At 50.0% G+C, this 121896-nt stretch overlaps 33 protein-coding genes across 33 annotated transcripts; 14 read left to right on the plus strand and 19 right to left on the minus strand.

Annotated features, from left to right (window-relative positions):
- Positions 1–21254: 21254 nt before the first annotated feature.
- Positions 21255–21710, minus strand: EI90DRAFT_3116345 (uncharacterized protein; the record flags this gene model as incomplete). The annotated part of the gene is made up of 1 exon (XM_039062884.1): positions 21255–21710. The coding sequence occupies one exon, from the start codon at positions 21708–21710 to the stop codon at positions 21255–21257; it is 456 nt and encodes a 151-aa protein (XP_038922133.1).
- Positions 21711–23303: 1593 nt separating this feature from the next.
- On the minus strand, positions 23304–29808 carry EI90DRAFT_3116346 (uncharacterized protein; the record flags this gene model as incomplete). Its single annotated transcript, XM_039062885.1, has 2 exons — positions 23304–28723; positions 28857–29808. 2 exons carry the CDS (start codon positions 29806–29808, stop codon positions 23304–23306), a joined length of 6372 nt encoding a protein of 2123 aa, XP_038922134.1.
- Positions 29809–30581: 773 nt separating this feature from the next.
- Positions 30582–31865, minus strand: EI90DRAFT_1703894 (uncharacterized protein). Its single transcript, XM_039052040.1, has 3 exons — positions 31777–31865; positions 30805–31731; positions 30582–30729 (listed from the first exon to the last, which is right to left on the minus strand). The coding sequence occupies exons 2-3, from the start codon at positions 31406–31408 to the stop codon at positions 30725–30727; spliced, it is 609 nt and encodes a 202-aa protein (XP_038922135.1). The 5' UTR covers positions 31409–31731; positions 31777–31865; the 3' UTR covers positions 30582–30724.
- A 1484-nt stretch (positions 31866–33349) lies between these two features.
- EI90DRAFT_2965470 (batten's disease protein Cln3) lies at positions 33350–35375 on the plus strand. The gene is made up of 9 exons (XM_039055530.1): positions 33350–33511; positions 33562–33620; positions 33700–33831; positions 33892–34131; positions 34184–34436; positions 34485–34516; positions 34580–34702; positions 34765–35012; positions 35094–35375. The coding sequence occupies exons 1-9, from the start codon at positions 33433–33435 to the stop codon at positions 35314–35316; spliced, it is 1389 nt and encodes a 462-aa protein (XP_038922136.1). The 5' UTR covers positions 33350–33432; the 3' UTR covers positions 35317–35375.
- Positions 35376–38895: 3520 nt separating this feature from the next.
- EI90DRAFT_3011854 (uncharacterized protein) lies at positions 38896–39489 on the plus strand (the record flags this gene model as incomplete). Its single annotated transcript, XM_039056518.1, has 3 exons — positions 38896–38967; positions 39026–39157; positions 39226–39489. The coding sequence occupies 3 exons, from the start codon at positions 38896–38898 to the stop codon at positions 39487–39489; spliced, it is 468 nt and encodes a 155-aa protein (XP_038922137.1).
- Positions 39490–41374: 1885 nt separating this feature from the next.
- Positions 41375–42329, plus strand: EI90DRAFT_3011855 (uncharacterized protein; the record flags this gene model as incomplete). Its single annotated transcript, XM_039056519.1, has 4 exons — positions 41375–41633; positions 41742–41890; positions 42008–42144; positions 42254–42329. 4 exons carry the CDS (start codon positions 41375–41377, stop codon positions 42327–42329), a joined length of 621 nt encoding a protein of 206 aa, XP_038922138.1.
- A 613-nt stretch (positions 42330–42942) lies between these two features.
- On the minus strand, positions 42943–47031 carry EI90DRAFT_3116350 (uncharacterized protein; the record flags this gene model as incomplete). The annotated part of the gene is made up of 9 exons (XM_039062886.1): positions 42943–43206; positions 43278–43433; positions 43497–43681; positions 43742–43944; positions 43998–44510; positions 44568–44749; positions 44801–46329; positions 46388–46445; positions 46498–47031. The coding sequence occupies 9 exons, from the start codon at positions 47029–47031 to the stop codon at positions 42943–42945; spliced, it is 3624 nt and encodes a 1207-aa protein (XP_038922139.1).
- Positions 47032–47206: 175 nt separating this feature from the next.
- On the plus strand, positions 47207–47606 carry EI90DRAFT_3033032 (uncharacterized protein). Its single transcript, XM_039058433.1, has one exon. It carries the CDS (start codon positions 47221–47223, stop codon positions 47506–47508), a length of 288 nt encoding a protein of 95 aa, XP_038922140.1. The 5' UTR covers positions 47207–47220; the 3' UTR covers positions 47509–47606.
- Positions 47384–48723, plus strand: EI90DRAFT_3033033 (uncharacterized protein). The gene is made up of 6 exons (XM_039058434.1): positions 47384–47472; positions 47525–47983; positions 48090–48140; positions 48193–48220; positions 48275–48333; positions 48378–48723. Exons 2-6 carry the CDS (start codon positions 47525–47527, stop codon positions 48417–48419), a joined length of 639 nt encoding a protein of 212 aa, XP_038922141.1. The 5' UTR covers positions 47384–47472; the 3' UTR covers positions 48420–48723.
- A 136-nt stretch (positions 48724–48859) lies between these two features.
- Positions 48860–51817, minus strand: EI90DRAFT_3011858 (uncharacterized protein; the record flags this gene model as incomplete). Its single annotated transcript, XM_039056520.1, has 6 exons — positions 48860–49532; positions 49583–49845; positions 49896–50583; positions 50637–51569; positions 51630–51716; positions 51771–51817. The coding sequence occupies 6 exons, from the start codon at positions 51815–51817 to the stop codon at positions 48860–48862; spliced, it is 2691 nt and encodes an 896-aa protein (XP_038922142.1).
- A 225-nt stretch (positions 51818–52042) lies between these two features.
- On the plus strand, positions 52043–53458 carry EI90DRAFT_3143656 (Ribokinase-like protein; the record flags this gene model as incomplete). Its single annotated transcript, XM_039065042.1, has 8 exons — positions 52043–52153; positions 52207–52228; positions 52278–52299; positions 52353–52517; positions 52576–52750; positions 52871–52922; positions 52994–53215; positions 53271–53458. The coding sequence occupies 8 exons, from the start codon at positions 52043–52045 to the stop codon at positions 53456–53458; spliced, it is 957 nt and encodes a 318-aa protein (XP_038922143.1).
- Positions 53459–54423: 965 nt separating this feature from the next.
- Positions 54424–55465, plus strand: EI90DRAFT_1705632 (uncharacterized protein). The gene is made up of 4 exons (XM_039052043.1): positions 54424–54690; positions 54741–54875; positions 54937–55015; positions 55077–55465. Exons 1-4 carry the CDS (start codon positions 54522–54524, stop codon positions 55243–55245), a joined length of 552 nt encoding a protein of 183 aa, XP_038922144.1. The 5' UTR covers positions 54424–54521; the 3' UTR covers positions 55246–55465.
- On the plus strand, positions 55286–56929 carry EI90DRAFT_3033041 (uncharacterized protein). Its single transcript, XM_039058435.1, has 6 exons — positions 55286–55653; positions 55710–55857; positions 55909–55991; positions 56047–56160; positions 56213–56362; positions 56417–56929. Exons 1-6 carry the CDS (start codon positions 55351–55353, stop codon positions 56783–56785), a joined length of 1167 nt encoding a protein of 388 aa, XP_038922145.1. The 5' UTR covers positions 55286–55350; the 3' UTR covers positions 56786–56929.
- On the minus strand, positions 56787–58342 carry EI90DRAFT_2905635 (uncharacterized protein; the record flags this gene model as incomplete). The annotated part of the gene is made up of 9 exons (XM_039054213.1): positions 56787–56927; positions 56983–57138; positions 57209–57290; positions 57320–57472; positions 57524–57585; positions 57645–57788; positions 57838–57910; positions 57961–58045; positions 58108–58342. 9 exons carry the CDS (start codon positions 58340–58342, stop codon positions 56787–56789), a joined length of 1131 nt encoding a protein of 376 aa, XP_038922146.1.
- Positions 58343–58695: 353 nt separating this feature from the next.
- EI90DRAFT_3278902 (uncharacterized protein) lies at positions 58696–60258 on the plus strand (the record flags this gene model as incomplete). Its single annotated transcript, XM_039066640.1, has 9 exons — positions 58696–58719; positions 58779–58850; positions 58905–58999; positions 59065–59107; positions 59164–59237; positions 59293–59451; positions 59514–59741; positions 59799–59818; positions 59869–60258. The coding sequence occupies 9 exons, from the start codon at positions 58696–58698 to the stop codon at positions 60069–60071; spliced, it is 918 nt and encodes a 305-aa protein (XP_038922147.1). The 3' UTR covers positions 60072–60258.
- On the minus strand, positions 60012–62161 carry EI90DRAFT_1706442 (condensation domain-containing protein). The gene is made up of 4 exons (XM_039052044.1): positions 61357–62161; positions 60532–61301; positions 60400–60480; positions 60012–60346 (listed from the first exon to the last, which is right to left on the minus strand). The coding sequence occupies exons 1-4, from the start codon at positions 61754–61756 to the stop codon at positions 60200–60202; spliced, it is 1398 nt and encodes a 465-aa protein (XP_038922148.1). The 5' UTR covers positions 61757–62161; the 3' UTR covers positions 60012–60199.
- Positions 61876–68963, minus strand: EI90DRAFT_1704265 (uncharacterized protein). Its single transcript, XM_039052042.1, has 15 exons — positions 68436–68963; positions 67891–68381; positions 67631–67757; positions 67424–67570; positions 67219–67344; positions 66890–67152; positions 66778–66830; positions 66429–66709; positions 65220–66357; positions 64548–65157; positions 64189–64494; positions 63505–64134; positions 62690–63451; positions 62385–62639; positions 61876–62334 (listed from the first exon to the last, which is right to left on the minus strand). Exons 1-15 carry the CDS (start codon positions 68791–68793, stop codon positions 62005–62007), a joined length of 5877 nt encoding a protein of 1958 aa, XP_038922149.1. The 5' UTR covers positions 68794–68963; the 3' UTR covers positions 61876–62004.
- A 2108-nt stretch (positions 68964–71071) lies between these two features.
- On the plus strand, positions 71072–73257 carry EI90DRAFT_3221456 (alpha subunit of casein kinase II). The gene is made up of 7 exons (XM_039066472.1): positions 71072–71480; positions 71542–71981; positions 72055–72138; positions 72194–72358; positions 72440–72576; positions 72639–72787; positions 72853–73257. Exons 1-7 carry the CDS (start codon positions 71408–71410, stop codon positions 72927–72929), a joined length of 1125 nt encoding a protein of 374 aa, XP_038922150.1. The 5' UTR covers positions 71072–71407; the 3' UTR covers positions 72930–73257.
- Positions 72952–76123, minus strand: EI90DRAFT_3033059 (TPR-like protein). The gene is made up of 11 exons (XM_039058436.1): positions 75979–76123; positions 75799–75927; positions 75613–75744; positions 75231–75552; positions 75034–75179; positions 74613–74981; positions 74350–74556; positions 74247–74294; positions 73797–74192; positions 73595–73733; positions 72952–73518 (listed from the first exon to the last, which is right to left on the minus strand). The coding sequence occupies exons 1-11, from the start codon at positions 76060–76062 to the stop codon at positions 73256–73258; spliced, it is 2235 nt and encodes a 744-aa protein (XP_038922151.1). The 5' UTR covers positions 76063–76123; the 3' UTR covers positions 72952–73255.
- A 15-nt stretch (positions 76124–76138) lies between these two features.
- EI90DRAFT_2965491 (uncharacterized protein) lies at positions 76139–78871 on the plus strand. The gene is made up of 13 exons (XM_039055531.1): positions 76139–76377; positions 76427–76461; positions 76521–76584; positions 76644–76786; positions 76842–77023; positions 77077–77223; positions 77288–77378; positions 77437–77453; positions 77507–77896; positions 77950–78037; positions 78102–78455; positions 78512–78708; positions 78767–78871. Exons 1-13 carry the CDS (start codon positions 76209–76211, stop codon positions 78843–78845), a joined length of 1956 nt encoding a protein of 651 aa, XP_038922152.1. The 5' UTR covers positions 76139–76208; the 3' UTR covers positions 78846–78871.
- On the minus strand, positions 78807–79653 carry EI90DRAFT_1704143 (bola protein). Its single transcript, XM_039052041.1, has 6 exons — positions 79582–79653; positions 79333–79514; positions 79176–79275; positions 79072–79121; positions 78907–79011; positions 78807–78852 (listed from the first exon to the last, which is right to left on the minus strand). The coding sequence occupies exons 2-5, from the start codon at positions 79468–79470 to the stop codon at positions 78955–78957; spliced, it is 345 nt and encodes a 114-aa protein (XP_038922153.1). The 5' UTR covers positions 79471–79514; positions 79582–79653; the 3' UTR covers positions 78807–78852; positions 78907–78954.
- Positions 79654–79819: 166 nt separating this feature from the next.
- EI90DRAFT_3011865 (Metallo-dependent phosphatase-like protein) lies at positions 79820–82552 on the minus strand (the record flags this gene model as incomplete). Its single annotated transcript, XM_039056521.1, has 14 exons — positions 79820–79879; positions 79933–80160; positions 80212–80280; positions 80337–80418; positions 80477–80687; positions 80744–80861; positions 80894–81031; positions 81096–81264; positions 81321–81506; positions 81572–81988; positions 82043–82206; positions 82262–82392; positions 82443–82474; positions 82533–82552. The coding sequence occupies 14 exons, from the start codon at positions 82550–82552 to the stop codon at positions 79820–79822; spliced, it is 2025 nt and encodes a 674-aa protein (XP_038922154.1).
- A 468-nt stretch (positions 82553–83020) lies between these two features.
- Positions 83021–83842, minus strand: EI90DRAFT_3033069 (uncharacterized protein). The gene is made up of 2 exons (XM_039058437.1): positions 83243–83842; positions 83021–83172 (listed from the first exon to the last, which is right to left on the minus strand). Exons 1-2 carry the CDS (start codon positions 83562–83564, stop codon positions 83144–83146), a joined length of 351 nt encoding a protein of 116 aa, XP_038922155.1. The 5' UTR covers positions 83565–83842; the 3' UTR covers positions 83021–83143.
- A 2690-nt stretch (positions 83843–86532) lies between these two features.
- EI90DRAFT_3033075 (kinase-like domain-containing protein) lies at positions 86533–88027 on the minus strand. Its single transcript, XM_039058438.1, has 8 exons — positions 87911–88027; positions 87775–87849; positions 87525–87704; positions 87397–87468; positions 87119–87346; positions 86768–87057; positions 86672–86718; positions 86533–86610 (listed from the first exon to the last, which is right to left on the minus strand). The coding sequence occupies exons 1-6, from the start codon at positions 87989–87991 to the stop codon at positions 86821–86823; spliced, it is 873 nt and encodes a 290-aa protein (XP_038922156.1). The 5' UTR covers positions 87992–88027; the 3' UTR covers positions 86533–86610; positions 86672–86718; positions 86768–86820.
- Positions 88028–89176: 1149 nt separating this feature from the next.
- On the minus strand, positions 89177–89824 carry EI90DRAFT_3116361 (uncharacterized protein; the record flags this gene model as incomplete). The annotated part of the gene is made up of 2 exons (XM_039062887.1): positions 89177–89562; positions 89620–89824. The coding sequence occupies 2 exons, from the start codon at positions 89822–89824 to the stop codon at positions 89177–89179; spliced, it is 591 nt and encodes a 196-aa protein (XP_038922157.1).
- A 190-nt stretch (positions 89825–90014) lies between these two features.
- EI90DRAFT_3285428 (uncharacterized protein) lies at positions 90015–90762 on the plus strand (the record flags this gene model as incomplete). The annotated part of the gene is made up of 2 exons (XM_039066967.1): positions 90015–90252; positions 90362–90762. 2 exons carry the CDS (start codon positions 90015–90017, stop codon positions 90760–90762), a joined length of 639 nt encoding a protein of 212 aa, XP_038922158.1.
- Positions 90763–90975: 213 nt separating this feature from the next.
- EI90DRAFT_3011870 (uncharacterized protein) lies at positions 90976–91909 on the minus strand (the record flags this gene model as incomplete). The annotated part of the gene is made up of 3 exons (XM_039056522.1): positions 90976–91420; positions 91450–91619; positions 91685–91909. 3 exons carry the CDS (start codon positions 91907–91909, stop codon positions 90976–90978), a joined length of 840 nt encoding a protein of 279 aa, XP_038922159.1.
- A 1479-nt stretch (positions 91910–93388) lies between these two features.
- EI90DRAFT_3116363 (uncharacterized protein) lies at positions 93389–94996 on the plus strand (the record flags this gene model as incomplete). The annotated part of the gene is made up of 2 exons (XM_039062888.1): positions 93389–94113; positions 94171–94996. 2 exons carry the CDS (start codon positions 93389–93391, stop codon positions 94994–94996), a joined length of 1551 nt encoding a protein of 516 aa, XP_038922160.1.
- Positions 94997–95609: 613 nt separating this feature from the next.
- Positions 95610–97219, minus strand: EI90DRAFT_3033096 (uncharacterized protein; the record flags this gene model as incomplete). The annotated part of the gene is made up of 1 exon (XM_039058439.1): positions 95610–97219. One exon carries the CDS (start codon positions 97217–97219, stop codon positions 96035–96037), a length of 1185 nt encoding a protein of 394 aa, XP_038922161.1. The 3' UTR covers positions 95610–96034.
- Positions 97220–98769: 1550 nt separating this feature from the next.
- On the minus strand, positions 98770–99150 carry EI90DRAFT_2905727 (uncharacterized protein; the record flags this gene model as incomplete). Its single annotated transcript, XM_039054217.1, has 1 exon — positions 98770–99150. A coding segment is annotated over one exon (381 nt), but the record flags the coding sequence as incomplete, so codon positions are not given.
- Positions 99151–99297: 147 nt separating this feature from the next.
- EI90DRAFT_1706985 (uncharacterized protein) lies at positions 99298–100438 on the minus strand. Its single transcript, XM_039052045.1, has 5 exons — positions 100361–100438; positions 99756–100298; positions 99689–99696; positions 99489–99628; positions 99298–99434 (listed from the first exon to the last, which is right to left on the minus strand). The coding sequence occupies exons 2-4, from the start codon at positions 100175–100177 to the stop codon at positions 99585–99587; spliced, it is 474 nt and encodes a 157-aa protein (XP_038922163.1). The 5' UTR covers positions 100178–100298; positions 100361–100438; the 3' UTR covers positions 99298–99434; positions 99489–99584.
- Positions 100439–103032: 2594 nt separating this feature from the next.
- EI90DRAFT_3011873 (uncharacterized protein) lies at positions 103033–103774 on the minus strand (the record flags this gene model as incomplete). The annotated part of the gene is made up of 2 exons (XM_039056523.1): positions 103033–103571; positions 103696–103774. 2 exons carry the CDS (start codon positions 103772–103774, stop codon positions 103033–103035), a joined length of 618 nt encoding a protein of 205 aa, XP_038922164.1.
- A 1460-nt stretch (positions 103775–105234) lies between these two features.
- EI90DRAFT_3033127 (uncharacterized protein) lies at positions 105235–107024 on the plus strand. The gene is made up of 4 exons (XM_039058440.1): positions 105235–105852; positions 105909–106281; positions 106425–106926; positions 106948–107024. The coding sequence occupies exons 1-3, from the start codon at positions 105668–105670 to the stop codon at positions 106704–106706; spliced, it is 840 nt and encodes a 279-aa protein (XP_038922165.1). The 5' UTR covers positions 105235–105667; the 3' UTR covers positions 106707–106926; positions 106948–107024.
- The last annotated feature ends 14872 nt before the right edge of the window (positions 107025–121896 follow it).

Below are 121896 nucleotides of genomic sequence, written 5' to 3' on the forward strand. Positions count from 1 at the left end.
TCCTAGCTAAAGAACCAGGGAACAGCTTGGTGGTGGTCTCGTTTGAACCTCCCAACTGACCTTCCTTCGTTCTCTCCTTCAGCGCCTTATTTTTTAGTGCTATTTACAAAATTTGAGGAAAACTCTGAAATTCAAAAATTTGCACTTTATCTTTCATCTCATTTCTTGCTCAAAACTCAACCAATTTTGATGATTCTATGTGAATTGGAAAGCACCAAAGTGTGGCAATGTAACCATGCATGTTATGTAGGGTATAAATCAGTTTTAACAAAGTGTTCCAAATGAAGTAAATTGAAAATACCACCCAATAAAGCAAACAAAAAGCTGATGTATTCTTCAGATATCATCCAAGCCTTTGACACCAAATCTCCCATGGTCAAAAAGCCATGGTTATTTGGCTTACTGTCAGGGCCTGGCCCTTGTTCCGTGATGGGCCCAGGGGGATCCTCCTAGTCGCTGGGGTATCTAGTCCCAGTCCGAGATCCTCAAACTCACTGAGGGGGCTAAACCTTCTCAACCTCCTCTACAAATGGGAGCCAGGAACTATACAGTTTTCAGCTCTTTGCTGGCTTTCCATAAATATGGGAATGAGCTGCTCACCCAGAAAGTTCCCACAGTTGTGGCTGTGATGGTTTCTGGGTGAGTAACTCGCCCAGAACTTTCCCATGGGTCTGCATGCATGCGGGATTGTGGAATAGTGAGGGGCTGTGCCCTGACACTCACCAAAACATGGTGGGAGACTTTCCTAACACTGAAACATACATTGCTACATTGCCCCACTTTGGCACTTTCCAATGCACATTGAATTATCAAAAAAGTGATTTAATTTTTTTCCAATTATTCCTAATTTCCTGAAATATCTCTCCCTAACTTATCCCAAAATTTCTGATTTTCCCCCTGATTTTTTGGACATTCTCCTTTTTTAGAAAGCCCCCCATTTTCTGAATTTTCCTTAATTTTCCCTGACTTTTTTTCAAGTTTTTAGAAACCCCCCAGTTCCCCCTCATTTTCCTCCCTTCATCCCCTCCCCCTCAATTTCCCCCCCCATCCCCCCTTCGATTTTCCCCTCATTCCCCCCCCATCCCCCCTCCCAATTTCCCCCTTCAAATTTCCATTTCCCCCCCATTTCCCCCCTCAATTTTTCCCTCATTCCCCACCTCATTCCCCCCCCCCAAATCCCACCTCAATTTCCCCCCATTTCTCCCCCATTCCCCCCTCCAAATTTCCCCTCATTCCCCCCCTCATTCCCCCCCTCATCCCCCCCCCCATTCCTTCCCAATTTCCCCCTCATTCCCCCCCCCCCATCCCCCCTCCAAATTCCCCCCTCAATTTTCCCCCCATTTCCCCCTCCAAATTTCCCCCTTCAAATTTCCCCTCATTCCCCCCCATTTCCCCCCTTCTCCCCTCATTTCCCCCTGTCACGACCCGGCAATCCCCACGGTCAGGTGATCACTCCCCACACCTTCTCCCTCCTCCGCTTCGACCCTGTCAACTCCGCTGCCCGCCCGATGCTGCCTGAACAAGCCCGTCACCCTTCTCCATCACTGCTACCTGTTTCCACGGCCCGTCACGGGCCTGTGAGTCATTCCTTATCACGCTTGTTTTTCTTGATGGCCGTCCTTCTCCCACACTCTTTGTTTGTTTTCATTCCTTCTTAAGCCCGCCCGCAATCTCTGTGAGATCTGGCGACTTAATTCTATTCATTCCGTTATACTTAAATACCGGTTGTATACTACCTCGTACCTTAGTTCGAAAATCAACTAGGGTTACCCCCTGCACTCTCTGTCTGACCCAGTCACACCCTCTGCCTTCTGAAATATCGGGGCTGTGTCAAGTACAAGGCACAACGCTCACGAACGAGTCGTTGAAGCCGAAACCCCGTTTCGCCGCGATTGCCATCCCCACCCTTAATGGGCTGTTACGCCGGAGCAGCGGACCTTAACGGTCGCCGACGGCGAGTCACGGTAACGTTTTCCCACGCCCTGACACCCCCCCCATTCCCCCCTTCAATTTTCCCCTCATTCCCCCCTCATTTTCCCCTCATTTTCCCCCTCATTCCCCCTCATTCCCCCTCATTCCCCCTCATTCCCCCTCATTCCCCCTCATTCCCCCTCATTCCCCCTCATTCCCCCTCATTCCCCCTCATTCCCCCTCATTCCCCCTCATTCCCCCTCATTCCCCCCCCCAATTCCCTCCTCAATTTCCCCCCATTCCCCCCCTCAAATTTCCCCTCATTTTCCCCCCCATTTCCCCCCCCATTTCCCCACTCATTTTCCCGCATTTTCCTTAAGTAATTTCAGATTAACTGTACAGCCATTTGCTTCCGAAGTTCACAGTTTTTGTTCAACAAACTTTAAACTCATTTGTCAACATAAACATTGTAAGTAAAAACCAGCATATCAAAGAATACCATCTCTGCTCCTAACACTCCAATTCCGGGAAGAAACTAATGAGTTGTTGAGAGATAATTGTAATTTTGCTGGAGGGGGCCTTTTAGCATGGCAACCTTCGACGTTCACAGCCGTGGGAAAAGTCTTATCGCTCGATCAATCCTCCCCATCCTCCCACTCGCTGTCTGAGTTGTCCGGACCCAAGTCAAAAGACTCACCCTCATCATCCCCAAAGTTTTCTACAAAATCCGACAGTTTTACTGCAGCTAGCACCACTTGCTTACGTGGGCACTTGGGTTTTATTGGCCAACTCTTCTTTGGAATCTTCTCCTCTTTCGACCTTGCTACCTCAATCTCCCAGGCCCTCACTGCCTCCTGGTGCGATTCTTTTGCTTGTTTCCAGGCTGTTTCTTCCATGGCCTTTTGAGCTGCACTGCGCTTTTGCGCACGCACACGAGCGGCCTTTTCCCTTTTTGCAGCAGCACGCGTTGCAATGTTCTCGGCAATAACATTGCGGAACTGGAACTGGGCATCAGTGATAATATGGGGCAGCCCATCCATCACGATCTTCCGATTATGGCCTTTCTTCTTGTTCCCCTCGGCAGCTAGCTGGCAACGCAATCTTTCGTTGTATTGCGACCCAAGAACAAGCTGTGTGTACGCAATAATAAGCCTCTCAGCAAGGTCCATATTCTTTTCTTGGCAGTCAAACAATCCATTCCATAGATTGCGGACCTCTTCAAGAAGGCTATGTGGATCAAGTGCACGGCAAGCCCTCAGTGTTGCATGGGTGATCCATGATGCCATGGCCTGGCGTTGTGGTGGTGTCTGGAAGACAATAGGTACGGGGTTGGTGGTAGACCGGATAGGTGATGTACTAACAAGAAACCTTGCCGAGGATGTGCCTAGACTGTCACGCATGTGGCTAGCAAGCCTAGCATCCGGATGCCCTGGGACCACATCAGGGTGAGCGTTGGGTGGTGAATTCCTAGTCACCCATGGAGTAACAGGTGCCCTAGTACTGTCAGGGTCAGGTAGGTTTGATTCACATGAAACTGCCTCATGCATGATTGCAGCAACACGTTTCACAGGAGTTGGTAAGGTCATAGGGAAGGTACCATGAGTTGAGAATTCCATACTCGGCTGCATTCGTTGCACTGGGATTACATCAGGATTGAATGGCTCAATCCCAGTGGCAGCAAATGATGCGAGTATGTTCTTGTGTGTGAATGCTTCAATGTGTGCTGCCCTGTAAACTTCAAGGAAATTTTCTTTCCTAATTCACCCATGGTGGCTATCTTTCCACTTTTGGAGGTGAGATGACCAAGCGTGCTTGAGAACTGAGAAGATGACAACATCAAGGCCTTGCAGAACGTGGGTGGTGTGATGTCAGGGCATACACCCTGACCTAGCCCATACCCGCATCCACACCCGCACTTGCACCCGCACCTGCGACCGCACCCGGCTGTTGCACTCCCCACACGTGCCCTGTGCCGGACGCTCAGTGTGGCCGGATGGCCCGGACCTCGGGTCTCAGGTCTCATGTGACTTCCGGATATCTCCGGAAGTTTTCGATGTATTGTGGCTACTGTGGGAAGATGAGAAGTTAACTTCCTTCTCATCTCTGACCCACAGTAGGCAAGTTGTATATACTTGCCTCTCTTCTATATACCATCTCTGACCCACAGTAGGATTGTGCCCTGGACAGGGCTGGCCAGACCAGAGACTGTGGACCATAGGGGAGGGTCATGGGGACCCGGGAGTCGTCCCCTGACATGTGAGCAGGGAAGCAAATAACAATGATTTTATGTTCAATTGCATAGTCGATCAGTCCCATTGTGTAATGGGAGCCATGCCCGTCAAGGATGAGAAGCCGATACTCATCCTCATCCTCCGTTCCAACTCCGCTCCTCCCTCACTAACCTCGGAGCCCCCGTTATTCCGCAATCCTCTCGGTACCCCTCGATGGTCACCACCCCCCCATTTCAATTTATTACCTACGCCTCCCTAAGTACGGAGCCCCGAAGACTTCCGGACAGCTCCGACGTCCGCTAGCGCACCCCCGCCTCCGCTGGGCAATACACTCGCCTGCCCTGCAGAGCCCACCTTCGGGCCTATCCCTCCTTTCCGTTTCTGGGTTAACGCCTGCCTTTCCGCTAACCCCGCGAACCGACTCGTCGGTAATATTCAGTTGGCTAATGTTTTAACCCCGTTAGCTCCGCTCCGTTTGGCTCCGCCAATTGCGGAACCGTCTCCGCTGTAACCATATATATATCCCACTTGTACATAGGTTACGCCCCAGTAGAAAAATCAACTAGAGTTACCCCCTAGGTTCTAATTGCCAGTCAGTAAGTTAGGGCACGGACGTGTCACTAGGCACAGCGCTCTTGGCAGAAGTCGCTGAGGCCGAAGCCCTCCATTACGGAGACACTCCTTCGTCTCGAGTCTGATCTCTGACAAACTGAGAGGTTAGTGGTGAGTGTTGTTTAGGTTTGTTTGAGGACTTACGCTGCACCAATTGGATTGTTCTGACACCACTTTTCCAGGAAATATTGTCCCTTGAAAATTATGACCAGTGGAAGTGCAGTCCCATCAGCGCTGAATGTGCACATCACTGTCACATTTTCATGATTCCCATCCTCAACAGCATGCTGGATTTTTGTCCCAGGGTGGGTTATAACACGCTGTTTTGACCCCTTTCCAATTGGGAACCCAGACTCGTCAAAGTTGTAGATATTACATGGACGGAATTTGTATTTATCACGGACTTTTTTGACCAGATCAAACCAAAGTTTGACATTGGTGGGGTTTACTGCAGATGCGCGCACAGTATCAAGAGAAGTACTCCACTTTGTGGAGATATGATGCCCATATTTTGTAAGGAATTTCTGGGTCCAGCTGGACCCAAACTTCTTTGCATCTGGGTCTCGGCACCGCTTTATCTCGAGTGCATAGTGGGCCAGTGAGTTATGTGTAAGAGGGAAGCCCCTGTCAGCCATGCCAATTGCAAAGTCAACGAGAGCAAGAGCTTCGGTGTGGTTAAGGTTTGATATTCCATCAGCCCACTCCTGCTTGGTCTTTCCCCCTTTTACTTGTTTTCCAAGGGCTCTGTAGTTGATTCCAAATTGATCTGCAATGACTTGAAGCCCTGCTGGCCGTCGCCCTTCTTCCTGTGCTTTCTTTTGCTCTGTCAGGTATGCTTCTACAGCAGCTCTTTGTGCCGCTTCCAAGTCTTCAACAAACATCCAGTGAAGTCTTGCTTTAGACTGAGACCTTCCAACCATCATAAACACAGGAATTGCAGAGGGCAAGTTGAAAAAAAAGATGTCGAAAATTGCAATGCTCCATGTCATGTGCAGGGCTTCGACCCTGATAATTCATAGCACTGCTTTCCTTTCTAGTAACAAGCGCTCAAGCAAGAAGTGCATCCCTAGTGTAGTTTATAGTGTTCTTCACCTGCACACACATAATTTTCCTCCTCTACAGGTCATTTTGGCATGTTATAGGACAAAATGGGAATTTCGCAGATGCAAAATACAAGAAATTTGGAAATAAATCAATGATTACTTGGCAAATATTTGGTAGTCTTTACTGAAAATTAGTGTCTGGGCTACTTCAATATAGTGCAACGTTACATAGAAGATTTGAAGTGAGTTGAATAGGCAATTCCTCACAGGTAGCACAGTGTGAACATCGCGGGTGTGTGAATTTCGGAATCAAATGGCTGTATGTATATCCCTAAATTTGGTCTATATATTAATTTGGCTATATATATACCCTTGGTGTGTAGTGCCGCATTGGGGGCTGAAAGTTAAGCTCAGTTTGTTCAGTTTCCTGTATGGTAGGGACTTGGCTGTGACTCATCACATGATGCCAGAGTCAATGCTCTTAAATTTTAATTTTGGTATCGGGTAAATTAAACACTCAGGAGCTCATAGATAATAGTCCCCTGTGTGCAAATATAGCTCCATGAGCTCTCAGAGCTTTGACTACTTTGCAGAGCTCTATGTCAGGGCACACACCCTGACTAGCCCGGACCCGCATGTGTGCTCCACCCCACATGCTCCGCATGCCGCATGCTCCAGGCCCGGTTCCTATTCCTCATGTGACTTCCGGGTATCCCCGGAAGTTTTGCTGATATTGGGGCCACTGTGGGAAGATGAGAAGTTAGCTTCCTTCTCATCTTCTTACAGTAGGTTGTGCCCTGGATAGGGCTGGTTACACCATAGGGCTGTGGACCATAGGGGAGGGTCATGGGGACCTGGGAGTTGTCCCCTGACACTCTGAGAGAAGGGGACCTGCAATTTCAAAGGACTGAAGCTCTGAGAGCTCTATGAGCTCTATGAGCTCTCAGACCTCCGCATTCAGGTTTGCTGATGCACCAAAGCCACACACTCTAGTACACAAGGTAAGTTTCAAATATGATTCAAAGACCGGCCCTTCTGCCAGAACGGCCTCATCCTCAGGACGAGTCACCTGGGAGAAACAGCCCCAACCCCAACCCGCCATCCGGACCCAAGAAGAGGAAAAGGGTCTTTGTCAAATCCATCCACAGCCATCGTCTTCCACTACCTCCGACCCTTCTGGACTACCTCCGCTCATTCTTCACTAACCTCGGAGCTCCCATATTCTGCAATCACCTCCACTTCCCTTGATGGTCACCACCCCCTTGTCAGGGACGCGTCCGGGGTCGAGAGGGCCCGGGGGTAATGTCCAGCACTGAGGCCATCGCGGGGTGTGGAGCGGGCGTGCGTACTGGCGGGCCTGATCCGGGACAGTGGTCCCTGGCCACTCAGACTGAAGTGGAGAATGTGAGAAGAAGGTTACTTCTTCGGTTCCCACTTCAGGTACATTTATGTACATGCGGCTTGAGTCACATGATGGGTGCCACGTCATCCTCGGAGGCAGCCGCAGGCATCCGGGTGTCCCCGTGGGGGATCCCGAGAGCGTCCGCTGCATGCGCGCGTGCTGGGCACAGCGGGAAGCCGTCCGGGGTGTGTGGGCCGGACGGGTCAATAGTACATCGATACAAAGGAAGGTGGTCCGTGTAGATAGAAAGAAATAAACAGGAAGAGGAAGATGAGAAGAATGAAATAAAGAAAGGGGAAAGAGGGGAGGAAGGAGGGGGGAGGGGGATAGACAGCGGGGAGCGGGTGTGGTGTGGCCGGGTGGGTCCGGGTGGACCCGGGTCAGGCGGGTGTGCCCTGACACCCCTCTTTTCAATATATTACCTACGCCTCCCTAAGTACGGAGCCCCAAAGGCCTCCAGACAGCTCCAACGTCCACTGGCGCACTCCCACCTCTGCTGGGCAATTCACTTGCTTGCCCTGCAAGTCTACCTTTGGGCCTATCCCTCCTTTCCACTTGTGGGTCATAACCTGTCATTCCATTAAACCCACAACCCGACTCATTGGTAATATTCAGTCGGCTAACATTAGCTCCACTCTGCTCAGTCCCGCTATTCACAGGCCCGCTCTCGCTGTAACTATATATACTTCACTTGTACATAGGTTACACTTCAGTGATAAAATCGACTAGAGTTGATCCCCCTTTAGTTCTCATTGCCAGTAAGTAAATTAGGGCACAGACGTGTAACTTGGCACAGCACTCCTGGCCTGGCCAAAGCCCTCCATCACGGAGACAACCCCTTCGTCTCAATCCGGTCTCTAACAGTCTTCTCTCCTGACAGCTCCCCTAGCTCCTCACCAGCCACCCCAAGGGCACATAGGTTCCCTGGCAACATAAGCTGGGACACCAAAGCCAAACACTTGTCAGGGGACAGACCCCGGGTCCCCATGACCCCTCTCTATGGCCCACAGTCTAACCTGTAAACACAGCCCATCCCAGGGCATAACTACTGTGGGTAAGAAAGTGAGAAGAAGGTTAACTTCTCACTTTCCCACAGTGGCCCCAATATGGCGAAAACTTCTGGGGATACCTGGAAGTCACATGAAGAATAGGAACCGGGCCTGGAGCATGCGGTGCACAGAGCATGTGGGGTGGAAGCGCACATGCGGGTCCGGGTCTGGGTCCAGATGCGGGTCCGGGTCCGGGCTAGTGTCAGGGGACGACTCCCGGGTCCCCATGTCCCTCCCCTATGGCCCACAGCCTCAAGTCTAGCCAGCCCTATCCAGGGCACAATCCTACTGTGGGTCGCTGTCAGGGACCGACCCAGGGTCGAGAGCATCCAGGTATGTTGCCCAGGGCTGAGGGCCCGGTAGGGTGTGACACGGGCCCGCATAACAACGGGCCCGATGCAAACAGGTGTCCCTGGCCACTTAGGCTAAAGTAGGAAGTGTGTTATTATTATTAACAGGGGGAATGTAAGCTACTTGCCTAAAGTGGGAAGTGTGAGAAGAAGGTTGCTTCTCAGTTCCCACTTAGGCTGTGTTTATATACATGTGGTTCATCTACGCACACAGCCACGTCCGTCCGGGTCCGGGCGTGTCGTACTGCAGCAGGTCAATAGTACACTGATAGAAGGGAAGTTGTCTGTGTAATAAGGAAAGAAAGAAAGAGAGAGAGAAAGAGAGAAGAAGGAGGAGGCAGGGGTGGGTAGCGGGGGACCGGGTCAGGTGGGTGTCAGGGCACACCCACCTGACCCAGCCCCACCCGGCCCCACTTCACCCGGTACCCCGCCACCCAGTCCTCTCCTACCTCCTTCCCCCTTCTTCTTTCTTTCTCTCCCTATTTCACTTTCTCTTTATTTTCTCTTTATTTTCTCTTTATTCTACATGGATGACCTTTCTTTGTATCAATGTACCATTGACCCACCCACAGCATGCTTACAACATGCCCGGCCCAGGCACTTTGGGTGACCCCTGCTATGTCCGACTTGTGCATTCACAGCGGACACCCTTGGGATCCCCCACAGGGACACCTGGGTGACTATGGCTGTATGCAAGGGTGACATGGCACCCATCATGTGACCTAAGCCGCATGTATATAAACATACCTGAAGTGGGAACTGTCATATCCGTACAATCCCGACCTCTGCTCCGGGCTCCCGGAACTCCGAACCTGACTTCCAGAGTCCTACTTCCCTTCTGCCACCTCCTCCTTGCCGACTTCCAAGAGGTTATCCCACCTCCGGCTCCAACACCACCTTCAGTCCGACTCTGGAACATTCCGGGCCTGACCTCATCCTCGACACCTTCCAGACGAGCACGCAACGCCTATGCTCCCGACTCCGGACCTCCGCTCCGGAATCCCGGTTGCGCCTCCGTCTCCGGAACCTCCGGTCTTAGCTCCGACCTCGGACTTAGACCCCAACCCATTGTATTGGTTAGCTCATTCCATTTAATTACGTTTGCCAATATTCCGGAGTTTAACCTCCGAGTTCGGACTTTCCGGACTTACTCCGGACCTTGCAACTATTGCATTGTCCATTTCAATTCCGCTATTCTCCCTCATTCCTATTTGGGCTGCTGCTTCCTTTTATTCAGTCAGCTAGCCATTCCCAACTCCCATCCTCCTTCCTTCCTCCTTGGGCCTTGGCCCTTCATTCCTCCTTTGAGAAACACCATTGAGTCAAACCCTTGACCCTCGGTGTTGTTCCCCTTTCCATCTCCCTTTGTCTCCTTTTGTCCTACCCTTGTTCCTTTTGATTCCGGACCCCTCCTTATATACAATGTACCTAGTAACTTGTAACCTCAGTCCGAAATCGACTTGAATTCCCCCAAGAGACTTCCCCTCTGCTAGATCCGAAATTAGGGACCCCCAGGACAACCAGCAATGGCACAGCGCTCCGCCTGAGTCGCTGAGGCCGAGGTCCTTCCACGCTAAGTCTCCGATTCTGTCATATCCGTACAATCCCGACCTCCGCTCCGGGCTCCCGGAACTCCGAAACCGACTCCAGAGCCCTACTTCCCTTCTGTCACCTTCTCCTTGCCGACTCCCAAGAGGTTATCCCACCTCCGGCTCCAACACCACCTTCAGTCCGACTCCGGAACATTCCGGGTCCGACCCCAACCTCGACACCTTCCAGACAAGTACACAACACCTATGCTCCCGACTCCGGACCTCCGCTCCGGAATCCTGTTTGCGTCTCCATCTCCGGAACCTCCGGTCTTAGCTCCGACCTCGGACTTTGACCCCACCTCCGCTTATACCCATTGTATTGGTTAGCTCATTCCATTTAATTACCTTTGCCAATATTCCGGAGTTTAACCTCCGAGTTCGGACTTTCCGGACTTACTCCGGACCTTGCAACTATTGCATCGTCCATTTCAATTCCGCTATTCTCCCTCATTCCTATTTGGGCTGCTGCTTCCTTCTATTCAGTCAGCTAGCCATTCCCGACTCCCATCCTCCTTCCTTCCTCCTTGGGCCTTGGCCCTTCATTCCTCCTTTGGGAAACACCATTGAGTCAAACACTTGACCCTCGGTGTTGTCCCTCTTTCCATCTCCCTTTGTCTCCTTTCGTCCTACCCTTGTTCCTTTTGATTCCGGACCCCTCCTTATATACAATGTACCTAGTAACTTGTAACCTCAGTCCGAAATCGACCTGAATTCCCCCCAAGAGACTTTCCCTCTGCTAGATCCAAAATTAGGGACCCCCAGGACAACCAGCAATGGCACAGCGTTCCACCTGAGTCGCTGAGGCCAAGGTCCTTCCATGCTAAGTCTCCGATTCCACTCCGGAGTCGTCCGAATCCGCCCGTTCTAACAGGAACCGAAGAAGTAGCCTTCTTCTCACCCTTTCCACTTCAGGTAAGTAGCATAGCATTCCCCTTTAATAATAATAACACCCTTTCCACTTCAGTCTAAGTGGCCAGGGACTGCTGTCAGGGACAGCTCCGAAAGTGGCGAGGTCCCTGCGCGCGGGACTCGGTGGGACGGATAGCGGCTGTGCGTAGCGGCGATCCCGTCACGGGGTGAGCGTCCCCGACCACTTAGGCTGAAGTGGGAAGTTGAGTTATCATTAAAAGGGAAAAGCTATGGTACTTACCTGAAGTGGGAAGTTGAGAAGAAGGCTGCTTCTTCTGTTCCCACCCCAGGCGCTATTATATACATGCGGTCAGGGTCACGTGGAGGAGGCCACGTCATCTCCGCGCACAGCCGCACCTCCCCGGGTGTCTCTGCAGGAGATCCCGGAGGCGGCCGTTCAGTAGGCAGGAGTATGCGCAGCACGTGCGGCGATCAGGGAAACGGGGTTAGGTATGTAGTGGTACATGGAGAAAAGGGAAGTCGACCGTAGAATAGAAATAGAGAGAAAAGGGGAAAAGTGAGGAAGGAGGGACGGGGCTGATAGCGGGGGTCGCGGAGTAGAACAGTACGGCGCGGGGCGCGGTGCGGGGTCAGGCGGGTGTGCCCTGACAACTGCCTCCTGAGCTGGGCCTGCCAGTACGCACACCCAGGCCTCCTCTACCCTGGATGCATCCCTGACAGTGGGGCCAGGTCAGGCAGGTGTGCCCTGACAGTCAGAGATGATAATAAAAGGGAGGCAAGTATATACAACTTGCCTACTGTGGGTCAGTGTCAGGGACATGTCTGGGGTCGAGGCGGTCCGGGCATAGCGTCCAGTGCTGAGGACCTCACAGGGGGTAGATCGGGCATGCATACTGGCAGGCTGTAGGGAATGGATGTGTGGTGATGCGTGCTGTGCACGCTTTCTTTATTCATTGTTTATTACTCTTTATTTCTCGATGTAAACAATGTATATAAATTGCGGGGAAGGGTGAAACAGGTTTTCACTCTTCTCCTCCCCTGTCGAAATTACAGCTCTATACTGCCTAATTCCTGACAGCTTGAGGATAGCAGGAGTCAACACCAAGGTCGGAACCTCAACCGACCTTACACAGGCCTGATGCGGGACAGTGGTCCCTGGCCACTTAGACTGAAGTGGGAATGTTGAGAAGAAGGTTACTTCTTCAGTTCCCACCCCAGGTGTGTTTATATACATGCGGCTTGGGTCACATGAGGTCTGCCACGTCACCCTGCATACAGCCGCAGTCACCTGGGTGTCCCTGTGGGGGATCCCAAGGGCGTATGCTGCACACGCACGCACTAGGTTGCACCCTAGAGCCGTCCGGGGCGTCCGGGGCTGGGCATGTCATGTGCACATCGCGGGCGGGTCGATAATACATAGATACAAAGGAAGGTCATCCATGTAAGATAGAACTAGGAATAGAAATAGAAACAGAAATAGGAGAGGTAGAAAGGAGGAAGTACAGGAAAGAAGGACACAGGAATGAGAGAAGGGGAGGTACCGGGTGAGGTGGACCCAGGTCGGCCCAGGTGGAGGCAGGTCGGGCAGGTGTGCCCTGACAGTCAGAGATGAGAAGGGAGTTAACTTCTCATCTTCCCACAGTGGCCACAATAGATCGAAAACTTCCGGAGATATCTGGAAGTCACATGAGGCCCGAGACCCGGGGCCTGGGGCATCCGGCCACACAGAGCATCCAGCACAGGGCACGTGCAGGAAGCGCAACAGCCAGGTGTGGGCATGGGTGTGGGTGTGGGTGTGGGTGCAGGTGCAGGTGTGGATGCGGGTATGGGCTAGGTCAGGGTGTGTGCCCTGACAACACTCTAGCGAAAAACACCGAGAATACACCAGAACCATCAACCAATACATTGACAACATCTCCAGTTACATGTGCAAACACCAAGATATCACTAATTGTCAGGGCACACCTGCCTGACCCGGCCCCACCTGACCCGGTCCCCCACTACCCACTCCTCCCCTACCTCCTCCTTCTTCTCTCTTTCTCCCTTTCCCTCTTTCTCTCTCTCTTTCTTTCTTTCCTCTCTTTTCTTTCTTCTTTCTTCTTTCCTTATTACACGGACAACTTCCCTTTTATCAATGTACTATTGACCCAGCTGCAGTACGACATGCCCGGACCTGGACACGCCAGGCGACCTCCCACACACCGGGCACCCCTGGGATCTCTTGCGGAGATACCCAGTGAAGGAGCGGAGCTGGATCACCTTATGTAACCAGTTTCCTATGTCCAATAACAATATTAGAGTTTGTGCTGATTTGCATACTGACTGTGTTTTGGTTGCCAAATATATAATTGTTCACTGTCTAAACAACAATAAACACCCCCAAATGATCTCACCTGACGTATGGATCGTCTATGGATAAAATTCTATATTGACTTTACTATGATTTCTAGTCAATATTACACCTAGATATACCACTTGTCAGAGACCAGGTTGAGACGAAGGAAAGTCTCCGTGGCGGAGGGCTTCGGCCTCAGCGACTTATGCCAAGAGCGCTGTGCCAAGTAACACGTCCATGCCCTAACTTACTAACTGGCAACCAGAACTGAAAGGGGGTAAACTCTAGTCGATTTTATTACTGAAGTGTAACCTATGCACAAGTTGGATATATATATGGTTACAGCGAAGACGGGTCCGCAAATGGCGGAGCCGAACGGAGCGGAGCTAACGGGGTTAAACATTAGCCAACTGAATATTACCGACGAGTCGGGTTGCGGGGTTAACGGAAAGGCAGGCAATAACCCAGAAACAGAAAGGAGGGATAGTGTCAGAGACCAGATTCGAGACGAAGGAATGTCTCCGTAATGGAGGGCTTCGGCCTCAGCGACTTCTGCCAAGAGTGCTGTGCCTAGTGACACATCCGTGCCCTAACTTACTGACTGGCAATTAGAACCTAGGGGGGTAACTCTAGTTGATTTTACTACTGGGGTGTAACCTATGTACAAGTGGGATATATATATGGTTACAGCGGAGACGGGTCCGCAATTGGCGGAGCCGAACGGAGCGGAGCTAACGGGGTTTAACATTAGCCGACTGAATATTACTGACGAGTCGGTTCGCGGGGTTAGCGGAAAGGCAGGCGATAACCCAGAAATGGAAAGGAGGGATAGGCCCAAAGGTGGGCTCTGCAGGGCAGGCGAGTGTATTGCCCAGCGGAGGCGGGGGTGCGCTAGCGGACGTCGGAGCTGTCCAGAAGTCTTCGGGGCTCCGTACTTAGGGAGGCGTAGGTAATAAATTGAAATGAGGGGTGGTGACCATCGAGGGGTGCTGAGAGGATTGCGGAATACGGGGGCTCCGAGGTTAGTGAGGGAGGAGCGGAGTTGGATCGGAGGGATCGGAGGGGCCGGAAGTCGATGGCCGGGGATGGATATGACAGATAGGCCCGAAGGCGGGCTCTGCAGGGCAGGCGAGTGTATTGCCCAATGGAGGTGGGAGTGTGCTAGCGGACGTCGGAGCTGTCCGGAAGTCTTCGGGGCTCCATACTTAGGGAGGTGTAGGTAATAAATTGAAAGGAGGGGGTGGTGACCATCAAGGGGTACCGAGGGGATTGCGGAATACGGAAGCTCTGAGGTTAGTGGAGAAGGAGCAGAGGTAGACCGGTGAAGGAGGAGAACAGAAATCCTATAAAAGGCTGTTCTTTCTTCTGATACTTATATGTTAGTATTGGTACTTTAACTCAACCACTGTAGCGTTTTGGTTGCTTTGTGTATTGATATTTGTATGTGTTACTAATTGTTTGTGTGTGTATGTAACTCTCAGGGTTCAATTCACTTGTCTACCTGATTGTTCCACACAAAAATTGCGCTATAGACCTACTATTTTTAGTCGTTTCACCTCTGTCTTGTCACTTTTAACTCGGAGCGACTCCAACCGACTTGACTCAACGTCAAGTTTTCTTAACTTCTTCTTAACTTTTTACTGAGGGTTGATCACTTTTACTCAGATGTGATCTGAACTGCACACTTATACTAATAAAACTTAATTTTTATTAGGACACCTTATGACCTATGAGCCAGAGCACGTAGGGGAGAGGAGTAAAGAAGGAAGAGGGGTCAGACCAGAAAATGTGGTCTTTTATACCTTTCCTAAGGGCTCTGTTTTCACATGTCACTTTACTATTTACATTGCTGAGTAATCTTATATTGAGCTTAGTAATCCTCTTATGTAAGCGATCAGCATCCCATTCTGCTTCTAGAACTTTCTGGAAGTTTTGGTGTGGGAATCAACTGATTGCACTGTCTAACACCTGTCATGGCCATGTTTACCCTTGTTTACTCACTTTATTCTAAGTCACATGTCATGGGGTTATTTGTTAGCTTAAGGGTATAGCTTTCTGTCGGTATAAACAACAGTAAACTATGAGGATTATTCATGAAGATATGAATTTCTCAAGATTTAATTTTGAGGTTCTCCAGATTGCTTTGGCATTAGCTCATCCATTTTCTTACGATTAATTCTGGATAAATTATGCCTTGTTTCTGGACTCGAACCCTTTAGTTTCGCATTTCTAGCTCATCCATTTCTACCACAAACTCAGGATGTTTGAGCCAGTCTTCTCTGCAAGTGTGTTTTAATCTTGTTAAATCCGTTTCTCCCTCAATTCTTCAGATTTTAACATGAAATCTTTTTGTACACAGACCTATACTTTAACTCCTTAAGACCGACAAATATTCATATTTTTTCCTATTTTCCTCGTATAAATATTTCCAATTCTTTCATCTTTTCCTCATACCCGACCATTTTTCATTATGTGAATTCCTTGATTTTCTTCCGATTTCTCTTTGTCATTCGTTTCGTACGTTCGTAAAACTATTTTCCCACGTTACCACAAATTTCTAATATTTTATTTGATACAGGAAACCTTGTTTTTGTTTTCATGTGAGTTTATTTGCTGTTTTTCTTCATTTTCTGGACCACCTTTTAATCCCTAGACTTGAAAGTTCGCGTAGATACTCAATTCATCGACTCTGTTCTTCAGTATTTTTCCGATATTTTATTTCAATTCATTTTGTTGAGTTATGATTTTATTACTATTTTTATTTCTGGTCCGTGGAGGTTGTATGATTTTTATCCAATTTTCTGTGATGGTTTCTGGTTGTTTTAGTGTTGCAACTTTTATATTCCTACACCGGAGGGATCGGAGGTACCGGAAGTCGTTGGCCGGGGATGGATATGACACCACTTTTCAGTAGGACATGATTTTCCTGATAATTTACTGAAGGAAAACTACTAATAAAATAATTCCGCCAATAAATGTTACTCAATACAGGAGTGACCAAACTGCTCTTTCTATCGCTTAGAGTGCATGCTAGTTATCTAGCAGGTTCAGGATCGCTCACTTTTCTCCTGTGGTGTGATAACCAAGTATTGCTGAGAGATTATTCAATTAAGAAGTCCCTCCACCAAATTCTCACTAATTCTCACTATGACACTTTTGTTCAGCTGTGTCTAACTGACCCTAACTCACGCTTAGAGTGACGTGTTAGTTTTATATTAGCTAACAACTAATATTTGCTTTTATCTTTTGGAGCAAACAAACCAACCACTGGTGAGGAGAATTAAACTTTTATTTCTACCTGAGGTTTGAGAGGGGGCAGAAGCGGCGGCCTTTTATGCTTTTCAGAGGCCTCTCTACTCCCACGCCTCACACTAGTTACATGTGCTACATTTGTATTATAGATAGTTCTAGAATGATATAGGGGCTTGGGCTGTGTAAGCTTAATAATGGACTTAGGACATGACTCAGCAATAAGTAATTCATTTCTTTGTCTTTTGGGCCGATCTTAGCGGGATCTTGTAGCGCTGAAGCTATGCTCTACACCGCCTTAATTACAAACGGTTATCTTTAGAAATGACTCGGCTATAAAGGAACTTTCTAGACTGTTCTCTAATTGACCCCTTTTTGTGAAGCCGCATCATTACTAATGTTCTAGAGCTTTCCCAATTAATTAACTGATCCGCGGACTTCTGAATCACTTCATGCTTATGATCCGAGATCCAGATCATCAATCATTCCTTTGTTCCGATTTATTTGAGCTTAAAATCAAAAGGTTTTGATGAATCATGGGAAAATATACAAGATCCAGTTTTTTAGCATTTTCTCCTCTTCTGATGCGATCAAAAACTGTCCGCCCGCGCCGGGGAATACTCTGTCATATGGTATTCGGTCCGCCAGACTTTCGGGCGCCAATATATTTCCCTTGAGTCACATTACTTTTTATAAGAATTAGCAAATAAATATATATGAATTATAAGGTGTTTCGCCGTTTGAGCGATATCTCCGTCAGTTTTGAAGCTTTTAGAATGAAACAAAACCGTGGATAAATTTTAGAAACATTCCTTTCAGATGGTAAAAAGATTACAGTCAAAAGCTTACTGGTTCCCGAGATATTCACATTTCTTTCCCAATGTTCCTTCTTATTCTGCCATCTATGTGCTATTTTCTTGTTGTAGGGATATATTCTTTGAATATTACACCTATGCCAGGTTCTAGGCATGCTTGTAGTAGATTAAATCTCATGCTACATGGGTGTAGATAATTTATAATGACCTCCTAATGTCTGTCCAGCCTCATAAAGATCATGAGATCTGTTAAACATCTGAACTTGTCACCTGATTGTTGACTATTCTGATAGATCATTGTTTTATTCTTTGAATATTATTTCTCCTACATCAGATAGTTGGTCTTCCTGTGAGGAGTCAGCGTGAGTCTCAGAGATGCACATCACCGCAGTTTTGTCTTTTTTCATTTTGTCTATGATTAGGTTCCATTTATGTCTGGTTTGTGGGCTGTTGGCCCCCTTGATGTTGGGGGCGGTGATGTGGAGGTGGCCATTTGTCGTCATCTTCGGGCCACTTCCTCCTCTCAGGCAGAGCGGCCTAGGCAGGGAGTGTGGTTTGGGTCCGTTTTCCAATCCCTGGTGCCCATCATTGGGTTTTGGTAAAATGGTATAAACTCTCTGCCCTCCAGGCACTGGGGGCTGTGGTCGGTTGACTGGTTGGGTATTCACCATGTGATTGGGCTTTTGGGTTTTGATCTTTTTACAGGCAGTTGGTGGTTTCCCAATCCGATTGCCAGCTGGGGTTCGGGATGTTGGGGCTTTCTTAGGGGTTGCACTACTGGGCTTTCCTGTCACCCAAAGGCTCAGTAAGTGTGGGCTCAGTAGGGGGGTTGTGAGGTGGGGAGGTTCAGAGCAGGGTAGCTGATTAGGGTTTTCCATTTGAATTTCAGATTCAAGTGTATGGGTCATAGAGGTATTTACAGGGCAGGACAATGTAGCTACAGCAGTGTGGGCTGAAATGGTTCAGGCTATTTAATCAATTTTGCCAGTTGTCCACGGTTTTTTTTTTTTTGGGGTGAAATCTGTTTTTTGTGCATGTTAGTCAAAGTTGTATTTAGGGGGGATGTAGGGGGGAATCGCGAGCCATATTGAGTAGGGGGGCGGCCACATCCTCCTCCTCGTTGGAAGTTCGAGTAAGGAGTGTATCGGGGGAGTGAGGGGAACTGTCAAAAACCCGGATCGTGGGGGAAAATGCGTGAGTCCGAATGCAGGCGGGGGCTCAACTAGGTGGGATCTGGGAGCTCCAGTAGTGGACTGAAGCTTCCCCAGGAAGCCCGGTTCTGCTGGATGGTACAAGAGGCTCTAAGGAGGATGCGGCCTCAGCGACTCGGAGGGAGCGCTGTGCCTCCATTACGTCTCAGTTAGTCCTTGTATTTCTTATGTCTGAGGTATCTTGTAGGAAGGGGTCAGGATTCACTCAGAGGGACTTGGGGTAGCATTTTAGTCGAGATTAGAACTGAGGAACTACAGGTTCTAATCTACAGGTATTTATAAGGGGGAATGGGAAAGGACTTAGTCAAAGTCCGAATGACAATAAAGAACACTGAAAGGTGCCGAAAGGTCCCAAACGATATCTTTAACAGGGAACCGGGGTGTCGGGTCGAGGAGGGTGGAGTAAGAGGCTGGAGAATGAATGGGAACGAGAAATGGGTAAGAGGGGGTTAGCCGACTGAATGGTAAGAAGAAGATAGTCGTGCTAAGAATGGAAGGTGACTAATAAGAGATGACAAGAGAGGGGTCACCGAAGGATGCGGGTAGCTCCGAAAGCGGAGTTGCGTATCCGAAGGATGTTGGGTGACTCCAATAAATGAAATGGGTGGAGGAATGGTTTAGGGGTATGTCACGGGATGTCGGAGGTCTGTCGGGATATCGGAGTAATCCGGAGTCTCCGAATGTTCCGACTCGGGGCCGAGCTTCCGGGATGGGAGTAGCCAAGGTTCGGTGTGCCACAACCAGGCCGGAGCTGAGACAGTCAGGAAGGAAGGTGACTTGGGGAGTGGAGAGGTATGGTGTAGGGGATGGTGAAGTTGTTAGGAAGGTGTGGTGTGGTGGGAGTGCGCGGGGTTGGGATTCCAGGATATGACAGGAACGGTCCTCCGTTGGAGCTGGAGGGGATCACATTACCATTGATTCCAGGCTGAGTGAGAGTGGATCAGGCAGCAGTGGAAGAAGTGGTCGGAGGCCTTACAGGTGTTGCAGACTCTTTGTCTATTGAAGGCATGTCCTGCCTGTGTTACAGGAACGGGTTCCGGGGAACCCAACCTGAGCCGTTCGGCTCACTAATGGAGGTGGCTGCGTAGCCATCGGAGGGAGAGCGGAATGGGATGAGTGTCTGCAGTGTAACCTGTGGGTTGGCCAACGGTAACTTGGCGCTCCTGGGAGCGTACCGGTAGTGAGTATGACACGGGCTCCTTGAGGGAGCCACCTGGCTGTCTGCTAACGGGGACTTGGCACTCCTGGGAGCGTGCCGGTAGTGGGCGTGCTGGGAGCAGTTGGCTAGCGGTGACTTGGCGCTCAATGGAGCGTACCGGTAGCATGGGATACTGGGACTCCCAAAGGGAGTCACCCAGTTGGTGGCTATCGGTGACTTGGCGCTCATGGGAGCGTACCGGTAGCGGGGGTTGTTGGGGAAAGCGGGCTGGTGGACCAGTGCATGGTAGTGAGTGACCATGGGAAGTGGGACCCGCGGGTGCGGGGCCAGACATTCTGGAGCTGCCTGGACTATATCCCTCTCCTAAGGAGGTGGGATAGGCTACAGTTCCTGATAGGGAACTTCTGGTTGGATGGGAGTGACCGCTCAACCACCCGGTGGACTGGTGGGAGCGGGCAGCAGGAGGTTGGGCGTGGGAATGCCCTCCTCGCTGCGGTTTTGTCATGGAGAGGATGAATAGGGAGGTGGACATGGTTCCAAGGTTACAGGTTGAGTTTACAGTGGTGGCACAATGGTGAGGATGTTACAATTGCGGTACAAGGTTTGTGGGTTATGTATTCAATAATGAGAAAACATCTTGGCAATTGCCATACATATCATATGACTTGTATCTATCTAATACAAATGTTATAATGGCCAAAGGAAGTCCTTTGGAAATCAACAAATCCCCCAGCCAGCACCAAAACCCAGTGGGAAAGCTTGGCATGGGGTTTGGCAGAGAATGAAGTGAGAAGAAGTAAGAAATATCTTACCTGTGTGCCTGGTCTATAGGAGTCTAGGCCCATTTCCATAGCAAAGGGCCTCAAGGTCTGGTTGCCTGTCACGGACCATAAGATTCTCCATTTCCATAACATCGCCCCCCAGACTCTTATGGGCCAGTGTGACAGCAATGTCTTTCCTCTGATTATCCAAGAGCCCAGGTTCCCAGTGTTGCTGGCCTTGGTTTAGGAATGGAGCTTGGAGACCATCCTTACAGATGTGGTCCTAGACTTCATCTGGCTCTGGTCCAGCAACGAACTTGGGCAGCATGATCTTGTGTACAATCATGTTAGGAATAGACCAGGGATCCTAGGTGTCCTGAAATTGGATCATCCATCTGTAGTCCAGTTAGACGACTCGGACCAGGTAGTGTGGCATGTCCTGTTTCCCACGTGGAAATCCCCCTCCTTCACATAGGGTTGTGCTTGGCTTAATATGGACATTGGCATTCTAAACACAACAGCTTGGAGGTGGCCTGTGCACGATAGAAGATCCGGGATGGTCACCCAACCCACATAGGAGGAGTTGGAGGGATAGAGCTGGGATTGAATGTAGGTTGTATGCCGGCTTTGTCTCGTTTCATCTGTACTAAATTGGTTGGAAGCCTCACAAGACAGCCTGGGCGATCATTGGTTCTTGCAGTCGCTCTCTATCCTTCCGAGATGAATAATCAAAGACAGAATGTAGCTGTTGATTTGGCACCCCAATCTCCCTTAGTTTTTCTCCACGCTCTTCGGCAGCCGTTTCCCCACTGGTAGTCCACCTTGAGTCATCGGGGTGGCGCGGTACCTGGTGTCCAACCCGGGAGTTGGGTCTATCTACATGGGAGGGAGCCGGTCTCATCCATTGGCAAAGGGGATTCACCCTAGAGATCATCGCGGCATAGTGATGGACACCACCGAGGGTGTAATAAGGTGGGTGATCCTGTTGGGGTCGGTGTTGCTGGGTAGTGGAACTTCCGGGGCCGTCAGGTGTTGAAGTAGCTTTGGGACCACGCGGTTTTGAAACCACGGGCAACAAGGCCGACCCTGGGGTAGCAGCCAAAAGTGTCCATAGTTCCATGGCGGTGCTGACTGAGCCCAGCTGCTTGGGTCCATTGTCCGTGGTACTCAGCCACGGCCTGAACCTGGGCGGCTGTGGTGAGGTTGTTTGGCATCCTAACAGTCAAAACCGTTACGTCCACTGGGGAGGGAACCATCTCCGGCTTGAGTCAACAGTAGCACCCGGGACGGCATCCAGGACGATCCGGGTTAAGGCGTCATCCCTTGTACCTGAGCGAGACAATCATGCCCTCATCGTCCGACTTGAGTAACCCTGGGCCAAAGGGAGTTTTCCCGCCTAGACCTGTCCATGTCTTCTAGGGGACGAAGTCGGATTGGCAGATCGAGCCCATGACTTTGGACATGAGAAGTCCCCTCCGCTCTGCACCTACGCCAGTAGATCATCGTTGGCGGCGGAGCTGTTGGTGTGAGCGTAAGGACGCAGAAGGGACACCTCGCGCATACTTGTGCTCCATGCGAATATTACAAACGTTGCGTATGAGCGACGACCTGCAGGGGCGCTGTAGCGATCAGAGACACCGTTCTTGGCACGGTTCGCAGCCGGTACGACCAAACACCGCAAGTTCACAGATGGCAGTAACGAGAGCAGACAATCCTCTCCAGGAGACGTGGGGTCTCGTGAGACCAGCGCGTTGAGGGTGTGCCGTAGCCAAGGCTCCAAACTGTAGGCCTCTCTTGTTGGCGCATTATGTTGTGAGGGTCATACATTAGCTCGCGAGTGAGCCTTCCGTCGTAGGCACCACGATCGAGGTCGAAGTTCGATCCGATAGGAGATCCTTGGGCACAACGCGTGCGTCGACTAGCCTGCTTCATTGAGTCTACGTGGTGGAACGACCAGCGCGGGCATGGCGTATGGGGAAACATGCTGTGGCTAGTAGACTCCCTAGATGGGATGTGCGTTGAGTGGTCGGGTTAGAGATGTCTAGTGAAGTCGGGTCCGGGAACTACCCAGCCAGAGTGACTTGGCAACGACCGGGTTAGGTGCGAAGATTCGTGCATGGTGCAGTTTGGGGTAGGATTAACCTCCCTGGGATCCCTGAGGGGGTGACGATCGATGGCTTGGAACTGGTCGTAATAGAGACGTGAAAACGTAAGGGATTAACCTCCCTGAGATCCCTGAGAGGGTGACGATCGACAGCTTGGAACTCGATGAGTCTGGTCGTAATAGAGACATGAAAACGTATGGTACAATAAGGAATGGAAACTGTAACTGGTGATACCGGATCCGGATAGCCGGTAGTATTTGGTTGGCAGATCGAGGGTAGCCAACCGAACTGAAGTCAGTTGCAGGTACGGATAGTTCCCCTCCATGACCAGAGGCATGGAGGTCGCTGTTGAGAATTGATATCGGTGGCTTCCGATATACTATGACCACGCTGTGGGCTTTAACTCCCATCCCAGCCACTGATGCTACCCAGCGAATTTCGATCAGCCATGGCTGCCTTCAGAGGCTAGGAATGGGTGCTGAGGGGGGGCACGGAGAGAGACAATGTCCGGGAGTTTTCGAAACAAACAATGGTAAATAGGTTCGCTGAACCGCGCGTATCCCTTCCTGCATCAGCCCAATATGGAGCCGAGTTGGAGACCAGGGGTCTCAGAAATAGCTTGGAGGGAAGGAGGGAGAGGCTGGTCTGATTAGACCCAAGTTGAATCTTTCGTCCTCTGTATTTAACGAGTATGACGATAGGACCTTGCCGACGACTTGTTTAATGCAAGTCCCTTTTGGGGCGGTCCTCTGGCGGAGGGACTGGTTTTCTGAGAACCCGGTCATTGAATCTCGAGGGCTCAACTCCTCTTCACCTACACTGGACCGACGTGACTGAATGGAGGGTGAGTGTGCAAGGACGCGGAAGGACTGCGTGGGTTCGGAAGTTAGTCGAGATAGACCAACCACGCGGTATGATACTGGGAAGACAGAATGGACCGGGCTGGGAAGCGGATTCCCTCGTTTGATCAGATGATTTGACCATCTCAGAGGGTGTGGTAGGACGATCGGATTTGACTGATCTGACGATGCGGCTGTGGACCTAGGAGTAGTTGAGGACACAGAGATGCATAGGCAATTGGCCTGGAAGAGGTGCCACTGCGAGCTTTCGGGCCGAGTCATGGCGACGGTTTTTCTGTCGGAGCTCGGGTTCTTGCGGTAACACGGTGTAACGTTTAGTCTTCCAGCAGGGAAGGAGGCAACTTGTATCATAATGCTGCTGTTGCCATGCTTATAAATGCCATGTGGATGATCATGGCCTTGAATTCGCACAACACCGCATGGCATGTAATTTGCCAGGCTTGGTACGACCTGAGACCACCAACGGGGTATAAGGGCTCTTCCTAGGTCCACTCTTGGTCGGGTCCGATGTGTAGCTGACCACACAACCTGAATGAAAACCACGCTTGATGACTGCCACAATGTGGGGTGTACCACATCCGGTGGGTACCGCGTCTCACGAGGATGGTGCCATGGCGGCGCTTGCATCGTGCCTGTCATTTCCAAGCACAGCGATACGGTGTATATCCGTTTGAGAGATTTGGGACACGACATGGACAGTGATGCTCGTAGTGGCTCCATGTGCGACAACTCGAGCTCTGGCTGTGTCCATACCCGTGAAGGTACTTGCTCAAGGGAATACGTCGCAGGAATTGCCGAGAAATCTGACAGACCAAATGGGGATGACGGCTCAACTACATGATGGATCACGGTGCACGCCAAATCTAGAGGACAGTGGACAGGAACCACCGGTGGATCCGACTGGTCGTGCAAGGGCGGCTTGACCGTACGTTGCGCTGATCTGATGGGATGCGTTTCCAACGATGTACAAACCATGTGTGAGCCATACGAAAGAGCCGGCTCGAGAAGATGGTAACCTGCATCAGCTAGAGGACCTGAGTGGACATGCGTGAATTCTGGCTCAGACGCCTGGCGCGTCATCCTGGTGAAACGCGCCGAGATCGATAGATGGGCTACTGGCGAACAACATAGCCCATGCAGGTATGCTGGCTCAGGGAGTTGACAAGTGGGTACTGCACGGAGATCCAGCCAGTTGTATGAGGATGTCGACTCGTCTGCACAGTGCAATGTACTAGCGGGACGAGTCTTAATTAGTGTGTGTGCTGATACCGAGTGGTGCGACCACTGCCAGTGTGCTGCCTCGAGAAGGGAGTGCATAGAAACAGTCAATAGGCCTACAAGAGTAGATAAAGGGGTCGGCTTGACCGCTTGGCACGATAAACGGATGTGATTTGTCACAATTGGTCGACTAGTCAGGGCTGAGTGACACAGATGGCGCGAACACCCAGGTTCGAGAACGCAGGATGTAAGAACAGCCAGATGGTCCTTGTTTGATTCTCCTACCCCTGAGTAATCTGTCTCACGCAAGTATGCCGACTCGGTCGGGCATCGCAAGGGATCGGCCAGAAGGTTCATCTGGCGATACGCTAAGGTCAACGGATGGACCACCGCTGAACTGTACGACTCAAGTAGACGCGCTAACTCCAGGGGACGGCGTGAAATGACAGTCGACAGGTTCAACTGGCCCAGCAAAGACGTCAGCTCTATCGCACAATACGCTGCGGTGACAGTATGCATCGTGCGTAGTGGGTGCGCCATGGTTGAGCATTGCAGCTCGCGTGAACACTCTAGCTCAGGAGGATGACACAAAGGGGTGTCTGGAGGAAACGACTGGGCGAGAGGTAACGTCGATTTGGAGGCATGACACTTCATACTGACGTAGTGTGTCATACTTGAATCATGGACCACTCCAGGTAATGACACCGGCTCAATCATTTGGCCCATCAAATTGATGGAAACCACAGCAATCGACGAACCGGCCATGGCTGAATGGTACCGTTCATCTAGCTCATATGAATGATGTGGAGGATTCGCCAGAGAATCCGACCTGACAAGCAAAGGTAGCAGTTCACGGATCCAACCGTCAAAGGGCGAGGTAGTTGGGAAATGGCTGCCCTTGGCGTCGGTAATGTGCCTTGACCACATCAGCGTCATAATCTGAGTTCCACCCAGCTGGGGGTTGGACATAATGACTTCACAGCGGAAAACTCTGTTGAGCGTCTGGACATCAATGACGACTGAATACGCAATCGCTTGACGCGTCGAACCGGTGTAACTTGTCACCCGTGGTGATCCAGCACTGGCTGGATGGTACGGATCATACCAGCCTCCCAGCCCACGAGGGTGACGGGAGTAAGCTGCTGGAAGGCCCAACAGAATGGACAAGAGCGTCAGGCTGACTAGTTGCATCAAGCTCGATGGGTCATCAGTCAAGGGGTCTGGCGACTCAGGAGTACAGCGCAAAATAGCAACCAAAGGGACCGACTGGGCCAGTGAGGGCGCCGGCTCGATCGCGTGACACAAGTGTAACTGGACTAGCGATAATGTCAAATTGACGGCATGACGCGCTAGGCTGGCGTATCGGGTCATACTCGATGGAGAGGTCACATCTGAGCGATGTGACTCGTCCGAACTTGTCAACTCTGGTGGCTGCCGCAAAAGATCAACGGGGAACCACTTGGGCGGGTTCCACAAAGGTGTGACCAGGCGTTCCGGTCGTCCCGTTAACCTCAGTTCGACTATGTAACATGACGGATTGTGGGAGCAGTGCATCACTCTTGGAGAATGAGCCCTGACTGGACGAAACGGATCAATTGGACGTGCCAGCTCAGGTAAGTGCCACATAGGAGTAACCGTTCGACCTGACAGGGGGGTCGAGCTGCTGGAATGTGCCGCACTTGTCAAGCTGACCACGACTGAGTGATCCGGCACGCGTAAGCAGGATGATTTGAGATGGCATCGTGAGGGAAGGACTGGTGAATCCAGCAAGGCAATCGGGAGCATTGATCTAACTATATAACACACCATGTTAATAGCGTAGGTTGTGCTCAATGAGCGGGCAGTCTCTGGTTGATGTAGCACATGCAGGCGTTCTGAGTCATGGGGATGAGACGCAGATGCAACCAGCGGTCCCGATTGGATGAGTGGTGACATCTGCCTGGCCGTGTGAGGCCTCACTCTGACTACATGCATTGCCATCGCTGAGCTAGCGGGAACTGGGCCATCCGGCTTATTCAAACAAGCCAACACGAGAGGGTGGCATGAAGAGATGGCCGCACTGTCTGAACGAACAGGCAGGGACGCGGATCCGACCTTACGACGTGTCAAACCAATGAAGCTTGAAGTTGTGCTCGATGAACAGGTCACAACTGAATGGGACAGTGGATGGAGCGAGGTCGATGATTCAAACTTGCGAGGTGTCGAGCTGAAAGAGTATGTTGTGTTTGACAAATGATCCACAATTGAGCAGTGCTGTTCGAATGGACATGCTGACTCAACTGGACGCTGCAAAGGGACAGCCAGTTGATCTGACTGGTTAGCCAGGGGTTTTAACGTTGACTTAGCCAGGTGGGATGATGAGCTGGTGGGTTGGACCGCACCCATCCAACAGGCCGTGACTGAACGAAGCAACTCGTCGGAACGTGTCCGCTCGGGTGGATGCTGTGAAGGGCCGGTTGGAGATCCCAGCTGGATTTGCAATGGTATCGGCTCACCCATATGACACATCAACCTGACCGTGTACATTGCAGTTGAGGTGGAAACTGAGCTCGATGGCTCGTCTGAGCATGCCAACTTGCGTGGGTGCCACGAGGGTGTAGCTGGGTGATCCAACTGGACAGTTGGGCACTTAAACGCCGCATGATGCGTCAAGCTGGAGATGTGTACCGCGCTCAATGACCAGGCCATGACTAAGCGATGCAGCTCATCTGAGTGTATTGGCTCAGGCAGACACCGTGAGGGACCAGTAATGGAACCCAACTGGCCAGATTGTGATGTTAACTCGGCCACGGAAGGTGTCAAGCTGATTGGACATGCCAGCTCCGATGAACGTGGCCCCAGTGGGTGCTGCGCAAGATCAGACAGTCGGTCCGTCTGGATAGTCGGGGAGCTAGATTCCGCTATGTACCGTGTCGAACTGGCAAGGTTCATTGCGCTTGATGTGCAGGACGCATCAATCGGGAGGTTTGACTGAACCGACAAGGACAACGGTTCAACCTGGCAATGTGAAGGGCCAATGGATTCCGTCACGCTTATTGGACGGTCCGCAACTGGACAATGCCTGAACAGGGACGTTGGTCTAAGCGATGAGACAGCTGGTCGATCCAACTGATTAGCAAGTGATGCCAGTTTGACCTTGCGACAGATTGGGCTAGCGAAGCGCCTCGCGCTTGGTGCATATGCCACAACTTGACGAAGTTGTACTAACGGGCGTGCCCGCTCAAGCGAACCCTGCCATAAAGCTGCTAGCTGGTCTGACTGCACGATCGGAGGTAATGATGCAGCCACGCGATGCATTGAACCGTCAAGGTGTGTTACACTCGACAGACAGGACACATCTGGACGGAGCAATTCATGTATGTGTGATGGCTCGGGTGAATGTTGTGAAGGAACAGATGGTCGGTCCATCTGGATGGTTGGAAGCGCCGGATCCACTACGAGCTGTGTCGAACCGTCAAGGTGCATGGCACTCAACAGACAGGATGCATAACGTGAAGGGCTGATAGTGCCCATTGAGCTTGTTGAACAGTCTGCAGCCGGCCGAACCAACTGAGCAGCCAGTGACATCGATTCGGTCTTGCGACAGGTTGAGCCGGTGAGGTGCCCTGCGCATAATGAACCTGCCACGCTTGGGCGAAGTTGCACCAATGGATGCGCCAGCTCAAATGAGTGTTGCGCAGGAACGGTCATTTGACGAGACTGGGGTGTCGAGCTGTTGCGGCGTTCTGTGCTCGACGTACAAGCTGCAACTGTGCCATCTGGTGCTGAGGACGGGTGTAGTGAGGGCAACTCCAATTTTTCTGCAGCGGGCGGGATCGCAATGACCTCAGGTGTGCGAGGTCGTACTGGTGCCAATGAGGGGTCGGTTGTGACGAAACGGGAGCTCGCTGCTCGGGACTGTGTGAGGGCGAGGACCTCCTTAGCATGTTCAAAGTGCAGAACAAAGTCAGCTAGTTTTCGCTGTAGATAGCTCCAAATTCGATGTTATAGAAAATATAGGGTTATGGCAGTTCCAGGGCCGGGGTTGGACAAGATGACAGTAGACCGCTTAATAAAATTGTCGGCACAAACATATGTAAATACATGTTTCGAGGCTGTCCTCCAACAGATGTAAGGTGCTTAGCTCAGTCCAGCCTGACGTGATCAATGTGGAGTAGACAATCTGTTCTGGATCTGCCTTGAACGTGGCACGGATGAGGTTGGAACCGGAGATGGTTTGGGTGAAGTGGTCCATCGCACGAAGGATTAGGGTCAGCTGTTTACAGCACTCGTCAATGAGACGGTAGGAGGTGGAGGAGCCTGTAGTCAGTTTACGGAATGGCTGAACCTCTATGTTGTCTGGGCCCAGCCGTTGCCATTCACGTAGCATGTCCATAGGCGCGCGCTCATAATAGAATCTCTGTGGTGATGAAAACTCGTCTAGCACACGCTTTAGTGGGATAGTGGAATACTGATAGTCTGAGTTGACAGTGCCTAAGTTAGATGAGTAATCCTCCTGTGTGTGAGCTTGAGGTCGCACGATTGAGTTTGATGATGGTGCGACCAGGGTTGGGGCACCAATGTTACAGGAACGGGTTCCGGGGAACCCAACCTGAGCCGTTCGGCTCACTAATGGAGGTGGCTGCGTAGCCATCGGAGGGAGAGCGGAATGGGATGAGTGTCTGGCAGTGTAACCTGTGGGTTGGCCAACGGTAACTTGGCACTCCTGGGAGCGTACCGGTAGCGAGTATGACACGGGCTCCTTGAGGGAGCCACCTGGCTGTCTGCTAACGGGGACTTGGCACTCCTGGGAGCGTGCCGGTAGCGGGCATGCTGGGAGCAGTTGGCTAGCGGTGACTTGGCGCTCAATGGAGCGTACCGGTAGCATGGGATACTGGGACTCCCAAAGGGAGTCACCCAGTTGGTGGCTATCGGTGACTTGGCGCTCATGGGAGCGTACCAGTAGCGGGGGTTGTTGGGGAAAGCGGGCTGGTGGACCAGTGCACGGTAGTGAGTGACCGTGGGAAGTGGGACCCGTGGGTGCGGGGCCAGACATTCTGGAGCTGCCTGGACTATATCCCTCTCCTAAGGAGGTGGGATAGGCTACAGTTCCTGATAGGGAACTTCTGGTTGGATGGGAGTGACCGCTCAACCACCCGGTGGACTGGTGGGAGCGGGCAGCAGGAGGTTGGGCGTGGGAATGCCCTCCTCGCTGCGGTTTTGTCATGGAGAGGATGAATAGGGAGGTGGACATGGTTCCAAGGTTACAGGTTGAGTTTACAGTGGTGGCACAATGGTGAGGATGTTACAATTGCGGTACAAGGTTTGTGGGTTATGTATTCAATAATGAGAAAACATCTTGGCAATTGCCATACATATCATATGACTTGTATCTATCTAATACAAATGTTATAATGGCCAAAGGAAGTCCTTTGGAAATCAACAAATCCCCCAGCCAGCACCAAAACCCAGTGGGAAAGCTTGGCATGGGGTTTGGCAGAGAATGAAGTGAGAAGAAGTAAGAAATATCTTACCTGTGTGCCTGGTCTATAGGAGTCTAGGCCCATTTCCATAGCAAAGGGCCTCAAGGTCTGGTTGCCTGTCACGGACCATAAGATTCTCCATTTCCATAACAGCCTGAGTTTTTTCACTTACAAATGAGGCTGTTCTGAAAGATTGGGACCATTGATCATGTGGAGTTTCATGCGCCTCCTTGAGGGTCTTGAAGGGGGGGTCCATATGCAACTCCCACATGGTTACCAATTTGTCAGAGGTTGGTCTTCTTTTTTCTTCAGTGTTCTCATTGTTTTCCTTCCCATTGGGGGCATATCCTCTCAGGATTATGCTGACACTGTCCATGATTTCCCTTATCTGATTGTCTGTCATACTTGCCTCCTTGAGGAATTTTTGGAAGGGGCTCGGGTTTTTGGAGATTGTTTGTTTGACAACTTCTTTTATGTTGTTCACGTCTTTTAGCCTGTTACCCATTCCCACAATAGAAATCATGAAGGATGAGGGTTTGAATCTAGTGCCGATGGTGATGAACCCGAACATTTTGCATATCCATAGGTGTTCATGTACAAGGAGGTTGGCAAATTGGGGATTAGGCCTTCGATTAGGAAGCCCCACGGTTTGGTATATTGGGGGGTTCCACCATGTCTAAGGTCAATAGGGACAGGGGGGATGATGTTTACTTCCCTGACTTGGTCTGGGAACGCCCTTTCTAGAAAGGCTTCCATGTTGGTTTGGAAGTTACTAGTGTTTTCTTCGCCGTGGGCGGCGTCAAGGGGCATGGCTAGGATAACACCTGCCTTTTCTAACCAGGCTTTGGCACGGTCGGGGTTCACTCCTTCAAGGAGGCGGCCTGGGTGGAGGCCGTGTGCGTAAAAGTTTGCTAGGTCGGGTGCTAGTGGTAGCCAGTTAAGATCATCTCTTCCGTCGTCGGGTTGTTCAGCGGTTACCGGCATGAAGGTTGGTTGGTCGGTGGCGATGGGGGATCCGTTGCCTTCAGTGGCCGGGCTTCGGGATGGGGGGAATTCAATGGGGTTTGTGTTTTTTTGGAAGGCTGCCGAACCACCCGACCCGAGGTCGAAGACGTCGGGAGTAGGCACGAGGGAGGATTTTTGGTTCTGGGGTGTAATGAGGGGGGGCCTCATCGCTTTTAGAGGGAGGAAGCGGGGGGGCTTTAGGGGGCCTTGAATTCTCGCGGCAGTGGGTGATCTCGCGTGTTTCCTCGTTTCATTTTCGGTTGCTGAAGTGAGATCTTTGTTTTTCCCGCTTCCTTGATGATTTTTCCCAAGGAGGGGGCTATATTGGGCAGTGTCTGGGTTGTCGGAGTCAGAGTCGGAGATATTCTCGTCCTCCACTTGGTCAGCGATAGTGACTGCGAAGTTTTGCGGTTGGCCGCTATCATGTGTTCATCCTCAGACGTCAGCTGGGTTTGAAAGGTTGTATGGAGGGGTGTGAATGACTGTTCGGACTGAGACCTTGTCAGAGGTTGTAGAGTGGGCAGGGGGGTATTTACCTCCATGGTTTAGTGGGGAGCTTGTTAGGGGGCTAGGTCGGTGGGCGGACTAGGGGAAACTGACACAGTTTCTGCGGAGTTACCCGCTTTTATTTCCAGCTACTGGGGTGTCCCGGTGTTTGGAACAGGCTGACGTATGCGAATGGCAGTTCGGGGTTTGGGGGCAGTACAATGTTAGTCTAGGTGCTTTCCGGGTTTTCACTTGGTTGGCGCATACGACGTTGCATTATTGGAATTTTTTTGCGTCAGGGCGAATTAAACGTTGAGTCGCAGCGGTTTGGGTTTAGCTTATGCATTTAGTTGACAGCCAGGGGGTTTTAGTGCTTGGGGTTGACAGCATCTCAAGGCCGGGACATAAGGGCAGTTTGGCATGTGAGGGTGGGGCCGGGGTCTGGTTGAATTGTAAGGTATAGCAGTTTTCCTTGCCAGGTTGCTGTGGTCCTGTCAGGGCGGAGGTTTGGCAGTGATGGTCTGACTTAGACCGGCAGGCGGGCTGGCCTCTCAGTGGGACATGACGTTTGTAATGCTCATTTGGTTGTAATATGCGTTAGTTCGGATAGGTTGTATGGGTACTCGCAGCAGGGCGGTGGGTGATGGGGTGGGTTCTGGAACATAGACTGTCGCACATAGGTTACTACTCGGGGTTTCAACAGAGTGTTGCTGATGTTTCAATGTCGCGTTAGGGATATCGTGTGTGGGTTTTGCGTTGGGTGTCGAGCGCGGAGAGCGTGGGACGTTTAAACCTTCCATGGCCGAGGGCCACTTTAGCGGCCTTGGGGTTCGTTGAGGTTTAGGCAGACATGTATTTCTCGGGGCGTTGCAGTCCAGATATGGGGAATGCAGAGCAGTCGTGAGTCAAGGTGGTTGGATTGGGTGAGGGGGCATTTCTGGTTGCGCCGCCATGGACGTATAGTGGCCAGGGATCGTCTGGGTAGCTATTATGTGTCAGGCAGGAGCCAGTCACGTTTGGTGAATGATATGTAAGGGCATCATTGGGGTGGGGCATTGGGAAGGTGACATGTGTAGTCTCGTGAGCTCCGCACGGCGGTTTGGGCTGGTTGGTTAGGTCTAAGGTGGGTGGGGTGATTGGTGAGGTTTCTTGGGATTTAGGGGTGGACCCTGGGCTCGGTTGTCTGTTCGGGCTGCGCCCTCGTCAGGGGGTTGGAAACCAACGGAGGTGTTACCTCATGACTCTGCGAGTCTTTAGGGGGACACCTGGTCTACGGCGCGTAGGCTGTGTGGATGTTCCTAGGAACTGTCCTAGTTCACGCGGAACTACCCATATGAACCCAATTGCCTAAGCCGCGCTCGGCGTTTTTAAGTAGCAATTGGGCGCTCTTGGTCGACGGCCCTGGGCTCGAGGTCGGCGCGACGCCCGCCCTGGTGCCGCCTGAGCTTTTACCCCCTGGTCGACATTGCCGGCCTGTGATACTTTTTTTTTTCTTATCGTGGATGTACTAGTTTTATGCTATGTCTTTTGCTTTTGCTTTTTACCTTCCTAGTTTAACGACTTTGCGGTCGTGTGTCACGCAGTTCTGGTCTCGGCCTGTTGGCTGTCACCCATCGGTCGGATGTCCGGTGTCACGCTCCAAACTGGACAATGCGTGACCGGTTGGTCATGCCAGAACAGTACACGGGAATTTTTGCCGGTAACTCATGTCACACCCTAGCCTCTTCAGAAACCTTGTTCTGAGGCTTCGAATATGCTTCTTCTTATTTGGGACGATTGGCAATGGTGTGTGTGCTTTGACCCCCTAGGCGCTCATTGATTCCACTGTTGTTAAGTGTTGTATGTGATTATTCTGTCTGCTGCATTAGATCTCGTCCCCACCGGGACACCCAAGGTACGACCAGAATACCCAGGGGTTTCCGTAAAACTGGTGTCTCACTTCATTCCATGTTGCATTCTCCCACTCGCTACAGGGGGTCATCGCATTCTGCGGTGTTACTCCTTCTCTAGCGACCAAAATTGGATGGCCTTACCTCCTCAAAGGGAAGATACAGTATAAACAAAGGATTATTGGATGCTGCTTTATGAGTGTTATGGGGATGACTGTTTGTATTCACAGCTGCGACCTCCGACGCGGGATCTCATTCATATCTTAATTTCCCAAGGTTGTGGCCGCCTTTAATCATCTCTCGATGCGTCTGCTGGGCATTGCTTTAGCGTCACTCTCCTCTGGCCTCGGCGAACTCACCTTCCTTCAACTGTCGACAACGTATACATCGAGCGGGGTTTCCGGTGATGCATTAGGATATTTCGCGTCTGGCACTGGATGCGCCGGACTTCTCGGAGCAGGCTTATGGTGGGTTCTGAGGGGTCTTGGGGTACAGCTCGGCGTGGGCCTTTCGTCGGTGAGCCGTTCTGTGCTCACATCGAACGTCCACCCAATGACGGAGCTTCTAGTTGCTACCCTTCGTGATACCATTAGCCTATTTCCACGTTCTTCCCACTGCAACCAACTTTCTGAATGCAGGGGCCTATACACCTTTCGAACATGATCATTACATGGGGACTCCATCGACTGAAAACCCGGCAGAAAGCCCGAGCATGATCATAACCTCAAATGCCTCCTCCGGTGCCCCGTCCGTTTCCCTAACTCCCGCTGACAAATGGCGTCTCGTTCACCCTCTGATATTGCGATATATGGCCTCATTATGTGAGTACCCCAATGCCAATCTTGAAAAGGAGTTTGTCACGGACTCAGCGAACCCCTACCTTGCAGTTTGTGTCTACACAGTATGTAATCCTCACGCAGAGATTCTATATTTTGTTCTGACGAGATCAACGTCCCTCTCAAAGTTTGAATACACAATCAATCAAGGCATATCTCCTACACTAATTTTTGCAGTCCCTAAACCTTCCCAACACCCTGTGCTGAGTCACATCGTGAAGAGCATTAGAGATTATTATCCGCTCTGGCAGGTTTGTGCCTTGCTACGTGATGGAACTTTCAAATTATCAGCATCTTCTAACACCCTCCACAGCTGATCTATCAAACAACCGTTTTTCTCTCCCGCTCTTCCATCTCACTAGGCCTCCCTCCGCTTCCTCGAAAGTACCTCCCGGTGCCTGCAATCTTACAAGCATTCATTTTGATCTTCCTCTTCCTTGAATCGTCGCGTGGTATCATCCCTCCCGGGGAGACCGGACAGCCTGATGACGATGAGAGCGCTAGCATCCTATGGGTTGCATTCTTTATTGCTATTGAAGGAATTTGCGGAGGTTCTGCATAGTGAGTCAGCCGTTGAGCCAGTTGGGTCCAGTTTGGTTTGACACAACAGCATGGGGTTCCATCGCTGTGTGAATCTATTAGCGTGAATGCGTTCTACCATGTAGGTCATGAGGATTTGGATGTCGTGAGTCAGGATCCCCTCGCGTTCGAACGGCAAGTCCAGGAACGGGAGTTCAAGATCGGTGCTATTGGTCTTGCGGATACGTTCGGCATCTTGATGGCTAGCCTGCTAGCCGTACCTGTGGAGATCAAGCTTTGCCATGATCAGATCTCCCGCGGAAGGGAGTTATGCAGGAAAGTGTAAAGATGCAATGCAGGGGCCTGCTTGGAACTGTTTTTGGGAACTGCGTTTCTTTCGGTAGGCACTATTAGTGTTTCAAAGCTTTAGTTCGAAATAGTGGCAACCGTCAACGATATGCTAATTCAATTTCCTCATTGTGGCAATCAATACTGATTTGTCTAGATTCGTGGGCCGTGATGATCGGATGCCCGTTTGACTATCCGCACTGCGGCGGCTTCATCTCCCGTCAGCACTCGACAGTTCCGCCGCCATTGATCGTTAAAATGCCAAGAAGTGAAATGTGCGACACATCCATCAGCGACCATTGTCACCAGCTCCTGTTGGGTTGTGTGTCGATTCTATTTGGGAATGTATGAGAATCAGTGTGATCGCTAGCCCCAACTTCCCCTTCGGTCTTCACTAGCACTCTAAATCCAATTTCACCGATGCGTAGACGAAGTACAGACACTTGGATGCCGATCGGCTTTCGACTAAAATACCTGACCAACTTCGCTGTTTCGGAGCGATGGGGTCGCGAGTTCGTAGAAATAAGCGCCTGGCTGCTGGCTGTCCAACAAAGACACCTGTAAAATGGCAATATGGGCGTTTCGGCATATATACACAATAACTTTCTAATTCTCAATTTCTTAAGTATTGATATCTTGAGGCGCACGGTACCAGCCTAGTCGAGCCAACTGTTAACGTTAATTACAACAGCTATGACCACACTTGTCCCGAACCCACACCAAAGGTGGTCATACTTCTCCTAATCCAATGTTCGAGTCGATCGACCATCATCCCGAGGGAAAAGTGCGCACATGGTCAACTTTTTGCTGATCGCCCAACCCCCATGATTTCGACTCTAAATAGGACGGAATGAATGCTCGTATGGAGGCCCACCTCCTATTTCCAGATGGGTAATCGATTCCCCCCACCCAGTGAATGGGAATGCCATAGCGTACCTGCCTATCCAACGTAGGTATAACTACTTCCAGAAACGCGTAACAGAGGATCTTTAGCCACTGTCCATCACTGGCGGAGGCTCTGGGGAGTGTAGCTGAAATTAAGAACCTAGTTGCCAGCACGCTCTAATGGGAGGATTTCGTCAATTAATATTTTTCCTAAATCAGACGTCCGAGAAAAGGCGGCATCCGCTTCCTGAGTTGTGAAGGTCTTTAATCTCTTCCCCATTGCCTGTTGCAGCCACAGTGAGCCTACGGGTTGCCAACATAATTAAGCGTACAGGGCAAAAAAGTTTAAAGCGTTAACGGCTCAGGCTCAAGTCACTTCGATTAATCCAATTATACAGAGATAGATGAAGGAGCCAGGCCCCTCGTTAAGTTCGCCCTTGCAACCAGGGCCTTCTCGCATGTGTTACGTAGCTGAAACGACTCGAGGAAAGGTTACACCTGAAACGTACCACGCTGGCCCAAATGGGGCGATACCCCCGGCTTATGGTGTTGTAATTGAGTGCCCCCCACATGTGGGGCCGGCCGGCGGAGTACGGAGTACGGAGCTCCCCAAGCACTCGGCCTTGATCTGTGCCTAAGGCGGTAGAGCCATGAATGAGCCCACTCGCTTTGTCCAATGATGATAGGCAACTTCGCAACCCACGGATTCTTGCGGGGTAGGTGTCCCCCACTTGAGCATGAGACCACTGCGCCAAGCCTCAGTGTTATTAACTTATTCCGAAACGCAGGGTGGGAAGGGGGAGCAATTTGGAGTTGCCTCGATGCACGCAGTTTGAGCCAAGATCGCGTTGGCTAAATCAATGGAGGCCAAATGTTCCACGCTTGCCCTTGGCATCATTGGACCATGAACAACGGGTCTAACCAACCAGCAGAACACAGGCAGGTTTCCACTGGGAAGCTCAAACCCACAAATATAACTTCCTTCCGTTGGGCCACAGCCAGGATGAAGGACCCAGAGACGAACGCCGATGCCAGGAAGCAGTTCTTGGTTTTTTGGTTGATGTAATCTTTGAGGCCCCATGTCCGGGGTTCCGCGGAAGATATGGGATAGATAACCGTCTCCATACTGATACTCCGGAGACTGCGTGCGGAAAAGTGGAGGTTACATGAGCAAGTTACTTCCATTCGTTTGGGATAGATCCCTCCAGAAATGGCGACATTTTCTGGACCTGCCGGGAGGCACCGGGTTGGCCGCATAATACATCCGCACCCGTGCCTTCCTCTATCTCAGGTGATTTTGGAAATCTAAGGGAAGGCTCTATAGGGGTTCGATTGCGCGAATAATACCATTCGCTAGATCAGAGCTGCTGTAGTCCCTAAGACAAGGGCAGGGAAATGGAACAAAGGGAAGATAAGCCCACGCAGCCCGTTGATAGGTCCGGAACGATTACCCTTAGGTTCACGCACGACTTAAGGATCACCGGGAAAAAGCGAGAGCGACGGGCTTCTACATGTCGTTTCATGCCGCGAGGCCTAGATTAGCACCTCGTTGTCTATCGACCACGACCATAGACCAACCGCTAGTGGTAGTGAGGAATCACTCATGGACGTCCCATGATTTTGACAGATCGGTGGACCTCGAGATAGTCAATCGCTGGGTCATGTTCACCCAGATCCAAGAACGCCATCACCGGAACAGGGAACACATAAGGTTTCAGTTCGTCGAGTTGATCATGCAGCATTCACTGTGGTGCATGGAAGCAGGGAAAGGGGAAGAGTATACCTAAGATGCATCACAGATACAAAAATAGACCTGCGGGTCAAGTTGCATCCATTGGCCACAACTTCTAGACGGCGGAAGAGACCATTCAGAGTAGATTCAATCGGGAAGATGTTTTTCCCAGAAAATTTGATTCTCCACCGGAAACCTTGAGCCCCTCCCCTTTTCCTTAGGTGACAACCACGAGCTAGAGACAAAAACCAAAGGGGCGCTAAGAACCCTATGCTGGACCAGGCGGCCGGGTCCATTTCGGCTCACTCGCTAAGAGTGAGGCCATAGGAGACATGAACCGGTAGTTCATTGAACCACGGCACTGGCTCAATTGGCATTTTCTTCCACTGGAGTTGGTTGGGTTAGGTTCGAGACAGTTCCAAAGATGTAAAGCGTACAATTTTCCTCATTGAGTTTGCAAGAAAAAGTCTGTTGCAGAAAAAATCGATGCCGCTATCTACACGAGACTTCACTTTGAGTTTCGTGTAGCAAACATTCGTTAGACCCCCGTATTTTTCGAACGGAACATTTCTCGTTGAGGAAACAAATACCAGGACTAAAAAATCCAAATCGCGAAAAGAAAGAAGGAATAATGCACTGAACAAACGGAACTAGCAGCAGAGCCGAGTCTTCTACCAAGGGTGCATGTTGGTTTGATCGGTAGTGTGGCTGGTCCCCGCTTCTTGCTCGATAAGAAAACATTGGGATTTTCTTGCAAACCCCTCCAAACACCCCGGAAACTCGGCCAATTGGATGAAAAGTATGTGGCATTTAGGCCGAACGAACCGTACAACCCTGTCCGCGTGTCTCAACTAGCCCATACAAGTGAGTTGTCAGTGATCCATCCTTTGATGCCAACCATCTTGTCCTATGAGTACAGCCGCTCGTAGAAAGCCTTAAGGAAATCCTGACCGACTGAAAATGGCTGGGGATGCTGAACAGGGTGTACAAATTCATCATCCACATTCTGAGAAGGAGAAGCAGTTTCGCCAGGTCTGTATTCGTTTCTATCCGTGTTTGCGGGGACTCTCCTTTGAAGTTGTCACCCCAGCAACCCAAATTTCGGAAATATTGCGACCTCGCAACCGGTTACAAGCTGGCGATGCCCAACGCTCCCTGCAGGGCAAGGCTGAGGAAGCGCGGGCTCGGCGGCTTCCATCACAGCAAGTGCACCATTAAGATGGTGTTCGCAATTTCGTCGCTAACAAAGTTTATCCGTTGACATCATCAGTGGAAAGCCGGAAATGTCAGAAACCACTCGCGGCATTTTGGTCGACGGACCCGCACAAACTTAGCCACGCACTCGAGTATTGGCCAGCTGAGATGAATACCCAGGGCAATTGGAGGCGCCGGCAGTATACGCGGACTCGCCAACCCACTTCGACCTGGAGCCGCAATCGCGAAGGTTGTTATTCCACAGATGCAATCAATGCTGGACAGTGGAGAGACCGCGACTTCCTGCCACGTGAGAGCCGGCGATCGAAGGAAGCCAACGCGCAAGCTGGTCAAAGTTGATCTGGAGGGCTTTAGTTGCTGTCAAGGTAAATGGCCGTGTGATCCGGAATCAATACATTTATGTTCAAAACGTGACACCTCAAATTCCTGGCAAATTCCGTAATTCAAAAAATCGCGTTTCGGACTTTGTGCCATTGCTCGCCCAATTCTTGTGACCTGCCTATCAATTCTTAACCAGTCACCACGATCCAACCTGCGTTGGGGAAAGCGCGATGTATGTTACATAGGGTAAATTGGTATTAAAACAGTGTCCCAAACGGAATAATGAAAATAGAGTCCAGTGAAGTAGATGGAGGGCTCTTAATTTTGGCTTCAGACATTATCCAATATTACATAATTTATAACATGCATGGCTACATTTCCCTACTCCAACGCAGGTTGGATCGTTAAGAATTGGACGGACTCTGAAACGCGATTTTCTGAATTACGGAGTTTGCCATGAGGAACTTTGGAAACGACAATAGATAGGCCAGGGAACAACCAACATTCACATAATTGACGCCCAGCTACAAAGTCGAATGCATTTAGGTCTGGGGCCTGTGCTTGAGCCGATACACTGGCACCAACTTCGTTCGCTGTCTAGGTATTCAGGGGTGAGGGTACGAACTCCTGCTCAGCGGTCATGTCACTCCGTTGACATGCCAAATTGTGCCTTGGCGGCAACGCGACGCCTCTTGTTTGCCGCCACAAATGAGCCGTTCCCTGCGCCTGTGACTGCGTTCTTTTCGGCTATGACATTATTTTCTTGCGGCTCTTGCCAGAACGAAACCGTCTCTGTTGACTTTCTGCCATTTATCGCATTTTTGTATAAGACACGGAGCTGATCAGGGACACTCTGGTCTGCAAGGGCTCAGAGATCGCTTCTTGAAGGGGATAATGCTTGCGTCCAGATGGTTGCCCAACACTGACTGCTCGACTTTGTGGCGCTAGATGAGGACGGGGGCTGCCCAACCCTCCCACCTTCGCGCTCTTCCCAGGATGATTGCCATGCCATGCCCATTCCCACCTTCCGCCCCTATGCACTCATAAACGAACACAACTAGTTACACCATTTTCCTTCCTCCCCGCCATGACATGACTTCCGCTTAAAGTGATTCTTTAGTTATTGGTCACTTCTTTTGCGTGAGTCCTGGGTGACAAAATAGTGGGAATTGGTTACATAATCCTCTAGCGACCCCTCCCTTTGTCTCCGCCTCCACTTCAGTGAATGGCATCAGGTTGGATCGGAATGAGAAGTTATGAGAAGGCAATGTCAGTCAGTCTTGTCCAAATATGTTCTTCCTTTCCAAATCGGGAAAATATGGTGATCGTTGGACTAGGCGGCTTGGCTGTCTGCCCGAACATTTCCGTTGTCACCTGTGTTCGTCCATCAGGCACACGTGAGGCCTTCTATGTGTGACTGGTGGACTGTTCGATCCCTAACGGTTGTCTGCGTCCCTAATTTGTGGAGACATGTGTAGCTCAATGTCTTCATCTCGACCTTCTGGAAAATCATCTCAGGTTCCAGATAAGACAGATCACCCTGCTGAGCTGAGTCGCCCTGAGCGGATATCGAACACACGAGTTGCGGTTATCACGACCATTCGGACCCGTTCTCATCGTCACTTTCCTCTACCCCATGTACATGAAATAATTTGGGACACGCCGCTTTCCGGTGGTGTTTCTACCTGATCATCGCAACCCCCACACCCCTGACAAGTGTGATCTCTTGGTTTAGGGAATATATTCCGTTTCAGTTTGTCGACACGCGGCGTTCTTTGATGAGTGGGCAAGCGCCTGGAGAGCCGCCAGGAAGGTATAAAAGGCAGAGAAGAATCGATGGCTGACCAACAACCATCGGCCCTCCTTCCTGCACCTTCTGACTCTTACAACAAAGTTATAAACAATGTTCTCTTCCAATCGCGTCTTCGCGTTTCTTGCTCTCTTTTTTACCTTCGCTAGCCTTTTTGCCGTCGTTCGAGCTGCCCCCGTCAGTGACCCTGCCCCCGCATTCAATCTTGTCGCTCGCGATGACGGGTTGGTATCAGGAGTCGTCTCTCCTCGTGGTGTCGTCACCTGTGCCGCCTTAGGCTGCAATGAGAAGGACATATTGAAACTCCTCACCAAGCTCCACATCGATCTCAAGATTCTTATTGGCAAACTTGGTCAGCATGCATTGACAGTTTGCATTTGGGCTCTTCATTGCTAACGAGCGTTACTGTGCCCTTGTTTTTTTTAAAAAAAAATCCACTATTTCCATGCGCATTGACTAGATGGACATGCCAATCCCTGGCCCATCGTCACCGACATATGCGCTGTTATCACCGCCACGATCGAGCTCCTTGCCGCCATAGCAGTCAATATTTCCGTACCGGGCGAGCTCATCGCGGAAATCGTCGCAATCCTGGTCGAAATCATCATTGTAAGTTCGATCCATATGGTTTGATGATTCCACCGTTTTCCCCCTTTCCTACCTTTGTCCGACCCCAATGTCGTCCTGTGCTGATACGACATATTTGTCTGCCTGACCACCTTACAGTCCCTCGCGACCTGCGTGACGCTCTATGGACCACTCGTTACCATCGCCATTGCAATTAAAATCGATGTTGTGCTCCTTGCCCTCGTCAGCTCTTGCTGCGGTTTGATTCCCACTTTACTGGTCGAGCTCACCGCTGCGTAAGTGTCCCTTCCCCCCCGCCCAGTAAATTTGCTCATCATGTGATGTACCCCATCTCCTAACCCCATCTTTTTTTCTCCTCTCTGGCCTCATAATTCTTTCTCACAGGTTGGTGGTTCACCTCGAGTTACTGCAAACCGTGAGATTCGTCCTCACGTGTCTCACGCTCCACCTGAAACTCTGAGTGGTGGTAGTGGCCTCTACCGCCTCTCTTAATCAGGGCGGTTGGTATGATATGTCTCTCCTCTATATCTATCGAGCGACCGGTCCATCAGTAGTACAGGAAGATGCAACTCCAACTCGTTTTTCATAGCTTTCGTAGAAAGGGACTGAGTGTTCTTGTGCCTTGAATTTCATCGTCCGTGGTACTACTAGTTCCCTCAATTCGCTCGTTCCTACTTTTTGATCTTTTACTACTTCTGACGTACATTGATCGCAGTTCTGCTCAAATACGTTGGTCGAAACTCCCAGAAAATATACTATCAGCTTATTTTGTTGTCCGCCACAAGAATGCAAGTACCAAACACATGATCTTCAGAGAACTAGTTGTGGCACGCAACTAGTCATGTCACGAATACCTGGTGAAATCAGGCCATATATAGCCAGGCCAGATAGTCCACATGTTGTAAATAATACGTCCCCAAAAACAAGTATTCAATTATACAAGAAAGTCAAGTACCATGAGGAACCATGCATTTTAAACTAGGTGAAGATACGAATAGGAATTGAGGTGATAGAAAGTTTAGAAAAGAACCTAGCTAAAGATATGAGCGCATCTAGTCAAACCTACTCTCCCTTCACTCAAATCCGGAGCCCTTCTTGAAAAGAGATGACTTTAGCATGCTCTCCGTCTTTCTTAGTCCATGTGACGTGGAATTAGGGCCAATTGTCGTCTTCTTCGACACAGCTGCAGCGGTGGACGGCCGAGGGTTCTTGGGCGCAAAATGCCCACCTCTAGGTCCGCGAGAAGCAGCTTGCAATTGCTGGGGCCCAGACCAGGTTGATTCGTTCTCTTCTTGTGGGGTAATAGGTTGAGACTCATTATGGCGCCTTAGGTGTAGCTGTCATCGAGGAGGTAGCAATTAGTAATATCCTTTATCGGAGGGCTGGGAGAATCAATCTATTCACTCACCTCTTGGTCGATATCGCCGCCGCTGACCACCGGGATAGGACGTTTAGCTGGTGAAACTGTCACAACGTCGTCAACATCGAATATCTGCGAATCTTCCCGCTCAACAAGCCAGGAGATATCGTCAGGGTCCGTGACAGCGTTGGGTTTCTCAAGCCACTGTATTTCAACCAAAAGATGAATTTCTGTGTTCGTGAATTTCCCGGCGGATAGGTTACTCACCTCTTTCTCTCGGATTTTCCTCTCAAGCTCCCCAGTCCCGATATATTGTTGCGAATCTTGCTCATCGTCGTCCTCTGATTCGCTTTCTTCAGGTTTCTCCTCGGCCAATGGCAAGAGGTCATTATCATCAGCCAAGATACCACTTTGATATGCCTGAAAGAATGGAAGCGTGGCTGGATCCTTGGCTAATTGAAACATCTTAGTCAACGTCACTCTTCAACCGCAGTTTTGTCGGTTCACGTCACCTAAGTCAGGTAAAGTATCACCGGCGATATTCCTCCTCTTGGGTGGCTTCGCACGGCGGACCACTTCGTCGTCGCTGCCATCACTATCGCTGCCTGCACCATCAATACCACGTCGTCTACGTTTTGTCCCAGCTCTAAACTTTCCGTCGACCGCATTTTGCGCAATCTTCAAATTCTTCTCGTCATCAACTTTCTCAAGCTCCCTTAGGTACCAAAGCATCAGCCTCAAATCTCGAGCCCTAGGTATCATGCGTACTGGTGTTTTTCGTAAACCAGCTGTCTGGCTTCCGTTTCTTCGTTCATCTCGCGATCATCGACAAGTTCTTTAACGACTTCTTCACCGTCGGCCTCATCGTCGTCCTCATCCTGGGTGGTGACTGGAAGCCCGAAGGGAGCCTCGTCATCAGACTCTTCTGCTTCCCCTTCATAAAACCGGTCGATTTCTTCCTTTGTAACCGCAGGAACTGTACGGGGCTTAGGGGCCAGTAACATTTGGAAGGCATCGCGTGGGGGACCACGGGCTTTCACACTCCCGGCTAAGGGTGATCGGTACAATGATCGCGGCGGGGAAGCGGGGCTTGGCGTAGGCGATACATTTTCGCGGCCTCGAACTACTTTCCCGCGTTTGGTGGGTGTGCTTGGGGACAGGGAGAGCTTGGAATTCGCTGATGAACCGGGTCCATCACTCAAAAGCCTTTGAGTATTACTGAGTTCCTCCATCCTCTCGGGCGATAGCTGAGTCCAAGACAATGAGAGTGAGTCAAAGGATCTAGGTTGGATTTGTTAATCGAAACCTTCATTCCAATGCCATATACGTAGCATTCACCTGTTTTCGTTCGGGCGTGGTTGCATGTGGGTGGACCTTGCTAATACCAAATCATCCTCTTCTTGATGCATGAGCAATTCGTCGTTACGCTTTCGCTGTGTGTTCGATATATTAAGTGCAGGCAGCAAGCCGGATGGCTGGGTCGCCAAGTCAAGATCATTGGAACGGAACTTCGTTTCGGTCTAAAACGTGGTGAGGCTGGACACCCAGATGAGTGTAACGAGCTTGCGCACCGGTTGTGTAGAACTCGGTTTTTGCGTTAAGAAAAGTTGAGACATGCCACCGAAGCCAAAATCACTTTCGCCGAATTGTGGATCGTCTGGCTCTTCGTGTTGCATGGGTCGTTCAGCCAGGGGTTGGGGTCGGGGTTGGGATGAGGGTGAAGAGAAAATGCTTGAGCTAGCACGTCTTGAGCCACGGGGAGAACCCGGAAAGGACAGGAAGGATGCGAGGGGTTGTAGAGGCCCTCTCTTCTCAGTCTCCGAGAACATAGAAGAAACCCGGCCAATCTTGGGAGGAATTGCGTTTTCCACATCGGACCCATTTGCACTCGGAAGTTGGTTCTCAGCGTCAGAATCCACGGAGCGGTTTGAACTACCAGAAACTTGGGGGTCTACAACTCTGGTCTCCTCTTCATCGTCACTGCCAACAGTCCGCTTTATTCGTCGCTTGCGGCTGATTACAGGCGACCCCTCCCCATCTGACACAGAAGTGGCAAGAGAAGACGAAATTAATGCAGCCTCATCAATGTCCGTGTCGTCAAAAGTATTTGTTGCTATGGATGGATGCGACGATGATGTCGACATTGATAATTGGTTGCTCCGCGAAGGCTCGATATTCCGCGCCTCAGGAGACCCTCCGATATCACTTGGGGCATCCAACTCAAGAGGTTGATAAGCCTCACCGGGCACGAAGTCCTCGTCTTGAGCATCATCTTCACTGTCGCCATCCGCAAGAGAGTCTACTGAATCAAGTTTTCTTGTAGATTGCTCCAGCACTTGTACGATATGTCGTCCCGAGAACTTCCCCGCATCCACAAGTTGGCCACCACGAGCCACCCAATCCTGTTCCTTGGCTGCTCGCGACTTGGTAGATTCACTTTGGGCCATCGCAAATAGATCAGCGAAAGGGTTTTCCTGTCTTTTGATTGGTTGCGGCGTGGAGGGTCTCGACGGGTGCAATAGAAGAGATTGTCGCGCCGACCTTAACGTTGACTTCCTTAGTGCGTTCGGCATTGAGCCCTTGGCTGTTAGCACTGCAAGGACAGGTGCAGGTTCAATTTCAAGGTCGTCATCGTCATCTGGAGGCTTCGGTGCTGCCTTGATCTTATCCATCGCCTCCAACTTGAGTTTCCGCGCGTTCTGAACGTTCTTCTTTTCCAGTGATTTTCGGTTACTTTGTGCTATCACCTCCTCCACTGAAGGAGGATTGTCGGATTCTGAGTCTGATGCGTCAAGTAGCTTGGTTTTTAGGTCGGGGAGTTTTCGGAAAGGGCTTCGTGTAGGTGATGTTTGCCGCGGAGCGCAGTAAGATGCATGCCGTCTATACACGGATGACAGCTCATTATGTCTATGAGGAACCACTAATCCCTCTATCGAAGCAATGGACGAGTACTGCTCAGACTTGGATGAAGGCGAAGAGGTGAATAGCTCAATCGCATCGGGATCGGACGCGGCAACGTTCGAAGGGAGCTCCCAGGCAGTCATCGGGCGTTGCAAAGGCTTCCACTCGGTCTGCGGATCCTGCATCATCACGCGTCGGGCTAAAGGGATACATCAGTGAACATTCCACTATTTATCATTTGGCCATCTTTCACCCACCCGCTTTAACTCGAGCAGTTTCTTTCTCCATTTCGAGTCTCTCTTGTTTCGTAAGACGCTTTTAGACAGCTGTAAGCCTATAGCAGAGGAGAACCCCCACAATAACTTACTGGGTTATTTTTTTTCTTTCCTTCCCTGCACTCTCTCGAGCCCGATCCTACCTCTGCGTCGGAAGGCTCAGGTTGGTCATTGTGGGTAGGTGGCGCAACAGGAAGGTCGATAGAAGCATTAATGAGGATGTTCGAGCCCTGGTCAGGCCCACTTAAAGGAACAGGTACGGATTTGAGTATGACAGGCAAGGTTTCCTCAACGGAATCTGGCAGCAAGGGGGTTGTGTGCTCATCCGTTAAGGGAGTAAGTGCCCTGGTAAAGCCAGAAGAGGACGAAACAGGAAACAGCAGCTTTCCATCCTCTTTCCCTGCATCTATCCGGGTGAGCATTGCTTTCCAATGGTAATTGGTGCTGTCGGAAGCCTCTTCGTCTGCGCTTGCGGAAACCACTGGAAAGCCTGGAGTATCATTTTCCAAAGATCCTTCATCAGGCCCAACACTGTATGTCTCAGGATTCAAAGTGGGGCTCTGTCGACGCTTTCCATATGTCCTCAGACTCTGAACGCGCGATGGTTCTGGGTCTGAATCTGTCATCGACGCGTCTAGCTCTCGTTTAGACGCGTCAGGGGACACCAAGTGGACCTATGAAACGGCTGACACGAGCAAAGTGGAGAGCGAACCCGTCAGCACGCACGGAGGCTGATCGGAAGGTTGGGATATTTCTTGCACTGGAGTCATATGACCCAACTACGACAATAATGCGGAATTAGCCGATATCTCCTCATGATGTGCTCCCGGATTCACGGCAGCCTTTCGCGTGCACCTGGTCCAAGTATTCATCGCCTCCTGCGTACATCCTCGACCCCTTCGGCCAAATTTGTCAAGATTGTGGAAGTGGGACCACGAGATGGACTGCAGAATGAACCTCATCCGATATCTGTTGGGGAAAAAATCAGCCTCATTGATCGCTTAGGCAAATCTGGGCTTAAGGCAATTGAAGTCGGAAGTTTCGTCTCTCCCAAATGGGTTCCCCAGGTATTATTTCCAACACCAACACCATCGCCACAGTGATCCAATTCAGTGTTAGATGGCCGGCACCTCAGATGTGCTTGCTGGTATTAAGGCTCTTCCAGGCGTTAGTTACCCAGTTCTCGTGCCCAATGAAAAGGGCCTAGCCACTCTGTTGAATCTACTTGAGACGTCCCCATCATTGACAAACGAGATAGCCATATTTGTTGCTGCCTCGGAGTCGTTCTCCAAAGCCAACATCAACTGTTCTATTGCTGAGTCTCTTAATCGTCTTTATCCTGTTGTAGAGGCGGCTCGGAACAAGGGCATCCGGGTTCGCGGTTATATCAGCACTGTGATTGTGTGTCCTTATGAAGGGCCTGTCGCTCCGAGCACTGTCAGGGATATCTCAAAGGCCTTAATTGACATGGGTTGTTACGAGGTCTCACTTGGAGACACAACTGGGCGCGGTACCCCGGCATCAATGACATCGATGTTAGAATCAGTCCTGTCCGTCATTCCTCCTGAAAAGCTAGCAGTCAGTCCGGAACTCGCCTGGTCCTTTCTTATATAACTAATGAGCTCCAAAGGCTCATGTACGCCTCTGAATTTGCAACGCATCTGCATTGAATGACCCGTATCAGAATCATGACACATTTGGCCTCGGAGTGGCGAATGCCCTGACGGCTCTGGAGGTACGAATGTTGGCGCCACCCCCGCATCCATGCTAAAGGTTGTCACCAACAGGCAGGGATACGCACAATCGACAGTTCAGGTCCGAAAACCAGCATGAGAATGTAATGTCACTGATTGCGGACATCTTTGGTAGTTGCTGGGCTAGGAGGATGCCCATACTCACCCGGCGCCACTGGCAATGTCGCCACTGAAGTGAGCATTGCCTTTGGGGCTTTATTCCTTTCTGATCTGTTAAGCCTCTAGGACATCGTTTACACCCTGCATGGCATAGGATATGAGACAGGTGTCGATTTGGCCATGCTTGTGCAGACAGGGGAGTGGATCTCAAATCTCCTGGGCCGGAGGAATGAAAGCAGGGCAGGACGCGCTCTGGCCGCACAAGTTGAACGTGAGGGAATGAAACGTGAATGATAAATGATCCTCGTCTTAGATGTTATATGCCAGTTACATTTACGGCTTGTTTAAGAACATTCCGGGAGGTGTGAAATTTTATTTCACGTTCATGTACATGTGGCTAAACCACTCATCTACACGAGAACAATGAGCCCCACTGTGCTGCACTTGCGCAGACACTTCCAGCATTTACGCGAAACACCTATATTGGGACAGTATAGAGCTGGCCCGCCGTGGGTGAAATGACAACAAAAGACCCCATGTGTTGGCGATCTAGGCGCTGCGAGCTGCGTAGCAGCAGATAGAGACTTTGAGGATTAACCACTTATGTCCACGGGTAGATAGGTGCTGGAGCAGGGAGAGATGAGTTCAAACTTGAATGAATCTGATGTCCATTCACGAATTGCGACATCCCGAATGCCGGATTGTTCGGCATTATTTGGCTAGATGAATGTGAACTTTGGCCGGCGTTACTCCTGAGGCGGGGACTACCAATAGGGCCGAATGCATGCATCTCTCTAGTAGAAGTAGAATAACGGCTAAGGAAGATGTCAGGAGACAACGACTGGGAACTCGAGAGAGGTACGCCTATATCCTTGCGTGTGTGTGTGTCAAAGTGGTCCAACGGCCTGGAATCGTCGGCGGGGGGCCGGAACGACCCCGAGTAGCGTAGGAGACTACGGGACACGGGTGAAACATCTCGGTGAATGAGACTAGGGCTGGGTGCTCCGCCGATATAACGGGCTCTAGAAGAGGCGGGTGCTTGGGACGGTGAGTGCGGAGATGACGCGACTAGGCCAGAATATCCAGAGGAACCCAGGTTCATCCCACTATCGAGTGTGGCTGAGGCGCGCTGTAGTGGAGATGGTGCCACATTCTGATTGAGGACTCGGCTGAGCAAATCTTCCGCCGTGGTTGACGCGGCTTTCGGGCTTCTAGGTGCAGTGGACAGTGGGGGTGGGAAAGCTGAGACTGTCCACATAGCCGTTCCGCCCGAACTAGGAGCGAGTTGAGAGAAGCTAGTTTAGAGTCATATCAAGGGACTCACGGAGGGACTCCGCTGTTGAGCCGAGGATATAGGACTTGTTCATCATCACTCTCATCCTCCATCAAGGTAGCCTTCATTGCCAATCCCACAGGATCCTCTGTGCTAACCGTTCCAATTTCGTCCTCCGAGTCTCCCTCATATAACGCAGGGAAATCTCGTCCCTCTCCGAGAGCCGAAGGAAGTGGAATGTTTTCCGTAGAGTCTGGAGAACCTGACACTTCTTGTGCCACAAATTTCCCGCCGACGAAGTTAAGAACGCTAACCTGGGTCAAGTTTCAGTCAGGGAGCACTGCGAGAACAATTTCAGACTCACCTCTTGGTTTGCAATTTCAAGGCCGCTGGAAATGACATCTCGAATCCTCATCAGGTGTTCATCGTTGGGATGAACCGTGGACGGGCTAGCATAAGGTGATGATGGAGCAGGATCATTCACTGACGTCCCCTCCAAAGGGCGGAACCCTCTAAGGTCTTCATCCTCCTCAAATCGCACAGTAGCGACGGGAAGGGACTTGAGAGGAAATACACCAAGCAAGCGGTTGAGAAATGTGGCATAGCTCGACCAGAAGGGAATGGGAAACTGATAGTAGCAGTGGCTGGAAGAGACCATCTGGGGGTTCTTCGTACCACATGGATGGATGACGTCCGTATTGATTTTTATCCAGCGAGATATAACATGGAGACACGGAAGAGTACGCCGTAAAGTAGCAGAAATAGACTGCGCTAATTGGGTGTTGAGAATCGCGGAAGAAGCCTCCTTCAACTCCCTATATGCGATTTTGAAAACAGTTTTGAAGAGAGATGAGATGTGAGCGGTGATCTGATGTTCAGTTGAAATGGCTTGAGGTTCCTGAGAACTGGGTTTGAAAACTTGAAAAATCCACAAAGCACCCAAGGCAAGCGTCACGACTCGTATCACGACATCTGGAGCCAAACTGCGGGATTCAAGGAGTTTAGAGAATGACGTCACAACTAATTTGCCTTGCTCGATGACCTTTGGATTACTAGAAATCAATCATTAGTCATGGATACGACTGAATGTGTGATAAGTACAAACAACGGTTTTAAGTGCCAAAGCCCGTGCAGCGCAACCACATCACGCTGAAAGGCTAACACATAATCATTTTGCTTGTCCGCATCATCCCTATCCTTTCGATAAGCCTGCAAAGCCTTTTCTAGACATTGCTTCAAGTTCTCCCGCGATGTAACGAAAGGATTCCGAGCACACAAAGCATGGTAGTAGTGCATTAAGGCACTGAAAGTATCACCACCATAGAGGGCGAGAATCGCGAGCTGATTTGAGGGATTGCCTTCGCTCGGAGCAAGAAGTTTGGCCTGCTTATAGCACTCAAACGCCCGTGAATAATCCCTCAATCGAAAGGAAACAATGTTTGCACGTCGTCGGCCGCCCGATCGTGCTGGGCCTCCCCCCTCCATTCCAGCCCTGGGTCTCTCGCTGGATTGTTCCCTGTATCTGGAGAGGTCGCCGAGGGAGATGAGACATTTTTGAATAAATAATAATTTTTTGTGCTTTGTGATGGTAGTGATAGGTTCCGAGACGGGGGAGTCGACGCGAGAAATGGACCCTCGCACCACGTCCTCCTTCCTCGACGCAAGTTCAGCCGGTTCCAAATGAGACAGTGACAGCGCCGCAATGGGACCCGAGGCTTGGGTCAGATCGAACGTTGTAGCTGCGCGAATCACAAGTTCACCCCAGAACACTTCTTCTTCAGACAGAAACGATCGAAACCGGGTAATGAGTTTCCGGCGCGCGACTGGCCCATCTTCCCCACGCTTGAACTGTCGCTTCTTTGGTTGGGGAGTGTCAGACTGATGAACCTCCGCCAGCTTGTCGTCCATCGCTTTCAGCAACGCGCGATACTGTACGATGACTGCATGCGACGTCTCCAGCCACAACATATTCTCGAGTCTGTCTGCCTGCGGCGCAGAAGGGTATTTAAACAAAGCCTGAACGATATGTCGTCTAAGACTGAGTTCCGACACCACAAATTTAAGTTATCTAACTTTGATGGGTCGAGCTATTACTCACTTCTGTCTTTGGAACTCCACTTCCGTCCATGGTTTCAGAGGTCCGCTGAGAGTCCCCTTGAACTCGATGCTTGACCCTTTAATCTCCCTGCGTGTAGTTATGAGTGACGAATTGTGGTGAGATTTAGACCAGAACACGTACCGCATGGAGTCAGAGAGCGAGTCGGGCTGTCTTGATTCTTCTGGCATATCGAAGACCCGCACTTGCAAATCGGACACGGATTGTGATCCGTCCAAGCGTAACTAGAGGAGGCACATCTTACAATTGCCTTGGAAGACTCCGAAAATGTCAGGGGATCCAACACCTTGCCACGTGAACCTGTGTGCTGATTCAGAATCTTGTTGTCTCACTCGACACTGACCGGGGCAAGAAATCCACAACCATCTAGCTTAGCTCTGAATCACATCTTTGCGATGGAAGACTCTTACAAGGAGTTTGTAACACTTGGAATGTTTATCATCGACATCTTTCGATACGTCGACAATGAGGGCAATGATATAGATCAATCCCAAACCGATAACCAAGTGCGTCCAGTGGAATAAAATGAGTCGGAGTCCTGATAATGCTACGGACCAAGATTGGCGGCGGGGGCACTTATTGTTAGCTTTCCGGTTGCTTCCACTGATGCACTCTAAACTCATCTGATAGGCGTAGTCGGCGCAAGGATCTGGTTATCACATCTAACATCTGCATAAATTCAACGTGTTCAATGGTGTTCTGCAGGCTGCCGCCGCCCAAGATTGGCATGATAGTTGATAGAGGCCATGATTTCCCTTCCGATGTGCAACGAGAATTAGATAATTATGGTGAAGATATATGGTTATTTCGCGACAACCCCACGCGGAGAACTACGCTGGCGGCAAATATTTACTGCGGAAACCATCGACGGTACATTGCGTCCTCTATATCTAACCCCTTCATCTCAGCTGGGCACACGAACTTGAAGATTCGAGTATTTAACCCCAGGATTGCAGATTTCTCCAAACGACCTCACGTCTACAGGACTTCAGTTCCCTTCTTACCTACATTTCATATGTTCGCCTCAAAGAGCTTCCGAAATACTGAGGGAGATCGACGCAGTGCCATCGTGGTTCCCATTTATTATATACGAGCCAATACCTGTGAGTATTAAGCTATGATTGCTTCCCGCCACTCCTTCCTGAGTCACATGCATAGGATAGATGCATCCCTGAAGAACTCTCGGCACTAAAACTTGTGGTTGAACGTATTGATGTTCTCAGGTGAACGCCGAATCTTCGGCTTGTGAGCTGATATTTATCGGACGCATTACAAGTCCCAACGCAGAGGAAGCCCTCAGCATTCTGTCAATGCACCAACTGCCTCGACGGGAAACCATTGAACAGGCCGCACAAGCGCTTCTTGGTTTGGGGCAAAGGCGGTTATCGTCCGCAGTGGCGCATTAGGGGCGTATGTTATTCCTGAGCATGGCCAATCTGGGCATTGGGTAGAGGCATATTTTGGTGCCGAGGATGGCCAGCGCATCAACGACGTTACTGGGGCTGGTAACGCGTTTCTCGGTGGTCTCGCTGCCGGACTCTCTTTCTGCAATGGGGATCTTTTGGAAGGTGAGGGCCGAAGCTTCATTAATCACCTTCTATCAATAATGGCAGTTTTCTTTAGCCTCCTTCTATGCAACGGTGTCGGCAAGCTACACGATTGAACAGTACGGATTACCCCTCCTGACCTCTCGAACTTCATCCGATGGGTCGAAAATTGAGCTGTGGAATGGTGAGAATCCTTTCTCCCGCCTGAAGAATGTGAAAGATCGCTTCCTGTCCACCTCCCATCATGCAAGTGTTCACGGTTGACACTTGAATGGAGCAATGAATATTTTGTCCTATTGTCACGTGGGGATATCAGACTTGCAACTTCAGTTTTCGCTAGATTAAGCATCTTTTGACTGACTTGACTATCGACGCTGAAAGGTTCTGAGGGAAGATGAAAGCTTACGATGAGAATGAAGCCGTCCAGACCATCATATCACTAGGAATCAGCCACAGTGAGGCGGCGATACGAAGTAAGTCGTCTTTCTGACCTCCTGTACGTGGTGTCCACCCTACTCGTCATGGACAGATGCCCTTAGGCAGTATAATGGGGATTTGGACCGAGCTGCATCAGCACTTATGACGGAGTCTGAGGATGTGCGTGCCGCGTAGCTAGACCGAGTCGCAAACAACGACTCGCGTCAAACTCGACCGTTCTTATACTCGTGTACTGCCATATATCATAGGTCAACGATATGCCAGCTTTAGAACCACTCGTCTCGGATTCCAGTAAGTCCCAGACTAGCAAAAGTGTAGCGCCGCCACCTTCTAGTAAGAACATTCAAGTTAATGCAAGATTTAACCCACCGAAGTTCACGCAGCACATACATCCTAGTTGTCGTTGATCTTACTGGGGAGGACGAAGAGGATGAAGAACTGAAGAAGGCCCTGTCACTTTCCATGTCGATTCAATCGAACACAAGCATAAAGAGTGGGGAGTGCCGTCAAGCCAGGCGCAGACGGCGAAGTTCGGCCCTCAACTAGAGAGGACACGGACGGTTCTTGGGCTGTTGTGCCGAGCTCCTTAAATGACAACAAACGTCCTTCTCTAGATGATGCTGATCTACAACGTGCCATGGCAGCGTCCCTGCAAACTAGTTTCGGTGAGTGTGCTGATGTTACCGAACGGACCAGAATTACGAAGGAAAGGTCTGAGAGTCTCACCTAATGTGTTACCGGAGTAACCGAGCTTCGCTCTTCACTCGGCTTGATATTTAGTTGTCACGACATCAAGCTCGACATTCCCCTTTCGGACAATCCTTTGGTACCTCCAGTTGCGTTGATTCGAGGATCTGCCCGGTATTCTACGCATAATGCTCTTCCGCTAATGATACAAGCCCTGTACGTCATACCTCAAGTGAGGCGCAGTCTCCGTCAGTCAGGGAAGTGGGATCCCTCTTCTCTCAACATTATGCCGGACGGACTGCACGAGGGCCCCATGGGACTGCTAAACGACGGTAAATTATGGGGTGACTCGGCACTTCAATCTTTCTACAGTACGAGGGCATCATCTTGAATGGATTACATGCGCTTGACTGGACCCAAGACTTCAGAGAAATTCAGCAATTGTTTTGTGCTCTTGACTACACTCAACAGGCGCATCTTGATATCACCCACTTCCTGCACATATTCGGTGCAGAAGAATCTTCCCATCCTAAACCACCTGGTACTCAAAGTCTAGGTGACAATGCTCTTCACTGGGTCGATGTTCTTCTCGGACTAATGTCCTGTTCCGTTCCTAGAACTCTTCACCCCAATGAGCCAGGTGATTGACAATGCTCTGGAGTTGTGGTGCGCCGCTCAAAACATTCCGTATGATCGGTACGCATGACTCTTGATGCTCTTAATTTCCGGGGATCCACACCAACCTATTGGCACATAGTTTATTCACCTTAAACCTTGAATCACGATCCACATCTCCCCTGACATCGTCATCTCACTCCTACTTGTCCCTCACAGTTCGCCAGCCAGACCTGAATTCCGTCTATGCATGTTTGGATCAATACTTCTTCGGCTTGAGTTCTGGTGACGGTAAGCAATCAAACCCTTAATTAAATTCTTCCTTGAACCCCGATTTTCGAGGCCAAGTCTCCGGCAGTAAGTCTTCTGGAAGGGGGTTCATAAGTCCCAAATGGTCCCCTCCTCCAGTGCTTGTCATGCGACTTCATCACGATCCCCGCGAGCACAAAGATGTCAACCTTGCGCATGGCAGTGCACCTACTGTTAAGACACCATTCACTACGACAGAAATGACACTGTCTGCCGCATCGGAAAAATTGAAGAACGTGAACTCCTCAACAGCTCCCAAAATTCCTTTCTCCTTCCCTACATTGTTGCAATTAGATCGGTACTTAGAAGAAAATAGTGCAAAGACAATGGCTTCTGTCAATCAAATGAAGGAACTCAAAATGGCAGGCGAAGATCTCAGGGAACAGCTGCGGACTTTGGAAACTCGAAACGTGAGTGTTATCTCCATGGAAGATCCACCGCGATGCATCTGCCCAATTACGTAAAGGGAAAGGAAACGCTTCCTCCACTCCGGAACACCTTGCGCTACATTCAGGAGGTGGCGTCGGCGGATACACCAGAACGAAAGGAGGCTCATCAGGTGGCAGCTAGGAAACTTAGCACACTTATTGCCAAGATCGAACGGCATATCAACTGTGTGTCTTGTGTTGCGGGACTCAGGTTATAATTCGCTTACTAGGCTTCAGCTACCAAATCTAAAATCGGGGTCAATTCTGCAGAGTACGAAGCACTGGCAATCAGCTTTGCTTCAGAACCTGCCAGACACCCAGTACGTCATACTGCCTGCCACCATTTTCGACATAACTAATCATCTCCATCCACAGTATAAGTTAAGAGCTGTCTTGATGCATGATGGTCTCTACGGACCCAAGAACATGTACGCTTACCTATTCACTAATGGTAACTGGTACAAGAGTGTCTGGGACGAAGTAACTATGGTGCGTGCCCGAACGTCATGCCCTGCTACCAGAGCTGATGTATAGCCGTAAGGTCACGGAAGACACTGTCATCGGAGACAAGGCGGGGCTCTATCTCAACTCAGGGCCATATATGCTCATCTACAGTAGAGATGACCCAGTGCCTGCACCGTTTCCCGACTCTGAGGGACCAGTTGCGCCATATTGGTCCGACCATCATCTGGTGGGTTGCAGGCAACTTCCGGTTGGTCCATAGGGATTTTACCAGCCTCTGCAGAGAACTGTGAAGGATGATAATGCCGCGCTCAGATCACGATTATATGGGCGGAATCAGAACGTTTGGTGGGACGTGCCGAGAATGCCAGAAGAAGAGTTTTGGGCTAGCGGAGACCTGGAAGGAATTGATAGTCTGTCCTCATGGACACCAGAACTCACAACGGAGAGTGCGAATGCGGAGGAAAAACCGGCTATTTTCAATACGAAGCACTTGTCATCGTGGGACCAAGCCCCCGATATTGCGGTATCGCAGCGTGGAGATGTGAGCAGCGCAATGGTCACTCGGGACAACACTCCAGCACCATCACCCCAGGTTTCAGACACCGAAATGGATGATATGACCAATCAGATAAACGACCACCCCAATTAATTCAGTCATTGGTGTAATCTACAGCTCCATCAAGTAGCCCTGAATCCACAACGATCGTGCAAGGAGGGGGGAACCCTAGATTCTCGGCCTTCTGAAGGGCCAGAAGTTGTCGCGAATGCAATATATATCCTTTCACATAGCCCTATCAACAAGGATTGAGCAGAGCCAAGTCGGTGCAGGCACTCAGTTGTTCATACCTGGTCTAGAAGGCTGCAGCATAAACTCTCTGCATCGTTCAATGTATATGACACGTCGTGCGATGAAAATTGAAGAGCCGATTGGATGGCAAGAAGTTGAAGGGTTGGCGGTGGCCCCTTGCTGCCAGCAACAAACGCGGATGGGTTTTGTTCTCGCTGAAAAAGAGCCCTGTATAAAAACTATCAGGAAAATACCACTCAGACTGGAGATGGGGGTTGTATACACTCGACGAATCAGGCTGCGCCAAACAAGAACTTCTCCCTTCTCACGGAGCAGCATCCAGACACCACGTCTGGCAAACCATTTCCTGACCCGAGGATCAGCACCCACGCCCACCCCGAGCGCAAGATGGAATGTGTGAATGTGCCCCTTTTGATGGAGTCTATCAATGGCCCATATCGTGATGTCAATCCAAAGTGCTCCAGCAATGAAGTTGAAGGAAATATTCCGATAGGAATTGCAGTGGCGACAAGGTAGGTGAAAATTATTCTGGTCTCAGACATCATATTCTCGCATGATAATAGAGGTCACAGAACTCACTGTTTGTTCTTGAAGGAGTTATTAGTGCACATGGTAAACGCTTTAGAGAGTTCCTCGTACGCCTGCATTCAAATTCGAATGATTAGGAGCCCCATATAATTGTTGAATTAAACGAGCCTACCTGTCGTACTCTCTGTTGAGTTAAATATATCCTCCCATGCCAAAAGTGGAACATTGTCTGGTCAGCCATCGGGAACGCTTCGATCCGCTGCAACTGCTTCTCCAGATTTTTTAAAATGGTATCACAAAGCCTAACGTTATCCAGCTTGGGAAACCTCTGAGTTTGTATCTAACCACTAGGCATCGTCACTTACTTCATAATAAAGCTTGAACAAAATATTCGCCAGGAAGAATGTGATGTCCCGTTTATCTGGGGTATCAGTCCCTCTGGCCCTTGCTGAGCCTCGAAACCAGTCATAAAGCTCGCTAGAACGCACCTATCTGCAGCCGCAAGGCCGAATACGGGAATCATCACACGGGTGGCAGCTTCGGCACATTTGTTTCGATTTACCCTTCCAATACCTGAAGCTTGATCAGCCTACATCGTTGTAACGTCTCAAAAAACTCATTTATGCCCAGGAGACAACGGCTTACGACATTAGCCTGGCGAACAAGCTGGTCAGTTAGTTTGCGGATCGAAGACACAAACCACCCCGAGAGTTTCTGTTGAAAGATTCTGCCTGCAGTGCTAATTCTACAGTTGGGTGGAAGAAGGAAGACACAATTTCTCCGACTCACCTGTAGACGCTCAATAGATTGTAGTAGTTTTTCAATTCTTTGCTCCCAGCGGGCCTTTCTGTGGCATCTTCCCCCTCCCATTCTTCTGAATCGAAAGCAGCTACGTAGTCAAATAAGCCCACGAAAAGGTCCACAATCGACTTGTCCTCTCTCCCAGGGAAGTACCGCACCACCAGGGCACGAAAGTCAACTTGACCCTGGACAAGTTCAGGTGGTAAGTAGGACATAGCAGTGGGCTGGCTTACAATGACTAGATCATCTTGGAGTTGATAAAACCCATCCTCCTTCGAACCCAGGATCAGAGCCTCGGCAAATCCTTCTCCATCTGCGTTGCCATGCGCAGCAGCTGCATGAGCCAAAATAAGCGCTGCAGGAGATTCCATCGTATCATGTGCTGATGTCACGCCTCGACACTTCACTTTGACAACCACGAGATGGGTACAACCATCTGTCCATCAGTAAGAAGCATATCTGCGGAACCTGGGCTCTATTCACATCTTTGAATGTCTCGTGGCAGACCCATGACCCCTTAGCTCTTGTACTTACCGTTGGTGTGACTATTGGGATCATCGTGTCCTACCTGCCACAAGTTAGTTCGTCCGTCGGTGCTCAATTCCGGTCCAGAGTCAACTATTACTCCTAGCATTTTCGAATAGTGACGAAACGCTCATCAGAGGGCCTGAGTCCATGGTTTCTGCTTCTTGGGAGCACATCCTGTGCGGCAGGCATGCTGAACGTGTCGGTGTGACTTTTCTTGATAATGCAAACGCGCGTGCACCGGCATTCCTTAAATGAACCTATAGTGTTGCGCTTCAGTGGCCTGTAATTAAGTGCTGTCATCAGGTGGTATGTAGCCTTGACTTGACCCGGAGATCATATAATGTCCTGATCTGGGACACTAGAGCGCGGGCTTGTGCCTAGAGAATCTTGGAGGCGTCTTCCAGGTAGTTATCCAATGGTGTCTCTTCACAACCACGTAAGCGGGATTCATGACGACACAATCTTCTCGTTTTCAAACGCAATCTTCCCAGGCTGGTCTTGTTTTTGGTCTTTTATCCTCCTCATCTCAAGTACGCTGAAATCCAACCCGAAAGCGAACCTTTCCTGGGTCAGAGCACCAAGCCTTATCGTTCCACGACTGCGGAATGGAAACTTGCAGTCACCCTCTTCTGCATTGTTGCGTTCCACGTGTGAGCCACCCCCCTCTCTCCTGTCCTGGCACTGGTGCAGTCCTAACAAGAGAGATTGACAGCACTCTGTGCGCCGTTGTAACGGCGTTGCTTGTTAAGAACTCAGAATCTTCAACCTTCATGATCTGGACCACTTTTCTTGGACTCTCATCAGCACTATGTTCCGCATTCCAGTTCATCCCTCAGATTTACAAGACGTGGCGCTTGAAGCTTGTGGGGAGTCTCAGCATTGTGACGATGTGCATTCAAAGTCCGGGAGCTGCAGTGATGTGCTTGAGTATTGCCATAAGGTATGAATTACATAACGATATCCTTGGCGCTTTTCGTGGTTCTGACGATCGTTCAAGGCCAGGAACCAACTGGACAAGTTGAGTCCAGTTTCTTGTCAAACACATTAGGGCTGACCCTGCCTGTTAGGTTGGCTGACATACGCAGCTGCAGGATGTCTCCAATCGATCCTTTTGACTATGTGTCTCATCTGGAAGCAACGCCAAGCGCGCCTAGGTATCGACGATTTTGGTCGCCCTCCCTCACTGGATGAAGATTTAACCCCTGTCGGCACTGCACCCAATGATCATGATACTGAGGATGAGCGTTCGCCACTTTTGGCAGGCTCATAGAAGGGTGGGATTGCGTGACGGCAAAGTTAGCAGTTGGTAGTGGGCTTTTCATTCTAAGGATTCGCACGGGGGTACTTCTATAATGTGATAGCTGATAATAATAATATTCTAGAAAGTCTAATGTCCTTTCATCGCAACGCACTGTCCAGCATTGTAGCCCAATCTGCAACAAAATCTTTAGCGTGGTCTTCGCCAACCAGGGTGTGCTCGCATTCGAACGATATCCCAATAGTGTCGTTGGCCGGATTGAGGAAAATGTCAACTAAAAGGTCGGGCTGATAGATCCTTCTTAGTGGATCGACTGGAGATCGGGCTGTTGCCTGCATACCTGGACAACTTCCGTGATGTCATATCGTGGACGGAGCAGAGATGATTCAATCTTCACCCTCGATGAGGGCGAGTACGGGAACTGCAAACCAGTGAATAAGTACATCAAGTACAAAAGGCAATGCAAGCAGACCTTGATAGCTTTGAAGGAGACATAAGAACCACTGGATGGAAAACTATACGATAATGGATGCTCGAGCCGATGTGGGGGTTTCAATAGGTTGACAAAGACGTTGCACAATCGTGGATGAGATGCATCCTGGGTCTCTGCGATCCACCTGACAACATCGACCCAGCGGCTCTGCTCGATAACGGAAGATCGTTGCTGAAGCTGCAACCGAAGGTTCTTGGCAGCTGCCGCCACCAAATTCTCCGAGTCCTTGTGGTATTCTACTCTAACCGGAAGGATATTGACAGTTGGGACTGCGAGATTAGGTATGTCCAATCCTGAAGGGGGTTCCGACTCCTCTAATCTTCCAGAGTGCCACAGACCAAATACAACGTCCCCATCTGCCGTTTCGGCGTTTCGGGACGTGGAATAACGTTGCTGAACTATACCCCAACTTGCGAGCAATAGCAGATGCAAAGGTAGCCCCAGTTCTTGCGCCCGACGCTCCTTCGATTCAAGGGAGTGTATTACATCTTCGAAAACGAAGCAGCGTAGCATGATTTGACCATTGTCATTTGATGATTCGTCGCATGAAGGTCGATTGAGGTGTGGAAACAATTTCCCGCTAACCCTATTTCGGAACAAGCCCTGCCAATACCTTCGCTGTATCTCCGAGCGAGTTTCAGACTGTTCGGAACGAAAGAGGAAACCAGATAAGTTGTTGCCAAACTGTGGGGATTGATCATTTAATATCATTCGGAAGTCATTCATAATCAGGCGCAGACTCCAGGCATCTAATTGAAATCCGATCACGTCAGCCCTATTTTGGTGGAAAGGAATGTAGCAAACCATATGCGAAATGATGCAAGTTGATAATAAAATAATCTTGGAGGGTTCCATGTACGTATGTTAGGCGGGTAGGGACTTTCGCGATAGAAGGCAATGAAATCATCGCATTCGATAATAGCTGCTTAAGCGCGGATAATTCATCAGCCGCATTTGCCTCTAGTGATTGCTCAAGCCATTCAGGATCCTGGTGCTTGTATGAAACAATGACGGGGTAGTAGGAAGTAGATCCTTTGACATGGGAGGGAACGAAAGTGGAGCGAAGAATGTGATGATGCTGGGCAAGAGTATTCCATGCGGATCGCACTTTGCCGGGGTTCATCTTCCCCTCAAATTCGAAGACAAAGGCATGATGGAAAAGCCTTCCTTCACTCCGCTGCCAGCTAGCTATTAGCCACTCCATACCCGCAGAAGCTGGCAAGATGCTATCAGCTTTCTGATAAATGTCAGGATCCACAAGAGGACGAAGATCACACGATTGACGAGGCTCACGCCCGTGGGTGTCGAATGTACCAGGATGAGACTTTAGGCGGAAACTAAGGTCACCGAATGCGGTACTCGATGCGACGTCAGATGAAGATATTCCAAGCCCAACCCTCTTTGCGGCGGAAGAGATTTGGATAGCAGAAATTGAATCAATTCCGATGGATACTAGATCGGTTTTCGCCAGAATACTCTCAGGGGTACGCTGGCGAATTTCGATACGACATCACGAAGTAGGAGCCGTTCCTCCGTCCACCACTCCTCAGGTTCCCCATCAGTGATGGGATGATCTGGAATTGCGTGTTCTGAACCTCGCTCATTGAAAGAGAAGGACAGAGGCAGAGCACTTTCATTGGGACGATTGACAATGTCGAAGATCGCGCCGCTGAATTCCTTGAGAGTCCTCTTCAAAGCATCAAGATCCATGACTTGCGAAGAGCACGAGGCGCTGATGTTGTAGCCTCGAAATAAAGGCGAGACTTCTACGTTTAGGGCATACTACTTGACGTCTAAACTGACGAGATTTCCGAAGAGGGGGCATGACGTACCTGGGTCTTCGACACCTCTCCGGCTTCTTTGTGGGCAAGCTCCAGGGGGCGGGTCCCCCTGTCATCCTCCTCTGTCACGTTAGGTTGGAAGAGGAACAGAGTATCGCATATGTTTGACACCCCAATTCGTTTTTGCACTGTGCGTAATGAGGCATGTTGCCAGGGGATAGCTGCTATATTAAACTGGTGGACGGTCCTAACCATATCTTTATTTGTTCTCCCCTTGTAGAACTTAACTCGCATAGGAACTGTATTCTGGAAAAAGATTAACTCAAGGACTGACCGACTGCTTCACATGCACTCACGAATAACGGTGCCACGACATCCATAGCTTTGGGCAGCGCTCTTCCCGATACTACTTGTCCAAACACCACATCCACATTTTGGTACCTGTTGGCCAATACTTTTGCCCATGCTAACTGCATAATGCTCTGAGATGAAATTTGATATCTTCGGCAAGTTCGATCGATGACTGCCGAGTCCAGGTCTAAAGTCAGGGAGGATCGCCATGCGTCTGAAGAAACTGATCTATCTCTCGAGATGTGAGGCGGATGGAATCCTTTCAAGCTGTCTGCCCAAAAATTAGCGCCATCTGTTTCTTGAACTAGGACATCGTCAATTATATCCTGCAGTTGAGGAGGGATTGCGGAAGTGCTTGCTCCCATAAGGTCCTGTCTCACAAAAGAAAAGAGCTTTGGGAGTGACACAGCATCATACAGCACATGATGAAGGACTACCACTAAATAGTTCTCTTCGTGTAGGACTGCGAGGCGAAGATGCAACGGGCTCCGAGAAAAGTCTATGGGATCCTTGAATGACAAAGAACGCGTGAGGTCCTCGACAAAGTTTGCACTGTCGCTATAGTGTTTGGTGGACCACCTCACATCAGCGTCTGTATGAATTACCTGAGCCCATCGGCCGGATACTGGCGCAAAATGAAACGAGGTTCGCAGGATGTCGAATCGGCGTATTGCACGTGTCCATGATTTGCGGACGGCGTCAATCTCACAGGAGTCCAGTCGGAATGTAAATCCGTGCACGTAGAGCTCTCCCTTGGAAGCCAATGTCTACGAAAATACTCAGTACCACCTCGGAAGTTCACTGAGGAAATTTGGAGTACCTGTGACAACATTCCAGCCTGCAAAGAAGTAGCAGGTATAATTAGAGTCTCATCTTCTGGAGAAAGTTTGAGGTCTTGATCTTTGAGCGCATTTTCGAGTTCCTGTCGGATACGGCGGATCTCCGCAAAAGATTCAAGTGACGGTTCATGGCTGCGCTTGGCGAGTGACTGGCGTTGGAGGAGCTTCCGTATGGAATCAGCTTGAACGATGTCGACTGCGCTTACGTCAATTCCATCCTCGCTGAGCATGCGTGACAGTGCAACGGAGCGCAAAGAATCCAAACCGATCGAAATCAAGGAAGTCGTCGGTCTAACAATCTTTTTCTGTACCCTCAGCAGTTGGCAGACATGCCCAGCAACAGTTTCCTCCAACTCTGCGCTAGGGATCGCGTGCTCTGCTGACGATCCCTCCGGTTCGGATGCTGGAGTAGGCGCAAGGCTCCCATGGCCAGAAGGCACGAGCTCCACGATCCCAGGAGGAGGACTCGATATCAAATCCTCAACTGTCTTCTCCAAGGCTTGTAAGAAGGTTCGCACGCCCTCCAAACTTAGCTCTGGCTCCGTAAAGGCGGCTCGAATATCAAGCGTGTCAGCGTCTGCATCTACCAATATCTCGATGGAGAGTATAAACTAACAAAAACCTGTGTCAGTCTCCACTTCTCGAAAGGCTCCTGCTATACCTACCTCCGCCAGGGGATGTTCAGTATTGATGTGTTGAAACGCGTCACTGCACACCGGTTCGCTCCTGAACTTGAACCTGCACGAGAAGAGTGAATCTATGGGTAACGATGAACCACCGATCCATCTTCTAATTCTCCCGACAGACATGTGTTCATATGATGTGGTTTCAGATATAAACCTTTGCACGTTCCGAAGTAGCTGCGTTGTATCTGTAACCCCAAAATCTACCAGGGTCGGTACCACACACACAAGAGGACAAATCGCGAAGTTAATATTGTCGACAGCTAAAGATCTTCCAGATCGAACAACCTTAAACCAATCATCAGAATAGCTCTAGTGAAAGTTTGAATTAGAATGCTTACACCAAACAGCGATTGGTCCTCCCCAAGGTGAAAAGTATTGCGATGAACTATCCCATACGCTGCAGTGCAGAGGGCCTGGAAGGAAATCCCGAGGGAGCGACAACGCTGAGTAATATTACTGTAAGACAAATCGGATAACAAGTGTTCTCTCATCGGAGGTTTCGGCGGGCTAAGATGTCGTGCATGATAATGGGCCTTGATACTGTCTAGTTGAGACGTCCAGAATCTCCGCGCCCCATCCGAGTCTAAAAAAGGTAACTCTTCAAGAACTGACTGAAGGGTTGGAGAAGGATGCTCGACTTGAAGTCCTTCATAATGGCATGCAAGGTTACGAAGCATCACAGGGATCGAGATACCATCGTACGCCACATGATTAATAGAGAGGACCATATATTTGGCTTCCTCGGAGGTATACAGGTTGACGCGGAACAGTGGGACCGTCACGTCGTCCGTAATATCTTCCGCAATTTTCTGAGCAGCGTTGACGCGGAACCACTCGATGAACTCGTCAACAGTCATAGAAGAAACCTCATGTTCGCTGAAGGGTAGAGTAGCTGCTTGCGGCGTAAGAACGACTTGCAACAATGTATCCCCAACAACAAAGCAAGACCTTGTATAACCAAAAAATCGTCAATATGTATGCATTTTCCCCGAAGGACACCTGTCTCTCACCTCAATATCTGGGTCTGCTCCACTAAACGTTTCCACGCGTCCTCCACGCGTCTTATATCGATAACGTCACTGCAACGATAGCTAAAATGCTGAACATAGTGTCCGGGCTGCTGTAGTGTCCGAAACAAGACGCCTTCCTGAACAGGTAAAGGAGGCAAAACACATTCAATATCCCCTGGATTGAAGATCCCTTCTGCACTTGCTCTCCATTTCTCATCGAAAGCGGTAATCAATGATTCTTTTTCGCCTTCCGGCTCATTCGAATAAGGGTTGGGTTGTGGGTTGGCGGCGCTGGGAGACTTCGACGGTGCTCGCCGGGTCTCGTCGATAGCAGAAACGAGCTGACGTAGATCAGAAAAGGACATGAGTTCGGCTACACGGATAGGTTTGCACCCAGGTGGAAGTAGCTTCTTCTTTATGAGTCGAGAAAGTGCTCCGAACCCAAAAGAATCAAGACCCGCTTCGAAGAGATTGGATTTCAATGTTACACTCTGGGCAGGCAAAATCTCTCTCAATATGTTAGAAAGATCTCCGTATGTTTGGCTCTTGAAACGCTCTTCGGCATCCTCATCTCCATCTCCTTCATCCCCATTCGTACCATCGGAAATGATGCGCATACCCTCCTCCCCGCGCTGGAACCTCAGCAAAGTAGAGACGTCCGTCGATGAGAAAAGAGAACGTAGGAGTTTCCCATCGGTCTTGCCACTGGGATTAAGGGGAATATACGCAATAGGGATGATATGAGAAGGGCGCATATAACTAGCGAGCTCTTTTGACGACGCCTCTTTGATTTTCGCCATGATTTCCAGAGGAAATGAAGAAGACGATACAACAGAGTCTTGTGAAAGTGGAAGAACGTCAGGAAGAACTCCACTCTTCCTCCGCTGCATCTGACGCTTCTTATCGCCACCACGAGCAATGAAGGTGACAAGTTGCTCATTGCCACCCCCTCCAAAACCAAGGTGGGTAGCGATGATAGTAACAGTGACGTAACCCATCCTAGGATCATCAGAGGCGGCTGCGGCTGCTTCTCTGAGAACATTAGAAATTCCTTCGGCTTCGATGCGTACACCACGAAGCTTGATCTGAGAATCAACACGACCAAGGATCTCCAATGCGCCGTCAGGCATCATACGAACTGAGACCACCGGGGACAGAAATTAGCACCACTATCGCTCCTTGTCAAGAAACACGGATTTATAGACATACCAAGATCTCCAGTCCGATAAGCCATGGCACCCTTTTCTGGCCACTCAATAAATGCCTTCCTCGTCGCTTCCTTGTTATTATGATACCCGACGCCGACCAATGGTCCAGCCAGCACCAATTCCCCCGGTACACCTCTTGGAACCACCATAAATGGACTCTCAGAACCCGAAGATGGATGGACGACGAAGGTTCTACAAGACTTCATCGGCCACCCAAGATTCTCTTTGCGATCATTTTTGTGCACACGACGAAGGGTGCACCCAATCGTCGCCTCAGTTGGTCTATGCGCAACCGAAACCGAACATGCATCAGTACTGAAGTCCCATAACCGAAGAGAAAGGGACTATACCCGTAAGCATTTGCCAAAATCAAACTGGGATGATCCGACCATCTCTCCATCAACTAAATCCGCCCGCTTTGCCATCAGCAATACAAATTCATGGCACCGTATTCCCACTCACCGAATCGCTAATCTTCTCCCCTCCACTCGCAAGGTACTTCAGCCCAACCTTCTTCCCTTCCTCCGCTCCTCCCCGTGAGTTACCAGCTTGAAACGTAGCCTCGATCATACTGGGTACCATACCCAAATGCGTCACACCCAATCTCCAGATATTCCTCCTAAGATCACTCAACAATTCAAACCTCGCGGAAGGCGCAGAAACGAGCCGGATACCAAGGGCCCATGAAATGACGATTTCGGAAATGTGTACATCAAATGCAATAGCTAGATACGAATTTTTAATTGTCGGGAGATAACGAAAGAGAGGTAAGGGAAAACAATAATACGCACACGCCATCGCGAGTCTTTTGTCCGTTTCCGGGTTAGTAATGGGACGGGGAAGATCAGCCAAGCCCGTGATCGCATGGTAAACACCCCGATATGTCAACAAACAGCCCTTAGGCTTCCCGGTCGTGCCTTCCGTGCATTCATACAAAAAAGTGAGGCGGAGAAATAAAGAGGATAGGGGATAGACGGGTGTATCCAATGCACTTACCAGAAGTGTACAGAAGGTACGAGACATCATCCAAACCTGATTCTTCGACGTCCATCTCTTCAACGCTTCCCCAGCGAAGGCTTAATTCGAAAACAGGCTCGCATCGCTCCAAGTCGTATTCATCCTCTAATATGGAAACTATGGGAGCTATAACCATGAAGGTTAGAACCATTGTATACACAACGAGTTACCCACATAATATCTCACCTTCATCCTCATCCTCAAACTCGGAAAGTAGAGCCTCCCTCTCCTCAGGAGTATGAACGAAAACCAACTTCGAGCCACTGTCCTTCACAATGTACCTCTTCCTCTCGACGGGTAACGTTGGATCAATCTAGAACCAATTCACTTAATCAGTCACTGTATGTCCCAGCTAATGATGGTCCAATGGACCATCGAGGACATGATGGAGACGATGTCCCAGAGGGAGGGGGGCAACGCTGGTAAATAGAGGATAAACAACTCACGGAGCAATAAATCCCACCAGCTTTCCAGATCGCAGCCATGATCACATAAAACGCCGCATCCCTTTCCATACACACACAGATCTTCTCTCTCTTCACCTTTACATTCCCCCTTTCTCCTTGCTTCTCCTTACTCTTCGAAATCGAGCCTGACAATAACCACTTCGCAACAGCATTTGCCCTCCGATTCAACTCCCCATACGTCAACATAACACTCGGTTTTAAGCTCCCCTGTTCCTCATGTTCACCATCGTCTTCCTCGTGAGCGCGAAGATCATCAGCCGTGTAGATTTCATGCGCTACACGATCAGGATGATCGTGCGCCATTAAGGTAAGCCATTTGAGAGGGTGCTGAGCTCTTGCAAGTTCAGCTTCGTATAAGGGATGGGTGTAGGATGAAAGTAAAGAGAGGGAGTCTTCGGAGGATTCCGTCCCGGCGGCTTCGGAAACCGATGATGCAACAGATATCGATGACTTGTCTAATTCAATCATCCCTTCGAAGCGAATATCATGATAGAGTAGAAGAGAGTACACGAAGTCAAACTTACCATCTAAACTTTCCATGCTCTCACTTTCTGCCTCATTGGGAGAATCGAAAGCCCCAGACAAAGATTCACTTACAAACTCAATAGTACACTCCCCTTCTGGATTCTTCAGTATCGCCTCGAGTAAATGTTTGGCTTGATGCGCGAATGTTCTGAGCATCAACATGGACATTAGGTTCGGATGGACGGAAAAGTGAAGAATGAGACTGCTGAAATTAGTGCCTGCAGCCGAGCTTTCATCGGGGGGTTCGTTAGGGTTGACGATGGGAAGGAAAGTGGCACCAAGTATAAATGTTTCTAGCTCTAGTATTGGACCCAGTGGTGCGATACCCCTCATCCACCTTCCCCTCATGCTCTTCATTCGTGCACCATTGCAGGACTTGGCCAGCCCATGTTCAGAAATAGTCGGCGGGTCAGCCCAACCCCAGGAGAAGATAACAGGGAAGGGAAACTGTTTCGAATCATGATCAAGACCGATGCGTTCCCGAATGTTGGCTAGGCTTGCGGGGTCCAGGACTCCATTCTCGCGTTTTCTTGGCGCCAGCTCCGCTTGTGGCTCCGATGTGTAATCAGGGTCATTCCCCAATTTGGAAGGTGAGCCATCAGAATCACTGTTTGCGTTGGTGTTAACATAGTTTCTCTGGGACGTGTCTGCCGCGGCAGATTTAAGATCGTTGATGAGTGTAAGCCAAGTAAAGGATTCTATATGTTGCTGCTCTGATATGGATATATTATCGGCCCCAGTCCGCAATGGCGAGGGGGGACAGAGTTTCGAGCTACTTGAAATCTGAAGAATTTAAGAAAACGAGTGGCCTCGTCGAGATCTTCAGTAGAGGCAGCCGCTGCACTCGTGGGCGCTCGAGTATCATCCTTTACCTCACCAAAGAGGAAGTCTTGCGTCTCGAGGTAAAGCAGAATAAGACGTCCAAACGCAGCCTTGATGAAAAACTGAATGTCTGGATGACTAATGTTGATGCGTTCCGCAGGCAGGTTCACGGGCAGATGGCAACTGAGGCGTGGGCCTTCAACTTGCTTTCGAGACGAAGAGAGGATGGGCAATGGCTGATAGCGATAATTGGCGAGCGAGTCACCAGGTCTTTCCCCTGACATGGACGAATGGAAACGCGTGGTCGAATTGATGTTGAGAGTTAGAGAGACAAGATTACAGTAATGGACTAGTTCCTATTGGATGACCCTCAAAATCAAAATCAAGCATAGGAAATCGATGGACGCTTCGATCTTATCTAATCCCCTGATTACGTAAAGAAAGTCAGGTCGAGCACAGCGAATCGATAAGGGAAGCGGGCTTTCGCTCCTAGCGCGCAGCCGATATATAAGACCTGAAGTTCAAGAAATCCTCACGTAGACAAGCGGGATTCGCTGCTGAGGAGCTAGTGCGGCTTCGGCCTGCAGAGTTGGCTTCCAGTGGAGGCCTTGCAGTGGCACGTATTCGGGAACCGTGCTCAGTCCGCGACATCCTAATCGGGAGCACTTCTTTCCCCACTTGGCGATCACAACATTGGCCTCTACATCCTTCCTGCCCCGAGTCTTGAGGTGACAAAGTTGCAGAAAATTTCTTGAAAAAAGGAGCAAGTAATGAATGGACGCTTGTGCCTTGTAACCATACCAAAATGGTAGCAAATTAAGATATGACCACCACAACTGGCGCGTCCTGTGGGATCCTCACTAGCATTGAAGGTGCCTCCACCCTTGTTTCGCGCTTCACGCTCTCTTGAGCTGCCATCCGAGGCTTCCCCCCATCTTGCCAAGTGGAGCTCTGTCCGCGGAACTGATGCTGCTGAGATATCTGACGTGCCCAATGTCTTAGCATCGCGCGCGATCAGGCGGGGTTTCTCGACATACAATATCAAGACCAATTATAGGTAAGCGCTTGTCCGCAAGCGCCTTGCTTCACCTGCCGGCTTAACTTCACATGCCTGTCGAAGTGTTGCATCTGCTCTTCCTTGTGTGTTTCTGCGTTTTCTCGAATGTGCCTGCTTGCCTTTGCGATGAGCTACGCATGTAATTCCGGTCCAAAATTGGATCGGTACACCTGGCCTCTGCTATCCTGGCGCTGCCTGCTTTTTCATTCTGCATTTTGTGAAATCCACCCCAAACCCATGCAGCCCAAGTCATCGCTGATAATGTCGTTGCTTTAACCACCGGACATTTACCATTTCATTCAATGTCGGTCAACATATCGTCAATACCTGTCATTCACGCTGTGTGTATTAAAACTACGGTACGTTGCCGATGATGTACCGCAGGGTCCAACATCCGGTATTTATAGAATAAAACGAAGAGGCAGGAGAGGGAAGGGCTATGTGTATGACAAAAAAAACACAGGTAGCAATGGTGCCTTAGTTTGAGTGGCAAGGCGACGGCGCAACGGTGGAGGGGCACACTGGGTGGACACCACTGGTTCAACAGATGAGTTGGGTTAGTCTCAAACAGTGAGAAACTGTGTATTGAATCCCACGCGCACCCCCCATCTCTACCCCATTCTCCTGTGCCGCTGGACTCTCCCCTGTGTCTTGTGTTTCGTCTCATGTCATGTCCTTACCTCAGTTGCAACCATTGCCCAACTACGACTTGTCACAGCTATTCTCACCGGTTACCTTCAGTGATCCCCGATTAAAAGTCTTCGTGTAGCGGTGCTGTTGGGGCACGATGATAAGCGCCCATTTATCCCAATCGGAGTTGCTCCCGATATATCCAATCAAATTAGATGCGCCGATTTTTTTTGCACCCTTGCCTTAAGAGGTCGGCAACAAGCAAATTACGGCGGAAAGGCGTGACCTCGCTCTCTTCAGGTCATTCAATGTGCTCCTCTTGGAGTCCATTCCTGTCGTTCTCTTGCATCCTGGATACCCACTCCACCCCAGCACTCTGCCTCTTGCTCTTCTTTTCCCCTCTCCCCAGACAATTAACGTGCACATAATAGGTGCCTAGAACAACAGCGCCCATCGGTTTCAATGCCCAAGCCGAGCGTATCCCGCGTGTACGCAGACGTAAACGAAAGATTTGGCCCTTCATGGCACGACTATGGTAAGCGCAAACCTCAGGTTTATCCCAGTGATTGTCCGATCCTCCTGTTGACGCATGCAAGATTCGCTCCAAGTCAAATGGGGAGAACAGGGTCAATACGAAGTCATTCGCAAAGTCGGAAGGGGGAAGCATTCCGAGGTGACTAAATCATCTCTCAAGAATCCTCTTGGCCCACTCTACCTCCCTTCGACGGGTGCATACCCACATCTAACGGAACCCCCTTATCTTCAGGTTTTCGAAGGTATACATGTAGTAACGGATAAGCCATGCATAATCAAAGTCCTCAAACCAATCAAGCAAAAGAAGATTCAACGTGAGATCAAAATTCTGCAAAACTTGTCAGGAGGGCCCAATGTCACCCAACTCCTCGACACCGTTTGGGAATTCAATTCAAAGACCCCGAGCTTAATCATGGAATATGCCCAGAATACGGACTTTAAAGTCCTCTATCCAAAGTTTACAGATTTTGATGTGAGGTATTATGTATTTGAATTGTTGAAGGTACATGGCCATATCACAATGAGGGGCATGAGCTTGAGGAGTTGACCCGTTCTGGATCAAATGCCATTTGTAGGCCCTGGATTTTTGCCATTCTAAAGGGATAATGCACCGAGATGTAAAACCGCACAACATCATGATTGACCATGAGAAACGAGAGGTATCTCGGGGCTGTTCTTCACTATTTTTCCTTGCTTACTACTCCTTGTCTCTAGCTCCGCCTCATAGATTGGGGTCTAGCAGAGTTTTACCACCCTGGGGCGGAGTATAGCCTCCGCGTCGCCTTACCATGGTACAAAGGGCCTGAACTTCTCGTCGATTTCAGAATGTATGACTACAGTCTCGACATGTGGAGTCTAGGATGCATATTTGCGGCCATGGTACGTCTCCATAGTCAACTCGTCAGGCCTTTCTCCCCGCCTCTTCGGTTGTGGCAACAAGTACGGTTCTGTGTTTGACAGGTTTTCCGCAAAGAGCCATTCTTCCATGGACATGATAATTACGACCTACTCTCGAGGATTTCTAGGGTCTTAGGGACAGACGATCTAGACGCCTACCTTGAGAAATACGACATAGAACTAGAGGCTCAACTCCCCAGGTCACCATTTCTCACTTTTCGTATTCTACTTCACACTCATGTTATGCTTTCGCATCGCAAAGATGTCAACGCAAACCTTGGTCGCGATTCATCGTACCTGAGAATCAACGATACATCTCAAGCGAAGCTTTTGACTTGTTGGATAAACTCCTTCGATATGATCACCAAGAACGTCTCACTGCAAGGGAAGCAATGGATCACCCTTATTTCGGTAAGCATCTCTCTCCAAACGTTTGCGAGGGAGGCAGGGCCATCAACTGACGGGATGTTTTACAGTTCCGGTGGAGAAGGCTGCTCAGGTGGCCGCTGCGGAAGCGGCAAACCAGGACTCGGACGATTGGGATTCCGCTTGAGCCTGATGTCGTTGGTAGTTGCACCCGTCCTCTTTATTGAATTCTCGTCAGACCGTATATACGTATGCCCCTAGCTTGGCTTGGTATGGTGCTACAAACCTCAACGTTTCATTCCCCTGTTGTAAATAATACATATGCGATCAGATGTTGCAGTGCTACTTGGCCTAGTAGCCGGGGTGTGCTCCCCTGACACTAGTGCGGCTTTCATTCTGGTCCTAAATTATGTGTAGAATCAAGATAAAATTACGCATAGACAGAAACGCTGATCCCAAAGTGGCGACGCAACTGCGAATGAACCGCTGCAAGTGGAAACGGTAATATCGGTTTTACTGATGATCACTCGCCTCGTCCTCGTCCTCGTCACTCCCATTTGGCTCTTCCTCTGATCGGCCATCAGAATCTCCATTTCGAAGGGTGGGGGATGCCTCCGTCGACTTGACAAATCCAGGGAAAGATGGAAGACCAGTAATGCCACTAGCGGCCGTCCCACCAGCTGCCTGGGTTTGTTTCCAGGCGTGCGCCATCTGCAAGAACTTGAATCCAGCTGGGTTGGCTTTCTTCTCATCATCTGCAAAGACCATGTCCCAATCTGTTGTGACAGTAGTGCGTCAGTAACTATATCCGGAGTGCCGAAGCAGTGAAGAAAGGGATATTGTTGCACTCACATTCTTCCATGTCTCCTGCATCATTAATCTTTCTGCGCCGCTTCGTAGCTTGTGGCATAAGCGATTGAACATGTGCAACTTCCTGTGGAGTACCGTGTTCTTGCTCATATGATTTCCATGCTTCGAGCAGAGCAACGCGCTGCGAACATGAGCAAGAAATGATCAACGAACCCGAAGCGGCCGGAACAAGAATGTGACGCACATCTGTCCATTCCTTTCCTTTTAAGTCCTTGTAGCCTCTTTCGAAGACAGCACGGGCCTTCTCTGGGTCACCATTATCTTTCTCCTCGTCATCCCCTCCTCCATCTTCATCCTCATCGTCACCTCCGCCTAATCGTGCCCCTTCGAAAAGGGCATATGCAATCCAAACTTTAACATGTCCACTCCGCTCCAATAGCCTCTCGTATAACGCTCGAGCTCGCTGGCGTTCGCCTTCCTCAACTTCAAGATCAATGTAAGCTTTCCATAAGAGTTCCGGCATGTCGAGTGCTGGTTGAGAAGCTGCAAGTTCGAATATAGCCCGTGTTCGGGAGAGATCACCCAAAGTGGATTCAAGCTCCGCAAACTTAATCCAGGCCGAACAATTTGTTGGATCGTACTGTAGGGGAATATCAAAAATTAATCTGATAAGAGCATTAGAGGCAATTCTTACTTCCAAATATTTCTCATAAAGCGTGCGGACACGGTCGAATTCTCGTAGCTAAAAATATTGATTTTCAGAACGCGCTAAGGGGTGGAGGATTTGGGTTATTCACCTCAAGCTCTAGTTGTATGTAGCCTTTAAACAAGGCTTCTTTCGGAGACATGCCAATAGCTGTCCCTAGGATTTTTCGCGCTGTCTGCAAATCCATTTGCCGAATTTCAAATCTTGCAAACATAGTCCATAGCTTAGCGAAAGTAAATTGCTTATGGGGCACAAGCTGGACTGCGGTCTTGTAGATTTGGCGTGCACGAGCTGTGTCCTGAGCGTTTGCCATTGGTATAGATCCAAATGACACATTCTGCTAAGATTACTCACTTTAGTTTCAATTTCCTCAAATAAGGCGTAATTAAGCCATAGAAATATATATCTTCTCCAATACCGTTTTTCGGATGCGGGAGGCACTTGGGCCACGGCTCTCTCGTAGACCTCCCGTACTCTGTTCATGGCAGCAGCCTCGCCTTCCGGACTGCTCTCGGAACGGAAAGCATCTTCTTCTAATTTGACATAATCAAACCAGACGTCGTAATTATGCGGGTCTTGCAATATCTCTTCCTCATACTGTATTCGTCTCTTTCCGAGAACTGTGGCTTCAACACCAGTACGGTCGCCATGCTGCTTCTCAAACTTTGTGTATGCGGCGTAAAGGGAGGCGGATTTCGAACGGGGCAGGCGGGACAGAGCAAACTAAAAAGGATCTGAGCATTGATCAGACGATGATGGGAATGCAAAGACCAACCTTATAGATGACACGCGCACGCTCATACTCTTTAAGTCGCGTTTCCATCTTCGCAAAGGCAGCAAATACTGCTTGGGCTGTCTCCACTTGCTGCTCGTCGTCTCCGAAATACTCTAGAGCAGTCTGGAAGACTTCACGACACTTTTCTAGCACATTTTGTCGTCTCGAAGATTCAACAACAATAACTCGCCACTCACCAAGGTTCCCCCGCTCTTCCTCGAATTTCGCCCATTTTACCCATACCCGGGGATCAGGCCTGACCGAAACCCATCTTTCATAAATGGCACTCGAGCGGTCGAGTTCACCATAGCGCTCCTCCAGTTTGATATATGCTTGCCATGCCTTATCATCTGGCTCCCACTTCATCCATCTTTCGAACACCTGGCGTGCCCCCGGAACGTTCTGGAGCAATTCTTCCAGGTACACATACTTATACCATAATTGATCAATTCTCGGAAGAAGAGTGACGGCACGGTCGAAATGATTACGGGCGTGTTGAACATTACGGGATTTTAATTCCTACATGCATCAGCGGCGGGATCAGAAAAAACTTTTATTCTTCAGCCTCAATTTACGTACCATTTCCGTATAACTCAGCCATAGCCGGACATTTCTGGGATCGACATCTAATGCTCGTTCATACACTGACCTAGATCGGTCGTATTGGCCTTGGTTAGCCTCCCAAGACGCATAAGCAGTCCACTCTTTGATCTAGGAGAACATAGGTCAATCGGGGGAATGCATTGCAATAGCTCGGTCAGATACATTTCCTCTTGTTCTCCGAATACGTTCCTCGAACTCCTTCCGTTTCCGCCCACGGTACTCATCTAATTCCTCAAAATCCTCGACTCTCTGCTTGGGAGCACGAAATGCAACCTCCTGCCGCTCTTGGGCCTAAAAGACAAGCTTCAGCATAGGAGGGAGAACAAAGAGAATAAAACTTACTTCACGCAAGAGCTGCTCTGCAGTGATTTGGATCGCTGCAGGCGCCCTGTTCTTCACGCGAGGCGCGCGTGCATCTATTGACATACTGTAGGATACAACAGGGTTCGAGAGTGCAAGCCAATTTGTATATGTTGTGCAATCCGCGATTGTGAAGCACGTGACTGCTCCGCGCTGCTAAAAACTTGCTCTGGCTACTTTACCTGGGTCTTGTCAGACAGTTCACGCTGTCCATGGCCGGGGGCGGAATAGGCATCATTGGAGATACGGAGGCAGGCCACAATGATAGAAGAAGGTGGTCTGGTGTTCCCAATGTCAAAGGTCCGGTATGGGCCAAGATGCCACTACTTACTGTGACAATGCTCGGCATGCAGATCGTCTGGAGTGTCGAGATGGGGTATGGTGAGCCATTCCAGGGTTTGAGTTGGGCAATGGAGTAACATATGTGTAGCATCGCCTTATTTATTGTCGCTCGGTCTCTCGAAAGTATGCGTTCTTGGCTTGGATGATGAATGGCGCATTAATACCGTTGCCGCGTTAAAAAGTCATGGATTTCTATGGTGTTCGTAGCGGGGCCTTTGTCAGGGCTAATCATGCAACCCGTTATCGGTAATACTATTTTTTTTCTCCCATATTTCACGTCGTTAAGACGTAATTCACTCTTACAGGAGCTTTGTCCGATAGATCTACCTCCCGGTTTGGACGAAGAAGACCCTTCATTCTACTAGGGTGTTCTATATGTTTTGCTTCCTTGCTGTTGCTCGGTTATACCAATGATTTTACTTTGATTTTTGGCTTGAGCGACATGACGGTGTGCATCGGTTTCAGTGTCATCAGTGACGGAATTTTCATGCCTTTCTGCATAGCACCGACGCCTTACCATTGCCTTGGCCGTCCTGTCAATTTATTTGATTGACTTCAGTATCAATGCTGTAATGGCAGCGGACCGAGCGCTTTTGGTGGATACCCTTCCCACTGAGGAGCAAGAGCTAGGAAATGCCTGGGCTGGTCGTATGTCCGGTGCTGGCAGCATTGCTGGATTTTTCATGTATGTGGACATGGCTGACGTTTCACAGCGCAAACTTAATTGTTTTCATGTAGCGGGAACGTGTCCCTACCCAGATTGTTCCCCTTTCTGGGAAACACTCAGCTAGAAGTGCTTTCGGCGCTCTCAGGGATCCTTCTCCTCACAACTCATGGCTTGACAATTTGGACCGTTCACGAGCGCGTCCTTATGGAATCACCAACGTAGGCGGCCAGCGTGCTGTCTTCCGCTAGGCTACGCTAATAAGTTGGCCGGCCCCCTGTTTAGAGATACTCGGAAGCCTTCAGGGGGATCTCTAGCGACTGTGAAAGAGATATGGAGCAATATTTTAACATTGCCCCGCGTTGTTCTTCAGATTGTATGTTCAGTTTTTATCTGCATCGACAGGCTCATTCATTCTTCGCCATCCGACGCAGTGCATAATACAGTTCTTGTGGGTCTTGATTTCACAATGGACATTCCCATTACTCATCGACTCTCGTTCAGATCTTGGATTGGGTGGTTCCCTGTTCTATTCTACACCACACTTTGGATCTCCGACATTTATTACAGGAATCTTCCATCGTCTATGTCCCCATCGCCACGCTTTTACTGGCTCCGTGAAGAATCTCCGAGAAATGGATATGAGGCAGGGACATTGATGGGCAACACTGCGCTCCTATACTCGTCCATTCTTGCGATGGCAGGTTTCATTTTTCTACCTTTCTTGGTCACTGGAACTAGCGGCATAGAGGATGATGCCGGTCCTTGGGAGGCAACTGCAGGACTCGGTGCACGATCGGCAGTTAGAACTAAGGAACCATGGTGGAAGATCCATATCTGTACCCTATGGACTATATCCCAAGCCGTCTTTGCCATTTCTATGGCAGCCACCTGGTCTGTGGTTTCCAAATGGACCGGTTCGGTAGCTAATATTCCCAAGCCCATAGGTTTACAAGCACTGTGACGGCTGCGAGTATTATTATTGCTGCGACTGGCTTCTCGTGGTCCGTTTCGCTTTGGGCCCCATTTGCCCTCGTGAGCATGTCTGTTCGATGCATGATGCACACTTAGCTAACATATGCACATATGCCTGCGACAGCTCGGGGAAGCTATACATTCATCAGGTGGACCCAGGTCTTCATACACTCTAGCATCATCTACAGATCCTGTCGGTGATTATTCTGAACATGCTATACCCCTGCAAGAACGAAGTCGTCCTGAAATGCGCCAAATATCCGATTATCCGGCGCCGGACGCGACGCCCGACTTCGCAAACTTATCTGCCCGTGTCAGTCACACGAATCTTACGGATGAGGATAGCACTCCAGTAAACACGTTCCAGTTCGAAACAAGGGCGGCGGAAGATGAAGGTTTTGATGAGGATGCTGGATTTTTGGAAGATCCAGACACAGTAGGGAAGAGTGGAGTGAGCGATAAAGCCGGTGTGATTCTCGTAAGTCCGAGCAGTGAAAATAAAGAGATAGTATTTACAAGCAGATCCTTGGACAGGGCATCCATAACATCTTCATCGTCGTCCCCCAGTTTCTAGTCACAGGATTATCTGCAGTGGTATTCGCGCTATCCGATTCGCCCTCGAGTGTATCTTCGAATGACACAACATCATTCCCTTCAAACTCCACCACTATCGCCTTACTACAACGCGACTCAGAAAAACAACCATTTGACTCGATAGGTTTAATGTTTAGGTGAGCTTTCTATGATGCTCTTCCCTTCTCGTTCACCACTGAAACCCCAGAAATACAGAATTGGAGGGGTAAGCGCCGCTATCGCGTGCATACTTTGCCATCGACTATCAAAACAACTTCAGCGTCGCTTAAAATAGTGTTTCACTTTCTATGATCGTCACGTATGTATATATCATTGCAAACCGATAACTCGCGCACTATAGGCCATCTCCGAATTCTGCAAATGAGCGTTCTTATATAGTCCACTCAAGCAATTAAACCTTTGGCTCTCTGGGCTTCGTATTGTTTTAGGGTTAATGATTTCTAATCGTGTTGGGTAAGTAAGCGGAGTTACCAAATCCTCCTGCGGGGGTATGAAAATACCTGAGAGAACGCGTGCAACTGGGCTACAACATCCTTCAGGATCTCATTCACTGAAGGGAAAGCATTGTAAGATGGCATATACCATTACATGATGCTAAACTTGCCCAATTTGTGGCGTTCCAACGTCTTCTTGCCTTCAAAATCATCACTAACGATCAGGACCTCGTAGTTCTGACCACAACCCGACGATGTGTCTGTGATGCTCTACACCCAAACCAATAAGATTCCCAACGCGCGCCGCATGTGGGAAGCGATGCATACGAGATGAATTATATTCAGTGACCTCTTTAAAGTCTCCTCTATTACTTCTGGTGACACAGGCATTTCTCGACAACGATTGGAGATCGGGAGATTCAAGCTAACATCGAGAACGGCAATCGCCGTATGTAATGACGTCATACAACAGCAGAGAAAAATGTCGACAATCAATCACTGAGGTCGATCTAATAAATGTTGCGCATAGCAACTCAGAAGACTCCCTTAAAGGTAATCAGAAAATTGATCCCGTACCGTCTGCATTTTATTCCGCGCTTTTGATGCAGCAGCTCTGGAGGTAGTTCGATTCCCGGACGATAGTGTGGTCTTTGCTGAGCCCCTTTTAGCTGGGGCTGATTTGGCCGGAGGTTTTCTTTTGGACTGCGGCTTTAGCTTACTATTTCACCTCAAAAAAAATGTCCACCATTCTGCTTACGAAGTTAAAACGTCGGCTCGACTTTTCTTTTTTGGCTGTGGTGGTGGTGGCGATTCTTCAATGTTCCTCTTCTATCTCATCCAGTTGATCTTCCTCAACTTCGTCACTATCGTCAAACTAGTGGATCATATAAGCGGATGCACATGATTGCATGGGCATCAAAGACGAACCAGTTTCTTCTTCGCTTTCCCTCTGGGTTGAGCCGCTGCCTTTTTAGCTGGGGCTTTTCTAGTCGAGCTGGCTGCGGATTTCTTTGCAGTAGCTGAGGAGGCTTTTGCCCTTGATTTAGGCGGCGCATCCTCGACTTCGTCCATGGACATCGCATCCCCGAAATCATCGTCCTCGTCCATAGAATCACGGTCTGGAGCGGGCGCTGAAGCTTTTGATTTGCCTTTACCCTAACATTCCAAGTTCAGTTGTCTGATCATCAATACCGGCAATAGGCTTACCCTGTTAACTCGTCTTGCTTCTTGCTCTGCTTCATATTCGGCTTCATGCTGTTCTTTCAGTCTGGTAAGCTAAAACAATTTGTCAGGAATGAGGGGATAAGTACGCTATCGACTGGCATTCATACCGTATTGGCAACTTCGTTTTCATCCAAAGCATCCCCAGCGTCTACGCTTGATATCATCTTGTCAAGTGCCTTAGAGACATAGCTACAACAAGTCAATTAAGCTACGATTCATGTGTGAAAATTGAAGGTGCAGAACTGACGTCTGAATGCTGTGGGAATCATCCTTGTCCACAAACATCTGAACTGCGTCACTCATACCATTCTCTCCGAGTAGCTGCAGCTCCTGTGCAGAAAGATACTCATGGACAAGAGTACCAACCCGGATCCGTGATAACTTCTCCGATAGAGACAAAGTAGCAATTTCAGGATCCTCATCAATCGACAGTTTGGGTTGATCTGCCTTAATTTTCCCTGCAGAACGAAGAGATTATCAGAGCCCCACTCAACTTATCTAGCTGTGAACTAACGTTGGGCTCGTTTTTTCGTTTGATGATATACAATCGGGTCTTTGTTCGCCACTCGACCATGAAACTCCTGCCCAAATCTGTTCGGATTGCCCATATTAGGGATATCTGTCGTGTCGACCTAAGATAGGCGATTTAAGAACGGGCTTTAACATTGACAATTCCGATGAGGTTACCCTCAAGCGTATCAGTGGTAGCATTTTCGGGTAGTTTGTTGCTTCTAATCATCGGGGAAATATCCTTGCATTCGCTCACCCATTGGTCCTTCACTTTGACGATCAATTCTTCCACCTAAAGGCGAAGAAATTAATGTGAGGTATCACGACCAGAACAGAAGCCTGGGAGACAGACGTACTCTACTCCGGATGATTTTCATTATTTCCATCTGATCATTCACATCTAACCCCTTGTCTTCCAGTTCATCTCCTAAATCAAGATCCTCACAGATGAAGGGCCGCACAGTCCTCAGCGGGATCGGCGTCAGATCGTAATCTGTTCCATGCACACGAATGATCGCAACATGCCTAAACGCTAGCAACTTGAGAAGTGGTGGAAGACATCATATAACCGATGGACGTACTTGTGGATCGCTTCGCCCTCAGTTAAGCTTGTGGCTACGGAGCTGCCTGGTTGGGTGATATGATATGATTTTCCCGAAACCGGGACCGGGCTCATCCTGCAATCATGCTCATGACCCCAAATGACAAGATTAATCGAATCATCGAATAATGTCTCTGGGACGTAGTTTCCCATCGAATGCTTGACGCTACAACATTATGAAAGAATTAGCGTTTGACATGTGAATCAAGATGGGAAGTCTGGGGTCTGTACCGGTTCTGGTGGACAATTAGAAAGTTACACCAGTTCCCAGTCTTGGGCTTCCACATCTTGACTCGATTGTTCATCAACTCGTAGTGCATCCGGGAATCTTTGACGTTCCCAACCCCGTAGAGACCTAGATGAGTGCGGCCCTTCCGGAGAAGGACAGGTTTGATTTGAAGACCTTCGGATGACGAGCTAGCACCAGCATCATGGCCATGTGCCCTTGTGTTCGGAGCGTAATCGTCCGAGGGCAAATCGGACTTCCCGAAGTAATTTAGGAGGCCAGTGATGGACAGAACATCCAATGCACAAAGTGCACCATCGGTACCAGAGACGGAACCCTGTGGGTCATCATGATTTCCGTGTATAGAGAATATTGGAGTAGAAACGTTGTAATTCGGATCCTCATAATTGATAGCAGGGAAACTAGGTAATGGCGAGGTGTATATCGGTTAGTCGGCAAGTTAGGATGATTCTTACTCAAATCCTGGGCCTTTACCCTCAAAAGGGTCGCTCAAGACCTCTATCTGCACAGGTCTATCCCCCATAGTGTACTTTCTCAATAAAGCACATGTTCGGTACAAACTCTCGCGGGATGGTTTGTTCTCGTGAAACAAATCCCCTCCAAGGAGAATTAAATCTACCTTGATTCGAAAATACTCCAATGATATGGAGGCAAAATTAATGGACTAAACGTACCTCGTATTCCGCCGCTAATTTCAATATTTCCTCGAATGTGTTTATAGCATCCTGACCGCGAACTGGATCGCGTTCCAGATAGCCAATGTGATTATCAGTAGCAAGCATTATTTTAATGGTGTCCTCCGCAGCTAATGGATTAACAATGAGCAACTAAGAATGTGTCAAAGGGACGACATACCGAGGTTGGACAGAGAACCTGAAGCATTCTCGCTGGGCCGTTTGGGCAGTTCAGTAATTAGCTACCGTCGCGAGATGCGCATACACGCACTTTTCGGCGTCACTGGACATTCTAACACTTAGCTCTCACGTCGGTTTAGATAGCACGTAAGTCAACTGCTAGCTGTGATTTGAGGCAACACGTCCGGCCGTCGAATCCCAAATAAAGTCACGAGGGTGACTTGTCGGGACCGAGGCCCCGGCATAGACCGAGTGAGGACCGTCGGAAGCCGTTCTATTCATAGGCAGGTTGACCAGCCCTTTAGCAGGAAGACTATTTCGGCCCTCGAGTCTTGAGCCCTATTCACAGGGATGACAATTCGGCCCTCAGAGGTCTTTATTTTATTTTATTTTATTATTTGCTCTGGCACCAGCTCGTGTAAGAGTTATCAATTATGTTGACGAAATAACCATTTATTGCACATTTCCCCGAGAGCAGTGCCAAGCTTTGTAGATCCGTTTATAAAGAAAGTATGTATGGAATCCGACACGCCTAGTAGTAATGTCCACTCAACTCATCATTAGAATACAAGTCTTATAGCGCATACATGAAAAGACTAGCACTCACTATGAAAGATGAAGAAAACGAGGAGTCCATGTCAAAAATACAGTTTTATTTATATCGAACGGATATGGCAGATCAGTTTCCGATATACGATACAGTCACATTGGAAGAGGAAATGGTAGTGGAGGTAAGATTCGTTCCATCAGGTGTAGTGATTTCGTTGACAGTCGCTCCCTCTGGACCAACCCATTTCCCAGAATGTTGACGAGCTGAGGCATTGAAGAAAGTGACGGTACCAAAGTCCACATAAGAGGTCTGAGTGTTGTTCCTATCGACCGCCCCGATAGCCCATACGGCATAGCGACTGTTACACAGAGGATACTTGACGGCAGTGACCAGTCCCCCGGACTTGTGTTTCGTGGTCAAGTTCTCAACAGTTGCGGCGAATGTGTGGTTGTGCAACGCTTTTATAGATGTCCTGGCTATGTCACCGACGCTGAATGTTATGTTTAGGAGGGTGGGTTCATCCCCGGCATCACCCGCTGTGTAGGGCAACGACGACCCATTCGTGGTCAACATACTTGCAGGCGCGCTAGCTTCATTGGGTACGTACCAATAATGTCAACAGTCCCGTTGGGAGCAACCGAAATACCGAGGGCGGTCAAGACGATATTGTCGCAGTAAAAGGCAACTCCTAGAGCAATATACTCAGGGCCGCTCGAGTCGGTCGATCTAACCGTTGGAACCACAAAAGTTGAGGTAACATAGTCGTAGCTAGCCTACAAGTGCGGAAGAGCGCACGGTCGAACGGTAGAATCTCAGCTGTGCAACAGATGGGTACTCGGTCAGGATGCTTACATCGTCGAGAATTGCACCAGCCCATACAAGGGTGCTGTTATCGTCCCTGCGATGGAGGCCAGGCTTGACTAGACGTTTGGCCACCGAAGGAAAGTCATACGGAGACACTTGGCTCCTTGATCTTAGGGTGAGATCAGTGGTGGGACGGGCCGTAGCCGGGAGGGTTAAGGCAAGAAGGGTTGTGATGAAGGTGAAGGTCAGGAACATGATGCCGTTGGTTAGGTTTTCACTGGGCCATCATCACTCAACCCGTTCTCCCGTCTTTATATCCTTCTCTCAAGCGCCGATGCGGTACTAGCTGCGGCGGCTATCGCATGGGTCACACAGCCGGTGGAGGAATCACATTACTGCGAAGAAGCGCGCATGGCCCCGCAGCTCACGTCATCAAACCAATGACGAACACTAGACACGCTCCGGATCCTGAGTTTAGTGTGGTACTTGCGGTGGCGCAGCCGTTGAAGAGAGGTTGGTCACCTGCCTGGCGCATAGTCTGTATGTAGCCAATTCATGAACGAGGGCGCTGACCAGAGTATAGTATGTCAGCAATGGCGTTCACAGTGGCACAATTCGAACTCAGAGTCCGCTCTCTATCAATCTACTAGTATGCCTTGCTTGGCATGCGTTATGAGCGACGCTAAATTGCAAACCCTTCAATTTACCGTTGTTTTGGTTCCGGATTAATTGTGCGCTCCGTGCTGTGTAATTAGCACGACTCGTGCGGCGGTTGCACTGGATTACATAATAACTGACAAGCGCCGCCTGAAGCGGCAATACCCGCCACTCAACCCACCATGACAAGTCAGTCATTCAACTGGAAGCTACAGGGACCACACGTCTATTTCTAACGTAGAATCAACCGGGTCACCCAATAAACCTAAGTACAACCAAACTCAGATCTCGCTCTGGCCCGGTCTTTCCACCAGGACCACAGGCACGGCCATTCAGTCTACGCTTCCAAGAGCCGCTACAGAGTGGATTGGAGGAAGTAGGAGTACTCGCGTGGGGACGCTCAGTTCCGTAGTACGTGAACTGCGTACAAGTTAATAGAGGCTGGTGACCTGCGGGGAAAAATTTATAAGCGTAACTCGCTGCGCTCTGATTGACGCCCAAGCATATTACATAATTGCAAGACAGGCAATACGATTGACGCCGCAGTCAGCCGCAGATATCGTGAGTCGTGGCCACAGCGTACCTTAATGCCTAAAAGGGGGGGGTTGGCAATTGTACTTAAGCGTCTATAGTAGAAAGACACTTGTGCACAACGGGCGACTCGGAGCAATGGAGTAACGACCCCGACAAAAAGTCGAAGCCTCTGAAATTTTAAGCGAACAAGGTAACCGAAGGTCACAACACCTTCACCCTTAGTAAGACCGAATACTTACATTCGGAAATGAACGGTCGAACTATTACACGAAAAACAAAAAGTCAGAAAGGACGAAAGACAGAAAATAAGACCGGGATATAAAAAAAAAGGAATACGGCTGATGCCAATGGGACAGGCCGATGTGTGCAACAGGCGCAAGGAACTGTAGTATACTAAATGCGCAACGGTAGGTGCGAAGATGGCACAGAGGCCGAAGTGCAACAGTAAGCGCGAAGGCACAGAGGCCGAAGCATCCAGCAGGACGCGAACAAAAGAAAAAAATACAACGTGCCGATACACAAGGGTAGTAAATACGCTAGAAAAAACCAAGAGATGATAAGAAATACAACCTGAACATACACGAATGATCAGCATTTGAATTAAGATCGAGCCATAAGCAGGTACTTATGGCGCACGCGAGGTCAAAGAGAGACTCAGGTGTGCGGCGGACACGAGGGAAACCAGAGTGCTAGGACCCAAGGCCCTCCATTCTAGATCCAGTTTCCCTCAGCCCGACGCCACTCCAAATAAAACGGTTAATCATTCCAATTAAGAAAAAAAAACTATGCATCGTGTAAATAATAACATACGTTGCAATCCCGCAGATCAATTCCATGAGGTTGGTGGGCTTTGATTATAAGTTGAACGACACATTGGGCAGAGAGTCGGAGACAGAATCCTAATCACCGAAGCAGCCTGGCAAATACGAAAACTCCACTGCCGCAGAGTCATAAGCAGAGAACAGAACGATAATGATATTATTACTCTGACAGAAGCACAACAACACAATAAATGCAGCCATAAACGAAAGACTAGAATCCGACAGACCATGCGTAAAACGCATTTCCCCAGCGGTGGCAGTTGAGAAGCGGCTACATTGAACACGATCTACCAATTCACACACACCACAACCGGGGGGCCTCCCCACATCAAACCTCAGTGTGTATAACACACCGCGAAAGCTATTGAGGTTCCACCAAAAAAAAAAAAAAAAAAATCTGACAGACTAGGAAGAAACCGTAAAAAAAAAATACGACCTGAAAGCCCTCCCCAGTAAACTCGTCCTCGACACCTGGAGAGGGACTTTCATGAATGAACACAACCTCCCGAGAGATTGGTTGAAAACCAGCGGGGGTTTTAGTGGGTATTCCTGACGCTCCCCATCAGCGCGAGCCCCACACTAGGGCAACCCCCCGACAATGCGTAAGGGCATTTCCCCGCGGTGGAGTCTCCGGATCCACCCAACGACGACAGCCTTACATTACAACTCAGGAGCACAGCTGCTGCTCACGAACCCCCCCCCCCCCAGGTACCTAGTACCTGCGTGGGGTTCCACCAAAAAAAGTGTGTTGTGCAGAGCTGCGCGAAGCGCAGCAAGCACTCTACCACCTCAAATCGATTGTGCTGTGGGGATCCAAACGATCAAGATACGGGCCACCCTTCAAATTCAGATCAAGCAGCCTACTAATATATGAGACATCCGGTATCAAAATGGTCGAACAGAGCTCGTAGCTGTGAGAATACAGTGAGCATAATTCCAGAATCACAAGAATCTTCGTACTTCGTCGGCTCACCATGACAAAACACACCAGTACGCTCGTTCGATCCAATCCATCAACCTGCAAAAGATGCCAAGGTCATGGGTGGTGCAGATGCCTTGGGCGGGTCCAACATAGTGACGGCTTCTGCCATTGGAAGACGTTTATCAGCGTCAAAAGTTAGGCATCGCTGGGCAACATCCCCGAAAATGGTTGTTGTATCGACTTCCTTGAAGGGAGGTTGTCCCGTTATCAAGGCGCAGATGACGTGATGCCGGTGTACTCCCGAGTAAGGCGCTACCCCAAACAGGATCTAGAAGAAAAGAATGAGTGGTTGACGGCTGGTTACGAGAACAAATCGGAAGATGGCTTGCCTCCAAGAGGGTACAGCCAAAAGACCAGACATCGCCGGGCATAGAGCGATAGAGAATGTTGTCACCATCGGTAGCGGGAAACACTTTAGGAAACACTTCAGGGGCCCAATATTCGAGTGTAAGAAATCTTCCTGCATCTCGCAGATTTATAGGCGCAAGATCCAGTATTTCTGCTTGTCCAAAGTCACTTAACATAGCTACGCCCTCATCGCTGACGAGAACGTTGCGCTTCGATAACAGTGATCAAATATATAACTGAGAATATGAAACCCACTTACAGGCTTTACATCCCCGTGAACGATACCAGCGTCATCATGAAGGTAACGCAAGCCCCGAGCCACCTCACAGACCTAACAGAAAATTAAGCACCAGTAACCTCAGCTCCGCAATCATTTTGTGACTTCACCATTTTTTCGCGGTTTGCTTCAGGGTACTTGAGGAGGTATCTGGGTGCATTGTAATGGGGGCAAAATTGGGAAACAATGCCGAAATGTGGTTCGTTTCGAGGAAATTCAAAGGTCCATCCATAACAGGGGTTGATATTTGGGTGTTTCAGGGAACTCCAAAGTTTGACCCCTCTCAGTATCTAAACATGGTGTGACGTTCGGTAAGATGTTATCAGTGCCCGCCCAACATCGCCGTGCCCTCTCATTGACCTTTCTCAAGACTCTGACGTTGTGCTCCAGAGTCTCACCAAAAAATACGGTCACAAGTTTGAGGCAGACTCGCGACTGTGGGGGGAGGGAATATGAGATTCAAGGCTAACGCTCAGGGGGCACAATAGACTAGGACATTTGTTAGGACGTCACCTGGTAAGCCGGACTGGTCAAAAGCGACGGAGTATATTTGGGCCCGCGCACCAGCCCCTTCCATCCGTATGGGGGGTTGAGACGACGAGTAAGATTGAAGGTATCCGTCTCCAGTTCGGGATGATTGGCTAGGCGTAAAGCGTCTTCATCCACCCGCTCGCAGGGTTCGCATCTGGATTCTTTGGATGTCATTTGGTTGGGGGGCGAAAAAAATTCCCCCAGCAAAATAGAGTTGTTGTTTGACCATGGTCACAAACAGTCACATGGTCAGAGATTGACTGGGTCACAATATATTGATCAGGTCATTAATCACGGTCATTCGGAACAACCCGAACATTGTCCTCATTCGGCCGACACCGCTGGTCACATGTTTTGTGACCAATATTGTGTTTGACGATGGACCAAGTGACCAGGCGGTCTGACACATCGTCAATATTTCCAACCCTGAAATAGACAACGTTCATCACTATATTGGCTATTTCCGAGGGTGTCGTGATATTTCTCCGCATCCCTTGGAAGTGGGTTGATATTTTAAAATATATATGCGCTATGGCGCGTTAGACTGCACCAATACATTCAGAATAATACTCAGAAATAGTAAAGAAATCCTCACCTCAGACCCGTAAAAGAGATGGGGAGTAGTAAATAATGTTCGCTCTCTTTATACACGGTATAACAGAGAGAATGAGGGTCGAACCCCCAAATATCGTCCAATAATTGCGACGATATTAGAACTGTCTCAGGTAGTCACCGCTGTCAATAATCACATTATTGACAGCCGGATGACGGGGCCGATTGTTGCATTTCCAACATGATAGGGCAAGCATGGAATCTAACATGCCCGATGTCCATTCAACTCATCATGATATTTACAAATTGTAAGCACATACATGGAAGACTATTCAGGAACTAGAAAGGTTGCTTCGCAACCATGACCTTGCTTGTGGATCATGTGAACATTTCACAAGTTGCAACGGAGGTCGCAACATTTACTCATGTCAGTTCAAGAAAATTAGCAATACTAGCAAACGAATATATGGGTTGAATCGAAGATCAGGGATGGGATGCGGAACTATCAAGCGAACATCGTGAATTGAATATAAAAAGGCTCTTCTTGTGAACATATGTGACCCTTTTGAGTTGAATCGTGGATGAGTTTGTTCACGCAATGCCATAAGATGCTAGGTCTGGGGCAGAGTAGGCAAATACTGAGTGGTTCCCTTCGTTGGTGGGGTTGAGACAGACATACCTATTTCTCAAGCTTCCGTCGCTTCGTGGGAGAGAAGGATGGTCCAGAGAACAGCCGCTTAGATGGCGATCCAGAATCTGTACAATTACTGACAAGAGTGGCTGGTTTTTTGAGGATTATTATCTCTTCAACATGTGCAGAGAAAGTTGTTTTCTTCCCAGTGCAAGATCCTATCAAGTGGCACGCAAGTGTAAAGGGCATTTGTACGGTGGCCCCTGGAAGTGCAGTTGCATGCTCCGAAGGAGCAATAACTCCTTCAATTCCTTCACGATATGCGCGAAGAGGATTCGTCTGCCATCTTTTCTCCTCAAACATCTTGGAGGTCAATGTTTCTGGCGCCACTGGCCAGTGTTCCAAACCAAATTCGGGCCCCAAGAAGCCATGGACTGTTGGCACCATCATCAGCTTATGCACAGGATGTAGGTGATGATGAGGGAACAAACCCGATTCACCTTTGCTGCTATCATCATATCCACCCAATTCCGGTAATGCTGCACATAAACTGAACGAATTATCACGATAGTTGGTGGGAAACTTCCTACTTTTGGCTTTGTTTTCTGGTGTGCTGGGCTCTGTTGGTGGTGTCATACACTCCGTCTGTAGCGTGACTGACTCAAGGTTTGGTGGTTCACCCAAAGCGTTTGCCATTTCGCTGCAGGAAAGGCTCTCTGTTCTCGGTGTTGAGCTGTGCATTGTGCAGAGTGTGTGTTAGATGCTTACTACGTGAATCATCTAATGGTGTTAACTGAGGAAATTTGTATCCGGTGCGACTACTGGACTTATCTGGAGCTCCAAATTCTTATGACGTAAACCAGTGTGACTGGACAAATGACATAAAATGGACAAGCCTGGTATCGAACCCAGGACTTCTAGCGTGCATCCATACACTACTCGCCCGTTATGCCAGGGGGGGTACCCCTTCCCTGATGGTTTGGGAGATCACTTGATCCCTTCCTCCAACATTAACAGCAAGGCGGTCCTTGAAGGCACAAGACTCCCTGATATCATTCATTTTGCCATTGGTGCAAAGGTTATGGTGACGTCAAACATAAACATGGATATGAATATTGCCAATGGTACTTGCGGCGAGGTTGTGGAAATAATCCCTGATCCGAGGGAGGCTACAACATCCAACTGGGGGCCTAGAGTATCGCTGGTTTACCCACCATCGTGCATTCTTATTAGAATATGGCAATCCAAGCCGGATGGGGGACATACCCGATGGGGTGGTGCCAATTTTCCCTAAGTACCAACTGAAGATTGGAGGAGGGAAAGCCAAAAGTGTGAAGTGGAAACAACTCCCTATAACTGGAGCATATGGTTCCACGGACTATCGCGCGCATGTAATAATCAACCTCACAACTCCTCCTACTGGAGCACTGACACCATTCAGTGCATACGTTGCATTATCGCATAGCTCAGGGAGAAAAACCATCCGCTTATTGAGAGATTTCGATGAAACCCTTTTCACACGGCCTGTGTGTGAGGCTCTAAAGTGGGCGGACTCACAGTTTGAAGAGTTGAACAAGAAGACAAAGGAACATTGGGAACAGCGTTGCATTGCTGGAACAATGGCACACACATGAGGACCATGTGATGGAGCACCATGTGACGTGTTTGCAAATAGTAATTGATTCAGAGGAACCATGTGATGTGTTCATAGGAATTTGCAATAGTTACATATTTCCCACGGCAATTATGACCTGGCAATGACCTTGCAAGCAAGGTAAAGAAAACAGGGGCCCATTGCGGCCTCTTTCTGAGAAATACAGTTTTTAGATTGAACGCATTATGCAAGGTCATTTTCTGAGATACGAAATAGTCACGCTGGAAGTGGAGACGGTAGTGGAAGTGAGGTTCGTCCCACCAGGTGTAGCGATTTCGTACACGATCGCTCCCTCCGGACCGACCGATTTCCCAGAATGTCGACGAGCCGAAGCATTGAAGAAAGTAACAGTACCAAAGTCCGCATAAGAGGTCTGAGACTCGTCCTTGTTGATCGCCCCGATAGCCCATACGGCATCACGGCTACTACAAATGGGATATTTAACGGCAGTGACCAGTCCCTCCGACTTGTGTTTCGTGGTTAAATTCTCGACAATTGCGATGAACTTGTGGTTGCCCAACGCTTGTAAAGATGTCCTGGCTGTGTCGTTGATGTTGAAAGGTATGGGTAGGAAGGCGGGCTTATCCCCACCATCACCCGCTGTGTAGGGTAACGACGACCCATCCGTGGTCAACACACTTACGAGCACGCGAGCTTCATTGGGTACGTACCAATGATATAAATAGTCCCATTGGGAGCAACCGAGATACCGAGGGCGGTCAAGACGATATTGTTGCAGTAAAAGGCAACTCCTAGAGCAATATACTCAGGGCCGCTCGGATCGGTTGATTGAACTGTTGGAACCACAAAAGTTGAGGTGACATAATCGTAGCTAGTCTACAAGTGCGAAGCGCACAGTCGAACGGTGAGAACTGGATGTTGTACTCAAGCGAGATGCTTACATCATCAAGAACTGCACCAGCAAACGCAAGTTTGGTGCTGTTATCGTCTCGACGATCGAGGACAGGCTTGGCTAGACGTTTGGCCACCCAAGGAAAGTTATGCAGAGGAGACACTTGGCTCCTTGACCCTATGATAGGATTGGCGTTGGGACGGGCCGTAATCGGGAGGGTCAAGGCAAGAAGGGTTAAGATGAAACTGATTGTTGGGAAGGTCAGGAGCATCATGGCCGTTGGTTGGGGTCTTTTCAATGAGCCGTCACTCACTGTCCTCTAGTCCTTATAAACCTTTGCTCAAACGCTGATGCGGTGCTATTGCAAGGATAGCAGTCAGTGAAAGGATCAATGTTTGACGCGAAGAAGTATGTTTCCGCAGCTCTCCAGACCAATGACGAGATGCTCATGGGCACGTTCCTGCATTTAGTGTGATGCTTGTGGCGGCGTATGGCTATGGCCAATTCACGAGCCAGGTGCCGACGGGATGATTACTCGGCAATCACTCTACTATGCCTTGCTTGATACAACACCATGAGCGGCACCCAAAGCCCAGTTGTCAATTCTAGATTACCATACCCACTAAGTTTTGCAGTGACTGCGTGCTCCATGCTGCGTAAACACAATTCGTGCGGCGCTTGCACTGGTTTACGTAACTAGTCGACCAGAGCAGTGAACCGGGGGAAGTAGGAGTCCAGAGGGCATCAGTTCGGGAGGTGCCAAACCGGCAGTGACCCGTAAACAGATTTTTGTCGAGAATTTTAATGCCAAGATGGTATATTCACTGCACGATCAAAAGCAGCCGGCCAGACAACGGACCAGGCCAGCCAGAGCCGGAGCTACCTACCAACGGTGTGAGCCACGGTGTAAGCCAGTTTGTTAAAGTGAGGAATTGGGCAGCAACGATCTCCGGGTTTGCGGAGGGGTGGAGGAGCTGACATAGAGATAGAACACATAGCACAGGAGGGTTGGGTGAAGGAGGTGCAGAAAGAAGCCAGGAACGCGTTGACTTAAGAGCTTGCGTTTGCAATGCGGGCCCCAGACTCATTCAGAGGCGCATGATGCATGATGACGCACACAGTATGAATGATGTCGTACGGATCGGTAAAGGCGAGGTAAGACTATTCACTCAATTAGCTCTGACCAGCCCATTAAAACTGTGGATCCTGCGAAGCGTGTTCATCTTCGGCACCATTTAGTCTAAGACCTCTGTTTCACTGTTTCACTTGGAGGATCAATTGAAGCAGCGCAGCTCATGGAAGAACGTTTAGCTACACGTTCTTGCGGCGCCAAAGGGGCCAGCTACTACAGGAAACCTCCTGAACGGCCACATTAGTCAGAAGCGGTTGTCTTCCATCATTGGTTCGTCACTGCCGCATGACGATCCGCGATGTTCGGAAATCACGTTGAGGTGGGAACCTTCTCGAGCGGATTTCACTGGAAAGAGAAGCATGTACGTTCTGCGCTTATTTATGTTGTAGTCTAAATCTGGAAAGTCTCTTACCTCCGGGATATCCTTGTTTTCCAACGGACTTTACATAGTCACTTTTCGGATGTATTGGGTGACAAGTAGAAGATACAAGGGTTCTTCTAGGATGTAAGCTGCAGCATTCGCTTTCCTACGACGTCACTGGAACTGCCCACAGCCGGTAACCTCCGAACGAGCAGGTCATTGGAAATAGGAAATTGACACCTGTCGCTGGAACGACTCGCATGGTTGCCATACCCCGTTCCTTTTGGGAGTTTTCCGCAACAGTAGCCGACCTGTTGTTTCCCCAATGGTTATCGACGCGCCTTTTGGCGCAAAAGGATCAGTATGCCCCTCACCCTTCGTATGTCGGTTTTGAGGGCTGGTACACTCGGATACAAGACGAATCGGCGGGACTCTCCATCATCTTAATTTTTTGCTCTCTTGGAGACTCGACACCTTTAGGCACTCCTCGGAAGCACTATTTCCATTTCTCAGTAACGCCTATCGGTGACTCGTCTACTATCGAGCCGGTCGAGTTCCACTTATTTCCTGATGACCTTCAACATATCGTGGACTCCCCGCCCGATTCAGAGACAGGTTTGCAACCATATACTTTGAACATACCTAATATTGGAAGCTTCACCGTGGAGCCAAAGTCCCAACGTTATAATCTCACAGTCCCATGTGGAGAAAGCGCTTCCGAGCACTGGAAAGTGTCCATCGACATAACGGATCGTGTTCCATTATCGCAGGAGCACCCTCTACTGAGTACTCCGCACAGCATGGCTCTTTCAAGATTGGAAACTATACTTCCATTGCATTGGGCAATTTTCTCAACCGGATCGAAGGCAAATTATGACGTGAAGCATATCGGCGCCGATGGGGTGGGATCAGAAGTCTTTGGAGGCACCGGGGTGGCACATATGGAAAAGAACTGGGGCGCATCGTTTCCAACTGGCTGGACATGGTATGTCGCTGCGCTATGCTTCGCCCGCTTCTCAATTCGAGCTTTTTTTTGTTGTAGGTGTCAGGCATTTGGCGCATCTTCGCACGATCCCGCTCAGACACTCGGTGACCATCGAGACAATGCGACGAGAGATTGTGTTGCCATTGCGGGTGGTGTCCTCGCTTTGGGTCAAAAGGCATATCTCATCCATTACAAGGATTCAGGTGACGCTCGGCGCGATGAACGTTCGATCCATCCAAGTTATTCAGCGAAAGACCATGAAAGTACTGAAAAGTCTGATCCTAATGACAAGCAGCATATCAACTGGACCTTCCGCCCACTATGGACTCTGATTCTAGCACTCCCATATCCAGTTGGTATCCCACGATTCAAGATATCGCGGAAGAATCTAGTGGAAAAAAACCCCTCATTGTCCAATACCTTCGACTCCTCTGCTGGCCGTGGATCAACCACCGTCAGCACATTGACGTTTAATTTTTCCGTCCTCGGCCTCCCTGCGCTATCCCTCATGATCCCTTATGCCGTCATCCAGTTCTCCCCATTTGGATCCATGCATGAAACGTTCACATACGACGAACGCTCAGGATTCGGACGGTTGCGGCTTGCCGCCGCAACCCTTAACAGACGGATCCTAATCGATGCACGGTCAGAGTCGCGACCTGCCACTCTCACTTCACAAGTACAGCCGAGATGGCTTGCGCTGCATTGCCCAATGCCTGGTGGGCATGCCACGCATGCGTACGAGACATTCACAGCAAGGGCAACGATAAGAGCCTACAGGCGCCAGTGGAGATTTGGCTGGCCACGATGGGTCGAAATCAGGAACGCCGAGTTTGAACACGCGGCATTGGAGTTTGGAGGGTTGTATGCTGCGATAGCATGATCAGTGCCTCAATATAAATCAGAGGCGCCAATATGGGATGAGCTTATAACTTGCGGGAAAAATTATGCCCTCTCAGTTGCAGATATTGGGCCCTGGCTGCTCACCTTCTATCACTTTATTCTAAATCATGCAGATGTGTTATTCTATATGCGGGGATCGGATGGAGTATATGGCTAATGGCCACCCCAGGCCGGTGCTGGTACGTCGAGGATCCTGATGTATCTGGTTCCGAACACAATAAATCTTGTTCTTTCCTGGCGTGCATGATTCTGGGATGAAGTCATCGAGAACTGCTACCGTGGGTGGAGGATTTAAGGATACCTACCCCATTTCTTTGCGTACTGGTCTTGGGATTAATCCGAATGCGACACAAATTCTGCAGCTTTCGCTGGCCACAGGTTTCGACGCGATCAAGCCAGGGTGGAACGAGGCACTCTTCGAGCCTCATAAGTTCATGGGGAGTTGGGATAGGGTTGCCCATATGTTGACGCGATGCAAAAAAATCGTTCACTTTTATCCCGATATCTTGTAGCACTAAACGCTAGCACACCTGCATATCTAATTTATACAACGTTGGTTCTTTGTCACATTATGGATGAACACCGGGTGAAACGGTAAAAGAAATACCGATTTTTTTAATACGTTCAAAGTGATCCGTTTCGGCCAAGCCTTTTAGCGGTGCAGGTTGGCTCAAATGAACAGATAGATATATACCTTCATTCTTCTGATGCGGAGTGAAAAGCGAATCAAGGAACTATGAAAAGCGCGAAATCAAAAAGTCTATAATCGCAAACGCTGATGAGCATTCATGTTGTCCGACCCGGGACTAAACGACAGTGCAAGGAAGGAATGGTCATAGATCCGTTGAAGTCTCCAAGCCCGTATTTATACACACTGCACCATAGGGAAAGGGAACCTCGTCCGAGGGAAGTCCAGAAAGATGGAAGGGCGACCTAGCGAAACTTCGCGATTCTCCCTCTGATAGTGGACAGAACGCGGAAGGTAAATGAGAAGATATTGCAATTGACCACAAATATCCTAAAGGACTTGACTAAGATCAACAACAATTGGAGCTGTCTGTCGGCCCTGCAAGAGAATTCGAGTCCCATCTTTGCTGGACCGAGGGCTGTACAGATAGGTAGGATCATATGGCACTTGATCACCATACCAAGCGCCTAGACCTTCGGGACCAGCAAACCTAACTAGGCGATACTCGGGAATAAAGAATTCAAATTTGCCATCGAAGTACACTTCTAGCCCATCGGTGCCGAGACCAATATCAGTTCCGAAAAGTGGGGTTCTTCCGGCTGCGGATGAATGGATTCTATACACCACCCGTATGTAAATGGTGTCCTCCTCGGTTGAGATAACATAAAATGGGTACTTGATCCAGGATTCGTCCAAGCTATGCCCTGCATGTGTTTCAGAATGATGTATATCTGCTGCTTCACCTTCTGTCAAGGAAAGGGTAGGCTGAGTGGATACAGGATCAGGGATGCGATAAGAGCAGGCGAGGGGAACAGCAGGATTCATGATCCAAAGCTTGAAATCTGTCACACGATAACTCGCAATGAGCTCACCCGAACCTGTCGACCAGGTGAAAGCACTGAGGTCATCGAAAGCGCCGATATAATGTGCTCCCGGAGAAAACCCAAGTGTGCGACGGTGAGGAATCATTGGGGATGCAGAGGACCTAGTAGAAGACTTGGAAGTTGGAGTGAAACTACTGGAAGTAGGGGGTGCAAGCTGCTGCATGTGCGGGTCACCTGAAATGGATATGAGGGTCATGCTGTCGTACCAAGAACTACCAGCGTTCCGTGGAACCCGTACGATAAATAATCCATTATCTGATACTCGAGTTACAGCAGGAAGAGGATGTTTGGGAAGAGTACCGATATTAATGGAAGTCATATCGTGGCCAAGGATGGTGACGTTCCCCTCATTGTCCTCAGCAGCAACTCGGTGGCTGCCATGGACAAATTCGATCCAGACTGGATGGTTGGGTGGATCGAGCTGGAATCGGGAAATTGTGTGCTGATGGTCGATATCAGCGAGTTCGATGACACCGCTACCAAAACCAAGAGCTACATGGTGACCATCAAGGGAGAGCGCCGCGCATGTCACAATACCATTACGAACATCACGGTTGTTGAATTGGGCATCATAACTACGCCTAACACGAGCCTTCATTAGCAAATCAGGTAGCTTCGCCTCCATGACCATTCGAGCATTGAGTAAATCCTCACTCAATGGGATTCTGTGCCCGGTAAACTCGCCGGAAATGGTGAAGATCCGGACGGGATCGGAGAGGTGGCCATACAGTTTGTGAAAAGGTGATGAGGGTGGGGTGAAAGGAAGGGTTAATCGATAGAGGTTCCATGGTTCCAAGGACGTCGTATTGATATACTCCATATATTGCATTTCTCGAGCTTCTTTCAAAAGTTTAAATGAATCGCAATTCTGTTAAAAATGACATCATATTAAAATAATCGCAACGCATTAATTTCATTTACCTTGAATCCATCAAATTCATCAGGGAATGGCTTCCTAAAGTTATCGATTGATGCCAGGTGCATAAATGTAACCAAGTTTCGTGTGAGGAATGTATTAAACTGGTTCTGCAAATTGGACCCTTGTGCAAAGAGTTGTGAGGGGTCTAAGTGTTCTAATAAGTAATGACGAGCATATCGGAGATGATGAGGGAGGTGACGTTTTCTCTTCCGAAAATCGCCCCATTTCTGTTTATCTCCTAAAGGGAGAACAGTGGGCAACTCAAACACATTCTGCTCACAACTATTATTGAAAAATCGGAGGAGTGGCAGTCCGATGAAATACTGATTTGCATCCTTGATAAAGAATACTTTGTCGTTTTCATCACCAATTGGATCCCCCGTTATAAACTCTTTCATCGTTGCATGATAGAATTTGATGCCCTGCATGTCATTCGAGGAACTTTCCAAGCCGCTGTCTGAGCCACCGTCCGAGCCACCATCCGAGCCACTGTCCGAACCACTGTCCAAGCCATTTGTCGAAGAAAGGTCAACAATTGAACGAATTGGATCCAATATGGCTAAGACCTCTTCCTCGGCAATTCCTAATAGCTGTGACATGGAAAACACACTCAGTGGCTCAAACGCCACATTGATTGTGGCAACCACTTGGCGATAGTTCTCCGCTATATGTGGAGGAACTCCAGATGAGTCAAATGTATAGGCACGGCGAAGTATGCGCAGGTACTCCAAATTGACGTCACCAGGGGCATCGATGAGGTCACGGAAGTATTTGAACTCGGATCGAAGGGTTGCACCACGACGAGTTCGAATGCTGACATCCCGGACGCGGATTGAAGCGATAATGGGTAGTCCACGACAGGCTGTGGCAAATGTATCGATATCCTTTTTCGACGGTTTCCAGAATGACTTATTGACGCAATCCCGGAGGCCTTCCTCCACCATGCGGTGGATAGTATGGAACTTCTCTTCCTCAGTGACGATGTCCACATCTGCACATGGTATGGCAAGACCCAGAGTCCGAGCTCTTTCCCATGCCGATACAACGGATGACTCTTGCCGACAGCTGACCAACACGGCAAATGTGGCTGGCAGTTCATCAAGGATAAGTACTAGCTTCATTAAGGACTCAAGTTCCTCCTGAGCCCCACACTCGTCCAATCCATCCAAGATGATGACGGAACGCTCCCCACGCAAAGATAAGAGTTTGTGTATGAGATCGACAATCAGAGATCCCATCTGCTCCTCCAGTCGGAGGTCCTTCAGTGCCGGGGACTGTCGAAGTTGACTAACAAGAAGACCTTCATACTCGGCGTTAAACAAGGCAAGCTGGCGTGCGAGAGTAGAGGGAAAGTGTTCAATCGAAGCAAGTCCTTCTCCCTGACGATTTTTGTCCCAGAAGAAAGATGCTGCCAAGCGACCCTGTTTGTTAAGAGCCGAGGCAACACTCATCGATATAGCAGTCTTTCCCGTACCCGGAGAGCCACGAAGCCAGACAAACCGGTGCTTCCGGTTCTCCAAATGATCGAGTATCGTTTCCTGAATCTGAACACGCGTACTTTCCAGGCACTCCGATTTGCTTTTCACGGCAGAATACCCCGCATTCGCTTTGTGGAGTTTTGAGAGTTCATCTGAAATGTGCATTAAATTCCGAACGGTGAAATCAATGGAGAACAACAAACAGTCCACCGATAACCGAATTGTGTGAAGGAGATTTAGAGTTGTCGCAGCAGTCTATGGAAAATCCCCCAGTCAATCTTCTAATGACCTGAACGTAGACGAGACGAACCGAAAAGCGGGAGACAGCATCACGGATGCACAACTGTACGGCGCTTATTTCTTGCGTTATCTCAGTCGCTAAAATTACCCTCTTGGCAAGCTTTTGACGTTTGAGTGCCTCGATTTGCTTTACTTGTTGTTTGAGAGCTCTGTGACCGAGGGTTAAGATTTGGGCGAGAGAAGGATGAATTGAATGCACATACAAGTTAAATCGTGGAATCAGATCACTTATTTCGAGAGGAACTTGGCCAGTCCACAACTGGAGAGGCCTAAAAATCGTTTCGTGAGCCTTTCGAACTTCATCGTCTAATCCCTTGAGATTTTCGTCGTTGTCGTCGATGGTCTGCATGAAAACATAGAGGTTATTTCATTAGATCGCAAAATCGCAACAACACGTGCGAACCTCGTAAACTTGGAGCCATGTCAGAAGTATACTTGGTATCTGATCGAGGTTTGGAATAGGGACGAACTTAAGGGCAGAGGCGGCAGTTTGGAGGACGAGCCTTGTGGCGGCGATGATTGTTTTCTTTCCGTCACCAGCAGGGACGGTTGGGGATGGCAGATCGGGCGCCGAGGGGTCAGATTGTATGGGATCGGGGGAGTTCGATTGGTCGATATGAGTGGGATCGGGGCTGGGATTTCTGTTGAACAGCTGATCTATAGCGTGCCGAACAGACCACCGCTGCTTCTGGCCTCGAGAACTACCGCCAGTAGTAGTAAGAGGCTCAAGACGGGATCTATCAGATCCACCGCAATCTGTGCTAGTTGTTGGATCGCTTTCAGTGGGAGAAGTAGTGATCTGGGGGCTGGGAACGGAGGTCGAGGGTCGCGAAGGGCTACCGGGAGGTGCAGGAGAATGTCCTCTCTTAGAAAACTTAAATCGATCAAACATCGTGTATCAGCAATCGCAGAGGGTGTTGTGGACAGAGAGGAGAGTTGAGCCGAACACGACATATAAGGCAGTACTTTGCTAACCACTGCCAAATCAGGACAACATATATTCAAGTACCCTTCTGTCGGGGATGGATTGTAAATCAAAAGTATTAGGGCCGATAACAGATCGCAAAAAACCCACTTGTGTTTACTACGCCCCCTTGAGTATTTTGCAAGCGATTTTTTGACATGGTCTCCGTTGTTGATAGTTATTTGGTTCGGACCACCAAACGCAGCTGCCACAGCGAATTATCCTATATTCGAATTGCGAACATCAGAGTCTCGTCTGGTATCCACCTTGTCACCCCTCTCGGTTATTTGCCTCCAGCGATATGCTTCAGCCCGGTTACTTCTATTCCAATGCTCTGAGTCATACCAGAACAGCTCTAGATGACTTCCTAGCCCCTCGTATAGGGATCCAAGCTATCAATGGTGGACTTAACTCTGAATGGATGTCTTTGTGTGACGCCGACACAAGCTTTGATGAAATTTCAGCAGCAATTACTTACCAGGCATCCACTATTTGTCGGCCAGTAATAGCACTGATGTGCAAAATATTTCAATCTTGCGCTTTAAGACTTTATTGCTGTTGGGCTTCTATCTGTAGTGTCCGCTTTTAAATTTAATTGGCGACCTCGCACCTATCCAAGTAGCGGAGGTATTTTATTTCGCGGTCGTTCTAAAACATGGAATACCTAGTCTTCCCGCAGAGATATTGTCACTGAGGGTGCTTGCGAGCACGATTCTGAACAGATTGCCTTTCGTTTCCCATGAAGATTTATACTTGAAATTTTCTGAGCGGAACCAGCAGGCCGTTCATCGTTGTCATCCCGTTTATTTGACCCTCTGTAAGGCCAAATGCCTTTCACCTTGCCGGCGACGTTCGATGCTCGGAATAGATTCAGATAGTAATAGAAAGTGTCAAACTCTCTCTCCCCCACCAGGATGGAAGCAGAGAGCGGGTTGGGGGAAAGAAGAGGTGACAAATCACCTTTTGAACGTTGCGGGGACGCTTCCCAGTCGGTGGCTCTGAGGGAAGAAGCGGGAGAGCTAGTACTGACGGACCGTTTAGTGTGTTAAAGAGTAACAACCCGATGGAGCTATGTTGGCGGGTCACGCGGAGACGGTGGAATTCCATGAGCAGATCAGAAGAAACAGAGGGAATCGATGAAGTGCAATTTCTAGGGAGGGGGAGGGACTAACAAGAAGTCCATTGTGGTGTGCTCGTGTGATTGCTGTCTGAGAGTATAGAATCTGAGATCGAGATACTCTGTACGGATGGGACTTCGAAGTATTAACATCTTCCATTACTTAGTATCGTAGGAGCAATGTTTATCAATGGGCCATAGGTGGATGTTGGATGGGAGGACGCTTGGCTCAACTGATCCATGCAAGAAAATCTTGATGTGGATATATGATCCTTGTTCGGGGTGGTGTTTGACTTCCAGAACCAGAGGATGTTGTTCCCCCTTCACCTGCCGTACTCGTTATTATTGATATTATAAAATGTCAAGTGCAATGATGTACAAATCGGAGGACAATGTATAACGCGGTGACAGAAAAACGCTCGAGCTAGGCGACTAATCAGTGGAGAAGAAGGAATCGCAATGACCGCGACCCATCCTAAACGACTTGCCAATTTCGACGACAATTGGAGTCGCCATCCAATCTTGGAGCAGAAGTCGAGTCGCCCCCTTGCTCGACCAAAGGTGCTAGTGATTCGTGATTTGTAGCGGCCTTCGTGCGTGCTTGGTGGGAGGCCGTAAATTGGGACGCATCTGAGTCACGCATATATCCGGTTCGGAGAGGTGTATGTCTACGGGATCACCAGGGAGAATTGGGTCGAGGAATACGGGAGCAGGGATGAGATATGAGCAAGTGGTGGGGACCTGTGAGATTCATAAATCAAGAACTGACATTCGTAACGCTGTAAGGGGCAATGAACTCGCCCGACTCGGTCGACTAAGTGAAAGCGCTGACTCCATCGAAATACCATACTCCGGAAGGAAACCCAGGCGCGCGACGACGAGGAATGGCTAGCAAAGGATTCGGGTGGAAGGATGGAGTGGAAGGGTCGGAAGGAGAGGGGGGTCGTCGGAATAGGCGTCACGTTGCCGGCATGTTGTCATACCAAGGCCTCTGACAATGTCCCAGCACGAGTGGGCCGTTGGGGAGAGTACCAAGACTCACGGGGAGGATACCATGGCTAAGGGTGACGACGACTGCGGACATCCTAGACGACTTTACTAATATCGACGACAATTGGAGCCGTCATCCGGCCTTGGAGTTCCATCCTTGCTGGATGGAAGCGGTAAGAGATTCGTAGCATCAAACGGCGCTTCATTACCATACCAAGCTCTCAGACGGTTGTTGTCACGCACCCTCAGATCACCGCGGAAGAGAATTCTGTTCTGCAGTTGGACCATATTAGTAGCTCACTCACGTTTCCGGTGCACAATAGCGGGATTCTTCCGGCAACAGGTGAATAGACGCCAAGATCTTCATGCATGCCCAACCCGTCTACTTCACATCCACTAATTCGGAATGATGCGCGTGTCCTTCAGTGAGTCGGGTGGACACGGGACCAGGAATATATGAGATGTGAGCAAGGGGTTGGACTGTGGGATTCATAATCCAAGAACTGAATTTCGTAACACGATGACGCGCAATCAACTCTGTAAACCAGGAGAAAACCTAGATGTGCGGCGGTGAGGGCTGGGTAACAAAGGATTTGAGCGGAAGGATGGAAGGGAAGCGATGGAAGGAGGGGAAGCGAGGTGTGGGTCGTTTGAAGTCGATGTACGCGTTATGTTGTCACACCAAGGCTTGAACTCGTCCGACAAATGATCCATTATCCGACACTAAAGTACCAGTATACGTAGGGAAGGGGCCATTAATACCGAGATTTACGAGGGTCCTACCATGGCTATGGACTGGCATTTTCCTCGTTTTCCTCGGTAACGACAGTTGCTGCCATGGATCGAGCTGGAATCGGGAAATACCGCGTTGGTTGATGCCGGTGAGGTCGATGATACCGTCACCAAAACCGAGGGCTACATGACGACCATCGGGGGAGAAGCGCCGCACATGAATGATGTCACAACACTGTTGCGATGATTGAATTGGGCTTCGTAATTGGCCGCCCTCACCATCCCATCTGTCAACCTTCTTTGGCAACTTTGCTTCCATGACCGTTCGGGCATTGAGTGAATTCTCACTCAACGAGATTTGCGTGTCCAGAATAATCGCCAGAAATGGCGAAGACGCGGACAGGATCAGAGATGATCGTACAGTTCGTACAAAGGTGACGAGGATGGGGTGAAAGCAAACAACAGTTCGGTAGTTGAAGATGACTGTTCCGAAATTGGAATTATGCGCGATTCTTCTTTTGAGCTTCTCTCGGAGCTCGAATGAATCGCAATTCCATCAGAAAATGACATCAGCATCGTTAAAGGACCTATGTGTGATATCACCCACATGATGTAAATGAACGAAACTCCCGTTCATCTCCTACAATGGGAGTAGCAGGCATCCCAAATGCGTCTATCTGACTCATTGATGAGAGCCCGAAGGAGCGGCAGTCCGAGGAAGTCGTTTTCACAACCAGATACCCTGAACGTTATGAATCCCTTCACCGCTGTGTGTGATAGGATGTGACGCATTTCGCGTTACTGTCCTCGAGTCTTTATAACCTTCGCTCAAGGATCGTAGGGCGGCGTATTGCCAATTCACGAATTAGTTAGTAACGGAGTGATTACTCGGCAATCAAGTATGTAAGCGAACCCAGATATCTATCATATGTTTCTAATGGCGCTCGCAAATTCGAACCCATCATGAATCCAATCTGTGCCTTGCCTAATACACACCATGAGCGGCGCCAAAGCCCTTTCCAGTCGGGCTTCCAAGTGAATCGTCCCTAGCGACGAGTTGTCGATTTCAGATTACCGCACCCACTAAGCTTCGCAGTGACTGCGCGCTCCATGCTGCGTAAACACAATTCGCGGGGCGCTTGCACTGGTTTACGTAACTAGTTGACCAAAGCAGTGGATCGGGAGAGGTAGGAGTTGAGATAGCATCAGTTTGGGAGGTGCCAAACCCCCGGCCCCAAACCTGGCGGCAGTGACGCGTAAACAGCCTTTTGTCCAGAATTTTAGTACCAAGATGGTATATTCACTGCACAACCAAAGGCAGTCGGTCAGACAATGGACTAGGCCAGTCGGAGCTACCTGCCAACGGTGTGAGCCAGTTTGTTCAAATTTATGAAGCGAAGAATTGGACAGCAACGAGCCCACTGAAATTGTGGATCCTAGGAAGGGTAGAGCCCAATACTAAAGGCGCAGGAAATAGAGCCTAGGAATGACCCGCTTGTCTTCGGCGCCTTTTAGTCTAACATCTCTGTTTCGCTGTTTCACTCAGGCGATCGGCTGGAGCAAGCGCAAGCCCATGAAAGAACGTTTGGCCAAGCGTTCTTGTGACGCTAAAGGGGCCAGCTACTACAGGAAACCCCCCTGAATGGCCACATTAGTTGGTTCCGTTGATGAGCCGAAGCAGTTGTGTCTCTCATCATTGGTTCGCCACTGGCATTTCACTCGTGCCACGTCCAATTATGGCACATACCGCATGATGACCCGCGATGTTCAGAAATCACATTGAGGCAGCTCCTTGAGACATCGGGCACTTAGCTAAGGCATTGGTATATGGCGAGAAGTTAGGGAACCTCCTCGAGCCCTTGACATGTTGGAAACCAAGCTCAAGAGCCATGTATGTACGGTTGTTTGTGTCGTAGTCTAAATCTGAGAAATCTCTTACCTCCAGGATATCCAACGGATTTTACATAGCCAAGTGCCCCTCCTCGGATGTACTGGGTGACGAGTAAAAGATACAAGGGTTCTTCTAGGATGTGAGGCGTGCCCATAGCTGGCAACCTCCGAATGAATTGGCAGGTGATGGAAATAGGAAATTGACACCTGTCGCCGAACGACTCACATGGTTGCCGTATTCCTTTTGGGAGTTTTCCCCTCACCCTTCATATGTCGGTTTCGAGGGCTGGTATACTCGGATACAAGACTAATCGGCGGGACTCTCCATCATCCTGATTTTTTGCTCTCTTGGAGACTCGATGCCATCAAACACTCCTAGGAAGCACTATTTCCATTTCTCAGTAACGCCTATTGGTGACTCGTCTACTATCGAGCCGGTCGAGTTCCACTTATTTCCTGATGACCTTCAACATATCGTGGACTCCCCGCCCGATTCAGAGACAGATTTGCAACCATATACTTTGAACATACCTAATATTGGAAGCTTCACCGTGGAGCCAAAGACCCAACGTTATAATCTCACCGTCCCATGTGGAGAAAGCTCTTCCAAGCACTGGAAAGTGTCCATAGACATAACGGATCGCGTTCCATTATCGCAGGAGCACGCTCTACTGAGTACTCCGCACAGCATGGCTCTTTCAAGATTGGAAACTTTACTTCCATTGCATTGGGCAATTTTCTCAACCGGATCGAAGGCAAATTATGACGTGAAGCATATCGGCGCCGATGGGGTGGGATTAGAAGTCTTTGGAGGCACAGGGGTGGCACATATGGAAAAGAACTGGGGCGCATCATTTCCTACTGGCTGGACATGGTATGTCGCTACGCTGTGCTTCACGCTCTTCTCAATTCGAGCCTTTTATGTTGTAGGTGTCAGGCATTCGGTGACCATCGAGACAATGCGGCGAGAGATTGTGTTGCCATTGCGGGTGGTGTCCTCGCTTTGGGTCAAAAGGCATATCTCATCCATTACAAGGATTCAGGCGACGCCTGGCGCCCTCGTCGCAAACGTTCGATACATCCAAGTTATCCAGCGAAAGATTATGAAAGCACTGAAAATTCTGATCCTAATGACAAGCAACATATCAACTGGACCTTCCGCCCATTATGGACTCTGATTCTAGCACTCCCGTATCCTGCTGGTATCCCACGATTCAAGATATCGCGGAAGAATCCAGTGGCAAAAAAGCCCTCATTGTCCAATACCTTCGACCCTCTGCTGGCCATGGGCCAACCGCCGTCAGTGCATTGACGTTTAATTTCTCTGTCCTCGGCCTCCCTGCGCTATCCCTCATGATCCCTTATGCCGTCATCCAGTTCTCCCCATTTGGATCCATGCATGAAACGTTCACCTACGACGAACGCTCATGATTCGGACGATTGCAGCTTACCGCTGCAACCCTTAACAGACGGATCCTAATCGATGCACAGTCAGAGTCGCGACCTACCACTCTCAATTCACAAGAACAGCCAATATGGCTTGCGCTGCATTGCTCAATGCCTGGTGGGCATGCCACACGTGCGTACGAGACATTCACAGCAAGGGCAACGATAAGAGCCTACAGGCGCCAGTGGAGATTTGGCTGGCCACGATGGGTCGAAATCAGGAACGTCGAGTTTGAACACGCGGCATTGGAGTTTGGAGGATTGTATGCTGCGATAGCATGATCAGCGCCTCAATAAATCAAAGACGCCAATATGAGACGAGTTTATTATAACTTGCGGGAAAACTGTGCCCTTCCAGTTGCATATTGGACCCTGGCCGCCCACCTTCTATAACTTTATTCTAAATTGTGCAGATATGTTATTCTGTACGTAGGGCTTGCGGGGATCGGGTGGAGTATATGGATCAATGGCCACCCCAGGCTGATGCTGGTACGTCGAGCATCCTGATGTGTCTGGTTCCGAACACAATAAACAGTTGGATAAAATGTTGCTCTTTCCTGGCGTGCATGATTCTGGGATGAAGTCATCGAGAACCGCTACTGGGTGGGAGGGGTTAAGGATACCTATCCCATTTCTTTGTGCAATGGAATTGGGATTAATCCGAATGCGGCACAGATTCTGCAGCTTTCGCTGGCCCCAGGTTTCAGCGTGATCAAGCCGGGGTGGAACGAGGTACTCTTCGAGCCTCATAAGTTCATGGACTAAGTTGGGATGGATTTGCCCATACATTGGCTTTATTTAACGTGATGCAAAAAAATCGTTCACTTTTGCACCACGGACACCCAGGTAGAAGGCCTCGTTAGGTACCCAAATTGAACTTTCGATCTCCGGCCTAACAGGCCTAAATGCATATGAACGTTCTAAGGCTCGTTGAACTTTCTCTTTTGTATTGATTTGAACATGTAAAACGTTCATCACGAACATTTAGAACGTTCTCTGACTGTATAGAACGTTCAGCAATGCCATAGAATGTTTTATACTACCTGAGGGATGCCCTAACCGTCCACATACTCATGGAGATCGTCCTCCGCATCGTCAGCGTTGTCTAAATCACATTATTATTGGCTATGGTACGCAAACGTATATACATGAATAGAAGTAATGCGCAATATATGACAATCGGTGCATGCGCAACCGTGAAAGTGTAGAGTATTTGGTGCTACGTGATAGACAGCAGCTAACGGAATTTATCTCGAAGGTTAAAAAGTCGAAATTTCGAAGAGGAAAGAGTGAACGGGATATGATAAAGGGTATGCGGATCAGGAGCCTTGTGAGGGATCATGAACTTCCGCAGAGAAATCAAGACCTGAGACTAGCACACCTTGGGGATTGGACGGGGATGGCATCATGAAGGTGGCATCTTGGGGATTGGACACAGACGGCGTCATGAAAGTAGCACCTTGGGTATGAGACACAGACGGCATCATGCAAGTAGAATCATACCCATGGTGTGCAAACGGAGACCAGCCATTATTAAATCCCATTCCGTGGCTAACAAAAGGCACCACCCCAGAAGGACCGAGATATGGATGTACCCCTCCTGCAGCTGATTTCCCTTGCAGCGCAGGACCTGGAAGTGACTGCCCCATTACTTGGTAATGATGTGGGCCTACCGACCCAGTGGGCAGCTGCCAGTCCATATCGACAGAGATGGGATTGGGGGGGGTTGTCGGAGTGCTGGGTGTTGCCAGCCTGGCCCGTTTCATCATCAGGGCAGGCTGTTTCCCGGCAGCGCGTTGGTGAGGGTTAGGAGGTGGGGTGGAGTCCTCGACATGACCATGACTGTCATTGTCACTTGCATCCTCTCGTTTGCCTAAAGATGGGTCCTTCGCTTCTTTGAAAGAAATCAGGACATGGCCTGTAGTGCTGATGATAATCCCATCGTCGTCGCCGTACTCGCTGTGGTTGAACGCTCGAAGAGTGGGCCTGACATCGGCATTTTCATGGAAAAATGCATTCCAAATGACCCACCACTGTGCTGTGCCAACATTACTGACATCCTGGTCCCAGAACAGCGATTTCCAGTCTAAGCTATCTGGCCAGTTAATGAGAGCAACGTCTGCTGACTGAAATTTTTGAGGAAGTTTCTTCCAGTCAATGCACCTGCAATTCTCGGCATAGAGAGACCTCCGTTTCATCATTTGCATAAGATAGTCTGAACACACCGATCGATAGTCTTGCTTTTTCGTGGGTTCAGGAGGTTGGTGGTTCTTCCCGTTCGGGGCATGAGCGCCACCACGGCCAATCATGGCATTAACATTCATAGTGATTTGATGAAGGGCAACCTTGAAGTCAGGCATGATGCCTTTCAGGTAGTTCGTCAACGTCAGAGTGCCACTGTTACGGGGATGGGGGAAATTCCCCATTCCTCGATCCGTTCTTATAGTGGGAAGGCGAGAGTCATGTCTAGATTGTACCATAACTGGAAGTGTAATCGATGAGTGATCCCAGTCTGACCTGGGAGTGGGCGATCGAATTCCCATCGATCGCGATGGGTGATGTAGTGAGCTATTAAGGGATTGATGATTGATAGTCGGAGATATCAGGACAGATGGGTCAGCCATGGATACTTGGCGCTCCTCAATGGAGCGTACCGTGTGCGAGGTCGCGACAGGTGAGAAGGGTGAGAGCTTCGCGTAGTTGCCATCGGGTACTTGGCGTTCGCAGTGCGAACGTACCGGTAGCGGGTTGATATCGTAGGCGTGCAATGAGGGCTGACTATTAGGGCCTTCGGTGACTTGGCGTTCCCAAAGGGAACGTACCGTTGGCGGGGACATGTGATGACTGGCAAAGGAAGAAACAGACGGTGGATGGGCGGCTACTTGGCGTTCGCGTAGCGAACGTGCCGGCATCGAGGGTAAGTGGGCCTCATAGTGTTCACGATCACCCTGATCGTGATGGGACGTCATATGTTGAGTACTGGGGGGAGAGCGGAGTGATGAAGACCCATAGGGTACAGGTTCAATAGGACGATACACACGTCGAGAGTCTTCGACTCTCGACTTCGAGTTCTCGCGGCGAGGGCCGTTAGAGGACTCGATATAACCCGACTTATAAGACATAGTGAGAGTTGTACAGTCACACAGGTTCAGTTGAGTCACAGGGAGGGTTGTTACAGAAGACGGTACACGAGACAGTTGTAGAGCAGTTGTTAGTTAGCGGGAACCGCCTTCGGCGGTTTCCGTACATGACGTGTGACTATCTACAAATGGTAAGGTCGCAGGAAATCCCGCGAAACACAACAACCTCGGCCAGCACCAAAACCCCAATGGGGAAAGCTTTGCACGAGGGGGGGGAAAGGGGTAGAACGGGTAAGGAGGATAGGGTAGCGGGATAGAGGACGGAAAGGGGAAAGAGGGGAGGAGCGATAGAGAGGGGAAGTCTTTGACCATGCGACGGATATGGTCGTTGGAGACTCCGTATCCGTAACATCGCCCCCCAGTCTCCTAACGACCATGACGCGGTCCCCGAGGGGCGTATCTCCGCGGGTCGTCTCTCCAGGGCGACCGGCTTCTCGAGCGCTCGTGATAGGAATCCGGATGGAGGGAATCGTACTGAGCCCCACCGGAGGAGGATGGGTGCGGATCCGATCCCGGGTACTGCACGGGCGAGGGGTAGGGCCGGCTCGTAGGAGGAGGATGAACAGTCGCTGGAGGAGCTGCCAGGTTGACGACGAAGGCGGGCACGGCGGTGTTGGTGTTGCTGTCCACCACCCACGTAGGGTTGACTGGCATCGCGAAAGTTGGCGTCTGCGGAATTGACTGTGGCCCTCCGGCGCTATACGGTACCATACTAGAAGGGGAAGGATCGGGATTCGAGTCTCTCGGGTTAGGGCGGTTATCCCTTCGAGCAATCGACTCTCGAGACGTAGGTCGAGAAGACCACCTTCTATCCACATCTCTGTCGTAGCCGGATCGGCTAGGTTCGGGGCGATAAGAGTCCATCCGAGTTCGACGGGTTTCATTCCCCATTTGCCAACGAGCCTGTCCCGAATGACCCGAGGCTGATCCTTCTCTTCGGCCGGGATACGGATGGGACCTTCTCTCTTCTCGAGGCAATTTCCTCCAGCGGTTATGGTTCGACGAACCCGAGGGAGAGGATGAGGCGGAAGAGTTGTCAGTGGAAAGGGTGGATGGGGTGTTGGTGGGATGAGCGCTTGGTTGCGGCACCAACACATTCGGAGGGGGTAGGAAGACCGAACTCCCCGCACCCGGCCAGTTGGGAGATGGAGGCGGTACGGAAGCGTCTCCCAGGTTCAAGCCCAGCGTTCCTGACGTCAGCTCGTCTGAGCCCTCGTCGAAAGGAGTTGGTGAATCTGGCTGTGCCAGTTGTCGCTCAGCGTCATCCATGTCCACTTCTTGTGCCTCGGCGCGAGTCATGAAGCGTCCGGTATCCGGGTAGTAGAATGTCCGGCTCAGACGACGTTTCTCCACCAACTTGAGGGTGGACGGGTCCTTGTTGGATGGGGGTGGACCCGGCCACACGAGTCGGAATTCGTAGGCCTCCCTGTCTTCAGCACCAGGCAATGGTTCGGGCACATCTTCCCATTTGGGCCAGTCGAGGAACCAAGGAACTTCAGTCCCTTGAGCCAACGGGAGTCGGTAATTACGAGCAGCCTCAGCATGTCCGCTCAGGTCCAGTTCTTCGAACAATCCATTCTTGATTACGCGACATGGCAGCTGACAAGCTAGGTATACAGCGAACTCGGGTGAATTTGCCGTCAATCGATCATCAGTCGAACTTTCTTCGAGAAAAATTCCTTTCGGGGGTTCCAACCAGGATATCTTGCGTCCCTCTTGGACTTCTACTTCCATCAGGTGTTCATGGATTCGGGTGTAATTGACGAAAGCGGTAAGGAGGGAAATGATCCGGAGTATGTAGGTGTATCGAGATATTATGGTGAAGGGGTGTTGCCAAGGAACGAACTGGAAGGCAAAGATGTGACCGTCCAACTCATGCTCGCCGCCCGACTTGGACTCGACTTTGTATATTACTTCCCTCAATTCGTTAGGCAATCGTAATTTCGTGAGGGCCTCAGCCTTGAGCGCGGCGGCTTTTGAAGACTCCCAGCATTCCAGCAGTGGGGTCAAAGCTCGGGGCGGAACGTTCTGGTTCCCGTTTTCTCTCAGCACTTCGGCCTCGTTGAGGTGGTGATACTCCGGTAGTAAGAGCCACAATCGATCCAGAGATCGAGCACCGGGTCTTACGTGGTGCAAAGCGACGTACGAGAAAGTAGGGTCAGAGGTCCCAGCTGCCTGTTTAACCACATAGGGTCGGATGGGGCTCTCTTGAAGGGCTCAGATGACACTTCGGCTGCTTCGAGACCTGGGCAGTCCCGTCTGTGATCGTCCGTGATCGCAACAGAGTTACGTGGGGTGGGCCTGCAGCTCATACTTGCCAGTCCGAGAGACATCGTCAGTTAGGTTCGTTGATGGGATCGCGAGGGGAAAACGATGGAGATGGAAGGTGATCGAAGTGTATTCTAATCACGTGCCGCTAATCGACTTCGTGTGAATACCCGATCGGGAAGTGGGTGCTTATTCACGTCTGCTCAGGCCCGCCTTCGATCTATACCTTCCGAGGATCTGGGGGCGTTTCGGAGGTCTCTTTCGGTTGCCCAGGTGTCTTCTTGCGCCCCATATCCTTTCCACCTCACTCTGTACAGGAGTTTCCCTTTCCGCTTCCTGTGCCCCACCACCTCTTCTACCTCAAACTCTTCCGAGGCTCTCATATCGTCCCTGGGGTTGGACAGTAGCGGTCTTGAGACGTCACCGGGTGAACGATAAGGCCTCAGGTGCGCTACATTCACCACGTTATGCATAGGGTAGGAGTCGGGAAGTTTTAATCGGTAGGCGTTCTCGTTTATCACCTCCGTCACCTCGAATGGTCCAATGCGTCTCTGCATTAGCTTCCTTCCTGTACCCTTTACTTCCAGGAGGTTGAGTTTATGGGGATCGATCAGTACCAAATCTCCCACTTCGTACGTTACTCTCCTGTGTTTGGCGTTGTGCGCCCTAACTTGACGCAATTGTGCCAGATGGATCGCTTCTCGTGCCCATCTTCTGCGTACGTTCAGCGCGTCCACTCTTTCCTCCGCTTTGACGTTGAGGGACTCCTCAGGAACTAGGAATGAACTGGGCAGATGGGGCCGGAAACCCATCAGTAGCGTAGCAGGAGCTTCTCCCGTAGTAGTGTGAGGACTATTATTGTACGCTAGCATCAGAACGTCCAAGAATTCATGCCAGTCGTCCCTGTCCTTATTGACATAAGCTCGTAACATGACTTCTAATTGCTGGTTCATTATTTCCGTTTGTCCGTCCGTTTGCGGGTGCGCAGCTGAAGACATCGCCAGCTTAGTGTTGAAGTGATGCGCTAAGGAAGACCAGAACGTCGAAAGAAAACGAGGATCCCGGTCGCTGACTATCACTGCGGGCAACCCCACATGTTTAATCACATGGCGCCATAATAAGTCTGCAGCGCCCGTCGCGTCTGTGGTGGAAGAGCATGGGATAAAATGCCCATATTTCGTGAACTTGTCTACCACTACTAAGATGGCGTCTGGCTGCGTGGCTCCTTTAGGAGGGGGTAGTCCAGTCACAAAATCCAAGGTTATCGTGTGGTAAGGCAATTCTGGGACAGGCAAGGGTTTCAGCAGACCCGGCGTTTTGCCTCTGTCATGCTTGATCTTCTGACAGACGTCGCAAGTTTCCACATACTGTCGAGCATCCTTTCCCAGGTCCTTCCAATAACACTTAGATTTCAGGCGCTTGAGCGTTCTTTCTATACCCGCGTGGGGGCCTCGTGAGGGGTGTCATGAATTTCCTTGAGGATCGTGGTCCTCAGACTTCTCGGGACACATAGGCGTCGGTTGGTTTGCGGGTCGTCCCAAAGTAGCAACCCTTCCTCCGACACTTGGTAGGCACCTCCTGCTACACCGCCGTCAAGAGTTTTGCGGTATATGTCCCCGAATTCTTCGTCCGTGTGGTAGGCCAGACGGAATTCCTCGGCTGTTCTCGGGGCTAAACCCAACCATAAACTTGTCGTGCCCATTTCCACTTGATTTTCGTCCACGATGTCCGTGCTACGCGATAGGTCTAACTTGTCTATGGCGCGAGACCGTGCCCTGGTAACCACGAAGGCTCCTTTCGCTGGGTCCTTGCGCAGATACGTGCTCCAACTTTGGATAAGGTCCTCCTGAGCCAGGCTGGTTTCTAGACTGAGTAGCTTTTCCACGTTGGGGATATCGTCTCCGGGGTCCGGGCCAAGCGAGATAAAGGGTCTACGTTAGAATGTGCAAGTCCCGGATGGTGGACTATGGTCATCTTCGGGAATGCTGCGAAGACTAGACCCCATGCCGCTAGGCGACGATTGTAGTTTTCGAAGGTCCTCGCCCATTGTAATGCCGCGTGGTCCGTGATTAGGAGTAGGTCCTTGCCCTCGATGAACGGCGTGAACCTGACTAACGATTCCTTAGCTGCTAAGGCTTCTCTCTCTGTTGCCGAGTATCGGGTCTCGGGACCCTTGCACGTTCGACTCCAATAGGCGATAACCCTTTCCACCTGGACAGTAGAATCTTCGAAAGCGGACGCCCACTGTGCAGATGGGGGGCGATCGTCTCGTCCGGCGTTCAACTTCTTTACCAACTCAGGGATCTGCTCCTGTTGATCATATGCGAGTTTCAACTTCTCGTAGGCGCGCGTCCCCTTGAGGTCCTTAATAGTCATCGGCTGTATCTGCTGTAACGTACCCGCCAAAGCTACGTCAGACGTGTCGGTATAGAGCCTATAACCCAACCCTTTCATGGGGTGTCCCCTGACCGGAGCCGTGGCTAGGGCGTATTTCAACAATGAGAAGGCTTGTTTGCACGGCTCGTGCCAGATCCAGGGAGCCCCGTCTTTCAATAGGTCGAAGAGGGGTCTGGCAATGAGTGAATATTGAGGTATGAACGAGGAGAAGTAAACCGCTATCCCAAGGAAGGTGCGCAGCGCCTTCCTGTTTTGGGGTTCTTCGATCTCCAGTAAGGCTTGCACCTTTTCCCTGTGAGTGGAGAGTCCCAGGCGGGATACCTTTTGACCTAGTAGCAACAAGCTCTGGTATCCTAAATGACACTTGGGCGGCGAAAGCGTAAGGTTAGCCCTCTTTATAGCATCAAGAACTCGATCTATATGTGTCAAGTGTTGGGCGAAAGACGTGGAGTATACTACGATGTCGTCGATGTACACTAGGGCGAATTGCCACAGGAAAGGAGCTAGGACTTCCTGCATGACTCTCTGGAACACGGGTGGGCCGTTTCGCCACCCGAAGGGCATCCTCGTAAATTGAAACAATCCGCGATGGGTACGAAAGGCCGTCTTGTCTCTCGATTCTTGATCGAACTCCAATTGCGTAAACCCTGATAGCGCGTCGAAGGTTGACATGTATTGGGAGCCGGAAAGGGCCTGTAGAATATCCGTTTGTCTTGGAATGGGGAACTCGTCCGGGATAGTGACCTCATTCAGTTTTCGCCAATCCACGCAGAGCCTATTCTTCCCTCTTTGGCTGACGATTATAACCGGGGCGCCCCAGGGACTCTGGGACGGCTCGATCACTCCCATCTCTAACCAGGCGTCTAATTGTTTATCGATGATCTCTCTTTTCAGAGGGGAGGCGTGGTAGGGCGGAAGCGAGATGGGTTTCGCGCCTTCTCTTAATGATATATGCACGCGGGCATCATATCGTCCCAGGTTCCCAGCCGTAGCGAAGGCCCTCTCGTGCTTCTGCACCAAGGCTCGGAGCTGCTTCTTTTCCTCGGGCGATAACTCTGGGTTTACGTCTACCACATCCACTAAGGTTTCAGGGAGGACCTCGTCTCCAGGTATCGTCTCCGCTGTCTTTGGTCCGACTAAAGCTCCGTCGATATCATGGGCTTCCTCAGGTTGTCCCAGGACATTGGCTTCCGCTGCGACAGCCTGTATTAATAGTCCTTTACTCTGGAACTCACGGATCTGAGGTTCGCTTAGTTGTTCGGCGCCATCTAGATCCTCGTTGGGATTGGACATGGATGCTATCGTTGTCCCGCTCTGGACTTTGATCGGGTATGGGTTTGGATTGGTCAAGGGTAGCCTAAAGGATGGGCGGTGTTTACGAGCATGGTCGGAGGTGGCAGACAGTCACCCTGCTTCCATCCCGTCCTCCGTCCTTCGACGAGGCGTACTCCCGAGTTGTGGTCGAAGTTACCAGTGACCCCAACCAGGCGGACTGTGTACGGTTCTAAGGTCACATCCTCCGTGATTTTTAGTCGACCTGTACCCGAGACGTTCACTCGTTTAGGTTCATGAGAATGAGAAGGACCGGCTATAACTGGATAGACGGGCGCGTGATGAATCTGGCTCTTAAGGGGAACCTGGTGGTCTGAGTCTGCCACTTGCCAGAATTCTCGTTCAGCTGGATGCATGGTATGCAGCTGGAACGCTGTCTGCACGTCTTCGGCTATCAACAGAGGGATGGTCATCCCTTTGAGTACGTAAGCTTCTACACTCCTCAGCAGGACGTGACCTCGTTGTGAGGGCAGGTATAAGTCAATCGTCGTGTAGCCTTGGCATTTAGCCTTCCCTGTTAGCTGAACCAAATTCAATTTCAATCCTTGCTTAATGCGGGTGCCTTCTCCTTTAATACGGTCGTACAGGTCAGCCGAAATTAGCGTGCATGCTGCCCCGGAGTCGGCCAACGCTTCTATCTCAATCCCGTCTATTGCGTTGATACGACAACGGACTCGACAAGCGTCAGATCCTAAGGACTGCTGGCCTGGGGGTCGCTCGAATATCTTACGGGCTTCATATATCTCACCCGGGACCAGGGCGGCCCCAATGAGTCTCTCGTCAGGCAGGATCTCCTTCCACGTACAGGCCGCAATGTAAGAAAAGGAAGTATCTTCGGCATTATCTATGTCAGGTATGTCCGACGATTCGGAATCGGACAGGGTACAAAACTCTGTGTAAGCCACTGCGAATTCTGCTTCCTGACCTCCCACTAAGGCAGCATAAGCACGTCGGTAGGTACTTTCCAACTTGGACGAGTTGTCACGTTCCTTACGGTCGTTCCTGGCTCGATCAGCCTTCCTAGGGGGACAGTCGTTGTCCCAATGGTTCGCACTTCCACAGTGCCGACACGGTCTGGGCGGTTTCTTCCGCGACTTGAAGTCGTTCGTAGGGTAGGTCTGGCTTCCGGACGCGACGGCGACACTTCTGGTCTCGACACGGTCTCCTCCGCGTTTATTCCTCTCCAAATTGATGCGGGCGACTCGGTTTGCTAAAGCGTCGATACTGAACTCGTCGCTAGCTACTAATTCGTCATGCTTAAGTTTAGTCAACCGTAAGAGTTCTTCGGCTGTGTCGACCTGATCGATGTTGAGATGGGCCCACCATCCTTTCGGGATGTCTTCTAGCAGTCTTTGGGCCTCGCCCCTCAAGACCTCTGGTCCGGGAACATCGGCGAGTGGATATAGGATGCGTAAGAGTCGTAGTTTGCGTGTCGCGAAGTCGTGTGGGGACTCCTTAGAGTACCTTTCACCCTTACGGTACCTACAAGCATGGAATCGATCTCGAATCTTGTTGAGGAAGGCGGGTGTTAAGAAGAAGTGTAGCACATATCCGTGTAGATCTTCCCAATTGGTGGTAAAATACAACTTGTCGGCGACTGGTACAGTCGACCACCAGTCTGCCACAGCGCCTTTGAAACGATCAGGAAGTACGCGGGTCATTTGTTGGGCGAAAGCAGGCGAGTGCCTGGCCAGGTTCCGACATATGCTGCACCACGTTATATAGCTGTCGATCGAACCATCGAACTCCGGGAAGTCTGACGCAGTATATTTGCGATCCACGTAAGGTTGCGTGCGGTCGAGAGGAGGAGGTCTGTATCCAGGATTCTGCTGAGGCGCTGCCAACGCTCCAGGTCCGGGAGGCGGGGGAGGGGGCGGTGCCCCAGCGTATCTGACGGGTGGAAAGTGCCCCGGGTAGGGAGCCCCACCGGGCGGAGGGGGTGGTCCAGGTGGAGGTGGTGGTCCTGATTGTTATAGGAATGGACCTAGAATCTTATGGTCCATGACTATGAACAATCAAACCCTTGGTCCCTGCACCTTTATTTCGCTGTCAAACCCCATGCCAAGCTTTCCCACTGGGTTTTGGTGCTGGCTGGGGAATTTGTTGAGTTTCAAGGGACTTCCCTTGACCATTGTGACTTTTATATTAGATAGTTAGAAGTCATATGATGTGTAAGGCAGATGCCGAAAAATGCTTTTCTCATTATCGAATACATAACCCAAAAACCTTGTACCGCAATTGTAACATCCTCACCATTGTGCCACCACTGTAAACCCAACCTGTAACCTTGGAACCATGTCCACCTCCCTATTCATCCTCTCCATGACAAAACCGCAACGAGGAGGGCATTCCCACGCCCAACCTCCTGCTGCCCGCTCCCACCAGTCCACCGGGTGGTTGAGCGATCACTCCCATCCAACCAGAAGTTCCCTATCAGGAACTGTAGCCTATCCCACCTCCTTAGGAGAGGGATATGGTCCAGGCAGCTCCAGGATGCCTGGCCACACACCCGCGGGTCCCACTTCCCACGGTCACCCACTACCGTGCACTGGTCCACCAACCCGCTTTCCCCAACAACTCCCGCTACCGGTACGCTCCCATGAGCGCCAAGTCACCGATAGCCACCATCTGGGTGACTCCCTTTGGGAGTCCCAGTATCCCTCACTACCGGCACGCTCCATTGAGCGCCAAGTCACCGTTAGCCAAACACTCCCAACACACCCGCTACCGGCACGCTCCCAGGAGCGCCAAGTCCCCATTAGCAGACAGCCAGGTGGCTCCCTCAAGGAGCCCTCATCATACTCGCTACCGGTACGCTCCCAGGAGCGCCAAGTTACCGTTGGCCAACCCACAGATTGTACTTCCGTACACTCTTCCTATTCCGCTCTCCCTCCGATGGCTACGCAGCCACCTCCATCAGTGAGTCGAACGGCTCAGGTTGGGTTCCCCGGAACCCATTCCCGTAACACTGATGGGGGTGGTGGACCCGCATCTCGTGGTGGCGGCTGCCAGGGGTCGGGAGGCGGTTGTCTCGGAACATGACCTGGATCTCTGGATCCAATGGGTCCTTCATTCGCTGGATGGTGAGGGACACGAGGGGGTTCGGGTCCATGGTTGTCGGGATCGAGTCTCTCCTTGATAGGTCCCAACTCTGTCTTCCTTCCGACCCTCAGACCTTTCACAAATTCCGTGTAACCCACGTTCTCCTTGGGGTTCTCGAAGGCGTTGGTCTCTCGACGAACTGTGATGAATGGCATTGAGGGTTCGTCTCTGAGTAACATCCCTGCAGCGACATTAATGCTTGGTCTAGGCACCGGGAAGGCCCTGGACGGTAGGGTGCGTTTACGAACGAAAGTGGTCTCTTCCGCGGGAGATATGAGATCTTCAAAAGTAGTGGCTTCAGGCTGACGTGTGGGTCGCATTTCGGTCGACCATGCCTCCTCGACTTGCCCAGGATCCGTAAACTTGGCGGGCGAGACATTCGCCAACCTGAGTCCACTCATGCGCGACTCGTCAAATTCCCGTGAAGGACGAGCAGCTTTCTTGATGGCATCGAAATGTTTTTCGAAGGAATTGAAACGCTGGTCTAGGAAGTTCCATGCAATACTGAACTCCTTTGGTGACGACCATCCTCTTATAGTGAATATCAGGGCTAGGTCGCCTCGGGGATCCACTACGAAATCACCTGCGGCTAAGTTGGCCTTGGCGGCTAGCTGGGTGAACTCGGTAATTTTCATGAGCAGGTCGGTTAGCTCGACCCGCCAGACGGTCCCTAGTCGATATCTCAAAGGCTCTCCTTCGAGACCGGCTCCAACAGACTCTTTCTCGAGATCAGCGGGAGCAAGACGACGCCAATTTCGTATACGTTTCATGTAGTTATTTGAATCCTCAAAAATTCCACCTTCAAACTCTCCAAGAGCTTCGATGACTTGCCTGAGAGCTTGTTGTCGTAGGAATGCGCCAGGCAAGGAATGCACGTCTTCGCCTACTGGCGAGGTATCTCTTGAATTGGATCTACGATCTGACTGACTAATCCTCGTGGGGCGGGAAGGAGGATACAAATCGTGCGTCATTTGGGCCGGGGTGACTGGTTCGTCTCCCAACAGGGACACCGTCTTGGGTGGCATGGTGCGAGTTTCTCGCACCGGGGTTGGGGCACCAATGTTACGGGGATGGGGGAAATTCCCCATTCCTCGATCCGTTCTTATAGTGGGAAGCGAGGTCATGTCTAGATTGTACCATAACTGGAAGTGTAATCGATGAGTGTCCAGTCTGCCTGGGAGTGGGCGATCGAATTCCCATCGATCGCGATGGGTGATGTAGTGAGCTATTAAGGGTTGATGATTGTAGTCGGAGATATCAGGACAGATGGGTCAGCCACGGATACTTGGCGCTCCTCAATGGAGCGTACCGTGTGCGAGGTCGCGACAGGTGGAAGGTGAGAGCTTCGCGTAGTTGCCATCGGGTACTTGGCGTTCGCAGTGCGAACGTACCGGTAGCGGGTTGATATCATAGGCATGCAATGAGGGCTGACTATTAGGGCCTTCGGTGACTTGGCGTTCCCAAGGGGAACGTACCGTTGGCGGGGACATGTTGACTGGCAAAGGAAGAAACAGACGGCGGATGGGCGGCTACTTGGCGTTCGCGTAGCGAACGTGCCGGCATCGCGGGTGAGGGGCCTCATAGTGTTCGCGATCACTATGATCGTGATGGGATGTCGTATGTTGAGTGCTGGGGGGAGAGCGTAGTGATGAAGAACCATAGGGTACAGATTCAATAGGACGATACACATGTCGAGAGTCTTCGACTCTCGACCTCGAGTTCTCGCGGCGAGGGCCGTTAGAGGACTCGATATACCCAGACTTATAAGACATATAGAGAGTTATACAGTCACACGAGTTCAGTTGAGTCACAGGGAGGGTTGTTACAGAAGACGGTACACGAGCAGTTGTAGAGCAGTTGTTAGTTAGCGGGAACCGCCTTCGGCGGTTTCCGTACATGACGCGTGACTATCTACAAATGGTAAGGTCGCGGGAAATCCCGCGAAACACAAACAACCTCGGCCAGCACCAAAACCCCAATGGGGAAAGCTTTGCACAAGGGGGGGGAAAGGGGTAGAACGGGTAAGGAGGATAGGGTAGCGGGATAGAGGACGGAAAGGAGAAAGAGGGGAGGAGCGATAGAGAGGGGAAGTCTTTGACCATGCGACGGATATGGTCGTTGGAGACTCCGTATCCGTAACAGATGGGGAGGTCTGGGAAGTGGGGGAAGTCTGGGAAGGTGGTTCTGGGGTGTGGTTGGGTGCCCTGACAGTGGGGTCAGGGGCCGATCCCTGACATCACCCCCCCTCTATGCCACTTTGCCTCGAAGTGGCTGTGGTCCGTGGTTGGGGGGTTTCCTTTATCCTCCTTGGTCTGGGGGCTTCCGGGTGGGCCTGGTGGAATTCTTTCAGGAGGTCTGGGGAGTTCTCCAGGTTCTCTCTGGGGAGCCATTCATTTTCTGAGTTTGGCCAGCCAGAGAATTTGATGAAGTACCAGAGCCATCCATACCGGTACCTGGAATCCAGGATTTTCTCCACTTCATACTCCTCTTCTCCATTCACGATGTCCGGGCCAGGGAGCAGGTCTGCATGGCGTTTAGAGATTCTGTCTGGGGTGTAGGGGTGGGTGTTTGAGACCGAGACTGTTATAAAAATGGGGCCTAATTGGCCCATTTCTATAGCGTCCGGGTGCAGGAGGGGGCCGTGACATTGAGAAGCTGTTACAATTAATGTAACAGATGTTGTAACAGTGGGGTTTACAATAACATGGACATCGGGTGTTTTGGGTGATAATAGTTGGTTCAGTTGTTATTATATACATGTCACGTGATAATATACTGTACAGAGGCCATAAGAGGCTAAAAATGGGAATTTCCCATTTCCATAACAGAGACTACTGGGTGAATTCCTCTTTGACGGGCCGTAAGCTGTAGCTTTACTGCTGCTGGGGATACCACCTTGACGATCTGGAAGGGGCCAATCCATCTGTGGTCAAGCTTCTTGGTTGGTTGGTCTGTCGTGTAGTTTTGAGTGTTGAGCCAGACTTTGTCCCCAACTTGGTAGACTGGTGCTGCCTTCCGGTTCCTGTCATAGTACCGTGCCATCTCTTCTGCTGCGTGCTCTAGTGCTGCCTTTGCCTCCTCTTGCATCTTCATCATCCGAGAGGCAAAGTCATTAGCCCCTTCGACTTCAGACATGCGGGTCGGTTTGGTCCCCATGCGTGGGTGTTGCCCGGAGTCAAGCTCAAAGGGGGTGCGGTGGGTGGAAGAGTGGATGTGGTTGTTATAGGCGAACT

This window comes from Cantharellus anzutake (genome assembly GCF_015039405.1).
Source record: "Cantharellus anzutake strain C23 chromosome Unknown EI90scaffold_4, whole genome shotgun sequence".
NCBI lineage: Eukaryota > Fungi > Basidiomycota > Agaricomycetes > Cantharellales > Hydnaceae > Cantharellus > Cantharellus anzutake.

Bases quoted from the DNA above. Each gene is read 5' to 3' on its own strand.
- EI90DRAFT_1705632 (XM_039052043.1), top strand. From the start codon at position 54,522: ATGATACAAGCCCTGTACGTCATACCTCAAGTGAGGCGCAGTCTCCGT. The intron at 54,691-54,740 runs GTACGAGGGCAT...ACTGGACCCAAG, and splicing joins GGCACTTCAATCTTTCTACA to ACTTCAGAGAAATTCAGCAA. The intron at 54,876-54,936 runs GTGACAATGCTC...TTCCGTTCCTAG, and splicing joins ACCTGGTACTCAAAGTCTAG to AACTCTTCACCCCAATGAGC.
- EI90DRAFT_3033075 (XM_039058438.1), bottom strand. From the start codon at position 87,991: ATGGAAGGGGCTGGTGCGCGGGCCCAAATATACTCCGTCGCTTTTGAC. The intron at 87,850-87,910 runs GTCCTAGTCTAT...CTCCCCCCACAG, and splicing joins CAGGTGACGTCCTAACAAAT to TCGCGAGTCTGCCTCAAACT. The intron at 87,347-87,396 runs GTAAGTGGGTTT...CTGTTATCGAAG, and splicing joins TTCACGGGGATGTAAAGCCT to CGCAACGTTCTCGTCAGCGA.
- EI90DRAFT_1706442 (XM_039052044.1), bottom strand. From the start codon at position 61,756: ATGGAGTGGCTAATAGCTAGCTGGCAGCGGAGTGAAGGAAGGCTTTTC. The intron at 61,302-61,356 runs GTTTGCTACATT...GATTTCAATTAG, and splicing joins CTTGCATCATTTCGCATATG to ATGCCTGGAGTCTGCGCCTG. The intron at 60,481-60,531 runs GTCTGCTTGCAT...ACTGGTTTGCAG, and splicing joins TCTCCTTCAAAGCTATCAAG to TTCCCGTACTCGCCCTCATC.
- EI90DRAFT_1703894 (XM_039052040.1), bottom strand. From the start codon at position 31,408: ATGAGGCCCCCCCTCATTACACCCCAGAACCAAAAATCCTCCCTCGTG.
- EI90DRAFT_1706985 (XM_039052045.1), bottom strand. From the start codon at position 100,177: ATGTTTGATCGATTTAAGTTTTCTAAGAGAGGACATTCTCCTGCACCT.
- EI90DRAFT_3033069 (XM_039058437.1), bottom strand. From the start codon at position 83,564: ATGTTGACCACGAATGGGTCGTCGTTGCCCTACACAGCGGGTGATGCC. The intron at 83,173-83,242 runs CTGGGAAATGGG...AACGAATCTTAC, and splicing joins TGCCTCAGCTCGTCAACATT to CTCCACTACCATTTCCTCTT.
- EI90DRAFT_3033041 (XM_039058435.1), top strand. From the start codon at position 55,351: ATGCGACTTCATCACGATCCCCGCGAGCACAAAGATGTCAACCTTGCG. The intron at 55,654-55,709 runs GTGAGTGTTATC...AATTACGTAAAG, and splicing joins GGACTTTGGAAACTCGAAAC to GGAAAGGAAACGCTTCCTCC. The intron at 56,363-56,416 runs GTGGGTTGCAGG...CAGCCTCTGCAG, and splicing joins ATTGGTCCGACCATCATCTG to AGAACTGTGAAGGATGATAA.
- EI90DRAFT_3033033 (XM_039058434.1), top strand. From the start codon at position 47,525: ATGGCCGGCACCTCAGATGTGCTTGCTGGTATTAAGGCTCTTCCAGGC. The intron at 47,984-48,089 runs GTCAGTCCGGAA...GACCCGTATCAG, and splicing joins TTCCTCCTGAAAAGCTAGCA to AATCATGACACATTTGGCCT. The intron at 48,141-48,192 runs GTACGAATGTTG...TGTCACCAACAG, and splicing joins ATGCCCTGACGGCTCTGGAG to GCAGGGATACGCACAATCGA.
- EI90DRAFT_2965470 (XM_039055530.1), top strand. From the start codon at position 33,433: ATGTCACACCCTAGCCTCTTCAGAAACCTTGTTCTGAGGCTTCGAATA. The intron at 33,512-33,561 runs GTGTGTGTGCTT...ACTGTTGTTAAG, and splicing joins ATTTGGGACGATTGGCAATG to TGTTGTATGTGATTATTCTG. The intron at 33,832-33,891 runs GTTTGTATTCAC...TAATTTCCCAAG, and splicing joins TGAGTGTTATGGGGATGACT to GTTGTGGCCGCCTTTAATCA.
- EI90DRAFT_3221456 (XM_039066472.1), top strand. From the start codon at position 71,408: ATGCCCAAGCCGAGCGTATCCCGCGTGTACGCAGACGTAAACGAAAGA. The intron at 71,481-71,541 runs GTAAGCGCAAAC...GACGCATGCAAG, and splicing joins CCCTTCATGGCACGACTATG to ATTCGCTCCAAGTCAAATGG. The intron at 72,788-72,852 runs GTAAGCATCTCT...GATGTTTTACAG, and splicing joins AATGGATCACCCTTATTTCG to TTCCGGTGGAGAAGGCTGCT.
- EI90DRAFT_1704265 (XM_039052042.1), bottom strand. From the start codon at position 68,793: ATGAAGAGCATGAGGGGAAGGTGGATGAGGGGTATCGCACCACTGGGT. The intron at 67,758-67,890 runs GTGAGTTGTTTA...AATTGGTTCTAG, and splicing joins CTGGTGGGATTTATTGCTCC to ATTGATCCAACGTTACCCGT. The intron at 65,158-65,219 runs GTGAGAGACAGG...TGGTTATACAAG, and splicing joins GAGCAGACCCAGATATTGAG to GTCTTGCTTTGTTGTTGGGG.
- EI90DRAFT_3033032 (XM_039058433.1), top strand. From the start codon at position 47,221: ATGATGTGCTCCCGGATTCACGGCAGCCTTTCGCGTGCACCTGGTCCA.
- EI90DRAFT_3033059 (XM_039058436.1), bottom strand. From the start codon at position 76,062: ATGTCAATAGATGCACGCGCGCCTCGCGTGAAGAACAGGGCGCCTGCA. The intron at 75,745-75,798 runs GTATCTGACCGA...ATGTTCTCCTAG, and splicing joins TTCGGAGAACAAGAGGAAAT to ATCAAAGAGTGGACTGCTTA. The intron at 75,553-75,612 runs GTACGTAAATTG...TGATGCATGTAG, and splicing joins GGCTGAGTTATACGGAAATG to GAATTAAAATCCCGTAATGT.
- EI90DRAFT_2965491 (XM_039055531.1), top strand. From the start codon at position 76,209: ATGGCCGGGGGCGGAATAGGCATCATTGGAGATACGGAGGCAGGCCAC. The intron at 76,787-76,841 runs GTGTGCATCGGT...CTTTCTGCATAG, and splicing joins TTGGCTTGAGCGACATGACG to CACCGACGCCTTACCATTGC. The intron at 78,038-78,101 runs GTGAGCATGTCT...TGCCTGCGACAG, and splicing joins TTTGGGCCCCATTTGCCCTC to CTCGGGGAAGCTATACATTC.
- EI90DRAFT_1704143 (XM_039052041.1), bottom strand. From the start codon at position 79,470: ATGACGTCATTACATACGGCGATTGCCGTTCTCGATGTTAGCTTGAAT. The intron at 79,122-79,175 runs GCAAGTTTAGCA...CTTTCCCTTCAG, and splicing joins GTTGGAACGCCACAAATTGG to TGAATGAGATCCTGAAGGAT. The intron at 79,012-79,071 runs GTATTTTCATAC...CAACACGATTAG, and splicing joins AGTTGCACGCGTTCTCTCAG to AAATCATTAACCCTAAAACA.
- EI90DRAFT_3033127 (XM_039058440.1), top strand. From the start codon at position 105,668: ATGGCTCTTTCAAGATTGGAAACTTTACTTCCATTGCATTGGGCAATT. The intron at 105,853-105,908 runs GTATGTCGCTAC...TTTATGTTGTAG, and splicing joins TTTCCTACTGGCTGGACATG to GTGTCAGGCATTCGGTGACC. The intron at 106,282-106,424 runs GTGCATTGACGT...GGACGATTGCAG, and splicing joins CCATGGGCCAACCGCCGTCA to CTTACCGCTGCAACCCTTAA.